We start from the raw sequence: 144,179 nt of genomic DNA, 5'->3' as shown, positions 1-144,179 counted from the left end.
CCATAAAGAGGAGGAAAGCATTGTTACCCTCAGAAAGAGTGTGTAGTCTGCAGTACAAAGACAGGGAGCTGAGAGCTTATAATTCAACAATATAAATAAAATGGACACCAAGAAGGAGAGGCACGGGCTAGATACTGCTTGAAACCTAAGAAAATAAATTTAGCAAAAAGTAGTTGAGGCTGGGGATATAGCTCAGTTGGTAGAGCGCATGCCTCACATGCACAAGGCCCTGGGTTCAATCCCCAGCACCACCAAAAAAAATCAAGGGTCATTGATAGCATTCCATTTTCAGTTTTCAGTGCCCAGCCTGTCCTCTGTGACTTGCTCTTAGAGGCTGCTGATATGAAAGGTAACTAGGAGTGACTCTGAGACTATGGTAGAGACACTGAGTTGACTCTGACATCTGCCTATGGTTTGAGAAAAATAAATGTGAACAGAAATGAAGAACAGAACTAAGCTTTTATGAAAGACAGGAGGCCAAATCCTAAAATAATCCAAGCATAAATCAGGAACTTCTGGACATAGTTAACATGAATTTATATCCCTATGCCTCACAGTTTATCCAAGATAGATTTCAAATTTTATCCATTTATAAGTACATCAGAAATGAAATTCATTGTTCAGCCCCTTGGGTATGACACATTTTCTCAGAGTGTTCAGTAAGAAATTTTAGGCGCTTCCAGTGAAGAAAATTGCATGACATTTTCTAGTTTCTCCACCCCATTTGAACATTCAGCATCCTCTGTTTTAAATAAGATTTCTTTGTATTTCATCTAGTTAGAATGATCATACTTCTGAAACTGAAAGGGGCATTATTAACAATCAAGGTGCATGTAAATCCAGGTAAAAGCCAGGACTGCCCCAGTGACCTGGAATGTATGACTTTAAGTCCAGGTGTTACCTATTTCATATTCTTTCTCTTTCATTTTACCTGCCAATTTTCAGGCAGAAGTAAGAAACATTAATCGTTGTACTAGTGAAGCTAGTTGTAATGAATAACCAGTTGTAATGAATAACCAGTACCAGATTACTTGCAATAATGAGAGATTTTGCAGGTATTATAGTTAATAAAAGTAGTGTACAATTATAACCAGGGAGGTAGGACTTGGATTCGTAGCTCAGTGGTAGAGCACTTGCCTAGCGTGCATGAGGCCCTGGGTTTAATCTCCAGAATAAAATAAAATAGAATAGAATAAGATAAAATAAAATAACTAGGGAACTGTACAATCAGTTACTATTGACCCTAGTCCTACTTTCAAAAATAGAATGCTCAATAGGTTAGAGCTCAACATCATTCAAGATACAGGATAAACTTCACTTTCCCCACCTCTCCATATACCTCTCTTGGGTAGAGAAATCTTGCCAGGTCTTCTCAAGGCACTTGGCTTTTCATACATTAAACTCACCCAATCACTAATAATTAAAGGTTGGTTAGCTCATTAAAAATGTGAACTTCAGATAGACTTTCTGTAGGGAAAAAAAACTGTTAGAGGACCATTTCCTCTGACTTACAGCATGTCATTAATACTGCTAAGATAATCCAAGCATAAATCAGGAACTTCTGGACATGATTGTAGCATGCAATAAAACTTAATAGACATTTTTCTAGTAAAGTGAACTTGGTCTATTCTACATATGTTTTTTGCTTTAAATGAAGCAAGTATGTAATTGATTAGGATTGAGTACTCTAATATGACCAAAACACTGATTAAATCATTTGATTACTTCTTCATAGTAGATCTGTTACCACAAGAGAGGAAAGGGGTTATGTGATAGGCAGAGAAAAATACAAATACTGCTTTGGACAAGTGGTAGAAGCTGACGGATGGTATAGGAGTTGTGGAAAATACCTCAATAGTATTGCAGTTTAAGCAGGAGCTGCCCTCCAAGAGGACAGCAGGGTGTGTCTGGAGAGGAATGTTTTGAGGAAGATGTTAACGCAGGACCACACAGCCTAGAGATTAATTTTTAAAAGCATTATGTAAGAAGGTGAGGAAAAAACCCCAATACTGTCCCAAACCATAGAGCCTCTGTAGGAGGCATAAATATGGTAATGCATAAAATAGCACAAAATGAGGAACAAGGGGTGAGGGGTCAGGGTCATGCATTTCTGTATATGACTTCTTGAATACTGCACATCTGGGAGAAAATTTTTCAGTGTGGGTCTTAGCTTGTTTCACTAGGGTGAGACATAGTTTTTAAGAAAATTAAAAGGAATCAAATAAGATGAATTTCTCATTTCAGTAAACTATAAAGCATATCTTGAGATTGCAGTTTTGTTGCATAGACTCCCTGCTTTAAATGTGCCACCACCTAGAAAAGTGAGACGTGAAAGGAAGTTTCTTTAGATAAGCCAGGGATTGGAGTTTTTGTTTCTCTTTTCCTCCTTCAAATGCAAACATAGCCTAAAAGTCTAACCTTTCCTCTGTCTCTACAATACAGAAGCCAAGCTTAGAAGTAGATGGGAACAGAACTCCTACCAGAATTTTTTTCCCAGTGCTGAAGATTGAACATAGGGCCTCTCATGTGCTCATGAAGACCTCTACCTAGTCAGACCACTGAACTACACCCCCAGCCCTACTTTCTGTATTTTTTTTACAAGCTAAATAACCTATTACTTATTCAACTTGCTCATTTCTACACCCAGTGATTTATCTTAGTCATATTGCCTTTTATGGACAGTAACTGGGATATAAAAAGGAGCACAAATAGTTAACCAACTTGAATCAGAGAGAGATCTGGAACTCAGCTACTAAGGAAGGATCAAGAGCTTCCCATGGCAAAGGCTAAGTAGTTATTCACCAAATTTATTTGTACTCTCCCCAAAGCATTTTCCAGTCTAATTTGCAACTAAATGTGATCATGTGATGATGTTTCAGATAATAGAATGTGAATCAAAGTGATGTGTGCTGATTGTAGAACTACCCAATAATTTCCCATTCCCTTGTGATACATCTTTGATTTCTTTTCTGCTTCTTTGGCTTCGTGACAGTAAGCATGGTGACCTGGGAAGCCACAGGTTGAAGATGGCAGAGTCTGCACCTGTAAATCTTCTCTTGGAGGAGAGCCACCTGTCAATCAGAAATAGCTGTTTTGGAATTTGTATTAGTGAAGAACAAACATATTTTTATTAAGCCATAAATCTCCTACAACACCTAGCTCTCACTATCTGATTCATATATACATGAAGAAAGACTATGGAAATTAGAGCTGAAAGGACCTGAGAAATCACCAAATGCAACTATCAATATTCAGAAAGGTAGCCCAGAGGGATGGGATGATTCTTAAAGACTACACACTGAGATAGAGATTGGTCTAGTGATAGAACACATATGCTATTTATTAGTTAGGATTAACTAAAGCAGCACTGAGCCAAAAAGTAATTTATTAGCTTACTTGACTGAAAAATTTATGAGTAGGGCTGGATCACAAGGCTCAGACTACATCATTAGGATTTGGCCTTGCTCATTCTCCCTGCTGCTTTTTCCCCTGGGCAGGCTTCTATTCTTGAGCAGGTTCTTCACTTCTAATAGCAAAATTTCTGCTGGCAGATCCAAGACAACTCCAATAGAAGAGTTTCTCTTTACCAGCACTTTAAATGAAAATCCTAAAACAAGTGTTTCTGATTGATAGGGCTTCAGCCAAGTGCTCACCTTTGAATTAATTGCTGTGGCTACCACCCTAGTGGTCTTGCTGGGTGGCAACAACCCCCATCTTTGTCATAAGATCCAGGAAAGCCAGAGGGCAGATCCTTATCTCACTTACCTAGCTGTGCCATCTCTCTATCATAAGAGCATTGACCATGATTTTATCCATTGGGTTTCTGCAATGTGCCAGGCTCTGTGCAAGATGCTATGTGGATAAAAAGATGAATTGGACATGAGCCATTCACTCAAAGAACACTCAGTTCTGTGGGTTTGATAAAACATATACACAGGCCGGGCACAGTGGTGCATGCCTGTAATTCCAGTGGCTCAGGAGGTGGATGCAGGAAGATCGAGATTTCAAAGCCAGCCTCAGCAATTTATCAAGACACTAAGCTACTCAGTGAGACCCTGTCTATGTGGTTCAGTGGTCTAGTGCCCCTGAGTTCAATCCCCAATATCCTCCCCGCCAAATGTGCACAAATAAATACCTGGTGACCAAGCAACCATAGGAGCAAGCTGTCAATCATAACTAAAGTATGCTTAGAGTTTCTTGTGATTTCCTACTATGGAACCGTGTGTTTGTTTAAATACAAAGAAAAGCAGTTCCATGTAAAAGGAAAATTTCTACTGCAAATAAAGTTCCAGTTTATCAAAAGTAGTTTTAAATAGCAAGTGTTTTTATCTCTCATATAACTTAATTTAATTTAATTTATTTATTTGGTATTAGGGATTGAGCCCAGGGGCACTCAACCACTGAGTCACATCCCCAGCTCATTTTTATTTTTTATTTTAACACAGGGGTTGCTGAGTCCAGCTTTGAACTTGTAATCCTCCTGCCTCTCCTCCCAAGCCACTGGGTTTACAAGTGTGTGCCACTATGCCCAGCTTTATAATATTCTAACAATATGGGACAATAAGGCAGTGACACAGTATTAAGGTCCAAATTCCCTCCATCTCTAGCCTTCCTCATGACTGAAAGTAGATACCAATACATCTCTTCAGTAAGCATTTCAGCAAGCAGAAAGGGAGAAAATTTCAAGAAAAAACTTTTTATTCTAAAGGCACAACCCAAAAATTACATACATCACCTCTGCTCATAACCCACTGACTACAAGGAACACTGGGGACTATCTTTTGCGGCTAGGAATTCTAGTAAAGGATAAAAAGAATGGATGCTAGGGAACTGCTAACAACCATGCCACCCATAGAAATGATTTAATCTGTTAGTGGATGATTAGGGAGAACATGTAGGCACTATTAATACACTTATCATAAGAAACTGAGGCTCAGAGAGGCATGGTTTATCTTAGGACACACAGCAAGTAATTAAGAGAGGCATAAATCTGTATCAGTTGACTTCAGATGTTTCTATCACTCTGTGTTGCCTTTCATATAAATTTATAAATTTTCACATAAATTTGTAATATTTTTTACAAGAAATGTTAAAAGGTAGAAATAGATGATAAAGCTAATAAAAATGTTAAAGTAGTCATGCTACTTAACACAAAATAATATACAATCATAGAAATTTAAATACCATAAAAGCGGTTAAAAGTAAACTTTTTACTCTCCCTAGGAGTAACTATCACTATCCTCATGATTTTTGTTTATTTTATTTTATTTTTTGTGGTGCTAGGGATTGAACCCATGCCCTGTGCATGTGAGGAAAGCACTCTACTGAGCTGTATCTCCAGCCCCTGTGTTTCTTCTTTTTTTTTTTTTTAATATTTATTGTTTGGTTGTAACTGAACACAATATCTTTATTTTATTTATTTATTTATTTATATGTGGTGCTAAGGATTGAACCCAGGGCTTCTCACGTGCTAGGGGAGCACTCTACTGCTGAGCCACAATCCCAGCCCCTTGTGTTTATTCTTGTATATCTTCTTATGAAGATTTTCAATGGTTCTTTTGTCAATTCCAAAATTGATGTGGTCTCTTGTGATATTTTTTGGTAGGACTGAGAGAAAAGGAAAGGCAAGTTGATCTGGAGAACCATTCCCAATCACTGAAGACTGGGGTGATTCTTTGGTGAGGACACTTTGGGGCCACCTGGAGCCAAGCACCAGAGAAGAGGTGGGCCACAAAACCAGGGTAGGCTACATGGCACCAATTTCTCCCTCCCTCTCCACAGACCAACCCTGATGCCCAAGCTGATAATATCTGTAGCGACCCTGACTCATTTCTTCACAAAAGACTGGCTTCCATAGTCATGTTTGCTAGCTAAAAGCCATTACAGGTGGGGCATGGGGAAAGGAGGAGCATAAGTCTTCTACATGATTTCCTAATCATTCAGAAGTTCTCTGTTGTCTTTGGCATGTTGAAAGACAGTAGCACTGTCTTCAGGACTCAGTCCCACCACTTCCTGTGCCTGTGCTGTGTCACTTAGCCTTCACCACTTAGATTTCTTCATAGTGACTGGGATGATTCATCTCAGAGTCAAGAAAATCAGTGGGACACTATGTATGAACACTACTGCTGCTCTAAGCCTTTGAGCAAGAGAAAATTCAAGGCTCTGCTATCAGTGCACTAGACTACTTAAATGACACCTAAATTAAAAAAGAATAAACAAAATTATACACCATTGATGTTAGCATTAACAAAGCCACAAATTTTGATTTATGAAAAGATTTTGAGAATTGGGGAAAGACAATAAGAAATAGTAGAATAAAACCTACCATTCATTATTCTTTATGGACTTAGCAATCTATGGGCTTTAAATTGGAAATATCCTATGTGTATATATATATATATATATATATATATATTTTTTTTTTTTTTTTTTTGCATTAGCAAAAGGATTCTTCTCAACAAATACACATAAATTTTCTGGCATTGTTCTTGATCTCAGATTCAGTTCAAAGGCAATATAGCCTTTTTTTTCTGTTTTTGTTATGACTTCAATTATTCTGTTTTTAATTCTGAACTTTATATGAAAATTCTTTAGGCCCTTAGTATGTTGGAAAGAAGAGTAACAAATTGAGAACATCTGATAGTCAGTGGGACTCACTAACAGCATAGCTAATGGTCAAAGTCTGGCATCTCTTCTGATAGATAGTTATACTGATGCTAAGAGGAAACTTTTTATTAACAACAAAAAAAATCAAATTAAAAGCCGATTCATTCCTAATGAGAGTAGGGTGAACTTGAAACATTTTCATTTTGTTTTGGTGGAAAATTTTAAATCAAAGGTAAATATATTTTTCAGCTCCCTCCCTCCAAATGTCATTCATGTACAAGTTTGCTAAATGGCATCAACTTGCACTTGAGTGTTGATACTGTTGTAAATGTGGATTTACTGGTTGGAGATGCCTTATAAAACAAACAAATAAATACATCAATTCCTCTCCTGCTCCCTTCTCTGGAAAAAAAACAAAAAACAAAAACGGACAAGTAAATCAGTGGGTGCCATTAACATTCTAACTTCTGTTGCGCACAATCACAGGTAGTATATCTGTCCCTCTTCTGGACATTCATTTCTAAGAAAGCATACAAACACATGTGTACATCTATTCCTTTCTATTCATTTGAAGATATCCCCAAATCTACATTGTCTGTTTAGACTTGAAAAGCTCTCTTGATTATGCACTTGAGTCCACAATTTTTGAAGAAAGGTATTTGTGACATGGCATATTGGTTTTCTTTCTTGGCTTTTGAAACATAGTGATTAATAAAACTAAGATTCCTTAACTTCTTCAGACAGACATTAGAAATACTGTCCATTCTTGCCACTATAATTGTCCTTCTATTTATAAAACATAAAGAAAAGACAGTAAGAGAAAACCAGAAAACTCAGAAATTATTTTTTGTCATTTACTCATGTATAAACCAGATCCATAGACATAAAAACCAAAGTTCGAGAAAAACAAGAAATTCAGCAAATTCAGTCATGTCTATCATGACTGAATCAAAGCAATAAAATGTTCAAGCTGCTATATCTTGAAAGCCTAGTCAGAGCTCAAATGTTTTAAGTATAAGGTTCAAATTATTCTAACCTATCAAGTTATTCTTCTACAATTAACTGAAATATTTATTCACGTTTACATCTTAGGTGTGAGGTTCTTAGTGATTAACTATTTTCTCTTGACTTCAATTTTTAACTTTTTGTATTATTTTTATAATGAGAAAAATGAATTAGATATTATAAAAGCATTCCTATAACTAGAGTGCTCATTTTTGTGCAAAAAATTCGATTCCTTTGCTTTGCAAAGTTTCAAAGAAATGTGAAATGTACTTTGCTATTGTCCTCTACTATTCAATACATTTGAAATTAGAATTTTTCATGGAATCTTTGTTGGCACAATACCCTAATTCTAAAGTCAGTATACTTTCATAAAGTTGCATTAAAACTGCCTCTGATGCAATGAATCCCAGACCAAATTATTCAACCTAGAAAGAGCCGGAAAAAACTCTAATGGAAGCTAAAATTCATAATTTTCTTTAATTTTGTCTTATGAACTTTACTTCCATTTAAAGAAGGCTGGAATGTCAAATTCTGATCAGAAAACAAAGAATTTAGGCACATTGATTGAAACAAGGTAAGTTTCAAATTTTCAGATAGTAATGTAACTGTTAATATAATTTGTTTCTTTTAATATTTAGCAACCCGATGATGGTTTTTTGGTATTTGTTGTTGTTTGTTTATTTGTTTGTTTGTTTTTTGCTACTGGGATTGAACCTAGGGGCATTTTATTACTGAGCACATACATCCACAGCCTTTTATTTTTTAATTTTGAGACAGGGTCTTGCTAAATTGTTGAGGGGGTTTCAAATTTGCAATCTTCCTGTCTCATCCTCCCAAGTTGCTGGAATTACAGTGATGCACCACCATGGCTGGTTGCAATTAGGTAGTTTCTAAAGAAGTTTAATGACTAACATCCCCTTGAAGGAGATACTAACAGCCTTCTTAGGTTTAATTCTTGAAATCTATCAATGAGACTCAAATGAAAATTTGCCTCCATGACAAAAGTTTTACTGTGAATTCTGAGTATGAGCAGTTTATCCACACCCAACACTAAACAGGAAACAGTGAAAACATGTTAGCTGTCAGGGAATTAACATTTCTTCTGTTAAATAGATTATTTCAAACTAGCCTTTTTCTAAATGTTTCATTCTTAGGAGAAAGCTTCTGTAGACTAACTCAACAAACACAACGTGTTTATGAATTTTTTCCCCAGGAATTTGAGATAGAAATTGTTTTTTTTTAAATTTAAGTAAAAATTTTAGGCATGAATACAATGAAATCTTGAGTTTTTGAGTGTTGTTTATTTTAGAAATTAATTAATACCATTTACAAACAAGCAGCATAGTCTAATGTATAAGAATATTAATTCTGTGTCAGAATCCTGAAATCAAATATTAGCTTTAGAAATTACTAGTGGTAAACACTTGTGAAAGTGATCTAAATCATCTGAGACTCAATTACCTCATTGTAAAAATGGCACTATTACACTGGAGTCTTAAAGGATTATATAAAATACAAAATTATAGTTTCTTATCCAAGACCTTAATACCAAATTCATTTTAAAATTTAGATAGCATGTTTACAAAAGAAATATGATGTTCACACAGTATGTTACACAACACCCTGAAAACAGTGTGGGAAAGCATTTCAAAATCAATTACATTGTGTTCGTGAACTATTGCATCAATAATTGCTCACTAGAAAATACTCTAAAACTCAGTAGCTTGGGGTTGGGGGTACTATGGCAGAGAGAGTGCTTAGCATTCACAAGGCCCAAAGTTCAATCCTTACATCCAAAACAAAACAAAATTCAGTGGTTTACAAAAACTATAATGTGTTTTTCTTACTCATAGACTTGTAGCCCAAGTGAATCAGACCTTTTTGGGGAGACTATTCTGCATTTCTTCTCATTCCTCATGGATCACCAGTTCCCTGGACCAGGACTTCTCATGGTAAAGGATAAGAAGGTCAGAAACAATCAAATTCAAACGTCACAAGCTCATTTAAAGCCTCTGCTTTCTTCAATCCACTCACTTTCCATTGTCCAAAGCAAGTTATATGGCCAAATCCAAAGTTATGGGAATATATTTATTTCCAAGAGAAAGGAGATAAATAAAATACTCTAAATTTATCATACATATTGACATCTCTTCAATAAAATGCATGAATATATCCACCTTAAATGGGAAAAATACAAATTATAAATAGCCACACATACCTTGATTTTCAAAATACTTTGAATTTGGTATATTCATATAAGAGTCACTTCAGCAATTTAGTCAGATTACAGCATAGTGGCTGACAATAAATAGTTTTTTTTCTGGGGCTGGTGTTGCAGCTCAGTGGTAGAGTGCTCGCCTAGCATACACGAGGCATTGGGTTTGATCCTCAGCACCACATAAATGTAAAATGAAAATATTGTGTCCACCTAAAACTTAAGAATAAACATTTTTTTAAAATAGGTTTTTTTCTGTGCTCAGGAATGTTTTATAATTTTTATGGTTCCTAGAGACTCAACTATTGAAAGCTTTTCCCCAAGTCATGCCAAACATATTAAAATGAATCTCTATCCCCCTCTTGAGTATGAGTGAAATCAAATTGCTATTGATTAGATGACATAATTCTAAATTATAATGATGCCTAAACGTTTATTACTTTTAATTAATTAATGTTAGAGTTTTCTTTTTGATTGTTGAAGCTGAAAATATATGTTTAAGTCTGAAATATTTAAATATAAATATAGTCAGGAACGGTGGTGCACTTCTATAATCTCAGCAATTTGAGAGTCTGAGGCAGGAGGATTGCAAATTTCAGGCCAGCCGCAGCAACTTAATAAGACTCTGTCTCAAAAAAAAAAAAATCTGGGAGTGTGGCTCAGTGGTAGAGATCTGGGTTCCATTCCCAGTACCAAAAAAAGGGGGGATGGGGGAGTAAATGCATCCTAGTTTTTAGGATGAACCAGGCACTATTTTTCTTCACATGTATATAAGCTAATCAACTCTTGTAACCACAAACTCAAACATCACAAGCTCATTTAAAGCTTGTTACACCAGTTTACAGCTAAAGAAACTGAAAATTTGTGATATAAAACCTTAATCAAATTCACATACTTAGGTAGCTACACAACTGGGATTCAAATGCAAGGGACCCCCCCCCCCATCTTCTTAACTTCTTCTTAACTCTGTGCTAAGCTTTTTTATATACACAAAGACGCTCATGGCTCCTCAACATTGTTTCAACAATCCATTATGGGAAAATATACATATATTTTCACATGAATGTAGGACTGCTCCAGCTGCCTTTTAAGATTTGTCCAATCTAGTCATCAATATCATCTGTTAGGGAGCTTCTGAGAACCAGGAAGGCCATGTGCTATGTCATTCATTTCCAGTGTTTGGCACATGACTGACATGTAATAAGCACCCAATAAATACTAGTTAAGTAAAGTGAATAACCAAATGAGAAACTCCATATAATTAAAGCATCCTAAACATGGACCTTTAAAGTAATAGTCTGTAAAACTTGTATCAAGCCCATGTGGCATTTCCTCCTTTGTCCTTTTACTCTGCAATTCCAGCTCCTGAGATGAAGTGGTACAGTAAAGAAGGCCTGCCCCTGCTCAAGGCAGACAGAAGCTTCTGTTGCAGTGACTCCTAATGCCCTCCAAGACATCATGTACTTCCTTTGTTCCACTCACAGGACCCAGTACAGGCTAAGACCCTACAAGGGATCCACAGGAGAAGTAATTGTTCAATTGGGTTATAACATCAGTGAAGTTCACAGACCAGTGCAAACCAAATAATTAGAAGGTTTGAGGATGAGAAGCCCTAGGTAGCATTCTGTCTCTGTGTTTTCAACTCATCCACTCCTTCTCTATAGCCTTTCTGCTTAAAGATATTCTTAACAGTTTGCAGGTGTGAGATAAATGTCACCTTTTTCATTTATTAAATAGCTCACACCACCATCATGTTAACCAAAATGTGATCTTTACTTTGACATCAGTAACGTTCTCCTAATAAAGAAAAAGAAAATGTTGGCATTAGAATTACACTAACATGTAAGACCAAGTAATTAGTGACTCCAGTATTTTTCTATTCCCTTAGTTATCTGAGAATCATGTCTCTAAAGAGATTTGAAGAAGGGTTGTGGATTTGTGTTTCAAGTGGAACATTGCCCAATAACAGTGCTGTCTACTATGTATTTATCCCTAGCTCTTCTGGCTTAGAATATAATTAAAAGACAGCATTACTACAACCACATGATTATTACTTGTTCCATGTTACAGTCTCTACTGTAACATGGCTACTTCTCTAGCCATTAATAAAGAACTCAACTTTAAATTGAGGTATTTTTCCTAAATGTCTCAATGCAGTTCTTGAGTGGACAAAGACATGCTTTCTCAAGTTTTGGAAGGAAGATAGAATTAACCCAAAGCTTCATGAAAGAAAATACTGCTGAAATTACCAGCAATTGAACCAAACAAAAGAGACTAAATGAACTGCATTTGGTTTTAAACCTAGATCATGAAAAAAATAACAAAATCTAGAGAAAACATTAGGAAATCTATACAGTCTCAGAGATTTCTAGGCATTTTTCTGGGACTTTAACAATTAACAAAAATTTTCTACCACTTTTTATAATTAGTTTATTACAGTAGTAGTAAGACTCAATATTTTAAAAAAACAGAATATGTAAGTATAAGGTAAAACATAAAATTTCCCCATCTTTCATCCTCCCTACTCATTGTAACCACTGGTTAGCATTGTCTTCACACTTTTACTGTTTCTATTAATTTGTTAGGACACTGCTGCAACAAAATGTCAAAGTTCTGATGACTTGAACAATAAAATTTTATTCTTGTGGTTCTGAAGGCTAGATGTCAAGATCAAGGTGTAACAGGTTTAGTTTCTCTAAGAGCTCTCTCCTTGACTTGCTGCCTTCTCCCTGGGGCTCATGTGGGTTTTTTCTGTCCACTCAAATCCTGTGGTGCCTTCGGTATCCTCATTTCTCTGAGGACACGTATTGGATTGGATTAGGACTCATCCTAAACTGTCTCATCTTAATCACTTTTTATTTTTTTAGGTATTGAGGATTGAACCCAGGTCCTTGCACACCAAACTTCATCCCCAGCCCTTTTTATCTATTATTTGGAGACAGGGTTTCACCAAATTGTCCAGGCTGGTCTTGAACTTGCAATTTTCCCGCCTCAGCTTCCTAAATAGCTGGGATTATGGGTGTGCACCATTGTACCAGTATTTAATGACCTTTAAAAAGCTTAATTTCCAAATGCTTTGTCACAATCTAAGGTACTGGGGATGATGAATTTGGGGGAGGCATTTTAGCCCACATCAATATAAAAAGCAATACTATGATAAAATTATAAAATTTCAATATATATGTCTCTGAAAAACTTTTCCAGGTTTATGAGTAAGGCAATTTTCAAGATAAAGATTAAATGATATGCTCATTAGTATTTTGGATAGAGATTGATAAATTACCTGCAAAAGGTTTACAGGAATTTATCAATTTTCATAGACCTGTCTCTTTACCTTCAGCTTTGGGCTTATCTAAACTTTTAATGTTGGGGCTGGTGTTGTAGCTCAGTGGAAGAGTGCTTGTCTAGGATGTGTGAGGCATTGGTTTGATTCTCAGCACCACATAAAAAATACATTAATAAACAAAGATATTGTTGTCCCTCTATAACTAAAAAATATTAAAAAAAAAATAAACAATGTTTTAATTGGATAGAAAAAATGATAGTTTATTCTTGTTTTAATTTGTATATTCTAAAATATGAATATGTTGAATATTCTTTCATATGTTAATGGCCCATTAATATCTTTTCTGTGAATTCCCTTGGTTATTTTTTCTATTGGGCTATCTTATTTACTTATTTATAAGAATTTTTTGTTTATTAAGGATGCTTTGTCACATTTATTGCAAATATTTCTTTTCCCCCAACATGTTCTTGCCTTTCCTTTTACCCTTATTATCAGTTTGGGTTTTACAATTGATACAAATTTAAAATGTTAATTGATCCTATGTGCTGCAAAAATTTAAAAATTTAAGGATATAAATTTAAGAATTCACCTTTCCTTGTATGAACTGAAGACTTGCATGCTCAGAGAAAGGCCTTTCCCATGCTGAAATTATTTTAAATTAGAATTATTTCATGTGTCCATTATTCTTATAGTTATTTTACGATTTCTTTTTTCACATTTTAATATAGAAGGAAAATACATTTCAAACATTCAACCATTCATGCCAACATTTTTTATTTCAGTCTATATTTTCTTTATTTATTAAGAATTTGATTTGTCTTATTTACTACATTTGAGATTATTTGTGGATTCTTTGACCTGTCTTGTTGATCTGTTCATCTACTCTGAGTTCAGCAAAAAACAATTTTAAATACCCAAATGATAACACCCAGCCCGCCCTATGATTCTTCACTTTCAGAATTTTTTCTTATGTGGTAATTCTCCCACATGAATTTTAGCATTATTTAATTCAAGTCTCAAAAAAACCAAATTCTTGGTTATATTTTTATTAGAATTTTATTAAATTTCAGACTGATTCAAAGATAACCAGTGGCTTAATATTAAATTAAATATTAAATCTCAAATATCATCTATCCAAATAAGTGATATCTTTTTATTTATTGACCTACACTTTTGCTCAGTGGAATTTAAATTTCTGTGTTTTCTTGCTATATTCACTTTAAGAATTTCAACTTTTGATAGTAACTTTGAATATTTCCTTTCATTCTACTTTCTGACTGATAATCATTCTGAAATAAAGTAATTGACTTTTCTATTCAATCCATGGTTCATGATCTTATTGCTTGAAATAAATTTTGTTTACATTATTTGTATTTTAGGTTTACAGTTGAATCCATTACAAATATTTCTAAGTTTTCTGCTTTTACAGCTGTTTCTTGTGGCAGGTAAGCACTCTACCACTGAGCTGCACACCCAGATCTTGCTTTTTGTTTTATTCCCTTCAATACGTGGCTAGTATCTCCAAACCAAATATCAAATAATAGTGGGGATGCTTTGATTCTACATCATACTGAAGGAGTTAAGTCATATACTTAGGCAAGAAAACAAAACAGTTGAAAATAAAAGGCATAAGTTTGAAAAGAAAGAAGTAAAATTACCACTATTCATATGTGACATGATTGTTCATGTAAAAAATTAAAAGAATTTACAAGAAGAAAAATTTCATTTTTACAAGGTCATAAGATAGAACATGGACATACAAAGTCAATTTTATTTTCATATACTTGTACCAAACAACTAGAAAAGATTTCTAAAAACCATTTATATGGCACCAGAAATCCAAGTATTTGAGAATAAGTACATGTAAAAATTATTTTATAAAAATGATAAAACATGTTAAGAGAAATTTAAAAATACCCAAATCAATGAAAGAAATGAAATATTTATTAGCTCAACACACTCAAGTGTCTTATTTGTTTACTTATTTTTGCTATGAGGATTAAACACTGGGGTCTTTTATCACTGTGCTACCTCCCAAACTTTTTTCCCCCCTTCACACAGGTTCTTGCTAAGTTGCTGAGGCTAGCCTTGAACTTGTGAGCCTTCTGCCTCAGCCCCCCAAGTTGCTGTGATTACAAGCATGCATCATCATGACTGGTACAATTTTCAATTCTTGACAAATTGATGTACAAGTTTACTGTAATCCCACACAAAATCCCAGTAAGTTCTTTTGTGGAAATTGACAAAATGATTCTAAAATGTATATAAAATTCAAAGAATCTAAAACAGATGAGACAATTTTGAAGAAAAAACAAATTTTAAGACTTTTGAGTATTAAAGCTTACTATGAAGCTAAAATAGCCAGTCTGGTGTTAGCACAAATTGAGATAGATAAACAGATGTGACAGAATACAGAGTTCAGAAGCAGACCCTCACAAATATAGTCACTTGATTTACTACACAGCCATCACTGCTAATTAGTGGAAAGGAAATGGCACTGGGTCAAGTCATATGCACATTAGAAACTTAGTTTAGATGAGCAGGATCAATTGTAATGAAAGCAAAGCAATCAAGTTTCAAGATATAAACAGGGAAATATCTTCATGAACCTGGAGTAAGATTTTTTTTTAAATGGATCAACACAAATCATAAAAAGAAAGTTTGATACATTGGACTTAACTATCCTTAAGGATATCTTCTCATGAAAAACACTATGAAAGAGAGAAAAGACAAGCCTTATACCAAGAGATGCTATTAGCAATACAAATACTCAAAAAGAATCTGCATCCAAAATACATAAACAATTTTTACAAATATGTAAGGGGAAAAGACAACTAATTTTAAAATGGAAAAAAAGACTCGAACAGACATTTTCCAAAAAAAAAAAAAAAAAAAAGAATTCCTAAATGACCAAAAATCAACAGCATTAGTCATGAGAGAAATATGAATTAAAAATGTTAATCTATACATCCTCACCAGAATGGCTCAAATTAAAAAGACTGACAACGCTAAGTGGTGATAAAGATGTGGAATGACTGGAACTTAAGTTGCTAGAATGGGTGTACGGTGGCATGCCTACTTTTGAAAATTATTGTAGAGTATATAATAACATTAAATACATGTATATAGCTGTAGCCCAGTTTTGCATACATAAATACACATATATAGGTAACAGAAGGGAATGAGTATGTCTATCTACTAAACAACAAATACATTAATGCTTATGGTGGCTTTTTCATAATAGTTCCAAACTATTCAAATACCATATAAATTGTGATATGTTTATACAATTAAATGAAATAAAATAATGCTACATGGATAAATCTCACAGACATCTTGATAAAGAGAAATACTAGATGCAAAAGGATACCAACACACACGAAATTCAAAACTAGGAAAAAATGTATCAATGTTGATAAATGTAAAAAGTGAAATTTTTAGTATATTTTTAAGATATCAGGATTAAGAAAGATTAATCAAACAAGAGGTAGCATGAAAAAGGTTTTTGAGATATATATTGATCTAACTTGTTCTAAACTTATTTGTATATTTGTTACAGGCTGAATTGTATCTTCACCCAAATTCATATATTAAATTCCCAACTCTCAGAATATGACTCTGTTTGAAAATAAGGTTATTAAAAATGATTAAGTTAGAAGAGCCTTGATAATGAGGTAGGTCCTAATGTTATAAGAAAAAGAAGGGACACAGGAAAGACTAAGTGAATAGAAAGCAAGAAAGTGGCCCCCTGCAAGCCAAGGAGAGAACCCTCAGAGGACTCCAAGGTGGCAATATTTACCAGGATCTTGGACTTCTAGCCTCCAAACTGGGAGAAAATAAATTCCTACCTGTGTGTGGTATTTTGTTACGGCAGCCCTAGCACACTAATATGGTATTTGTGTACTCTACTGTATGAAAGTTAACAGCAATCAAAAAATTTAAATAACTAAATAATGTTTCCTTCTGGAAAACAGCCCCTCTTACATTCAGCAGATCCATCCCACTCCTTACCCTAAACCTGGCTCGTGGTTCATGCAACAGTTTCTACTTAACCCATCACTACTTCTATTATCTTAATTTTATTCTAACCTGTTCAGTTACAGCATTTTTCTCTGTGTTTCTTAAAAACAAGGAAAGAAAAGGGGGAGGGTGTGGAGTTAGCATGATCTTGCTATTTCGAGCACCTCACTGAGCTGTAAATTAGGGTCTCATTTCTAGATGGACCAACACTTTTTCAACAACCCTGGAGTCTACTTCCCTTCTTGTACCTCTGCTTTCCCTTATGGAAAATGGTGATAATTATAACTGGTCAGACCTCCAAGGTTGAGACTATTACTGAGATAGCATCTTAAAATTGTATAGAAATGATGTTATACAAATACAGGAGAAGGTGTCATTATTCCCAGTCTAGTAATAAACATGATTTCAAATGATAGTTTTCAAAGATCTGTAATCTTAATGAGAACATCATTTCTCCACTCTTATTATGCCCCTATCTCATATGGCTTTAGGTTTCCAAAGTAATATGCTGGGGACATAATGACACACCCAATGCTTCCGACAGATGCATGGTGTCTCGATTGAGGTTTGGTCTGGTCTCTCTCTCTCTCTCTCTCTCTCTCTCTCTCTCTCTCTCTCTCTCCAGGAACAGAACCCAGGGAGGCTTAACCACTGAACCACATTCCCAACCCCTTTTATCTATTTGTTTTATTTGGAGACAGTTCTTGTTAAGCTGCTTAAGACTGGCTAAGTTGCTGGCTTTGAACTTGTGATCCTCTCGCCTCAACCTCATGAGCCACTGGTATTCCAGGTGTATGCCACCACACCTGGCTCAGATGTATGCTCTTTAACATTACTGTTATCTGATTTTAAAATCTACCTCTACTTTTTATTTTGCCTATCTGGAAAATACCTATGCAATTTTAAATACTTTTAGAAGTTATCTTTTTCTTTAAAGATTAATCTAAAATCCTTTCTTTTCTCCAACATAAGTCAGTCTTTCCTTTTTCCTGCTTTCTAATACAACAACTACAACTAATATAACAACTACTCTTATTACTACTACTGCTAATTATAGCTGCCCTTTAGTGTCATAATGTCCCAGGCATAGATCTAAGTCATATATATATATATATAGTGGTATAAATGTGTATTGAGAATTGTAATGCAAAAAAAAGATTGCATTGATATATAAACTTGGAGTCCTGACATCATATGACATTGGTACTATGAAAAAAAATGAGGCATAAATAGTTTAAATGAATTTCGTATGGTCACACAGGAAGTGAGTGTCAATGCCAGGCTTAGAGCAAAATCTGTCTGGTTCTAGTGTATGTTCTCTTAAACTCTCAGCAATCCTACCTGGCATACTTTTGTTATGTTCGTTGGTTTTAATGTCCTTTTCCTTTTCTAGACTTTACTTATTTGTTTACATATTTATTTATTAGTGTTTCACATTGAACCCAGAGCTATCAGGAATGCTGTACACACAGTCTACCGCTGAGCTGTAATCCCAGCCCTAGAATTTTAATTTCTTGAGGGTGAACCATTCTCTGACATATCCAGTGTCTTTTATAAAGTAGGTTCTTGCTACAGTTTGAAAGTGTTCTCCAGAAGTTAATGTGTTGGAAACTTAATCCCCAAATTCATATGTGAATGATATTTAGAAGTAGGGCCTTTGGAGACAATTGAGATTAAATGAGGTCATGATGGTAGGCTCCCCCTGATGGTACAATTGCCTTTATAAGTAAAGAAAGAGAGACCCAAGCTAGCATCCTTAGTCTGCCTTGTCATTGACGCCCTCTGCCATTTTATGATGTAGCAAGAAGGCCTTCAGCAGATGCCAGGCAACTGCTAGAAACTCTTGCAGTCTCCAGCCTTCAGTACCATGTGCCAAGTAAACTTCTGCTCTTTTTGAATTACTTGGTTTCAGGCATTTCATTATAACAACAGAAAACAGATTAAGAGAGTGCTCCATAAATATCTGTTTTAAAAGGTAGGCAGATAAATGAACAGACACTCTTATCTTATATTGAAAAGTTACCTGTAAGTTTGTGTTAAATGATTGAGAAATCTAAAATTCCAAATAATTCTTTAAAAAGTCTATTAGAAGAATAAATACATAGTCTTCTGGAGTAAGTATTCATTTCCAAATTTTTCTTGGTCATTGATTTGAATTTTAGTTTAGCTTTCATTAAGCAAAACTTATAAGTATAGATAATCCGTAAGGAAAATATTGCTTATCCAATATAAAATGGAGTGAGGACTAAATGAAATTATACATATATTTAAATCAGTACTTGGAACATAGAAAACCTTAAAATATGTTATTATTTCTGCTATTAGAATCAAAGATAGAAGAGTGTAACTATTAAGTCATTGTCCTGGGTCTCTTCTAAGATCATATCCCCAGTGAGCCACTTTCTTTGGTCATGTCCCACCTGCCTACAGTTACCACCCAGCAGTCCAATCAGATTATTAATGCTTCCAATTAATTAATCCACTGATGAGGTTACAGCTCTCATAATCCAATCTGTTAAACTCTGACCATTCCTGTATCGCCTAACATGTGGGCTCTTTAGGGGACATTTTTAGGTCCAAATCATACAGTCATGCATTGATTGAGTTTGAAGCTCAGCACAGTGTTTATGAACTGTGTAATTTGAGGTATGAATCCTCTCTGAGTTGATATTTCCCCAGTGTATAAAATGGAATGATCTATAAAGTAAAATAACAATAGTATGTATTTCAATGATTGTGGTGAGGATAAATGTTCTAAGTGATATATAATTGAGTATATTTAAACATTTAAGCCTCAGCATGACTATGTGAGATATATAGTAAAGATTAAAAAAGAAAGAAAGAAAGGAGGGGGGCTGGAGTTGTGGCTCAGAGGTAAAGCACTCACCTAGCACATGCAAGGCTCTGGGTTCAATCCTCAGCACCACATATAAATAAATAAAATAAAGGTATTGTGTCCAACTACAACTAAAAAGTAAATATTAAAAAAAAGAGATATATGGTATCATACTATTTTATTTCTATATCTTATATGTTTATATATTTTCTCTTGAAACAGTGACTGTGATGTAGTATGCACAAGAGTTTATTGTTATTTTGATGTATTGTTTATGAAGCCTGACTTATAATATGCTCAATATAATTGACTGCATTCATAAAGAAGTCTAGGATGATTTTATAGTTTTCATCTTGTGTCACTGGATAGTCAGCACTTTGACATAATAATACAAGAGGAGGAATCTCTTAGGATCACAGCTTGGTGGCACCCCACATTGGGGTCAACTGTTCTATCCCAAGGACTATGTTACAAGAAGAAAGACCTGCCATACATTGTAAATTACACACCATAAGGATAAAGAAGTGCCTTGGTGAATCTGGGAACAAAAGGTCTGCTAAAATATCAAGATCTTAGAATCCTCAGTGAGGTAGGCTTTGTTGATTGGCACCAGTTACATAAGGAAAACAGATCAGTGTTTTATATCGATCATGCTTTGAAAACCTTGTACAGACTGGATTATCCATTGTAAGAAAGATTGGAGACCTGATAGTCCAACTAGGAGAGATGATGAGAGTAGAAAGGTGAAGGTGGAGTGGGGAGGCCAGCTCACTGTGAAAAGGAGGTAGAATCTGGTCATGAACCAAGGATGATTTTGAGCTATGTAACTTGAGTCACTGGTTGGAGAGTTGAGAGCACTTGATTTGGAGACACATGGTTTTCCTAGGCAGAGAAGTTTAGAAAGAAATTGGTTCTGAGTCTGAAGTTCAGGCAAGAGATTCGTGCTGGAGATATTGATTTTTGCCTACAGACCCCATGAGAATGGAAGGGGTAAAGGAGAGAATACTCAGAAATACTAACATTCAGGGAGGGGGTAGAGGAAATGGGACCAGTTTCAGAGAGAAGTGAGTGTTAGAAAAATAATAGGAGAACCATGAGAGAAGCCAAAGAGGTGGGAGGGGATTTTTCCTCAAAAAGGAGTATTGCATATTGGAGACATCAAGAAGAATAATCACCAAATAGATCACTAGTGACCTTGTCAGAGCAATGGAATGTTGAGTCTGAAATCTAGATTATCTGCAGATGGTCAGGCAGAGGACTGGAAGTGAGGCTATAAAGCAACTGAATGGAACTGGTTTTTTCCAGAAGTTTGATTATAGCAGAAAGAAGCTGATGAAGGCAACATGTTAAGAAGAATTTGGTGCTAAAGAAAAGATCTTGTTTAAAATGGGAAAGACTTGAGAATAAAGTCATAGAAGATGATGAAAGATAATGAATAATAATAGCAAACATTTGCTGAATATGTACATACCATGTGCTAAGTGCTCTGTCTGCAAGTAATTTTCACATGCTAACTCTTGATATTTACTGTTACCTTGGAGGCAGGAATTATTATTATTGTCCTCATTAAACAGAATAAGAAATCAAGGGATGGACAGGCTTACAGATAGGCTTAATGACTTGCTCAACGTTATGCAGACAGTACCTAACAGAGAGAGAAGTTCAAATCCAAGTGTGTGGTCAAAGAGCACATACACTTAACTAAAAGGCACATGGCCAGCTCTCTACTAGGTCTAATGTATGCTTTGCCCAATGTGGTTCATTATTTCCTTAGGCAAAGGGAATGAAAAGGTACTGGTCAGTCTGGAGAATGAAAACATTTATACCTGATGGTCCCCATCCTCTGGCTCCTACATTTTCACCCCCCAGCAAAATGGAACATCCATTTAGAAAGGGATATGAAGAAGCTTGGAAGCTTAGCTGCAAAGATCTAGAAGAGTCTACAAACATTAAATAAGAAGACTTTTGAGTAAAATGCAGTCCCTTGATCCTAAAAAATGTGCAGTCTACTGGAGTAAATATGAAAATGCTCCAGTAACTGCAATATGGGGTAGCATGTGTGAAGGGACATAAGAGACACTGAAAGTTGGTTATATGAGGATTCTCCAAGGGACTCACTGTATCAGCTTTTGGAGTAGGAGGCCTGTAAAGTACCTCAACATCTGTGTCATATTTGAAAGACAAGGTTTCAACAGCAGTCCAGAAGACTTAGTATCTGATTCTTTCAACAGACAGCTTGCTAAGAGATTCAATGACAGAGCTGTCTATGAAGACAACAGGAAACTGCAATTGAGGGGAACATGGCCAGGGAAAGAGTCCCTTAGCAGGGTGGGATGGGAGGGCAGAGGTTGAGGGGACTGGACCCCATTTTTCTTAATAATGGTTAATCTCTAAGATTGTCTCACTTCTCTTGCTCCACCACTTCCTCACGACTGAGGGCTTATCCAATGTCTGACCCTTTACTAAGCCTTTTAAACACTGGATATATTCAGTTCTCAACATGGCTTCTGAGAAGATACCATTGTCTTCATTTACAAGAGATTTAGCTGAGCCTCTGAGAGGTTGTTTTTGCCTAAGATCTCAGAGCTGGTCCACAGTTGAACCAGCGTTCTATCAAGATCTGTTTAATCTTAGTTCTTGCTTCTCGTATTGACTCCCATGTTTATGTAATAGCACCTGGCATATAGGACATGTCCAATGAATTTAGAAACAATAGTGATAAAAACTAATGGATATATGTCCAACAACGTGTGGTACTTTGGAGATTTGCTGAGATATTTTAAATGAACAGAATTCAAGATACCCTTGTGGGAGAAGATGGAAAAAAAATTAGTTTTTTCTTTTGATGCTAATACTATATTTAACTAACAGGGGGTTTCCAGCACTCTGTACTTTCCCTTTCTCTCCTCTCTGTTCGCTCCCCTGGCTCTGACACCAGTGATTCTCTAGGATTTAATCCACAGCTAATAGATTTATTAGACTACCACAACCCTTCACATACTTGTAATTATAAGCTGTGTGAGAGCAAGAGCATAACTATCCTTTTTAAAAATCTGTATCCCAGCACTTTCCAGATACCTGCTTATGGTAAGAACACAACAAATATTTATGAACTAAATGAAAGGAAGCATTATCAAATAATTCAGGCTTAGTCAAGGGCAATAGCACATGCTCGTAATCCTAGCTACTCAGAAGACTGAGTCAGGAAGATCACAAGTCCGAGGCCAGCTGAACAATTCAGTGAGAACCTATCTCAAAATAAAACATAACAGTAATAGTAATAATAACAATAATAATAATAATAATAATAATAATAATAATGACTAGGGTATAGCTCAGTAGTAGAGCACCCCTCAGTTCAACTACCAGTATTGCACAAGAGAGAGACAGAGAGAGAGAGAGAGAGAGAGAGAGAGAGAGAGAGAGAGAGAAAGAAAGCAAATTCCAGCTTCAGATATCAGATAAGATGTATATCATAAATAGAGAAATATTTTCCTTCATAAATTATCACATTAAGATGAACAATATTTGTAAACACCTTGAATTCTTCAACAAAGAGGGTCTTTATTAGAGATTTCCATCATGACAACAAAATAAACAACCACACAAAAATATTTTAGGAATCAACTTGCAGACGACCTAAGCCAAAATTAATTTTTATGCACTACATGTCTTTTGCTAACATGTATTTTTCAAGAGTGTCCTCAATACACTCTGAAATTATGCTTAACAATTATTCTCATGAGTCATTTGACTTGAAAATTGATCTTCAACTTGGAACTGGCCCTTAGCAGCAGATCTTACCAGCAAAGAAAGATTAATGGGAGGAGGTTGCTCTGGGTGAGTCAGGTACTGAGGAGTGGGCCAGAGTTGAATGTAGGAACAAAGGAGAAGCCGACAAACACTAAAACAATGCTTGCCTCAGAACTGGCAGGAAAGAGATGTCTGAATGAATGTGTCATAGAGCTGATGCAGGAGGGCGTGCCTGGGAATGCCAAGGACTTGACATCTCCTCACTTCCAAGGCCCTGCAGGGTTCTTTCTTTGGATTTTTTTTCTTTCCGTGGTTTCAATGTCATAGCTGACATAAAGGAGATAAAAACATAAAACATAACAGTAATAGTAGTAGCAGCATTAGTAGTAGTAGTAGTAGTAGTAGTAGTCATAGTAATAATAATGATGCTGGCTTTCTAATGTAGGTTCGTTGAAGGCAAGACTTTGTTGGGCTTACTGCTCTTCCCCAGCATCTAGATTGGTTCCTGGCTCAGTAAAGACTGTATTGAGTGATTAGACTGTTGAATGGTGTGTTGCATCTATCTTAAAATCTCAGCTCCCTAACTCACTAGCAGTTTAGCCCAAGGAATACTCCTCTACATCTCTGACCCAACTTTACTTTAAAAAAAAAAAAAAAAAAAAATATATATATATATATATATATATATATATATATATTTTAGTTGTGGATGGACACAATACCTTTATTTTATTTATTTACTATTTTTTATGTGATGCTAAAGATGGAATCCAGTGCCTCACACATGTGAAACAGGCACTTTACCACTGAGCCACAACCCCAGCCCCCCAACTTTACCCTTTTGAGAATGCTAAAAATAATACCCACCTCATGGGATTGTGCTCAGGATTAATGATAGGGGCACATGTAAAGCATCCGCAGAGTTCATGGTACCTAGAAAGCAAACAACATCAGTTATTACTGCTGTTACCATTGTAATTATTGGCATTATGAGTAGGGGCTATTAGCTTCCACTTACCTGATATTTGGGGAATTACCTGCCCTTCCTCACTCGCAGTCATTCCAGTTTCTTTTAAATAATGCAAAGTAGAAGCATGAGAGGTCCTTGACTTTCATGTATTTTATTCTCAGATAATCTTTGTTTTTCCACCTTACACATAGAAAAACTGAACTGTTTTTATGGGATGCTGGCCTTACATATAGACATTCTTAAGTCATTTTGTTGTTTTTGTTTTCTTCTATTTCTTTGCGATGGGGTCTTTGTATATTGTTTAGGTTGACCTCCAATTCCTGGTCTCAAGTAATCCTTCTAACTCAGCCTTCCAAATTCTGGGACTAATCACATACCAACATACTGGGTATTCTAAATTGTTTTTATGGGATATTGTCCTTCATGTTGAGCTATTTAGTGATCTGAGTTAATGTGCAATGGTGCTAAAGGGATAAGAATTGAGTTTTGGCCTGAATCAGAGTCTATTCTCACCCTACCTAGGGTTGGGTGGAAATGGAGTTACGTGTAAGTCTCTTCTTGCCATTGGCCATCTATGAATGGCCTTCCCAAGCACTTGGACAACCAGAGACTGGAACGTCTTCATTTTTTTCATTTGTAATTAATCCATTCAATAAAATCTGTGTGCTAATTCTGTGCCATGGTGCAGGATATTGTTGACATATCACAGGATCACCATGCTGGGCAGGTGTGTCTCTTCCTACTGCCACTTTGCATGGAGAGAAGCAGAAAAGAGCTTGTGCCCAGGATGAAATACAGGGGAGATGTGGAGGGAAAGGAGTCACAGGGACACGTGGTGGGGCATTCTGCTCAGACACTATCTGGCTAATACTGAGGAACAGTAAAGGCCCTTCTCTCATCTCTGCAGCAGGAACCCAGCACACACAACCTGAAAGGTTTAGATGCTGGAGGCACCTGGCTCTCCACTGCAGTGTCTTGCAAGATTGGGAAACAACAGGGGGCTGGCTGGCTGGATGGCTGCTTCATGTTGGCTCCCTCCCACTAGAGGCTTCTGGAAACCTATAAAGTTTCTTACCTGCCCTTCCAGGTTGCCTGGGTTCAAAGAGGCAATTTCATAAGAGAGACTATAATTACGGGTTTTATGGTTTGTTTTGTTTTGCTCTCTGGGAACAGAAGCCTCCTCCCTTGTAATATTTGTCACATTTGATGAGTGCCCACTCTGTATTAGGAATTGTTTACATTATTCTGTTTAATGCTCATCATAAGATCTGAGTTTGGTATTATCATTATTTTTTTAAAGAAATTTGAAAAGTAAGACTCAAAAGGTAAGTAATCTTCCTAAGCTTTATTTCTACAACCAGTAAGAAATAAAGCTGGGATTTAATAAACCTAATGTCTGAAATTATACATGGGATGTGAAAGAAAACATTAATGGAGATCTTCAGGGTGGGCTTATGTCTGAAAAGGGAGGAGTCCACCAGATGTTTGTGAAACAATTTCAACTGAGGATCAGGTTGAAATGTTGGTCTTCCCAGCCCTGGGATTTGAATAGTTCCTATATGAGGTTGGTGTATGAACAGAAGTGCAGGAATGGTCTTGTGTTTCCACACAAATTAAGACTATAGGAGAAAGAAAAGACTATGGGGCCCATAGAGAAGGGAGAGAGGGGCGGTTCTGTTTCGGGGGGTGGGGGGGTGGGTGAGATCATTTTAAAAGAAGCAGTGAATTTTAAAAAGACACATATACACATACGCAAATGTGTGTTGTGTATGTATATGTATAGTGAAAAGTGACACTGAATAATAGAGTGTGAACCCACGGTGCCTGCTCATATTCACAAGCACTAAATACAAGAAAATACCAAGGACCATGGAGCCATGGGGATGCCATTTATGAACAAAAGCTATTTATGAGAATGAGAAGCCTCAGAGTGGGATTATTGCTCTTGTTAGGTCCCTCTGGGAAGCAAATTAGGTGTTTAAGGAGGTGTATTCAATTCTTTTAGATCTCTACATTACATTTACTGGAATGACAATAATAACATGCTGCTCCTGGCTCCCAGAGGAGCCTTTCTTAACTCCAGGAACTGAGCCTTCCTCTGTGCAAGGTACAGTGTGGAGACTGAGGAAAACAAAGGCTCTGGCTACACTCTGCTTGTGTTTAAGGAATTTTTAAGCCAGTTGGGGTGACAATGCACCATATATGTAGACATATGCACAAAATAGAACCCAGTATATAGGTGCCAGTAAGAGTAGAGTCAGTGAATTCTATACTGGAATTAGGGATGGGAGAGAATTGTAACTACATTCAGTTAGATGATTCTTTTGTCCATTCATTTATTCCTCGTTCAATAGACATACATCGGGTGTCATTATGCCTTTCTACATGTCAAACACTTTGAATAAACTGATGATTAAGTCAGGATATTCAATTTAATTCTAGTGAAATGGGGAATAGGGATGGTCAGTTTCTGCTGGCAGAGTTACACTGTACCCTTGGATGATTCCAGCCTCTGGGTAATCTATCTGATGACTCAAAACAGGCATTTCCCTGGCAGTTAGGAGCAGATTTTATTTTATTTATTATTTATCTGCAGCACTAGGTATTGAACCCAGATATATATATCTGGGTTCAATACTTAGTTCACATCCTATGTATATATCTGGCCTAGAATTTGCAATCCTCTTGCCTCAGTATCCTGAGTTGTTGGGATTACAGGCGTATACCACTATGTCTGATTAGGAGAAGTTCTTAGAATAAAATATTTCTGTTAAAATTAGTGTCACTTGGATTTTAATACTAGATCTTGTCCTCATTAGCACTCTTGTTCAGTGAAGCTAACCCCCAAACTTCTCCAAAAAACATGCTTTAAGAAATATTAATAACTTGACAAAATTTTAAAGCTGAGAATGATCTACTCAGTTGTTTTATTAGTCATTGATTCCCCTAATGTTTCCTAAACATAAAAATAAAAAGGTAGGTGCTAATAGTGCCTCTATTTTATAGGTGAGAAAACTGAGCCTTAGAGCCGGTAGGTGACTATGTAATGGCTGTGATCACACAAAGCCTAGGGTAGGAGTTTGGGCCACATCTAGGTTCAATTGGGTAAAGGCTCATATTCCTTTCTGCTCTTCTGTGTTGTCATCTCTATAAATGAAGGTCCAATAGTCACTTTTAATATTTACAAAAACATAACAGAAATTGTAATTTTTAAAAACATTCATGGTGATTTTAGAGGTGAATGGGGTGATACCTTTCCTTACCCACCATAAAGGGTCACAGATAACATTCCATAACAAAAGACAAGTTAATGAGAGAAAAGCATAGCACATTCATTTAATCAAAATTTTAGTGACACAGATCCCTCAGACCGAAGACCAAAGATACTAAGGAAGCTCTTTGATTTTGAACATAGGTTCCATGAAGCAGGGGCAGCCATATAGAAAATGTAATTAGACGAAAGGGACTGAGCTACCAGATATAGACAGAATGGGGAAGCCCAGCAAGCCCTGATCAGATTCCTCTCAATCTCTCAATAGTAGCATTTTCCTCTGGGGTTTGGGACAGGACCCTGGTGGAATGAGGGTCTTAATGTTTTAATGGCCAGTAATTTACACAAAAAAAGCAAGAGAAAGTTGGAGTAATATTTTTATGCCTGGCTTTGGGGAGAAAGGGTTCTGGTTTCTATGACCCACCTTGGGGAAGGGAATTTGTTTCTATGGTCTTGTTTTGGGGGAGAATGAGGAACTAAAGACAGGAAGGCATGAGAAAGGCAGAGAGAACTTGGTTCAGAGACTGCTTCTGAGATCTTCCAAGGGCATTTAATTAAAATACACAGCCTTCCAGTGCTTTGGGATATTGTTATTGTTCATCGATGTGATGAATAATATGACAGGTGTCAGGACCTCACACAGTTTGACAATATTGGTGATTCCAGACAGGTTAGAAGCATGGATTTGCAATTAGAAATATCTTTGTTTAATAAAAATGTTACATAATAAGTGTCCCTTTAAAATATGGGATCACCTTTATGGGGAAAGAGCAACTCCCAACACTATTTCTTTATTTCTGGATAAGGAAATTGGAACCTAAGAAGTTAGGCCAGCTACTCTACAGAGGTATATTTGAGAGCAGAGTGGGTGGGAAGTGTTGTAGTAGTTGATAGAAAAATGAGTTGAGTTCATTGATCTTAAATAAATTAAACCACCCAAGACATTTCGTGTGGATTCAATTCTTGCTTGGAGTATATGTGGCATTATCTCTTGTTAAACAGTGAAATGTAGTATAAAATGGAGAATATATCTTGGTACTGAATCTTATCAACTTTACTTTTGGGGGGAGGGGAGGTGAGGACCTAACCTCGGGTCTGGCGTGCACTCTAAGCTACTTCCCTAGCCTTTCAACTTTATTTTTTTAAGAAGCCATTGGTATTAAAAAGAGGTTCTAACCCAAAGGCACCATTGTTATTCAAATGTGTGGAAATCAGCAGCTTGCTGAGATAAGAGCACAGAATATGGAGTTAACCAGCCCCAGAGGTGAGAAGGGCATACTTGGTTCTCTGTTTTATGATACCCTGGAACACAGTCTATCAAAAAAAAAAAAAAAAAAAAATATATATATATATATATATATATATATATATATATATATATATATATAAACTTTTGAAAGATAAAGAAGGAAGACAAATCACCCACAATAGTATACCTCTGTTTGGAGAGCTGCTAAACACTTCCAACTTCTACTGTTAACAACAATTTCCCTTGCTTCTTACCTTTTAGAAAGCACATGGAATTGTCCAAAGCACAGATATTTAATCACTCTTCAGTTAATAACAACCAAACTGGGGTTTCTTCAGGACAAAGGCAAGTCATGGAATTTTGGTATCCTTGCATGCTAAGGAAAGCAAGCACTGAACATGTTCAGTGCTCAGTGAGTGACTGTTCAGATAAAGTATTGAGTCAAAGTCTGAATAAATAGCAACCAAGATTCAGAATTATGAAGAACTGCTAGAGTCCAAGGAGTGGAGGTTTTATACATATACAATATGGTACTTATCTTAAGGAGTACCCAGTCTAGTAGCTGAAGGTAGAAAGGAACAAGTTTATTAAATGTGACATACATAGTATCTTCTATAAAGGCAATGAAAGTTAAGGAACACAATAGAGGGAGAGAGACTTGGAATAGCCTCCTGGCAGGAAGAGGGTGTGGACAGAGGAAAGGAGCCTGGTGCTGGAAACTCATTTTTGTATCGAGGGGAGTTTACCAAACCGAAGGGACTGCTGGGTAATGTGAGTTGTATTGGCCAAATAGACAGTTGATAAAACAGAGAAAAACCAGGGCCAGGAATTTAGACTTGATAGAGCAGGAAATCTCTTAAGACCACCCCACACCTTTCCCTTGAAGTTATGTATAAATACAAATATATCTTCACAAAGAGGCAACAAACACTGCAGCTTAGTATATGTACCTTCTAAACCAACTAAGATTGTTTAGGCTTTTAAAATGCAAAAGGCTTTAGGCTTGCTTTCACCTTCAATTATCCAATCCACAAGTTAATGGAGGACCTACCAGGGCTAGAATTTTGTTAGGCACCATGGGGAAGGGTGGTGCAAAGATGAATGAGCCTCAGTCTGTATCCCCCAGGAATTTACTGCTCAGTGGTGGAGACATATGTTTACACACGAGTCCTTTTAATACGACGTGAAAATGTAAACGCAAAATTGGATTGTAGGGGTTCAGGTCTTGGAGATACAACATGGAGGTGGTGTGGAAAATTACAGAGGTTTTTTAGAGGAGTTGGTTTTGGAATCAGTTTAAAACTGTGATGGAATAGAACATGTGTTCTTTAAGACTCTGGAAGCCCAAGGGGTGGAGTAAGGAACAGTGGTCGGTTGGTCGTTGGAACGCTAGGTTCCACAAGGAGCGAGGGTGGAATTTAGCTGAGTATATATCCAGTAACAGAGGCTGGGACCAGGCAGAAGGAAGCTGAGCTAAGACTTTATTCCACATCTCTGTGTTCTGATTTAGCATCTACTGATTTCCTTTAAAAAAAAAAAATTCTCTCCTTTTTCCTAAAGAGAGTTCTAGCAGTTGGGGGTGGGGGTGGGGACCATTTCCTAAAGTCAACGCATGTTAGTTGAAGGTCTGCGAAGCGTCCGTGGGTGATTTAAATCTCGCACTTCAGGAGCCAGAAAAGGAAACGTGTGAGCGGTTGAGTAAGGGGCGCCCATGTAACTACAACAACAACAATATACCCACCAGCCCTTGGCGGGACAGGCTGCGAGCCAGACCGGGGAGAGGGACGCCAGCGCAGGCCTGAGCTCGGATCCACGAACTGGCGGGCAAGGGGTAGTAGAAGAGAGGGAGGTAGGGAGGGAGGGAGGAAGCGCGAGAGGGAGGGAGGAAGAAAGGGAGGGAGGCGGCGTCATGTGATCCGCTTCCCTGCTCCTTTAAGCGTCCACAGGCGGCGGAGCGGCCACAATCACAGCTCCGGGCATTGGGGGAGCCCGATCCGGCTGCGCTGGGGGAATCCGTGCGGGCGCCTTCGGTCCGGGTCCCATCATCTCTGCGCTCCCGCACCCCTGAAGTTTTGCAGCGCCCAGAAAGGAGGCGAGGGAGGAGGGAGTGTGAGAGGGAAAGGAGCAAAAAAAGCACACCCTAAAACATTTATTTCAAGGAGAAAAGAAAAAGGGGGGGACGCAAAAATGGCTGGGGCAATTATAGAAAACATGAGCACCAAGAAGCTGTGCATTGTTGGTGGGATTCTGCTTGTGTTCCAAATCATCGCCTTTCTGGTGGGAGGCTTGATTGGTAAGTGCGAGAGCTGCAAACTTTTCCCCCTTTCTCTCTTTTCGGGCCCCTTCCCTCTTTGCCTCTTGGGCTACTTGTTACAGTATCACTGCCTTGCTTCTATGATCTAATTAGTCCGGCTATTGTGCTTAAGAAAGCAGAGCTCCATGGGGCTCTGTGGGGCACAATCCAGTCTAGTGGCTGGAGAAAAGGAGGGGAAAAAGTTTTGGCCTAGTTTCAGTATCCACTTGAAAGGCAGGAGGGGGGTGCGGGGGTGGGAATCTTAAGCATGGCGACGGATCGCGCGAGGAAGCTCTGGGTTACAAAGTTGATTGCTCCCCCCACCCCTGCTTTTTCCCGCGTTCCCCCCTTTTCCTCTCTGTTTCCTTCCAATCAGCTCCGGGAGGGCAACGTAATCGACTTTATTAGGAACAACAGAAGAGTCGGGAAACTGCGCCCAGCGCAAACCCGGAGCTCTGTTACAAGGCTGCGGTGGTTGCATGTGTAAATGCATTTGGTTGTCTCAGGGGGTGAAGGCTTGCACTTCGGGCCCCAATGTTTGTGCTCTGCTTCCTCGCTGCACCCCCCACTCCACGGTCCGCGGGGGACTGGTTTGAACCGCGGGCTGGGAGGTGCGATGGGGTAAGAGTGGGTCGTAAGAGTCTTCGGCTGACCAAGCGGGAAGTTGGAGAGGTCGGAGGAGAAAAGCATATCGGAAAAGTTGCTTTTGGCCTCCTGTCCTCTCGAGAATTTCCCCTCCCCCACTTCTTAGAGTCCCGAGATCCTTGAGTCTGGAGCCTGGAGCCCTCTCCCTTGGCGCCTAGGAGGGCGTCTCCGCTCCCGCCAGGGCTCCCCGCAGGTGACAGCTCCTAAATGCCGCTGGCGACGGCGTCAGTCCTGGAGACCTCCGGTGGCGTGCACCTCTCGGACCTCTTGGGGCCAAATTGGCTTCCGGGTCGGAAGATCGTCTCACTCACGATCCACTAGAAAAAACCTCACTTTCTCTCACTGTCTCTCCATCACCATCCATCCTCCCGCCTCTTGGCACACTCGCGTCCCTTTCCTCTCAAGATTGGGACTTCCTGGCACAAACTTCAGCGCCAACTTTGCAGCGGGCGCGGTTGCGAGGTTCAGTTCCTTTACTTCGAGGCTTTGTTAAAAACTTTGTCTAGTAGAGACTGTCCACAGAAGGGGTTTGTCTGCGCGTCCTTTTTTCCTGGAGCCGGCGCGACTTGAGGAGGAACTGCCCCCGGGCGCGGGCGGCCGCGCCGCGGGAGCTGCAGGGGTTTGGACACCTTCAGCCTTCTGAGTAGCGTTTTGTCTGCAGACCCGGGTTTCATGAGAGCAAATTACCCGGAGTCTGGTCCTGTTAATCACTATTACATCCGAGCTAATTATTTTAAACAAAGGAGAGTGGGAGAAGCTTCAGGAGGAGTGAAGTTCTTGGAGGAGCCGTGCCTTTCTGTGTGCATGTATCCACAAAGCGGAAAAGGCTCCGAGTTTTCCAAGCTCCAATCTTCAATGTGGGCTAAACGGCTTCTTTTTTGTTTCTGGAACACTCAGTCACACCACACGCACGCACACTTGCACACACGGGTTTGGCTTTTGTGTTTGGCTTCTTACAATCTCCATGTTTCCCTGTATTGGATTTTTCGAGGCCCTTAATACCTTCTCTGCTGGGAGCTGAAGACAGCCTTCTCTGTGCCCTCACAGTGATTATGCAGCGGTTACAATTACACCTCTTGTCTCCCTTGATGAGCAGTTGCAGTTAGATGCCATTGGATCTTGTGTGATTTCAGTGGCAGACCATAATTAAAATTTCTTGCACCTTGTGCTTTCAGAATTAAATTGGCCTATTATCCCTGTCTGACCTTCATCCTCTTTGAGGTTTTTGCACAAGCAGCGAACCATTACACATAGTTTCCAGGTGTTTGTTGGTGTGTGTTTCTTTTTCTAAAACTGATCTCTTGGGCTTGGAGAGAGCTCTTTATCCATGTAGTAGGTTTCCTTGGGCACTTTTGAAACTAGTTTGATTTCTGGAATCTTACTACTGTGGAGGAGGTCCCAAGGCACTTTGAGTGTTTGTTGGGCATTAGAATTCCTATGGGGCCAGAACAGTTATTTGTTCAAAGCAGGGTTTGTCTGCAATAAGTAATGCCAAGAGTTATTTTCCCCCATAGAACCTGGTTAGTGACCATACTGGACAATATAAAAAAGGCAGGGGCAGGTTCTAACCGTAAGTAGATTCACCTCAATTAATAAACTGCTTTAGTTCTAACTTGCCCTATAAAAGAAAAATATCTATGCATAACATTTCTCCAGGAAATTGTAGAAGTTTACTGCTGCTTTCCTCCTTTCTCAATTGCAAAGTCTGTGTCCCAGTTCTGATGCCCAGTCCAAACAGATTGGATCCAGCCCACATTGATTGGTGTCTTAGCTTTTACTCTTGCTTTTGGGGTAGTAATTTATTTTCGCTCTTACACCAATCTAGGAACTTGAATATGGTATAAGACCCTTGGAAAATGAATATTAGCAAAAGGTAGGCCATTTGTTTTCCCACTCCAGTTGCCTAAATTGGAAAGTAGACAAAACCAAGCACAGAACAGAAATGCAGCAAAGTGAACAGGTGGAATCAGTAGTTTTTTCAACAGTTTGAGGACTGGAAAGTCAAGGTGAAGTTCAGAAACCATATTCTGTTCTCAGTGAGAAGAGAACTTCACTGCTCAATGCCACTGCTACTAACGGGGTCAGGTGTCCTGGGTGTGGAGTGTTTTTTCTAAAATATCTGCAGTAGGCCAAATGAGAAAAGAAAATGTCCATTTTGAACTGGCTACAATATGTGTGGCAACTTAGGAAGGGAGGGTCTAAACATCAAAGCACCTGATTGGATTGCAAAGGTACCCCACAGTTCTACACAACACAAAAGTAAACAACCATCATTCCCCAACAGTAGTGACAAACCATGAGCCCCAAAGTGACCAAGCAAGTGTGTTAATCAATAGACTTGTGTCCTCATTGGTAGATAAATGAGTTTAAGGTCTTTTTTAAAAGTTCTAATTGTATAACTCTTTTAGTATTCACAACGAGTTTTATGTTACATTTGGCCTGATGTTTGGTGCAGCCTTTTAGAATTGATGGAGAAAACATTAGCCATAAAAGCAAACATGAGGAATTGAGTTTTGGTTTAGCCAGATTAAATATACTCTTACCCCAGTGACCTTATTCCTAAGTTTGTTTGTCTGTTACTTGCTTTGTGTGTTAGGTTTTTTTTTCTTCTTCTTCTTTATGCCAGTACCTATGTGCTGCTACACATTGAATGGGATTTTGTAAAAAGGCTCTGAAATCAATATCTTATATGATAGAACTTAGGGTGTTTCTAAATTCAGTGATATATATCATGTTTTTGTGAAAACTTTGAGCCACTGTAAAAGTAGGCATCTGAATGTTTTCTTATTTATTCAGAAGTCTTCTTAAGTGACTAGTTTCTTCAGGTATGTAGAATTCATTTTAAACTTTAAGAACCCCTAAAGGAAAATAAGATATTTTAAAAGAAATAGCTTAATCTTGATCCTCCTGAAAAATAAGCTTGCAGAAAAATTTTAAAATAATGTTCCTTTACTTTCATGTTTGGAGAATTTAGTTCATGGAGAGGCAGCTTCCGGGGTTGGAAGGAAGAGGGGAAGGAGACCATGTGCCCTTAAACAAAAGTGCAGCCACTAAAAACTCATGAACTTGAATCCCTGACCTATTATGAACAATTTGCTCAGTTTCAAATTAGTCATGTCTGGGGGATATGATGGTTGAAAAAGCAGGTCACTGTTCCACCTGTTCTAAGACTGTTCAGAGTGTGAAGATTGGAACTGAATGAATAGAAAATTATTGCATTGTTTCAAGCATACCCACGAATGGAAGGATTCCACACTTAAATCTCCAAATAAATATCAGAAAATTGCCAACTATTATTTCTTTATGAAGGGTCACTGTTTCTTTTAAAAACTTCACTTATGTGACTGGCTTTTTGTTTGTTTTGTAAAACTGAGAAAATAATGTATATAACACATGCATACATGCATACACACACATGTAAAATCACTTTTCTCAAATGGTACATGGGTTTATCTACTCCTTTCAGTTATATGGCACATATTGAAATAGTTAAGTGAAAACTATTGATGGTCTTTATCTGGAAGTTGCAGAATTATGAAATTGCAGTTAACTCAGAATGCATGTGTTTGCTCCTCAGTATATTTGATTTTAAGCTTGTTGCATTTTTAAAAAAAATTCACGGTACATCAATGCTGTTGTAATTCTGTAGTATTTAGGTATCTGGTGAGAATCTTGAAAAGCTCTAATTAATTGGTTTTTGGTTCATATTTGTCCACGTTTCTGTATTTGATTCTGTTTTTTATTTTATAAAATTTCTCATCTGACTAAACCATGCCATTTTTTCTCTTTGGTAACTAGGTATTTAATGTAGTTTGTGAAAGTGCTATGAAAGCTCACAAATTCATTCTTTTTGAAAATAGTAATTTTTATAGTAATCAAAATAACATTATTTGACTTTTAAAAAGCTAAAGCATCTGCTTGACTGCTGCAGTAAAATAATGCTTGTGTGAACAGTCTCAAAGCTCTTTCATCTCTGTGTTCTTTCAGTACTACCTGTCTAGACTTCTTCTAGAACTTTCCTTTTCCTTACAAAAATGGGAAACAGTTCCTTGAGATCATAATATTATGTGTAGCCCTATGAAGTTTTCAAGTCCTCTGCCTGGAATACAGGTGTGGACTTAAAGCCTTCCCTACCTAGTTGACATTTTACAATAGTATGACCTTTGAATTAAAAAAAAATCACACAGACTGAGGAAAGAGTCTTACCTTATCTTCCTCAGGGTGACTCTACAGTGATTTAGGATTTGTTGAGATTATATGAAGGTCCGTTGCTTAAAGCTCATGTACCACTTACCTAATATGCAAAGTATTTATTAGGGCCTACTGTGTGCTCAGGATAGAGCTGCATGTTGACTGGGGTTAGAAAAGAAGGGCCTTAGAAACTGGTTAAGTTAGAAGAGCCAAAGGTAGGGAAGAGCCCCTTTTAATCTAAGTTTACCAGCAAAAGATGTCTTTTGCTGAAGTTTTCTAGCATTAAGATAATTTTCACTAATTAACTGAGAATTTGAAAACATATGAAATTGGAAGCCCTGCTAATTATACCATCAAATCATTATGTTAATATTTTATCTTTAAATAAATATATGAATAAAATTATATATTTGTGTGTGTGTATCTATATATATATACATATAGTTTAACATGTGTTGAATGTGGACTGTATGCCAAAATTTGTATATTATAATCCACAAATAGTCATGTCAAATTGGTATTTTTAAAATATTTTTTTAAGTTTTTTTAGGTGGACACAATATCTTTATTTTACATTTATGTGGTGCTGAGGATTGAACCCAGTACCTCATGCATGATAGGTGAGCACTCTACCACTGAGCCACAACCCTAGCCAAATTGGTATTTTTATATCCATTTTACTATATGAGTATAGAAAGATTTAGTAAAAGATTGCCTAGCTTAGTTAGGGTTCATTTGTGATGGTAAATGGAGTCCAGCTATACAGACCAAAGCAGTGTCTCACCAAGGCTAATGGAGGACACCTTCTGAGGAGTTGGCAGATGCCAGTCTAACCGATTTATTACAGGTTCTAACCTGTCTCCATAATTGTGTGAATCATCCAATTGTCTGAGCAGCCAAGTTCATTAACCATAAAGTATTTTGAGATTTGCTACTTTAAGGAAGATGACTTGATTTTATTTTCCCTAGCTAGTGGTTTTAACATGTTTATGTAGTTACATAATAAGTCCGGACTTTTTCAAAGGAAAACAAGAGAAGGAATCAACTGAGGCTAGAGAGGGTTTCAGAGAGTCTGGATTGGCCATGATGGTGGAGCAGTTGAGAGGGGAGCCTCTTGCTGAAAATTGAAAATTCTCTTTCCCAAAGGATAATTTTTTGTTTATGTTCACACCCATGCACAATAACGAAGGCATCCCAGACCAGAGGCTGTCAGGAGCAGCCATGCTGTCACCATGAATAGATACATCTTGTTCTGTGGGGGAGAAAATGCTGAGAGATTTTCTTCATTGAAAGATTTGCAACTCTCAATTACTAGATACTATAAGAGAGCATGGAAGACAGGGAACATCGTTTAATGAAATGGGTCACATCTACTTCACATAGGTCTCATTTCTTCTCTGAGGTTGTGTGATGGTGAACTAAATGGACACATGTGCCAGATGTGGACAGTTCTCAAAAGTGCTCAGAGGGGGATTGGAGAGGAAAGGAGGATCTTGGGGTACTGAAATTCTCAAACCTGAAGGTTGGGCAATGTTTTCTGACTTTTCCTTTTTATAAAAGGATAATGTAAAAAAAATTGTTAAATTATAGAAAAGAGGAACGCATATGTTTAGAATTCAAAAGCACTGAGTTTTCTTAGCCATTTACTAACACTGTTTACTAACATCCAAAGGCCACATTCCACCTGTAATTGAAACTTGTTGGGGAGAAGAAGCAGTGGCCAGGTTGATGTCTGACCAGGAGCAGGATATTTGGCTCACTACCATTGACACTTTAAGGACTTACGTGTGAAAAAGCTTTTCACCCGTGTTGATTTGCTTAATCCTTATAACAACCCAGAGAACTAGTTACAATGACTTTCTCCAATTTTCAGATGAAGCTCAGGTTCATTTAAGGAAATTTCTGAGGTGACAGAGATAGTAAGAGGGCTGACCCAAGCCCCTGATCCTTGATTGAATTCTAAGCCATGCTCTTAAGCCTAATGCTGCTCTGCTCCCATTGTCCCTTCAGTTTCTATGGGAAACAAAAGGATGAGTGTGATGAAATGATTCTACACAGATTAAATAGAAGATGAAAGCTCAGGCTACCCTTCTTCTGCTGCCACCCTCTTCCAGCCGAGCACTCCCATCACTGCATGATCACTGATCATTGACCTAGTTACTTTCTGAGCAAACAATCCCAGCTCCTAATACTTAATAACCCCCATGCCAGCCATTGTCAGTGTTGACTGGGGCTTGCAGGCCACGCTGGAGAGGGCTGAACCTGAGAACATCACAAGCCAACTCCCCCTAAAAGAAAGTATTACACACAGCTAAGGGTGGCTGGCCTTTATAATAGAAAATTGTTGAAACCATAAACCCATAGAACGGCCTTTGGCTTTAGCAGACACAGTAGGTCTAGATGGAACCATTGAAGAAAACAGAGGGCAACTCGGATGTGGACAGAAGACAGGCTCAAGAAAGGAAAAGTAAGGCCTTGGCAAACATAGGGACACCTTTTCAGGGCATATCTTGGGCTAGAATGTCTAAAACCTACTTCTGATGGCACTCACTCCCACCCAAACTGAGCTAGCATTTCCATCCACTATGCCTATTTATATCCTGGGTCTTGAAGCACATTTCTTCTCCCCCTTTCTCTACTTACTCCATTCTTTTAGTATTCCTTGTCAAATGGTGTTCTTTTATCCCTGGCTCACACGAATTATGGGATCTTCTTAAAACTTCTGATTAATTCTCTGGGTTAGCTCAGGGGCTTTACAGATACACATTTCCAAAAAAGCAGAAGTAATTGAAAGAAAAGGCCATGGCCACCGCCTTTGTTTTGGCTAGGCATTACAATTTTTCTTTAGAAAAAAGGTAATTGGTCTGAAAATAGTTGACTCAGTTTTCTCCAAGCCCTAGATAGCACCAAGTTCATGAAAGCTGATTGGAGGCAGTTAACTGTTGCCTGCATCCTGGCGGATCCCTCCCAAAGGGAGAATTCCTGGTCTCCAGACAATGTCGTGACTGGGACTCTGCAGGCAAAGTGTGGGCTTGATGATGTCAAATAAGGCACCAAACTTCCTTGACTCCCTTTCTCAACAGTGACATGGAAGGAGGAGCCTTCCATCTCATGGAGGATTGCAGAAAATTACATATTCCTAGAATCTACCCGAAAGGACTTGGCACATGTTGGGATATCTCCTTGAACAAGGCCTACCAGCGCTGTGATCTCCAAATCACTTTTGAGTAACACCATCTGCTAAACCCCATTTCTCTTCCTTTTCTTTCTCTGTCCTTCTTTGCTTTAAGATCATGACATTGTTATCTATTCTTTTCCTTCCTTAAGTCACCACCACTTTATCAAACACTCCACATTGGTGAATCTATGGAAGTAGAAGGAATGAGAATGACCCAAAGCATTAATAGGTTTGGTTTTGAAATTCATGGAGGGCATCCTGCTTTCTAATATAAATGCTGATGTTTTATCCAAACATCTCATTATGGGTCTTCCAAAAAAATGGTGGATATTAATATCATTGCAGGGAACTAATAAATTACATAAGACCAAATTGTTCTCCAAAAGCATGCACACTTAACTCCCAAAAGAATCCCTCCTGCTTTTACTTGGGGTCTATCTATTGCTTTTGCTTTATATATGATTTTAATAAAGGTGTGTGTTTTGTTACTCTCCATGAGTGCAGCTGTGTGGGTCCTCTGAATCTGTACACTTTGGTGGTGTTTGGCCTGAATAGAAGCTGTGGAGCTTCTCAGTGTTAAATTGTAAAGATGAAAGGGCCTCTGAAACCATCTTGTTCCATCTCATTTTAGCAGGATTCAGAGTCCAGGAAAGGGAAGTAACTGAGTTCACAGGATTAGAGGCTGAGCCATGGTTTGGACTCAGGCCTGATGCCAGCAGTGCTCCAAAGGTTCATCTCCTTCTGGGTTTCTGCCTGGAGGTCATCTGATTTCTGTCTGAGGCTCTCACGGAGTTAATATGCAGAAAATTCCCAACTTATGCTTCATACAGCTTGATTGACTTTTCTGTTACAGTGCTGAAAAATAAAATAGCAATAACTTCGTCTTTTCCCTTTTGTCTTTGTATACTTATGATTCTTAGTTAATAACAGTGTTACTAAATTCTATGTGGATTTTAAAGGACTCTAAGGAATTAAAAAATCAAAACAAAACAAAAACCCTGAAGTCCTTCCTCGCTTGCTGAGGGTGTGGTACATTCCCTTCCTCCTGCTTGGGGGAATGTTGTAAATTTAAAACTAAAAAAATAAATAAATAAATAAATAAATAAAAATAAAATAAAATAAAACCCAGACATGTAAAATGGGGAAGAAAAACAGATGTGTAGTATGGACCTTATGTATGTGTTTGGTTTTAAGACTTTATCATTCTGCAGCTTCCTTGACTAAATATCTATGACTGATTTTTGTCCTTTTGGAGGAGGTTTGTGCAAGCATAATTCTGAAGTTGTGAATTTGAGGGAATGTTACATAACTCTACATTTGGGGGTTTGACTTATATATAAAAGAAGCCACAAAATCCCTCTTCCTTTGTCTCTGCCCTTTCTTCATTCTGAAGGTAACTGCAAACAGAAAACTCAGATCTGCCAAAATAGGGTTTAAAACATTGAGGGCCTCAGCCATTGCAACTGATAAGCACATGTGTGTGATTTTGAGAGGTGCAATCACTCTGCTGTAAATCCGCCCCCCCCCTTTCTTTTGGTTGAAATTCAACAGTCAGAAAATAGTGTGTTCTTCTGCACTGTCTAATTTAGCTGAAATGAAATCTTGGCTTTCAAGTCTCTTTAGCGTGCTTGCCTTCAGGTGATCACAACCAAAATGTTGGGTTCCATAGTTTATTAAATCCAGCCCTCTCTCAAAGCAGTTCAGGCCATTTGAGGTCTGGTTCTTTTTACTCTGGTTCTTATATGTTTTATCTGCTCTCATTTAGTCTGTAACTCGCCCCAGAGTGGAATCCTCCAATGTGGAAAGGACACATCCCCACATTCTTTTCTCTGTAATCTTGAGCTAGTTCTGGCTTGTGTGAACCAGCCTGCTGCATTAATCCCTGCGTGTCTGGGCTAAGGAAGTTGTAGATAAGATTTTTGCTGAGACTTTGAACAGACTACACCAGGGGGGGCCTTGTTGTCACATCTCTACTGAGAAAGATTTTGGTGTGTGTGTTGGGGGGGTGTTGGCTGTGACAGGCACCTGTGACACCCTTGATTTCACAGTGGGGCTCCCCCCAACCCTCCTGATTTCACAGTATTTGCAGGTGCATGAACCTGCCAGTGTTAAATCTCCAGCTCCATTCTTTGAACACGCCTAAACAAAACAGTTTCACTGTATGAGAACATGGTATTTCTGGGTGGTAACTGGTGAAAGAGGAGGAAAAAAAAAGTCCACAAAAACAGGATAGACAATTTGTAGATTCCTTTTAAACTAACAGGACACTAAGGTTATCTTTTAATTAGAATTTCTTTCTTTTTTCTTTCTTTTTTTTTTATAGTTATCAAAGGAGTTTCTGTCATTAGCTTCTTCCCCTGCCCTACCTACTTGTTAAAAAAGGGGAAGAAAGAAAATATGGTTTGTAGGACCATGAGCAGGATGATTGGGATTTTTACAAAGCCAGGTTTAGCATATATGTGAGACAGTTTTTTTGTTGTTGTTTGTTTTGTTTTGTTTCTGGATTGGGACAGGACAGGGTACTTGTATCAGCTCTGTTCAGGGACATTATGAACTCTTCCCAGTAAGCAGGATGATTACAGCAGTTTTGATAAGTACCTATTGATGACTTAGGCATATTATAGAATTCCTAGGATATAGTCACTCCACAGCAAAGTGTTGGCTGAAGGTTTTCCCTATGATGGTTTTGGTTCATTGAAAAACTTACTAATCCTTCCATTCAGAGTGATCAGATCTCTAACTTCAGGAATGTCATTTTATCAATGGTAGTAATCCGATTTGTCTATTTGTTATCAGACTTGCTTTGTAACCTAGAAAAAGCATTTATATGCAGGAACCTCAGTTTCTTCATCTAAAAAATCTGTTCCACAGGGAGTTTGTGGATTAAAATGAGAACAAGTCAGGTGCTTCATATGTGCCTGCTTAATTAGAGTAGCCTGTGTAAGAGAGCCACTTCCCTAAATTAGAAGTTGCCACTAAGTAATTTTTTAATATCTATATTAATAGATAGTTTTGAGTCATTCTGTGTCTTTTAGATCCATCACAGATTATTTGTGCCCCTTAATGGATTAGATCAAAATAGAAACCTAGCCATCCTGCTTGATGACCTTCCTATTGGCATAATCTATGCAAACCAATAGTGCAAGAAGCACATTATTCACATATTTGGTAAACTGGAGTCATTAATTTACTTTTTCCTTTAGTTAGTGGTAGTTTCCAAGGAGCTGATTTTGAATCTTAAACTTTCACCTTTTTAAATTCTGAGCCAGTGTTTATGGCTATTTATAGCATAGAAAACCCATGCTAGTAAGATTTTTTAAATGATTATCACTCACTATGTGGAAGAGATCTATTTTGTCTCTGCTTGCTGCAAAGTGAATCCCAGTTGTCCTTTTATTTAATATTATGAAATTGGAGTCATTATCCACTGGGGAAGTTTTTTTCCTTCTAGACATAAAATACATGACAAAGACCTTTGAAAGTCAAACTTTGAGGAAAAACTGATGATCTTTTGCTTATAAAATATCAACTGGGCTGGGTATGTGGCTCAAGCAGTAGCGCGCTCGCCTGGCATGCATGCAACCCGGGTTCGATCCTCAGCACCACATACAAACAAAGATGTTGTGTCCGCCGAAAACTAAAAAATAAATATTAAAAAATTCCCTCTCTCTCTCTCTCTCTCTCTCTCTCTCTCTCTCTCTCTCTCTCTCAAAAAAATTATTAAAATATCAACTGTTGCAAGATTAGCTAGAGATTTAGTGCTGTATGAGAAACAAAAAATAATGATGAAAATCTAACCTCTTAAAAAACTGTAAGCTACATGAGAACAAGGATGGTCTGATGTGCTCACCAGTATCTGGAGTTGTTATCCCCGACCAGTGCAATATAAATACCCAATAATATTTGTTGAAGAAAAGCATAGATAAATGCCTTGCATTTTGGACTTATCACAGAGGTAGTTATGCTTCAACTGCTCTACCCTAAAATTTGCAATGCTAAATTCCAGGCGATTCTTTTACTATTTAAGTGAGGAGAGGGTTCTTATTTTCATTTGACCATTCAAGATAGTCCCACTTCTTGGTGTGAATGCTTATTATCGTCGCACAATTTTTGGAGTAGGAAAGGGAACTTTTGATATGTTGTGAAAACTAAGACTCAGAGAAGACCTAGCGAAGGAATAAGATTCACACCAAGCCTCCTGATCACTGATCATTCCTTCTGCCAGCTGTTGTGCTAATTGTTACTATGTCTGATCTATATATTTTGGTCTTTCCTTGGCGATAAAAGCAGAGAATTGCCTGTGGCTGGTTGGTGAAGTTTAGTGGGAGGAAGGGAACACCCACTGGTGCACATATTTCCAAATTTTGACTATTCAAATGTAAATGTTGAAGGATAAGGGAAATTGTTTCCCTTCTAAGAATTTTGTAGATTTATTTATGGTTGTTCTTAGAGACCAATAATGTGTGTTTATGATGTCAGCTTTTATAAATGCTCTTGATATCAAGAAAATGTAATATGTGCACATAACCACCTCTGCATTCCATTGTGTTCAGCTTGCATATCTGGTGGGTGGAATTAATTCATCCACACATTCCTCCAGGTGCCCAAATGGTACTGAAGCATGCTGTGTCGAATGTGTGCCTGCAAGCAAGGAGACACTACAAGTGGAGCCAGGCAGAGGTGCCAGGCAGGAGCAGAGTAAGAAACACATGTGTCAGCTTGAAAGAGAAGGAAGCAGAAGCCAAGGAGAAAGTCGCACAAAAGCTAGACTTCTTTCCTTGTCAGACCTTCCAGCTAGAGGTGCAAGTAATGGGATAGGACACGGAGGTGGCACAGAGTGAGGGGCATGGGTGGTAGAGATGGAGAGAAAACAGAGACTTGCAAAAAAGATACTATGCAATCCCTCCTTTAAAATGATGACACTTTATTATTTTATTTTATTTTACTATGGGCCCATCATTGTTCTAAATACTGGTTAAAACCAGTCCAAGCGGTGTGGATGGTTCCACTGCTTGAGTTAGGGAAGATTGCTTGTTTGACTTTAAAATCTAGTGAATGGAAACAGATATTTTTGGTTCCCTCTCAATATCTATTTATATTTTTGAACAAGACTACAATGAAGTAATTAAAAACAAAGAAAACAGAGGAGGAGAAATCCTTCTGAAATTCACCATTTTAATAGAATAATTCCACTACATTCTTATCCCTTTAACTTTGGTGACAGAATATTCCAATTTTATATAAAAGAAATGCAAACGCCTTGCTTAACAGAGGCTCAGAAGTTTATTGTTTGTGCTGCTTCTACCAGTTTGTGTGTTTACTTTGGAAAATCAATCATCAGTTCCTCTTCTTTTCCTTCTAGCCTTCTAGGCTCTTCTCTACTACTTAAGATTGCTATTGAGCCATTGAACCATGGGAAATTCATTTCCAAAATCTGCTTAATTGCTGTGAGGCTTTTAATTTGTTCTGGATGATGGTGCTAATGTCTGGGAACTGGGACTGAAGCCCTCTAAAGTTGTTAATTTAATCAACCGCTGTGCCCTTGCCATGCCTAATGAAGGGGGGCAACCAGATCCTTCACACAAAGAGGCTGGGTCCCTCCTGACCAAGATGAATAACAGAGGCCCCACAGTTAGGTTGAACACTTGGGGCAAATTACCAGGGTGTCAGTCCACATTATCCAAAGCCCAGGGTTGTGTGTCCCCAAATAATTATTGAGCAGGTTTTTATGTAGGACCTTCTAGTTTTAAGGCAGGGTTTGTGTGTGTTCACACCTACTAATCTGCAAAATTCTTTAATCAGTGAGGTTCTGTTGTGGCTTTTGTCTATAATCTGTAATATCATAAACATCACCCCCAGACTATTGATATTCCCGTTAACCACTAAAGTTTTCCATGGAGAGACTGGTGAAAGCTGGCTCTGTCCTCATGATAAATTAGCTTGTTTATTCCTCTTCTGCTTATTTCTATCCTGCTGTTGGTTAGTGTAATGAAGCAGAAGTCCATTGTGTGTGTTCATTGGGTAGCGATCCTCTGGCACCAAAGGGGGTAATTGAGTAGAAAGGCAGAATGCTGTTGGTGCATGGGAGAAGTTAACACCACGTGAGGTCACCAGGCTTCAAGCTTTAATCAATGTGGACACAATGCAATTGAGATTTTGAAAAGGGTTTGTTTATAGTGTGAGAGTAAGGGTCAGTAGTTAATTTGAAATGCTGTAGGTGTGTTTTCCTTGAACCAAGAAGGTACAGAGCATGTGTCATAGAGGATTGTAAATATCCTCAAGGGAGGGATGTAATTGGGGTGGAGGTTTAAAAAGAAGGGCATTGAAGAACTTTGGCATACTTATTATTGACCCATCCATGTTTTATTTAAAATTATAACAATCTTTAAAATGAGGAGCTATAGAAGACATACTATACAAATGGATAGCATAGAGGCACAGTCCTACTAAGAAAGAACTTTTTAATTACTATTATATTTTTTAGCAGTGATTGCCTTTTAGAAGTTATTTGGAGTGGTATAATATATTGCAAGTAGGAGTACTGTGTGCTAACTCTAAAACAGTACTCATTTTCAGAAGTTTACATCTTTTAGGATTTTTCATTGCCATGGCTTGAATGAGATGGGAAAACCATTAACTCTATATTTGTCCACAGGGCAGTCTTTCTCCATTTTAGGGTTCTAGTCTATGCCGGGCACATCTGTCTTCTTCTGGGGTTATTTTTGGCATTTCCCCCCATTATTTAATTACCTACATTTTAACATCTAGAGACACCATGCTTTTATAATTACTCGTTAGTCAATTTGAAAGTTAGCTAGAACCTGCTCTGTTGGTACAGGGAGACTTTGCAAGTGAGCATCTGGTTTTGAGAAATGACTGCAGGAAAAGAATGTGGAGGTTATGGAGAAGCCAAAGGCTTGCCACAGGCACTCTGATGCTTTGTCGGGTGACTGTTACATGTAGGCAGTGCATTTGATATTCCTGATACCTCACATTTGTATAGTGCTTTTATCCTTCTTCAAAGTACTTTGGTAGAAATCATCTCATTTGATCTTACCAACAACACTCAAAGATAGGCCAGTCCATCAGGGATATTCACATTTTAAAGTTATGGGAACTAGATGAAGCGTTAATAGGTTTTGTTTGGGAAGGCAGTAGATTTGTTTATGGGAGGAAGAACTGGAGATTCTGAAGATTAGTTGCTACACAGTGAAAGGCTGAAGAAGAAGAAGAAGAGACATGTTGTTGTTTTTTTCAAAAATATAAAGTTATTTGTTACAGAAATCATGTCTATTAACCAAACATTGCATTACATTTTTGAGCTATCTTCTAGAACAAGCAAATGCTGTCTGTGATCCATTCCCTTCACCTCTCTCCATGTAACACTCAGCTGCTTCCATGAGCTGAATGAGTTGAATGTTTCTTTACATATTTGTTTGATAAATTGTAGCCTGATGAGGATATCCAAATGTTTTGCTCTTTCCTTGGGTAGAATCTGGATCTTTAGAACTTTTAATAAATCTTACAGGAGAAGCCAGAGAGCACTGGGAGACAAGGGGCAAGCTGATTTCCTAGGGTTAGCTAGTTAGTGATGCTCTCATCTCGTCACTGGTAATTCCTTAGCATTGGACTTTCTTAAGTAAGATGCCAATACACATGCATTGGAAGGCCATTTTTGGTGTTGGTATGATGTCTATAGCAAACATCATGATTAAATTGCTTAATCTCCTCTTTTTGGGTTTTTAAAATATTTTCAGTATGGAGGCTATTATAAAAAAAATTGGGAAATCTTTCCTTGTAGTTTTTATTCACATTCTTATTTCCTTTGCAATTTTATTTCTGTGAATATATCTTTTAAGATTTTGATGATTAATGATAGTCACCAGTAATCCTCTCTCCCAGTCTGGGAGTGTCTACCTTCCTACCTCTTGGCCAGTACTGGTCATTGCTTAAATTTTTTAAATTTTTGCCAATGTACGACAACATTTTATTTTTAACCGGTGCTTTCCTTTAATTGTAAGGAGGAACCTCTTTCATTTGGTAACCTGTTTGGTTGGTTCTTTCCTTTAATATCCTGTTTTCAAAGTTGATCATTATAATAGTTCAACATCTTGGATATTAAGAAAAGAGAGAGGGTTTATTTGTGAGGATGATTTCAAGTTTGGAAGGACAGGGATCTGTCCAGTATTTATTCAACCTATCTGTCTTAGTAGCAGGATAATCTCTCTGGGAAACTTCTTTTCCTTATCTCAGTCCTAGTGGCTTCCAAAACTTTTTAACCTCTGTTTTAGTGGTAGGCATGTGACCAAGCCAAGTGCTGTCCACAGCGGACAAATGACTCAAGTTCATCTAATCAGAGTGAATTCTGAGATAGGTATGGAAGCTACCAGGAAGGGACCTTCTCTCTCTTACTGAATATGAACTCTTGAGAATATGACCTGGAACTGCTGGAGTTCTTCCAGTGAAACCTGAGAATGAAGCTAATAAAATATAAGGTAGAATTCAATGACTGGAGAGAAGTAAGATCTGTTGACATAATTTGATTTCTCAAATTAACCACTAGAAGACTCAGACTCTGGACATTTTTCAGTTTCATCTTATTGACTGATGGATTGATTGATGATGGGTCGATTTTTGCTGAAGCATCTTGGAGCAGTTTCCTGCTTCTTGCAACCAAAAGAGACTGAGGCACTTACTATGTCTTCTGTCTGAAGATAATTTGGAAGCCATACCTGTATTGCAGACAGTGTATCTGGATAGGTCTTCTGTAACAAAAATAAAATCAGTTATAGAACCAACCTCTGTGAAGCACAGCACTTCTAATTAGAGCAGTATTAGAAATGGTATGTGTATGTTTGTATGCATGAATCTGTTCAGGGACCTCTGTTGAACACCAAGTGGCTAGTGCAGATCATTAGTGACAATTCCTGGAACTTGGCTAGGCTGCCAACTTTGAAGCAAAGCTCATTGCACCACATGTTCCTGTTGGGCTGGATGTCTGTGAGATGGATGGCCACAGGATGTCCCAGCAGCTGAATTGAGGTTCCAGAAGACAGAAGAAAAGCTTTAATAACTGACCAAGCCAAGCAGTATTTCTGGGGATGGTTGGAAATTTAATTAGATGTCATGATGATTCTTTTGAGGTTTCTATAGGACATCATCCAGAAGGCTGTGAGGCAGAACAAGCAATGAGCCAGCATGTGTTACTACAGTTCCTGAACTGGGTTAGCCGTGAGCTACAGAAGGGGTACACACATGGAGATTGCCTTTAGGGCAACTGAAGTTTGATTTGAAAAAAGATTAATAAAATAAAATAGGTGTAGTAGACTAAAAGTTTTAAGCATGTTTTAAATTGGATAAAAAGATATTTTTGAATAATGAGTTTAACACAGACTTGTAGAGTATGGGTGATCATTTAAAGGATAACTACCCCCAACCCCCGGCATACACTGTTAGGGATCAAACCCAGGGACTCCTGATTAAAATTTTATTTCAGATGGTATATCTTACCACTCTGCTAAGTTCTAGCGAATATAAAGAGGCACAAGTGCCAGACATGGTAGCACATATCTATAATCCCAGCAACTCTGGAGGCTGAAGCAGAAAGATCGCAAGCTTGTGTCCAGCCTCAGCAACTTAGTGAGACCCTGTCTGAAAATAAAAAATAAAAAGGGATATAGTGCAGTGGAAGAATACCTCCAAGTTTAATTCCTAGTACCAAACAACAACAGACACAGGACATGATAACCTGCTCGTCTGTGGTATCATGGAAAGAAAGCACTGTATGTGAAATTATTGAGTTTAGATCTCCATCAGGGAATCTGCCACTTGTCAACCATCAGACTAAGCATGCTTTCAGTGTCTATAACCAACTATAGAGCTATAAGCTTAAAGAAAATAATGTATATGAAGCACCTATCTTTTACAATGGATCAAAGACAGATAAGGTGGAATGATTTTCAGAGAGTAGACAAGCAGGGCATGTAAAAAAAGACAAAAAACCAGCAGCAAATGATGAAAGCATTAGGTAATAATATTTGAGTACATAGTATGCACCAGGCAGTGTGCCAAGTGTTATAGGTACATTATTTCAACTCCCTGAATTGGAATTAGACTCATTGCCTAATTTGCTGTTTTTATATTTAAAGTTCTAGAGAAAGTGAGGATCCTTACAGCACTGATTGGACTTCCATAACCTTTTTAATTCTATTTCTTTGAAAATCCTCTCTTCTAAAAGCAGTAAAGTTTTCGAACCAAAGACTGGAGGTGGCTGTAAATTGACCAGAAGGTTGACAAGTCCCTGTAAGGGCTGGCATTGTGTTACTCATTGTGGGCAAATCCATTCAGTTTAGGGCCTCTGTCTTTATTTCCCTTTGTGAACTCTTCTGCCAAATGTCCCATCGTCCTTTGTTGAGATGAGGTCCTGCTCGTCCTGTCTGCTTTCAGGACATAAATGTTTTAGGAACTCTCCACAGACTGGCTGGATTGTCTGTTGGGACTGTGAACAGATTGTGTGGGTGATGAGACAAGTAGGAAAAAACTCAGCCATCATAAAAGGGGAGAGGAAAGCTCTTTCTCTCAGAATGGAGCTTGGACACAAAGGGAACTTCGTTAATCATGCCTCCTTTGTAATCAGAACGGGGAGGCATTTTTAAAACCACTACTATTTGGTCTACTGTCTCGTCTGAGTTAAACCAACTGTGCAATAGCTAATCGAGGGGTTAAAATTTTCCCAGGGGCAGCCAGGCAGAATCAGCTTCACTTGAGAAGTGATTCAAAAGCAAGTTAAGTTATGGTATCGGGCTCCTTGCAAATATGGTGCTGACCTAGTAGGTTGCCCTTGTCCAAGATCTACGCGGTGGCCAATTTATACTGAGATGATGAAGTTTTCATGGGATTTGCTCTATTTGGTAGTTTTGATGAGTTTACCTGATTTTAGTCACTTTTCATTAAGTTCCTAAAACAAGCACACATTGGAAAATCCAAGCATCTGAACTTACTGAGCAACCTTGGGCGATTTGTTTAATCTTTCTGTAGTTGCGTTCTTAGAAATCAAAGGAGGATAATAACCCTTGGTACCCACTTAATGGGTGTTATGTAAAATAATGAGACTGTAAATGCTTTGAATGCCCTGGAGATGAAGAGATAGGAACAATTCTCTTAAGCATTATTCACATTTAATATGGAAAGATGAATCCATAGAGTGTTTTGATGTTTTTTTTTTTTTAAGGAAGACCAGTTATTCTTTCAGAACCTCTCTTACGCAAGGGAGGTTATTAGAGGTTGACTTTGCAACAAGTTAGTTTTCCAGAATAGGCTCTGAAAATTCACAGGTCAGTTTTCCAAGAAGGAATTTTGAGGTTAGCATGGTCCTATCCATTCATTGAATCTAGTGGTGAGATGTTTTCTTTTCTTTTGGTTCCAGGGATTGAACTCAGGGTACTTAACCACTGAGCCACATCCCCAGCCCTTTTTTTGAATTTTATTTAGAGACAGGGTCTCACCTGAGTTGCTTAGCGCCTGTTAAATTGCTTAGGCTGGCTTTGAACTTGTGAACCTCCTGCCTCAGCCTCCCCGAGCCCCTGGATGGATTACCGCTCCTGGCTCCTCAGGGCATTTTCTTCCCAGGCAAGACAAGTTCACCTCTCCCTACAGTCATGAGCTGCTGCTGACCCTTCCTGCCCAGGGGGGACTTCTTCACCCCCTTCCAGGTATCTGTTTTCCAATAGGGAATCCACATCTTACTAATAGTTTAAAGAAACAGAATTTTTGTTTGTTTGTTTTGGAAGGGGCCTGAGGATTTGTGTAGTCCAATCTTACCACACTGGGGTCTCCTAACAGAGACGACCTCCCTGTGAGCGCCTTCCTGTTCCAGTGATGTGCTGCTCTTTAGGTCACTTGCTTAAATTTTTTCAAGATGATGAAACACTTTGATGGGCAAATATTCTTTCTTATCATTCTGTGGAAAACTGGCTTCCATTACCTCATTATGTGTTCCACTCATGAATCCTGACTTTTCCTTGTGGAATAATCTAGAACATGTGCTTTCCTTCTGTTAGATGATGGCTTTGCAGCTAATTAAAGATAAATATGTCATTCTCTCCTCCCAGTAATATATCCCTCGTTTAGGTTAGACTCCTAATCATACTCACCATCCCTTCCTGGAGATTGGATTTGCAGCCAAGGTTAAGTTTACCTCTGCTACCATGGCAACCAGCAACTGCTTGTTGTTTCTACTTAGAGAAAACCACCGTTTTCTGGTTTTAAGTAGAAAATCCATAATTCAAAAATCAGCTTGTTGGTATCTTTAGAACAAAGACATCTATACTGCTGGTTGGATTTATATGAGAACACCAAGCTTTATAATAGTCTATACGCTTAACTCTCCATTTTATCTCATGTAATTTATGGCAAACACATTTCTTGCATTTCTTAAGTATCTCTGCATTAGTTTTTCTCATTAGGAGAAATACTGTGGCTTAAGACAAAGAGAGACTCTGCACTTGGATGGAATTAGGTTCAATCCCCTGTTTAGTCACAAATTGGCTGTGACCTTGGGTAAGTTATTTTCATTTTTTACCCATCTATAAATGGAGAGAGTATTATCTATCACTTACATCTGTATAAGAACAAAAATCTGTTCAGTGGCTAGCATAAGGCATGGCACATAGGAAATCGCCAACAAATGGTAGCTGTTACTATCATTTGTGATTTGTAGATGAGGCTATTGTTGCTTGGATATGTGATGTACCCAAAGCTCCAGTGTGAGACAATGCAAGAACATTCAGAGAAGAAATTATTAGGTTATGAGAATTATGACTTAATCGATGGCTTAATCCAACAATATGGATTAACTGGGTGTTAGCTGTAGGCAGAGGTATGACCAGAAGAGGTGGGTCACTAGGGATGTGCCTTTGGGGTACATATTTTGTCTCTGGTGGGCAGAGCTGTCCTGGTGGTCATATCTGGAACTGGTTTCCTCTGCCATGATGGTCTGCCTCACCTCAGGCCCAGGATTATGTAGTCAGTCATCTTGGACTGAGAATGCTAATAATGTTTGCTCCATCATAATTACTTTAAAATTGTGAAGATGACTCAAAAGAGATGTTGGAATTCTACTTCAGTGAGGAGGAAACCAAGGCCCAAATCTGTGTCCCCCAAACAACAGTCTGCATAGCCAACCTTGGGAATTTCTCAGGGAAAAATGTGCATTAGCTATTCAAGGGGCCTGGGAGAACTGTATAATTTGTTGGGGAGTATGTCTTCATCTCCTATCAGATTATTCTTCTTCATCTGCTGACAGCATTGCCATTATCAATAGTTTATTAAGGTTCTAAAATGTGCAAGATATTATAATAGGCCTTTTATTTTAGTTATTTTTTATATATATGACAGCAGAATGCATTACAATTCTTATTACACATAGAGCACAATTTTTCATATGTCTGGTTGTATACAAAATATATTCACACCAATTCATGTCTTCATACATGTACTTTGGATAATAATGATCATCATATTTCGCCATCATTTATAACCTCATGCCCCCTCCCTTCCTCTCCAACTTATTTTAGTTATTTTATCCTCACCATGAACTTATAAAGTGGATATTCTTAGCATAATTTTACATATGAGAAAATTGCATTCTATACGGCCAAGTAGGTTGCCCAACTAAGTTGCTAGTGACAGAGCTGCAATTTGAACCCAAGTTCTTTGTGAGTCTAGAGCTTTTGCTTTTAATTTTTCTTTCTCTGTTTTTATAGATGTCTTTGATAACATAAAGAACCTTTCCAGTGAAAGTAATTCCCTTACTGTACTGTATTTGTTGTTTTCTCTAATGACTTTTTTTTGGTAAAGAGTAATCTGGATACATTTTGAACCACATTAGAAACCCAGTACTTCAAATTAAAATCATATTGAATTTTATGAATTGGTGTTTCATTAGCAAATTTTGTCAGTAATTCTTGGTTGAGGGCAGTATATGCTATGATTTTTATTTCTTCTGAAGAATTGGCTTAGCTCTGTTGGGTTTATTTTTGCCATGCCCCCCCCCCAAAAAAAAAAACACAGGTTGGACATGATCCAAATTATTTCATTGTATTGGAGTATCTTTTCGTTGTATTGGCCTGTGAGTGTAAGGGCCATTGGTTAGAGGCCGGAATGGAGTTTCTTGTTATTTTTTTCCTTTGTTTTCACTATGATTAGATTAGAGCCACATTCGTGGTAAATATTATAGGGACATATTTCACTGTATCAAACACATCAATATGATATTTTCCATGTACAGCGGGCTATAGCTTGCCCTTGCTTTCTGGAAGACCTGTTCAATCTCACCAATTGCTGATAGAAAACTCAGAACCCATTTAGACCCCAAAAGTAACAGACAAGGGTAGGACAGGACCATTAAGAATTGCTCCTCTGACAGATGTGAATATGCAAGGATAGTGAGGGGAGGAGGTACCTAGATGGTGATGGCTTGGCAGCCAGAGAGTTGGTGTATAAATTGACCCAATTTAAGAGTCTTTTTTTAATAACTTGAAAGATTAACTTTCATCATAATATGTAGTACATAAATTCCCTTTAGAATCATAAAGTTGCTAGATGTGTCTGACAGTTAAAATATTGTCTTTGATAGTTGAGGAAACTAAGGCCCAAGATTGGCTGAATAATTTGTCTGGTTAAGAGGCAATGAACTCAGTGACCCTGATTTCTGGGTTAATTGATCCTGCCAAGATTCTTATCCTCAAATTTGCTGAAGTTCAGGAGAGCAGCCCAATACCTGGCCCAGAATCAAAGCTCTAAATAAATAAAGAGTACTCATAGAATGTCAGTGATGGCAAAGCACCTAAGGGTTACCTTTCCATCACCATCCAGAGCTCCAACGCCCTCTGCACCTTTTTGCACCCACCAAGTGTTCCGTACTGTTGGAGGCAGGGGCAGCTTGCCTTCTCTTCAACTGCTCTGGTTAACTTTGGACCAGTTTGAATTTTCGATTGCAGATTTCCTTCCTTAGAACTTGCCATGTTAGAACTACCTAGTATAAACCCAACTCCTCTTCACATCTGAGTCACTTATGTATTTGATTTTGTATCTGTACCACTCACACATCTTAAGCTCCTTTTTTTATACAAATTTTGTACACCTCCAGCTTCTACAAATTCTTTATGGGACATAACATATTGCTTTTCTTTAATTCCTCTCTCAGTGAATGATGTTACCACTCATCTTCTACCCATACAAGAAGTCCATTCCTCCCATCCCACCTGAATCCATTGGGCTTGCAAATTGTTCCTCCTAAATAACTTTTCCCTCTGGGCACAAGGTAGAATGTGATTGTCACTCTTCTGAAACTCTGTGTCATCTCAAGACTTCTGATACCTTCCTTACATTCCACATTCCTTCAACACCAGACTCTTACATTGCTTTTCTTCACCAATTGAGAACTTTCCTCTGTAATTTATTGATGCGGACAGAAAAACTCATTTGGAGCTGCTGGGTGAGTAAATGCAGCAGAATGTTCCTTTGCCCAAATTTCTCTCTGAGCCTGGTGAGTAGGATATTGATGCTGTTAGAGAGGGGCATTTGATTTTTTTCCTCTGGTAGGGCTTGTTTGTAGAATGTCAAAGAAATGTCCAGTGTGTTCTATATGTGTGTTATTAAGAATAAGGATTTTGGCGGGGGGCAGTGACCCACACCTGTAATCTCAGAAACTCTGGAGGCTGAGGCGGGAGGACTGCAAGTTCAAAGCCAGCCTCAGCAACTTAGGCCCCAAGCAATTCAGTGAGACTCTGTCTGTAAATAAAATATAAAAGTGGGTTGGGGGATGTGGCTCAGTGGTTAAAAGCCTCTGGTTTTGCCCCAGTACCACCTCCCCCCCCCCAAAAAAAAAGAATAAGGATTTTGTCATAAAATCCTTAAATACACAGCCATTAGTGAATTACATTTAAGGCTGAGATGTGAACATTTTTTCTTGTTCACACACAAACACACACACACACACATACTTGTTTTCCATCCATGTGGGGCCTTATAACCCTCAGGGCAGTATTAGAATAAGGTAAACAGGTGTTATACCTGACTTTGAGAACCTCATTTTCTGGGAACTGCTAGAAAGTTGTTATCTAAACATATTCTAGTAATATGAATGTTGACCACAAACCCTTTGGGAGCAGCTTTTCAAAAATTACCCCTTTTTGTTTGCCTGAGGTCTCATTTCTTTTGATGTGTATGTTTTTTTTTTTCTTCCTGTGGACTAGGGTGATAGTTTCGGAAAAATTTATTTCCATCTTCAGACCTCAGAATTTATTTTTTATGTTGATCAACACAGTTTTCTGCAAGGACCACCATAATTATTTGTAGGACGTGGGCCTCCACTGTTACACATGTGTATTATTGGGATGTTGGCATGAAAGGCAAACATGGCTTCTCCCCAAACCATTCCTGAGTAGCATTCTCTTCCTCCCTTCTCCCTCCCTCCTTTTCCTCTTTCCTTCCTTCCTTCCTTTTCATGGTACTGGGAATTGTACCCCGGGGTGCTCTACCTCTGATCTGCATCTCTAGTCTTTTTTATTTTGAGACAGGGTCTCACTAAATTGCCTAGGCTGACCTAGAATTTGTGGTCCACCCTCCTGCCTCAGCCTCCTGAGTAACTGGGACAACAGACACACATCACCACATCCAGATCAGTTGTCAGTCTTAACTGTACATTGGTATAGGCAGGCATGGATTTAATTCATTAAGGCCTATGGCAGTGATGCCTAAATAGGTGATTGATAACAGTTTGTTAGGTAAATCAAGCACATGTTAATGTTGATATGTTTTTATACATAAAGACCCTATAATATAAATAGTTCAGTTTGGAGGTGGAGGACTTACATGTTTAAGCCTCTGTGCTATTTCCACAGGGAGAAAGAAGGTCCCTCCTTTAGGAGCTTGTAGTTTCGTAGGATTCAGAAGCTGTTTTTGCAAATAGAGGACTATACTAAAAACACACCAGGTGATATTGGTGCCAGGGGAAGCAAGAATCATTTATTACTGAAGAAAAACCAAAAAAGGTCACAGGGCTGGCACATTTATAGGCATTTTACAAAGTGAATGAAAGAGATGGCACTTGAACTAGAACCTAGAACTGATAAAAATGTTAAAAATACTTAACACTTGCATAGTGGCTTCATTTAATTTTGTTATTTCAATTTTTTTAAACAACTCCTAAGAATGTGGATGTGAATGTGGATGTTAAAACTGAAGATCACATCTAAATTTTACCTCTACCTTCAGTTCTAGGACATTTATAAGGGCCTGTCTTTTCTTTGAGGAATCAAGGAAGGCAATTCAATTATTCTTGGCATTTGTGAAATTTCAGATAAAGTCATGAAGAGACCTAACTTGCCCTTGGGCTTACACCATTTTTTTTTTTACCTTTCTGAGTACTCTGTGATTTTGTTCCTTTCATTACTATACCCCCCACCCCCATCCTTGCCCCAAGTACTGGGGTTTATACGCCAGTCCTTTTATTTTTATTTTATTTTGAGAGAGAGAGAGAGAGAATTTCTAATATTTATTTATTTATTTTTTAGTTTCCGGCGGACACAACATCTTTGTATGTGGTGCTGAGGATCGAACCGGGGGCCACATGCATGCCAGGCGAGCGCGCTACCGCTTGAGCCACATCCCCAGCCCCGAGTCCTTTTATTTTTTGACACAGGATCTCACTAAGTTGCACAGGCTGGCCTAGAGCTTGCTGTCTTCCTGTTTCAGCCTCCCCAGTAACTGGGATTATAGCTATGCCCCACCACACCCAGCCTTTGATTGCCTTTATCTGTCTATCTGAAACTGGTCAGAAAATGGAGAAAAATAAATCCATAAACTGTGTGCAGCTCTGTAACAGACTCTTGCCTCCAGTGAAACATGGGAGCAAGTCCATTAGGTTCAGATGAGTTCAGTACAATTTCAGGAGTCTGTTATTCCACCATCCCTTGATGGCCCATTTTAAAGCACTCTGCCCCTGACCCTGTGTCATATTCTGCTGGTTCCTTTGTGCCAGTTAGTGCTCTAGGAAGCTCCAATGGCCACATCTTCATCCATCCCTCTGCTCTCCACATTACCTCTCAGGTAATTTGAAAGAGTCGATAGTGAGAGCTAATAAGTAAATGGGTAATGGAGAGACAATGTATTGGGAAGAACCCTGAATATGAAGTCACACCTGGGCTCTAGTCTTAGCTCTGCTATTTACTGATGGGACAGAACCCATTAACCCTCTGAATGTACAATGTGGACGGTTACAATGGCTTGTTTACTAGGAGAATTAGATGATCAATATGTGTGAAAGTGTGCATTTAACGTTAGTTAGTATTCATCATTATTATTAACATTGATAATGTTGACAAAAGTAGGAGGTACATAATTTATAAATAATAGATGTCTGATAATAAATTATAAATAACAAATTTTTGGAAATTTATACTTAGAAAAAACGCAGTTGCTTCTCCTAGAAGATTTAATTTGAGGATTTCCTAACACGAATATTTCAACCCAGAAAATTTGCTGGTGGTAAACTCCTTCAAGAAGTAGAGCTAGTTGTCTACCTTTTATCACCCCGTGCCCATAGCTCTTCCAGAACAGCTTTGTGGGTCTCCATGGGGGGCTCCAGGAAATTCCTACACACAGGCTGTTGTGCCCGCCATGCTGGGCTGATGAGATCATAGTCCTGGGTAGTAAATTATGAGATGCTATCATTCACTTTCCATAGGTGGCCTGGCTACATTCCACACAGCTTTTTGGCTGAAAGGTTGCTGAATTTGAAGTACTGGCACAAAGTCAAAAATTTAGTCAAAAATAAAAAAGTAAAATGGGCAATGAGCAACAGTTATTGGATGAGCCATTTGGTTTTTCTGTGGCAGCCTTTTGTGTTCACTTCATGTGTATTTAATTTTTGCTGTTCTGAGTATTTCTAGAGTGGAGAAACAGTAATTTCAAGCATTTTTCAGGGATAGAGTTTAAAATTAGTAATATGATATACTTCTATGAGGCTTCTTGATCTAGCCTCTCTTTATTGCTGGACACCAAAGGTGAGGGTCAGTTTTTTCATCTGAATTCAGGCCACTGAATTGCTACTCCCATTAGCACATCTAATGTTTGGCAGATTTTATATGGTAAACCTCTGGCAGGATCCTTTATGGGCATTTTATCATTTTTTCAAAAAGAAAAAAAAACTGGCACCAATCTTGAGCCTAAAATTATTTCATCTTTACCACAGCATTTCAAATACTATGTAAGACTTTGGCTCAGTGTCCTCAAGCACTCTCACTTCTTTTCCCCCTTGGTTCTAATGCTTCTCAATTCCATGGGATCCAAGCCAGGCAAATAATATAAGCCAAGTGGTGCTGCTTGTTTGCTGTGGAGATTCTGACAAATATAAAGGAATTCTTCTATTCTTCAAAGTTGTTACATCTTTGGTTTCACAACCATTGAGGTTGCAGGCCAACCATTTAAAATCCTCTTCTGCCTAAGATCTAGATGTAATAGTTTTTTCAATTTTTTTTTAAGTCGGGATGGATTACACAAGTTTTGCTACAGTTTCTGAAAAATTTGTTTTCAAAATGTCTATGTCACTTATTCACAAATTTATGTCATAGGGAACTATTTTTAAGTATGTGCTTCACTTTTGTGTGTACAGTATACATTACTTTGCATTCAGCTCTCTACAGGGGGAGTGTGTGTGTGTTTTGGTGGTAGTAGTTTAGCGTAGAGGAATGTACTGCTGTATTGAGAAACATTAGCTTTCCTAGAACAGATGTGAACATAATTAATGACTTGCTGAAAAATTGCTGGCAAGAATGAATTGCATTTCACTTAGTGTACCCTGTTTTCACATGTGAGGACAGAACTACTATAATTCCAGAAATTGCTTCTCCAGGTTTAGTCCCTGTAGACACACTTAAAGAGTTTTCAGTAACTGAGACTGAATTGTGAAATAATATTTCCTTCAGTAATCTAGTATAATGTTTAATCAATAAGGTTAAACCGTAGGAGAATTTCATCCTCAAAAGTATGTGACAAAGGCAGAATGTGTGTCTGACCATTAATACTTCAGAGCAGTTTCAATCAAGGAATTAACAGACTGAGTCAGTTCCTTCCTAAGTACCAAGTCTGGTTAACATAATTATTTGCTGTTTCTTTAGCTGTAATTTTGAAGCCATCATTTTAATGAGACGTTCTATAATTTAGATACATGCTATGGAGGACACTAGGGAATCATTTTAGAAATTGCTCCTGGATGAACGACATCCAGAAATGAATCAAGGAATCATTACTCGTCTGAGTCCTCACAACTCAACCAGAAAATGTGATCTGGCTACTATTTAAGTGGCAGTCTATTCCACATGCTTCCTTTTTTTAACCAGGATTAAGGCTTTTGAGTTTAAGAAAGGCATGAGGAATGTCTGAGGGAACTCAATGGAACATTTAAAAAATAATTTCTAAATTAAGCTGAAGATTCACTTATGTTCAATGACTGCCTTGGGGGGACATTTGAATAAAAATTGTAGTTGCATAAATAACACAAGCTCATTCAGTCTCTTTCAGTTCTGTCACATATACTCCCTGACTCCAGGTTTACCTCTCCTACCTTGCTGCACATTGAAACTTCCTAAGCAAACTCTGGAATTGTCCAAAAACCTAAGTACCCATTGCATTAAGGAAGCATAAATATTTAGATAAGCAAAGCTTAGATCCAATCTGGGCATATACTTTTTTTTATTAACTTCTTACAAATTCTCTTTATAGCCAGGGACTGGCTATAGACATGGAGCCACTTGGTTTCATAGTTCAGGTGGAAGTTTTGGAGGCTTACATTATCTGGATGATACTTTTGTTTTCTACTTTCAAAGATGCAGAAATAGTCCAAATAATTCCCCATTAATTCTATTCTTTTAAATCATCCCCGATTATTATTTCTTTCATTAAGGGTAACATTTACTTCTAGAAGCCCCCAATTTTCTGTCAAACAAGGTTGAGAATAAATGAAATGAATTATAAAAACAGATAAATAAATCATTCACATTTTGCGGGTACAGAGATAGTGATAGATTTTTAACTGAGACTAGGTTCAAAAGTTAAATCAGCCTTTCTGTGTCTCATTAGAAGAAAGTATCTTCTAGCAATTATATGTTTTTAAATTAATGTTTTGCTGCCATCTTTGTCAGCTAAATGCTAACGTAAAAATAATTCTTTAAAAGATTTCTTAAATCCTTGACCATTTTACCTAGAGTCATTACTTTTTTTTTTTTAATTGCAGGGTTGTGTTTATTAATGCTCCTAAACATGAATTACCCTTCCAAACTAGTCTGTTCTCCACATTCCTTACCCTTGTATCCCAGAGAAGATTAATCTTTACATATCATCTTTGTAGCAGGCAGACATTCTTCCTCTAATTTAGGGGAAGGCTGTTATTACCTGATGATTGAGACTTCAAAGGCTCTCTAGGGGCCGGTTGGGGAATCGGAGGTGGAGATTTTCCACTCCCACCCAGACCACCCTTCGCTCCCCCTTCTCCCAGCAGATCTCCCCCGGGCCTGTGGGTAGCTAGAGTTCTGGAAAAGGTGCCTTAAAAGGAGACATCCCCCCAAATAAGAATCCTTTGTTAAATGTGGGTCACATGCCATTCCCTCTTTATGGTGCTCTAGAAAGCAGAAGGCAGACTATTGGTAGTAGAAACCAGGGCATTCTGGTAGAGCTGTGCCACTGGTTGGAAAAAGCAAGGAGCAAAAACCAGACAAGGGAAGGAGAGGTGGTCCTTCTTTTGACTGTTAAATAACCTCTTTTTGACATTCAATACTCAAAATGCAGGCATCTGCAGAAAACATGGTTCCTGTGCCCAGGCACGTGCCCTTCCTCAGAGCCTTCCCTACTAGGCAGTCTCCTTCCTCCCTCAGCTGACCCTTGCCCTCTTTTAAGTCTAGGTCATGCAAGCCACCCCTAACTCCTTTTACAACCAAAGGATCCTATGTAAACCCTGCCAGAGCAATTTTCAATCAGGATGTAATTCTCTGCCGACTTCTCAGCCTCCCACTCTAGACAGTGAACAGCTTGGTGTCTGGGACTGTCATTTGTCTCTATCTTTAGTTAGCACAGAGCCTGCACAATGGTAATACTGCTAGGTAACTGCTAAAGCATCTTTGTTACTTATGATAAAGCAAAGAAATAAATAGTCTGTGTTGGCTTCAATGGAGACCATGTGTCATGTTAGCGAGTTGTTTTAGTTTTATTTTAAGTTTTCTAGGAGGCAACCGAGTCTTGTCTCTGTCCAACTTTTTAAATTGCGGGTTCTGGAGAGAGTAGGAGCTAATGATTTGAGGTTGACTCACCTTTGAGCATGAAAAATGGTAGTGGTTGGCTAGATAGTAATTTGTAGACTGGATAGCCATTTGAGATAACAGGAAACTGCCTGGAGTCAATGAATATTCTTCCAAAAGAAGTATAGGTTTAGTCATTGTTCACTTACATTTTTATTCAGAGTTACACTGTAATGATGACTGGAATTTTTGTCTCATTCTAGTGTATTCATTTCCCCTTTGTTCCCAAATACCCATTGTTGCCCTTTCTCAGGTAGTATCATATTAAATACAGCGTTTTCCACATTTCTATTTTTTCTGTAATTGTTTATTAATTGCTCATCTTCATTATTTTTATGTACCACACCACTGGTGTCCAATAAGTTCACTCCAATACCTATCAGCATCTAACACTTAGTAGGTAGGTACTCAAGACATAGTGAAAGTAGCAACATTTGTACTAATTGAGAGTCAGCTGAATCGTCAAAGAGGTGTCAAGTTGGGTTTGTGCACATCTTCATACATCTCTGAATTTCTCAGAAGTCTTATGATTTCATATCACTTTTAAGTTAAATGTTGCATAGTATCACATTTTATAGTTTTGAGTACTGTAATGGAAAAGTGGAGGCCAAAAAATATTGAGTTGAAATACAGAGAAAGAAAGACAAAAATGGCCTGTTTGACATGGTAATGAGAACTGAGCTCAGGGAGGGCCAGCGTTTTCAGAGTAGCTTGTGATTTTCTAACTTCCCTCAGTGCTGTCTTAGCCTAACATAAGTTAACTAATTCATGGTGACCAGATATACTCATTTTTGGCCAAATTGCTCTGTCTACAAAATTATATTAATGTAGAAGTTAACTTTTGGTTCTCTTATTTTCAGTTAAATTGTATGCTCTAGATGGGAGAGGGGACATTTATAATGTGTGCTGAGGCAGCTGGACAATCCTGTATTACTATCCTAGGAATACCAAGGGGTAGTTATTTTTAGCTTTCACCTGAGCAAACATGACTCAGTTTGTTGACCTGAATCCATCCAGCCCCTTCTTAAGTACACAAACTCTATTAATCCCTAGAACCACACTAGTGACTAAGTAAGGCCTTCATTACAAATAGCTCTCAGTTGATTGAGGCTTGTTCAAAGGTTGCAGTAATTTCAACTTCCTGCATTTCTTTCCTTTTTCTTACAATGAAATCACTTAAAAAAATTTTAAGGCCAGATCAAACTTCTTTTGATATTGGACACAGTTTTATGGTTGGTGTGTTCACAGTTTTAGCTACAAACTAATGAAAACATCTTCTATTGGTAGGCCACCAGCTATGAAACGTAAGCTTTGAGTTTTGTTTACTTGAAATGCTTTCTACATAAAGAAATACCTGGGAATTCACTTTTAGTTGCAGAAGGAAGTTGAATTGAAAAGATATTATTGGAGGAACACTAATTGTCCATGTTTGAATTATGATGCCTGTTTACTTGCTCAAACAATACGTGCATTTTTTTCTTTTCAGCACTACTAGAAAAATTGAAAATGTTGAATTATCTTCAGATTTTTAAGTCATGCAAAAAGTAAAGACTTTTTTTTTAACTAGGAAAAAAAACTGGACTGGAGGACTAATTTATTCAAGTGAAGAAAAATATTTGTCATTCTCTCAGTCTGGCTTATGATGCACTTGAGGCTTCTCCAAGTTCATTGCCATGATCTCTATGAAAATATTAGTGTTCCTAGGATTTTTTTCTTTATGGCAAAAACACCAGACTAGTGAAAGAATGAAAATAATGCAGGCTGCCACACAGGCAGCGTTCACTGAGGCCATTAAAAATGCAGCCTCTGTGCGGGTCAAGTGTTCAGCTTCTCTGTTGTTCAGTTTGGAATGTGGTTTTGGAGCTTAACTGAGGAACCCGGGTAGTTATTTTTCATTTTAGTCTGAGGAGTGAGAGACTTGTTTTTCAAAGTGGGGGGAGAAAGAACTGAAAAAATGTTCATTTTGGTAGAATAGAAATTAAAATGTAGTAACTATTTTCTGCAAGACATAGTCAGTTTGAGTATGTTCACCAAAAATAGAATTCATGAATTCATGACTTTTGTCTCACTGTTTATTTTTCCAACCACATTAAAAAGGGTCCAGTAAAATGTGCCATTTGGTCTTTCTAATGTCAGGGGTTATTTAGCTGAGTCAGGATAACCAAAGTTTGATTGACTCATGTTTCGACTGATGAGAAGATGATGGATTTTAGGTGATTAGATGTAAAAACATCCTCATGGTATTGAGTTTTGAAGAAAAACTTCCCCAGCATGAGTTAGTGTGGACTCCCTGTTGCATGGTCAACCTGCTGTATTAATGGATTTTCCGCTGTATTTTGGTAGTGATGAGTTTTTCTATTAAGTTTTAATTATCTTTAGCCCAACTTTCTGCACATATAACATTTTACTACTCAGAATTTAACTTTAGGATAGATATTTTGGGATAGAAATATATGGATTTGAGCATTAGAAGTAGAGCAGAATATTGATAAGACGCACTTTTGCCTCTTAATAAGATTGTCCTTTTGTTTTATGTAGTCCTAGTTACTGTCTCTTATTCTATTAAATAAGAGATAATTTCTGCTGAGAAAAGATCTGCAAACATAAGTGTGACAAATATCAGAGGCACAGAATTAAGTACATTTAAACCACACACATAAGCCATGTTTTTTTATGTTTTTCTTCCACTATCACATTTCAGGGAAAATTTATGGATATATTTTTAAATTATGCTGTACTATCAGGACTCACATGAAGAAAACTATGAAATATTTTCAAGGAAATCCAAAACCAGATTCCAGATAATGGAGAAGCAAGTATTGTTTGGATGGGAAGACCAAATGTTGGTTGAGGGTTGGGGTCATAGTGCAGTGGTAGAGTGCTTACTTAGCATGTGTGAGGGTTAGATTCTCAGCACCTCCTATAAATAAATAAAAATAAAGATTCACTGACCACTAAAAATTTAAAAAAAGAAAATAATGGGAGAGGATACTGATTCTTCCCACATCAATTTATAAATTGAATACAAAAATATATAAATTTGAAATGAGTTGGCAAGACTAGTTACTCTAGCAAATATTGATTCTAATCATAACCATCAATCCTATAAGATTCAAAATGATATTGAGATAGCCCACAAATTGGTAGTCTAATATATGGGAAAAAAACAGACCTCACACCATGCCTTATGTCAAAGCAAATTCCATAAAATTCAACTGCTTAAATATTTAAAAATAAATTATAAAAAGCAACTAGAAGTCAATACAGTTGGCTGTTTATTGCATTTAGAAGTTAATCTCTGAATACAAAAACATGAACAAAATTATAAAGGGAAAGAGAGATTCTTTGTAAAATGTGGAACTTTTATGTATTGAAGTATGCCATGAACAAATTTAGATAGCAGATAGAAAAGTTAGAAGAAATTATAATTATTCTTATTTATAGATAGCTTTTACAAATGGATAAAGGAATAGTTAGGGTAAAATAGTGGTTGACTATTTTACAACCAATAATTAAAATTTTTTAATTATATGAAAAAATGTTTACAATATGGCTGGGGCCGAGTGCTTGCCACACCACATACAAATAAAATAAAAGCATTCTGTCCATCTACAACTATAAAAACTTTTTAAAAAATTATAATAGCTAATATCAATTTTATGCTCTTTGTGTGTTTTTCCCTTTAAAATTAAACAGGACAAATTTATACAGACAGGTTAGTAATTCTTATGTGAATAGTGGTGGCATAGCTAGAAATGGTACAGCATGGAATTGACACCAGATTGCTAACACACCTGATGTTATTTATCATATGCTACCTTGGATATTGGTGACATTGGTTTGGAGTGAGGAGGTGACTGTATTAGATTGCTTACAAATGTAGGCTTTAAATGCCAGTGATTGAAAACATAGTGGGGGCTGTTGGGGATGCTTTTATGCCCTTCTGGAGGTAGATGAAGGAACCTCACCTGGATTTGGGAGATTTCCAGGAATTACTGATCTCAGGTTGTAGAAGTCTGTACAAAACCCAGAGAGAAGACAGAAGTGGAAAGAACATTAACTAGAAATGGTCTCTTCAATATATTTGTCTTCTAAAACAGAAAACCATTGTCTTTTCAGCTCCAGGGCCCACCACAGCGGTGTCTTACATGTCAGTGAAATGTGTGGACGTCCGTAAGAACCATCACAAGACAAAATGGCTAATGCCTTGGGGACCCAATCAGTGTGATAAGATCCGAGACATCGAAGAAGCAATTCCAAGGGAAATTGAAGCCAATGATATTGTGTTTTCTGTCCACATTCCCCTCCCCTCCATGGAGATGAGTCCTTGGTTCCAATTCATGCTGTTTATCCTACAACTGGACATCGCCTTCAAGCTGAACAACCAGATCAGTAAGTGCACTCTCCTCCAGCCCTTTGGGAATTCCCCTCATAACGGTAACACGATGATGATGATGATGATGATGATGATGATGATTATAGCAGCATCTGGTAATCATTGTCTGCTAATTGCTTCGAGGCCCTTTCTGAGCACTTTACCTATATTAATGCACTGAATTTCCCCATTGAGTCCTTGAGATAGGTCCTATTATTATCTCATTTAGGCACTGGGGAGGTTGCCCAATATCAAAAGATCACAAAATGAAAGATCTAGGGTCCTAACTCAGAAAGCTGTCCTAACTTGCAGCTTCCTCACCTCTCTGGTGCCAGGAAAGAACTCACCCACACAGAGTGACTGGAGGGCTTTGGAAAGGTCCTTTGTTTTTAAGTGGAATTTTCCCACAGGGCTTTGAGTAAAGCCATGGCCTTAGAAAAAGATCACTATCAAAGTGGGGAAGCCAATCCATGAGCCTCATTTCCCACTAAAACAGCTTATCTTTTTAGTTCTGTTGCATTTCAAGACTCTGAGGGCATGGGATACATAAACATTTTGTGGGGAAGAGATAGTTGACTGATTTATTGAAGACTGAGACATGTTTGGCATCTGGGGATGGTGTAGGGAATCTTACGTTGAAAAGGAAGAAAACATTTTTTTCTTTTACTGAAATAGGGTTAGGGATGCAAGGCAAAGAGAAAAGGTGTGTTGAAAATTGCTCTGGCCGGGTGCAGTGGCACACGCCTATAATCCCAGCCACTTAGAAGGCTGAGGCAGAAGGATAGCAAGTTCAAAACCAGCCTCAGCAAAAGTGAGATGCTAAGCAACTCAGTGAGATCCTGTCTCTAAATATACAAAATAGGGCTGGGGATGTGGTTCAGTGGTCGAGTGCCCCTAAATTCAATCCCTGATACAATCAATCAATCAATAAAATAAAGAAAAAGAAAATTGCTCTGCCTGGGCCTATCCATAAACTGAAGCACTTTTACAAATTACGATTCTCTATATCAACAGTAATCTTGATATGCAGTTACATACAGTTTACACTGTTTAGGAATTAGAGCAATTTATGTACCTGATTGACATCTTATCTGAAATGAGTACATTATGCTGAGATCCTTTTCTAAAATGCAAAGTTTTCTTTTTCCCATTCCTTCAATCTCTCATTTTACCTTTTCAAACTGTTCTTGAGGGTCCACCATGGCCAGGCACTGCCCTGATGGCTGGACATGCAGGCACAAATGGGGATCTATTCTTCAAGAGGCTATGGTAAAGTGGAAATGACAAACATCCAATTATGACAGTATGTGTGCTGGGTGCTGTGACCAACGTATATCCTGGGAGGCTGTAGCAACATAAAGAAAAGGCTTTGTGCAAGGAAAGGGCAGGCTGTGTGTCTGTGGGGGCAGTGGTGCATGCAGGTGAGCAGACATACTCCAGGTGAGAGTCTTGAGAAGCCTGTAAACAGTTGGCCTTGAGTTTGGAAGTGAGTAAAAGAGCATTCTAGATAGGAGGAAATGGCCATTAGGAAGTCCCAGATTAACACAAGAACCCAGAGCATTCAACCATTGTTTCCCATGTTCCCATTGTTTCTTATCTGTTGACTTGCTCAAAGTCCCAACCATACAGTAAGTGCTAGGTACCAAGAATATAAGATTGTATAAGACATGACTTTTGTAAGGGAATAGGCGAGAGGGTGTCTGGAAAAAAAGACAATAAAGCTATGAATGAGAAAGAATATGTGGGTACTTTAATAAAAGGATTATGCACTGCAGTGTGTTAGCTTTGGGAAGGAAGCAGGGTGTCATAGGATGAGTCTGTTAATGATTTTGCAAACCTCAAGGTTTGGGATTTAGTATTCCTAGCCCCCAAAATATCTTCAGTAAAAGAAGAACAAGGGTTGTAACAGGAGTTCTAGGAGGACAAGACAGATAGATTGCCTGATGAAAAAGGTCGATGACACAGTATTCTGTTACCTGGGATGGTTGCTTGTGGTTTATTTCAGGTATAATCTCTTAGATGCCTAGCTCCAAGTATAAAGGAAAATGTTTATTCTGTAATAATTAAAATAATTGCTATCTATTGGCTCTATTTGTGCTGGGTAACAAATTAGCCAAAATTTAGGAGCTCAAAATCAGTAAATATTTATGATCTCTACACGTCACGGGGATCAGGAAGATACACACAGCTTCAATTGAGAGTCTCTGGCCCAGCCTTCCACTTGAGGCTGTGGTCAAGCTGTTGTCCTGGTCTGTGGTCTCATCAGAAGGCTTGCAGGTTCTATTGGGTGGGGGGATCTGCTTTTGCACTCACCATTGGTTGTTGGTAGGCCCCTATTCCTCCCCGTGTTGGCCTCTCCCTGGGACTGCCTGGCAGCATGGCAGCTGCCCTCCCTCAGGGACTCCTACCCAGGAGAATACAAGGAGCATGTTTCAGGAGAGGCCATTCATCACTTCTGTTGGTTAGAGAGGAACTGGTTAGGCCGTCCCACACTCTAGGAGACTGATTAACAAGGCATGAAATCCAGATGGGCTCATGGAGAACCTTCTGAGAAGCTGTCTATCTGAGTGTGTACTTTTCAAAGGAAACAAGGTTTTATTATGTTTTTTAATTTTATTATTTTTTTACTATTATTATGTAAAAACAAGGTGTTTATGTTCCCTGATTTATATCTCGATAACAAGGTAGAGTAGTAGAATCTACATTTTAAGAGAATGGTCTCAGGAGTCCCTCAGCAAAAGGTCTAAGTCCCTGCAAGTTATGGAACCTCTCTGAGCCAATTTTGTCATCTATAAAATATGGATAATAATTTCTAATTAACCAAGTTTCACCTTAAGGAATAAATTAATTTATGTAAAGTTCTTGGTGCAGATTATTTATAAATTAAAGAATAAAATAAAAGTAACTATTATAATGATCATTCCTGAAGTTCATCCCCTTTACCAATTTTAATTTCTATATTTTGCTTAGTGAGATGAGCCTTATAAAAGAAACATAATTTTAATTTTATCATTACTCTGTACAAGACAACCTTAATAACTAACAAATAAGACTCGGCATCCAGCGCCCTTCTATTCTGGCCTTCTCTCTCACTACTGACCTGGACATACCAATTGTGTCCTCGACCATGTTCAGAGAGTGTCCCCCATGCACAGCTTTGATTATAGTGACCTTAGCGCTCTCTTCCTTTTTCTTTTCTTTTTTTTTTTTCCTGCAGTGCAAGGGATCAAACCCTGGTCCAGGGCTTCCAGGTACTCAGCAAGCACTCCCCACTGAGTCACACCCCAGCCCTACTTCATTTGTCAACAACCTCCTTCCCATAAATGAAGGGCTTCCAATTGAAAACCCACTCATCCTTTAAGACATCCTAACTCTCACGTGCCCCTGGAGCCTCTCCAGGTATTTTCTATATTCCCCTCCTCCATTCCCTCCTAGGTACCCTTCATCTTCCTCCAACACCCCTCACCACTGGCTTGTGATGTCCACTCTGTCAACCTCAGTGCTCACGACTGACTTATTTTCTAGGACTCCTTGTTAAATGGTGACCTCCCAGTGGGAGGCTTGTATGTTGTTTACATTCACATAACTCACAGCTTTGTGATGAAAACATTTCTTGTATTGTGTCATTCTGCCAAAATAGGAACATAAAGATTGAGGTGCTTGTCCCTTCCTAATCTGAAATAAGGTTTTTGTTATTTAAATAACATTTCAGTAATCATTAACACTGACACATTGATTCTGGGTCCAGTTGTTTCATATATTGCTTATACTGATAAAATTGTGGTTAAGATTTCAGAATTGACCCTGAGGTCATGTGTTCTACTTTCCAGCCGCCTGTTGCTCTGACAGGCTACTGTTGAGAGCCAAGTTTAACTCTTGGGAAGGCATTTTGCAGCATGTTCTGCTTTCAGATTGTGAGGAAAATATTGGAGGATTTTGTCATTCTGCCTTTTGCATTTTTAAAAATGACTGGCCTATAATTCAGTTTTAGAATTTGGCATCAGTTAGTAAAATAATCTAGAGCTTCAGGTGAGTTCATGTGAAATTTTAGAAGTTGATGATACATTTCTAAAATTTAATTATACCACCAAAGTTTGGAAAAAAGTTCTTAAGTATGTTTAGTGAAATTTTTTTTATAACTAGAATTGTATTTTTAAAGATACTTCATTGATAGTATGAAATAACTCAAGTACTTTTTCTATTTCATTTTTTACCAGTTCACTATAAATGCATTAGGTATTTCAGAATTCTCCCAACTCACTTGAAATGTATTGAAAGCTCAGTATTCACAATTATCAGCTTAAATGTATCAATAAAATGATTTTAAATCCAAGTATTGAGCATTTATCCCAATCAAGAAACTAGGAAATAATTCTACATTAATAATTTTATAGATGAATGACTTCTCAGCAAATGTTAAACCTAAATAACAAATTTCCCATGGTGGTGAGGCTTTCACTAAAATATTTCTATATGTAAATGAAATATGAATGTCTTATTTTTTTTTACTCCCTCAAATATGTCTTCAGGCTCCAAAATACATACTATCTTTGCTATAGATTAGGTATAGTTTGAATATTCATGTGTTGGAAGCTTGGTTCCTTGTGTAGGGTATTGAGGGGTAGTAGAACCTTTAAGAGGTGGGGCCTAGTAGGGAGCAATATCATTGGGGACGTCACCCTTGGAGGAGATTAATGTAATTCTTATGAAATGATTACATTAATGTTAGACCCCATGGAAACAAATTATAAAGAGAGTGAGCCTGGCTCCTGATTCCCTCTGATTTCCTGTCTTACCATGTATCTCTTCTGTACATACCTATTTCCTTTTCGGTTTTTCCACCATGTTGGGATGTAGCCAATGGTTTCCTCACCAGGGGCTAAAGAGATGGGGTTGCCCAGTCATGGACTCATTCTTCTAAACTGTGAGGTAAATAACCCTCTTTTTTTTTTTCTAAAGTACCAAGCTGTAGGTATTTTGTTATTTTGTTATAATGACAGAAAAATGATATTGTCTTTTTTCATTGATAGATATAAATGTATGAATATAGATATTTTAATTATAATAATACTCAAGACAAGTCTGAGTTTTCCTCTGATTCTGTGTTAAGAATGCATGAGATTGCCTGTTCACTTTTATATTTTACCATTACTTGGATTCTTTTCTGACAGCAAGAAATGAGACATGAGAAAAGAGTCTCGGGGAGTGTGAGAAACAAGATCATTTTATATGTGAATGGCTTCCTGTTCATCAAAGATTCGGTTGTAATGATATTACCTCACATGCAAGAAGTCAGGAATGGATCTCTTTAATTAGAAAAACAAACTTTTCCCATCAGTCTATGAAATGAATTTAGATTTCAAACAATGAGAGGAGATATCATATTTGGGCTGTGAATTAAAGCTGGGACTTCCCATACATGCTGGTCAAGAGTTTTTACCTGCCTTTGAAGGGTCATCAAACAGATAAAATAATCTAAGGACTATGTATTTTAAATATCTTATGATTATTTGGGGCTAAATTTTTATTATTTTTAATCATTCAATTTTAAGGTGATTCTGGCTTTAGCTAGGATCCAAGATTTGAACAAAAGCTTAGATATCTAAAAAATATTCACTCACACAATAAAAACTGGTCATTGTTTCATCAATTCCAGAATTTACTCAGGCTGGTATCTTTGGGAAGACAGCAATAGCAATATAGGATAATTTATATAAGTGATGTGTGTATTATATTTGAGAGTACATATTATGCAAAACAGTAATATGCATTTGAAAAAAAAAGTATAATAGAGGGTTGGGACTTTCAGCCCTATCCTCCAGGCTCCAGGGGGAGGAGAGGGGCTGAGGTTTGACTTGATCTCCAGTAGCCAACAATGGGCCTCTCACCCTTGGAAGAGGTTCCTGTAGTTGTATGAAACCCTGTTTAGGTCCTGTGGAAACAAGATTTAAAAATCCTGGCCTCTGTAATATCCTTTATGATAAACTGGTAAGTGGTAAGTAAAGTGTTTGTTTGGGTCCCATTCTCTAGCAAGTTAGTCCAACCCAAGGAGAGGGTCTTGGGAATCTGGATTGTTGGCCAAAGGTCACATGTCTCACATTGGCCACAATCTGTGCTTGCTCCTGGTATCTGAAGTGGGGTGGTTTTTGTGGGACTCAGCCCTTCAACAAGTGGGATCTGATGCTGTTTCCACATAGAAACAGCAGTAGAAATAGAAGTATGGAGTCATAGGGAGAAAGCTTCAAGACAGAGGGACCTGTTTTGAACAGAAAATTTGGAATTTTGAAGGGTTTAAAAATCCCTCGGGCTAAAGAAATACTGGTAAGTGATGATGGGTGGCAAAGCCAGGCATATTCTGTTCTTACATAATGAAAGCATTCTGTTTTGCCTTGAGCCCTGGGCTGGATACTACAATCCAGTATCAGTCTCTTGTAACTGTGAATGACTAAATTAAGCAGTAGAATTATTTTTGTAAGTGGCAAGTGATTTTTCTTTCTCCAAACCGAAAGCATTTCTAGTGAAAAAATAATTAGAATGACATTAAAATTAACCAAAACGTTTTCAAGTTAGATGACCAAGCATCCCGTGATTGTGCATTGGTCATGGAGTGTTAGATAGATATCAAGGGAAGACCATCATAAAAGAAAAAAGAAATAATCTGTTGATTATTAAAAATAAACTCACATTATCTAAAATGGGGTGAGTTTGTAGAAGAAGGGAAGACAAGGAATCCCTTCGGGAAGTAATTTTTGGCCTTTAGCCAAGCTTCTTAATTCTGTGTTTAGTGATGCTTCTGGGAGAACTTTATGGACATGGAATTACATACACCTGGGGAACTGGACTAATATGATGGAGCAGGTCATCTGGAGTGTCACTCAACTGGATTTCCATGTTTTAGTAACTACAGAAAAGCAATCCTGAGTTCACTCACCCAGCCTTTACTTCCACTCCTCCTCAAAGAGGGATTGATTCATGAGCCTCTTACAGTTTCTGTTTATAAGATATATTTCTAATTGGATCATTTTCATCATAGGCCAGTATCACAAGATTTTAAAACTTACATTTAAATTTCTTCATGTTACCACAGTCAGTCAACAGGTAGAAATAAAAAAAAAATCAGCTTTTTCTGCTCTCCTGTCCTATCCTCCCCAAAAAGATAAGCTGAAAAAGCTCAACATATACCAGAAGGATCTCAGAGACTTAAATGGAATAGGATATTTTTCAGGATTAGGTAAAAGGGAAGGTGGTTACCAGGGTTCAAGATGGGCTTCATGACCAATCTCTTCATTCCTATAAAATTGTGAATCCCCCATCCTGCAAGCCAAGGTTAGCACCTAGGATTTCTTGGTATGTGTCAGTCTTATTGACTTGAGATGGAAAGAAATTAACGTCATGGGAAAGACTGATGTTTAACCTTGGATATAGAAGATTAGGGACATGTTTGTTCTCTCTCACTCATGGATTATCTTTCCCTTGAGGGAATCTTCTAGCACATGTGTACAGTTCTTCCTTTGGAATTGACCATTGTGAACATGTTGGTATTGGCAGGCTCTTGGGAACCTTTGGCTTTGTTTTCACTGGGTGTGATTATTGTAAGCACATTACTTAGACAAAGTCACTACAGAGCTCCCTGTCTATTAGCATCACTATGAACCTCTGTCTGGCTCAATGATTTTATATTATCTATTTAAGAATGAAGAAATTAAATCCAGAAGCAGAGTAGAGCTCCTCCAAAATCTTTCCAGGATTTTTTATTACAGCCTGAGTTTCCCTGATCTGAAAATTTTAAATCAGAAATGGTGCAAAATCCAAAACTTAGTTCTGAGTGCCAATATGACACTGTAAGTGGAGAGTTTTGCACCAGACCTTTTATATCCTAATTAAAACACAGGTAACTAAAAGTATTGACTGTTGACTGAAATGATCTTAGGCTCTGGTATAAGGTGTATGTGAAACAAATGAATTTTATGTTTATACTTGGTCCCATCCTCATATCTCCTTATGAACATACAAAACATTTAAAATTATATATATATATATATATATATATATATATATATATATATCTCAAAACACTTCTGCTCCCAAGCATTTTGGATAAGGGACATCTGGTCTGTAATGTTTATAGTTTGGTATATCCAGTCCCTTCCACTCTTTCCAGTCAGCCATTGGCTTGTTGATCAATTTTACATTAGGAAGTAGATTACATAAGGTAGGTTGCATCTTAACACTCATTTATAATGTTGAGCAGTCTAGAAGTAATTAGCAAACATCACCTGTCTTATTGCAGGTGGCTCTGAGCACTGGCAGAAATGTTATAGGGCTCTTGAGCTTGTAATCTTCAGGCAGTTCAATAGGTGGAGTTCAGAGCTATATGAGCCCCCTGATGTTCTATGTAAAATTTTGGTCCTATTTTTTTATACTCATTGTTGGAGTAAGAGTGTTTATGGCTTTTGTCAGATTTTCAAATTAATGATTGGCTCAAGTTAAAGGACCAGTCCTTTAATTTACCAGATAAAGAAACCTTTTAACTCAGGGAGTGATACTTGCCCACCGTGGCACAGTTGGCTGGAACCAGAGCAGGATCTCCTGGTTGTACATTAAGAGTGCAGATGGGGGCTGGCTCCAGGCAGTACAGGTCAGCTAGTCTTCTACCAAACAGCAGTCTCATATTCTTGGATAGAAGTTGTACTGGTCTTTCTAAAATGGCATTTTTTCAGTTTTTAAAAACCTCCCAATCTGTACTTCAGGGAATGTGGTGCAGTCTAGAATCTAGACTACATGGTAGGTTGGTCCTGATTATAGTGCCACAGCTGCAGATCACCCACCTGTCTCATTTCCTGCTCTGAGTTTAGAACATAAAAGAGGAGATTCTCTTTGCATCCATAACAAGTATACCCTGGTTACTAAAATAGAAACCTAGTGACATCATTGCCATTCATAATGTGAACAGCAGAGCGGCCATCAGTAGCAGATTGTGTAATGGTACCCTCTACTATATAGAAGATGCATTTGTGTTTCTACCTCAACTTCTAACTTTAGGTCTTCTTTTCTATATTTAAATGCCAGCCAATCATATAACATAGCTATTGTGAGTTTCTTTTATGAGGAAATCACACCTTTATTTTGGTTAAGAAAAAAAAAGGAATTAAAATTATTTTCTGGGTTATGCTTTTCAAAGCAAAAGGAAGTTAGGTAAGGGTAGGAAAATCCTTTGTTAGGCAAGGCAGAATTCTACTAGTGAAAGTGGTGAGGACTACATTGGAAAAAACCCATTTTCCCAATATCTACCTACAAATTTCTGCATTAATGCTAGATGATTCTAGTTCCTCTTTTTCTGTAGTTAGGAGTAACAGTGTTAGTAAAAGAGGTAGTAATAATTCTTTAAAGTAGACATTCTGGGATTTTTTAAATTGTTCTGCTCTAGGTTGTTTTTCAAACAGTTGTCCAACAAATCTCTTTCTGGCTTTGACCGTTATTCATATTAGGACTTCAAAGAAAAGCCCAGGCCTGACCTAACAAGTGAGATTATGCCTTCATGAAAGGTAAGATTTGGGGGAAGATTGCAACTGTTTAAATGTAGTATCTTAAAGTTGCTGTCACGTAGACAAGAGTTCTAATAGTTGGAGGTGTTTAGCAATGAAATGATGATCTCCACAAGTTGTGAGAACCCGGCCACTAATGATGGTCAAGCAGAAGGTGACTGATGAGGATCGTTAGATGACCACAATGATAGCTTGCATTGGGTGGTGCTTTCCTTACAAAATACTTCTGTGCCAGAGATGTTAGTGGTTGTCTCTGTTGCCAGTTGTTGGCTTTGGCTCTAGCTTATGCCCTTTTCTTGAAGAAATTGCTCAACTTTTCCCTGATTGTTCTATCACCCATACTGAGCTGGCAAACTAGCTGTGTGATCAGTCTCCAGCCACAGCTGATCAATCAGACTAGGGATGGGCCCTTGCCCAAGGGGAATCAATCACATTCTCTCTTGTAAGAAATTGAGATTCAATAATTCATGCTCCACTTCCATCAGAACTTAAACTGGTCAGTCCTGAGGCCCACCAGGGCAGCCATAGTTTTCCATATGCACAGAATGGCAGAGAAAGTTGCCTGGCAGAGAGAAATCAGATGCAAAGAAGGAAGTGAGGATGAAGGACTATGTGGCATAATTATGATGGACCACAGAAGATGACTTTACTCCGACAGCTTTCTGTGTGTGCAAGCCCGCAAGCTCATCAGCACATTCTGCCCTTGCTTTTCCTGAGATACTCCAGTATTCTTCTAGCTAATTTCTGCTTAAGCCAGAATAGGTGAAATCCTGTTGCTTGCAACCAACCAATCTCAGATGAAGAATTTGTTTTTATTTCTTCTTATCTTGTTAATAATTTTCTGTGGCCAAATGAAAAAGCTGAAGATAGGGGAGGTTAAAGGATTATCTAAAGACTCCTAACTGAGCAGTAGAAGGGTTATAAGTGTGTGTGATGTTAAGACTTGATCCTGCATGGGTCTAGGGATAGTGCTATGGGACTGGTTTCCTGGTTTTAGTGGGAAATTAGTCTAGGTGACCCCTAAGTTCCCATCTGTTTTTAACTCTCTGATGCTCAGAGTCCAGGACTTGTTCAAGATTCTTTGGCTTTATAAAATGTTCTAAGTATCCCTTTGGTTTTGTAAATAAGTGACTTTAGACACTTTCAAATGTCAACCTGTTGAGAAGACCCTGCTCAGCGAGATTCGATGCTTCTTTATTGGATGAGCCTTAGAGTTGGAGTTGGAATGAGTGACATTTTTGTATTTTTATTCTGTGGCGTGTTACCTTGTGTTCATTTCTAGTCCTTGGGTAGGCAGACAGGGTTGGTGTACTGGAAGTGTATTTTTAGTCTGACATTAAAAAATGTATCATAGACACCAACACAGGAAGCATTTTTTAGGTGAGTCAGTATATAAATAATCTCAAAGAGTTTTCATAATGGAATGGTAGGTCTTTAATTTAAAAGTCCCTGCATCTTCATCCCCTTTGCCAACCTCATTCATTCATTCAATTGTTACTTATTGGACTTCTATAGGCTAGCATTTTGCTTAGGATTTAAGAAAGAAAGATAAATGCTTATCCCTTATAATATAGCTTCAAAAAATGCCATTGCCCTTCTTTTGTTCTCTCTGTCCTGCAAGACTGAATTTTTTGAGTGCAGGAACAGCATGTTGTTTATCTTTATGTCCCCATACTTAGCATTGTCCCAGGCACAGTCAATACTCAAGATATTTTCAGAATAATTAGCTAGGAGCCCACAGTCTAGTTCAGAGAGAAAGAACGAAAAAAATTGTACCAGCATGTCTAATGCCTTCAGTGCCCAAAGTATTCTATGAAAACAGTAGAAATGATGAACTCACTAGAAAGGTAATTTTTGAGTTGAGTCTTGAAGGTTGGAGTTTTAAAGGTGATGTAGGAATTTGTGATATTATACAAAGGCAAACAAACAATCCAAAGGCAGCCTGATTTTGTTCTGGGAACTGAAGGAACTTGGAGCAACAATGACAGCATGAGATTAAGTACTTCAAACCAGAGGGTTTGAGCTGAATCCTTGACCTACTACTGACAGATAATGTGACCTTTGGCAAGCAAGTTTTTAAAACTACAGTGAACTCCCATTTCCTCATCTACAGAATAGAGATAATAGTAGTGCTACGTATAGGGAGTGGTTATAAGAATCAAAACGGAAATAATACATGTAAAGCTGTTACCTTATAAGTGCTTGGCACATAGTATATGTTCAGTCAAAAAGAGTAGTTATTATTCTTGGACTTGAATATAAAAGATAAATATGAGCTCTAGAGAGAGCATACAAAGCCCAGAAACATGTGGCAGGGATGAGTATTCAGAACAAGGCCCAGGTAGATGCTGGTCGCAGTCCTTTTTACTTCAAGACAGTGGTTATGAATTTCAAGTCAAGGACTTTAAACATGGGAGAAAAATGTGCATAGGCCTTATTCATATATTTAGTTTAGGTGAGATAATTTCACCCTAAGCCCTGTAGCTTATCCATAGAACTCAGTTTTAAATCCAAAGGTAGAAGTTCCACATTCATAGTTTAGGTATGCCCCATGAGTTCCAAATTATGTGTTGTGATCAATTAAGCAATTGAAGAACATCCTAAAATACTAGAGAAATTCCCAGCATCCTTAGGAAAATGTGCCCATGGGGCATGATTTAGTTATATTTGACTATAAACATATTAACATTTAAGCTGTTTTGAAATAGAGATTCAAGTGGGAGAAGAGATGTTTTGGAGACAGCCTAGAAGGAAAGAATAAGACATGAGTGAGGACATGGGAACATTTCTGGATGGAGATAAAAACTCAAGCAAAGGCATTCAGATTGAGGGAAGAAACCTTTGTAATGCATCTTTTATGCATGTTCAACGATTGATGTTCAAGGTTAACTCTCCTGTTCTCTATGAGGTCATTATTGGAGAACAAATTTTAAAGCTCTGCAGACTGAAAGGAAAGGTGACTTGTCCAAGGTCACCTGATTTTCAGGTGAGAAAGTCAGGACTAGGACCCATGTTTTTCCACCGTGAAATGCTGCAAAATAACACATTGTCTGCAAAGTGAACCCATTCATTAGGCTACAGATGAGTGTCCGTATTGGAGAGAAAAATCCAAGCTCCCGAGAGACAGAGGGGCCCCATCAGTGAGTTGCCTTAATGGCCAGACTAAGAAATTGGAAGTTTAATCCTTAAGAAGAGGAATTGAGAATCACATATCTAGTGTTGAAATGAAAAGGTAGAATTCAGGATTGGAAACTCATCGCTTGTCCTTTGAATTATACAGCAGCTGGAAATCACATTTCTCTTTTCTTATCTGGACTTCTCACTTGGAGGTGTTCTGATGGGAGGACATCTGTGAACTTTTTAATGGGAGCAGTGCTAAACCTGGGTTAGGGCCATGTTCTCCCTGGGCTGGCTTCCGGGCAGGTAAAATCCCACTCCCTGTTGCTTTTTAGCTACAGACACAGCCACTGCACCACCACCAGCTGAGTGACTCGGAATCCAGGGGTTGCCAGTAATTGTGGGTTTAAGTCACAGAGGAAAAAAGATAAGAGGAGAGCCAGGCTGGTTTTTCCACAATTAAATGTTGCCTCTCGGGCTTCTCTGTTGGCAGGAATCCAAGAGGTCAGGATCCACCAGCCATATTATTTTTCTCCCTGGCTGCCTGCTCTCATTTGTATCCCCTCCTCATTCATGGGAAGGAAGAAAAGGTGGGTTGGAAATAAAAAGCTTGTTCTAGCCTACTTTTTCCTCTGCGAAACTTGTCAGAAACAAAGCTTTTCCATGAGACAGACGGGATCCCTTCTAGTAGGTGGCTCTTCCTGCATGCACTTTCTATCTCCTCTCTTCTTTCCTTGCCAACAGCAGAAATATATTCTGGGGGTTGAGGGGAGGGGGGGCTGTTGAAATCCACTTTTCTCTTTTTATAGTCAGGACAAAGTATTTTTTTTTTCCTCAAGTACTGATAGGTACCTGGTGCTGTGGGACTTTTGCATTTGTTAACTGTTAACTTCAAATTCTTGTCCCTTATCACTCCAAGGCCATTGTAGGTGTCCTGAGGGCAGGAATGGTTTACAGTTCTTTGTTTTTGCCCCAGTGCCTTAAAGGTAGAGAAGGCAATTAGACAGCTGCTGTTGTTTTGATTTCTACTTTCTTAAGATATTAGAATAAGAAGGAACTTTCATCAGTACAGGATCCAACTTCAACACTCAGTGAAAGAACACAGTGTGTAAAGTGACTTACCTTGTACAATGAATAACTGCCTTCCTAGAGGGAGCAGCAGTTCTACTAACATGTGGCTCACTCACATAAGCTAGAGTTGTGAATCCACCAAATCCACTAGTCTCTTTCAGACTTTAGCAGTCTGACCACAGGTCTTGTTTCCTTGTTGTGAGATTGCCCATGATTGTTTTTATCTGACAAGCATCTGTACGGGTGAAACTTGCACTCAAAAAGGCAAGTTTCTAAGAATCATTGTTTCATTTATTTTTAAAATTCCAAAATAGTAAATAAATAAATTAAATGAATTCCATGCTGCCTTTATAAGAACACATATTTCTTAGGTCAATTCAATATCAAAAAGTGGTATCTGCTGGTGCCTGGTGAGAACTTAGAAGGGACAGCAGTAATTGGGCTCCTTTTTTTTTCTTTTTTAATGCTTTATAATTTTTATTGGTGCATCATAATTATACATAATAGTGGAATTTGTTGTTACATCCTCACACCAGCACATAATATAACAATATAATTCGGTCAGTTCCATCATCTAGTATCTCCCTTCCTCCCTCCCCTTTGTCCCCTTCTTCCACGGCTACCCTTCTATTTTCAGGAGATCCCCTCTTTTCTCTTTTCACTCTCTAGCTTCTGCATATGACCCTTGATTTTCTGATGTTGGCTTATTTCACTTCACAATGCTTTCAAGTTCTACCTATTTTCCTACCAAGTGATATAATTTCATTCTTTCTTATGGCTGAACAAAACTCCATTGCGTACGTATGCTACAACCATTCATCAGTTGATGGGCACCTAGGCTAGTTACCTAGCTTGGCTGTTATGAATTGTGCTGCTATAAACATGGGTATCCGTGTACTGTATAGCATGATGACTTTAATTCCTTAGGACAAATGCTAATAGCTGGATCACACAATGGTTCCATTTCTGGTCTGCTGAGGAACTTCCATATTGATTTCCATAGTGGTTATGCTAATTTGTAATCTCACCAACAGTGTAAAAGTATCATCCTCCCCACCACATCCTCTCCAGCACTTATTATTTGTATTATTGCCATTCTACCTGGAGTAAGATGAAATCTCAGTGTTGTTTGCCTTTCCTTGATTGCTAGAGATGTTAATTTTTTTTTTCATATATTTGCAAGCCACTTGTATCTCTTCTTTTGGAAGTATCTGTTTAGCTCATTTGCCCATTTCTTGACTGGGTTTCTTTTTGGTTTTTTGTTTTTGAGTTCTTTATATATTCCGGATATTAATCCTCTGTCAGAAAAGTTGCTGGCAAAGATTTTCTCCCATTCTGCAGGTTCTCTCTTCATGTTCTTATTTCCTTTGCCATGCAGAAGCTTTTTAATTCAGTGTCATCCCATTGATTAATTCTTTGGATTATTTTCTGACCTTTCAGCGTCCCTAATAGTGCTCTTGAAAGCAGATTTAGTTGGACTAGAAATAGAAATTCCCTCCGCCCACAGGAAACACCTTTTCCCGTCTCCTGTCACCCCTCAGCATAAGGGAGTGTGGGTTGATTTATTCAACTGTGAGTAATGGAGCACCTACCTCCTGCACTCAATGTGGAGTCAGAGGCTAGGAATGTGGAGTAGCAGAGGAGATGACAAGCCACCGGGACCCACTTGCTGAGCAATTGACATGAACATCCATGAGTGATATGGACATAAATGGCATGAGAGGGAAGTCCCAGGCTAAGGAAGGTGTGCATGGCAGGGTGCTGCCCCAGATGGTGCTAAGGGGCAAGACTGTGGAGAGATGCCTGGAGAGGTCAGCAGAGTTGCTAACGTTAGCTGCAAGTGCCGAGAAAGGATTTCAAGGGAAAGACAGGGAATGGAAGAATGGAAAGGAAGTCCTTCTTACCACTCCTGTTGATGTGGGTAGCTTTTATCAAGGAAGGGGCAATAGAGATCTTCCATGGCTCAACCAAGGGTCATGTTTGTCCATAATGCTCCTTTCCCTCACATTTGTATGCCTCTCTTGTCCTCTTTGTAATGTTATGAATCTGTCCATCTTCTAGAAGCCTGGGTAGCAGCAGAATGGTATCCCATTGCCACCAGAACTTTAGGAAATGCCCCAGATGATTAATCAAGGAAGGACCTCATTTGCCCACAGAACCCCAATTCTGAGTGCAGTAATTCTCCCCATAAGCCATATAAGACAAATGCTCTGTGTGAATAATACTGGCCTCACTCCAGCAATAACACAGCTGTTGAAACAGCTTAGTCACCGGGCGATGGAGGTAGTGTGGTGAGGGACTGCTGGGGTGCACTGAACTGACATTTAGCTGGCTGTGGCCCTGAGAGCCAGCAACAGATCTGTGGGAGAGCTGCGGAGAGAATCTGCTTCCTGTCCACAACACTCCCTTGTTTCTTTTGAAGCCTAACCATAATCCCCTCCCTGGATAAGACAGACTGAAGAGGAAAACTGAAAACATTTTAGAACTGAACTCTTTTTAGACACCTGGTCTCTCCCCCTGCAGGATCCATGTTGATTTTCTGGATCACTGTTTTCTTTCTTTTTTAATGCCGCAGGCTAGGTAGAATGTAATTTAGATATGGTGGAGGAGGAGAAAAAAAAATAAAACAGTTTACATTTATCTTATCTAGAAAGACAGTATGACTCTAAGCTCTGGGTGTCCAGGTGATGTATGAAAAAGTTAGGGAAAGTCCTGGCCCTTCTGCCTGGTCTTGCCTGGATTCTTGTAGCAGCTCCACCCACCTGAGTTCTTGCCTAAAGGACTCTGGGCAAATCTGGGCAGAGTACTTAACCAGTCTCATCAGAATTTTGGGAGGACTAATAAACTGCCACAGAGTGACCCTCCATTCCTCCTCCAGCCCTTTGAAGAGCTGACCTTTGTGTTTTCTCTTTATCCTGTGCTCCTTCTGCACTGTTTGTTTTGGAAGTTGTTAAGTTAAATTAGCCATCCCTTTCCTTTCCTGGTTGCTGTATGAGAAGGCAGCTGTCAGTCGGTGAACTCTGCCATCGTCTATTTTTAGATTCAGTGTGAACGAAGCTCTCTTCTCTAATTGCATTCAGAGAGAGAGAGAGAGAGAGAGAGAGAGAGAGAGAGGAGAGAGGGAGGGAGGGAGGGGGGCAGGTAGATTTTCACAACCATCAAATCAGCTATTCCAAATGCTCTGTGTACTGAAGATGTCCTGGGGAGAAAGCAAAGACACCCACTGTGTGTTTTCTTCCCTTGGCTATCAGATTTGTTTTCTCTCCACATTTGTGTTGATTATGGTCAAATAAGAAAGAGCTGTGGCCACATTCGCTTTCCAGTGTTTTAACACTTGCCAGTTTCTCGATGGTTCTGATTTCTGTTGTTGTTTTAGAAAAAAAGATAGGCTCACTGTTGAGTTCAAATTCCTTGGAAAACAAATTTCTTAGAAAATATCTTTCAGGAGGTATTTTCTATGACATTAAATCATGTTAAACACATAGAGAACTGGAATACAGGAGGCCTCCCCATGGCTCTCTAACTACCCTCCACTGCCCCCACATGCCCCCCAGTGTGCTTTTCACATAGGTGACAAAATCTTGCTTAAACATTTTAAACTGAATGCCACAGCAGGCCATACAAACTTCATTCTTTTGTGCTCAGGCTGTTCCTGCTCTCCAGCCTTCACATTCTCTCCAGTCCTTCTCTTGCATTCCTCACCATATTGAATTGACTGCTCCCTGCTGTTTGTGCTTACCTGACTTTTTACACATGCAGCTTCTCCCATCCATAATTTCTTCTCATAGCTTGCTGCCTAGTGAACTCTAGTCCTTTGACTCACAGGTAAACATCACCCTTTCTGGATGAGGTGATCCAGAAGGTCATGTCTTCTACGCTGCATTCCTGGAGCCCCTACCCAGCACTCTTGATCTCTTAGTGCCAACTGTATACTTTCTATATACTTCAAATGCAGTATTAACTGCCTACTTCCTTATGAATATGCCTGCCTTTTCCCATTTTACTGTGAACAATTTGAGGACAATGATACTTTCCTTATGTGTCTTTTTATCCCCACTACTGTGTGTGAAAACCAGGAGGGGCTTAAAAATGTTTGGTAGGGAAAGAATGAATTGAGTTCTTTAGTCCATCCAGTGTTTGAGGTTTCAGCTTATTTGGTGGAATCTCTTACCAGAAGTCCCTTCTAGTGTCTGATCCCTATGGACTGGGGGACATAATGCAGACATTAAAGGTCTATCCTTTTCTTGTTTAAGCCTCAAACCCTAAAGCAGCACTAGGTCAGATAATTCATTGCTTTCTAGCCCCTGGAATTGCATCCCACCTCTTCTCTTAACCCCTGGGTCCTCTCAAGGAGAACTCTAGTACATCCCCACGTTCAGAAGGGAAAAGGGAAAAGGAGACATCACCTCCCTCAGAATCACTTCCATCCATGTATCCCAGTACATTGTTCTTTTTGGGGACCATTGGGATTCATGGGCTAAATTTGAGCAAAATTCTTTCACTGAGCTCTGTGTGTGTGTGTGTGTGTGTGTGTGTGAGAGAGAGAGAGAGAGAGAGAGAGAGAGAGAGAGAGAGAGAGAGAGAGATTATGTAAGGGTAGATGTAGAGAAGAAAGTGTAATGTCACTACAATAGAGCAAACTCCCTGGTTGGTACAGAGATGATAGAGTGACAGGAAATTTAGGGTTATAAGAATATTTGAAGGAAAAAGAATGTTGTTCAGGGGCTGGGATTGTGGCTCAGTGGTAGAGTGCTCGCCTAGCCGGAGAGGGACCCGGGTTCGATCCTCAGCACCACATAAAAATAAATGCATTGTGTTGTGTCCATCTACACCAAAAATAAATATTAAAAAAGCCTCAGTTTCTCAAACTGCCCACTATTCTTAAAAAAAAAGAAAGAATGTTTGTTCATTAATTTGGTAAATACTTAATGAGTATCTCTTATGAAGATACGGGAGATATAACTATGAACAAAACTGAGGCAGTCCCTGGAGATCAACATCCTCCAATCTGTGGGAGGTATGTAGGACAGAGATGCAAATAAATAGGTATGCACACTGAAGAAGGATAAGTGGTAGAATTCTGGGCAAACAGCACTGTTGAAGCAAGAGGAGGGGAGCTGCTTTGAGTTTTGATGCGTGAGAAAAGGCAGGGAATGAATCTGCATAGAATTCTAGAAGATGAGCAGGAGTTAGACTTGTGGGGATACCTTGCACTATCTACAGCCCAAAGAAGTCCTATTCACACTTTTGAAGGGGAACACCTTTTTAAAAAATATTTTTTGGTTGTAGATGGACATAATATCTTTATTTATTTTTATATGGTGCTGAGGATTGAACCCAGTGCCTCCTAGGTGCTAGGGGGACACTTTTTAAAACTCTGATGTGCTAGTAAAGACCCTGAATGCAACAATGGTAGTAACCTCAGGTGTAAACTTGGAATAGCAGCCGGCATTTACTGAATGCTTATTGTATGGCAGGCCTCTGCAGAGTGCTTGGCATATGTGACTGTGATTATTTCTCCCAGGTTTCAGTGATGGGCTTTACCATTACCTCCATTTTTAGATAGAGAAGTTCAGTGACTTGCCCAGTGTTGCAAGGCACCAAGGTGACTGCAACCCCAGGCTGGCTGGCTGTCTCCAGAGGTGAGCTCTTGCCATCTTCCAAGGCTGGAGGGGATGGAAGCTGTATTTGAGGTGGACAGCCTGAGTGAAAGGAGAGAAAAATCTCATAGGATTTGATGAAACCAAGGTGCTCAACAGCTGCCATACCTTAGCCTATTATGTCATTTAAGCAGTTTTCACTTTAGATCAAGGTATTTTAGAAATCAGCTTTCTCATGTCATTGTGAAAATTAGGAATGGGAAAGCGTTTTGGTCCTCAAGACTGGACATGATGGTGGCCTGAACAATGGGAATGTTGATGAAGAGAAAGGAGATCAATCGGAAAGCCACCTAGCCGAGAGAATTGATCCAAATGGGAGGTATGGCTTTATGAACCATGGGAAAGGAGATATCAGTGGGAAGTGAACATATAGATTTAAAACTCAGGAGGGGAAATCTGGACTGGAGAGGGAGATTTGAATCCCAGGAGGAGATGGGTGTCCCTCTGGGTAGGTGTGTGGAGTAGCAGAGAAAAGATCTAACCGACAACCTCATAAACACAAACAGGTGTAGCTTTTCCATATTCATTTGGTTATAGAACAAGTGATGTTCCAGTTACCCTTTCCAGTTGTGCAGCCTTGACGCAGTAGTAGTCTTGGTTACAACGTGAATGAGTTGATGTTTTCTAGCTGAGAAGTGCTATCATTTTGCAAAGGACCTATTATGAACAATGTTTTCCTTTGTCCCTAGTCATGTTTCATTGACAGATAGTTGATTTCAACTAGGAGATAATGCAATGGAACATAGCAAGAGAACTGGATGATGCTTAGAAACACGTCTTCGTATATGTGGAAAATATTTCTCCACAATGCAAATGCTTGTCATGATGGAGAAAGATGAGAGGGGTAGTATGAACTAAACTATTAGGCTGGTTTGTGAAATAATTGCACTCATTCATTGGTTTAACTGCTCACACCCAGGCCTGTAGGGCATCTTAAGAACACAGCCAGGGCCAAATTTATAATTAGCTGAGGCCATTTTGGCCAGACCTAACCTTGGATACAGGACAGGGTTGGTTTTGTTATTTCCTTAATTGAAAGCATCAAGAAAATACAAGCCAGGTCAGAGAGTTTTTGATTGGGGAAGGAATGCGGCATAAATAACCCCAGATTATATGTCTCCTGGAGAACAGGAGGAGGCTGGTCTGTGAGGCCTCCTTCTGAGGTTAGCCAAACAAACTCTGTGACTGGCAGCTCCCCTATGTAATGTGGGAATGCACATAAGCCTTTTTGAAACCTCTTTAATTTTTTTCCCAGGGCAAGGGACCAGGAAAGTCAAGATTTCGATGGTAATGTAAGAGCTTCTTACAACCATAAAAAAATTCTTTATCTCTATTCTAATATAATCTATCCTCCTCTTTCCCCACTTTATTTTCACTTAATTGCTCAACAATATACCCATCCTGGGACTGGCCAGAAAGGGCACTTGTATTTTTAAGAACTTGCTACATGCCAGGTGGTCAATAGCCTTAGAGGGTAGGTTCCTCTATTTCTATTTCTATTTCTTGCAAAGTTGGAAACTAAGATGTATCCAACATAGTTCAGATATAAACATAGAATTCAAAACTAACTCTGTTTGCCTCAAAACTTTAGCTCTTTGTACTGTCCTGGCTGCTTAATACCTACTACAGACATGGAGAGGTGCATGGAGCATAAGTAAGGAGCACTCTGGGGACTTGCATTGAGGCCACCAGTCACCTTCCCTCCCACTCCATGGACCATGTGTTTACATTAAGCAGCTGCCCTAGGTTTCTCAGGGATGCCTAGTCTCTTTCCTAGTTATTTGTTTTCCTACCACTTTTTTTCTTATATGAAGGCCTTGCTTTTCTCTCTGACTTTCCATTTGCTCAGGCAGGGCAAGGCAGTGTAATTAGTAGTGACCCCCTAAGGACACTGGGTAGTTGATGATTCCCAGGATGGAAAAACATGGATCTTTCTGCCTGCAATGACACTGCGGTCTGCGTCTGCTCCTACAGAATCCTGGAGTGCAGGTTTCTTCAGGTCAGTGTGCCGCCCCCATAACAGGATGGAAATAGTAAGTGTAGTGAACCACAGTGCCCTTCCACACTTCCCTTCCTAGTATTCTGAACAAATTTTCCACCAAATAAAATATGTCTCCAAAGCCATTTGAGATAGGTGAAGCTTACCCAGTCCATACGACCTAGGACTTAGATACCCAAACTGCAGGTCTGGTATGTGGAAAATCTTGCAAATCCATAAGTGCCTTATGCGATACCTTGCACCTTTATCCCATGGAACTGGTATAACCGGTGTCCTTATTTTATAGGGAAGGTTCTCTAGGTGCCAGATGTAGCTCTGGCCTTTCTGTGATTCTCCCAGGGAATTCAAATTGGATCCATGGCCTTCATTATCTCTAGAGGGTGTGAGGGGGAAGTATTGCCCACGCAGTATCCCAGAAGTCATGAAACTGGTGTTTTATTACACTCAATGTAGTCATTAAAGATGAACTTATTTCCAAGTCCATCAGAAGCAGAAGAGAAAATGATTCAGGCAGCCGACTACAAAGCTTTGCTGGGTTTCTCTGCCCATTGTTTTCCTGTTTCTGAGTTGTTTTTTTTTTTTTTTTTTTGATCCAGGTTTGAATTCATAGAGGGAACTTCTGTTGCTGAAATTTGGCAACTATTTTGAGTGAAAGATAGGTATAAAAATCTCATTTTCTGATAAAATGACAACAACAGTTGGGCATGGTGGCTCTTGCCTATAATCCCAGCCTCTTGGGAGGCCAGCCTTGGACCCCATCTCACAATAAAAATAAAAAGAGCTGGGGATGTAGTTTAGTGGTAGAGCACACCAGAGTTCAATTCCCAGTACCAGAAAAACAAACAAACAAAACCCTAACCTTTGATGTTTTTATTACTAGTCAAAGCAATTTTCATGCAATAATTAATTTAATGATCACACAATCCTAGACAGTAAGTCCTAGTCTCCTGTTCTAATGGGGAAGAAACCTGAGTGTCCATCCAGGGATGATACCATACAGGCCAGTGAGGGAGACAGGAGGGTCACTGGAACAGGGTGTTCTTACTCTATTTCTATTTTTACTGTGCACCATGAAAGATGTCAGAAGGCTCTGAGACCATAGGATTCTTGGAAAACTGGAGGGGGGTGTTCCCGGGTGGGGGCTTTCTGAGTTCTGGCTTCCATTCCTCACACAGAAACTAATAATGCCTGTATTCCAGATGACACAGGGAGTGCATAGATGGTGAGTGAGGATCAGGCAGAACATGCCAGAAATTCACTGGACAGTCATAGGAAGCTTTAGAGGGATCTTTACCTGAGAGGTAAATGGGGAAAAAAAATGGTGATGTGGGGTGAGGGAGCCTGAAGAGATCTTGATGTCTCCTCCTCAGAGTGACCCTGAGATCACCTATGCAGAGATTTGTTTCATTTTATTTTTAGTGAATTATTGACAATAAAAAAATTGGAAGATGTTTCATAAAAATCTGAATTTCTGGCCTCTCTTTTAAAAAAATGAGAAGATCTGGTAAGACTGCCTGGTATCTGACAGCTGTTGACAGAAGCTAACTGTTGGCAGCTGCCTCCTCTGTCAGGGTCCCCTCCCACTCAGAAGTCTGCCTACAACCTCGGGCCCATTTGGGGCAGAACACTTCAGGAGTTCCGTCCTTCCTGTCCTCCAGCTCGGAGCTCTTTGGATCATGTCATCCTTTTCTGGCCCTTTATGGAAAGGTTAGCACCACTGGAGGATTCTAGACTCGATTTTGAACTTTCTTTGCTGCCTCTCATGAATGCTGCCTATTTCTGACCTGTGTGGGGTTGGAGTTGAGTGGCTCTTCTAGGCATGCTCATTCAGCTCTTTCGTTTCTTTTGAATGTGACTGTTTTCTACTAGCAAAGGTACTGGAGGGCAGTGGGGCTCTGGAGTGATCCAGATGGAAGTGGAAGTCCAGCCTCTTCCATTTACTAGCCATGTGTACTTGGGCAATTTATATAACCTCCTCCTCAGAGGGTGGAGGTGAGACTGAAGGAGGGAGTTCAGACAGGTTAGCACCTGACATTGGAAGCTACTGTTCTTTATTAAAGACTCTAAATATTATTATTTCATGACTGATTTGGGGGGCTCTTATCACACATTAGTGATACAAAAATGAGGACTGTCTCTTTAATAATAAATTTATTGTATATATTCAATGCCTACCACCTGATGTTATAGAGTACATATAGACAGTAAAGCAGTTTCTGTAGTCAAACAAGTCAACCATTGTAGATACTCTTGTTGCAAAATTTAAAAAAAAGGGGGGGGTCTGAAATGATGGATGGGTTGTCTTTTGAGGCAGTTCTGAATGGGTCTGTCCGTATTGCCAGCAGCAGTGTGACTCTATGCAAGTTACTTAATATCTGAGAACCTCACCTTACTTATTCATTAAAAGGACATAACCCTGTCCACGTCATAGAGTTATTAGGAAAATTGAATGAAGTAATTTAAATGAAATCCCAGAAGCCACTGGGGCTTAATATAAAGTAATTATACATTAAAATAGTGTTTAAAATTTTTTTGTTTTTCCTTTGAGAATCCTCAACAGATTAGACTAATGGTTGGAGCTGGGGCCAGGCCAGGAAGTAAGCCTATATGGCCTTCTTCTTTTCTCTCTCCCTGAGACCTAAGCAGACCCCACCGACATTTGTGGGGCCCACTCTTGCGAGTGTCAGAGAAGGCTATCCACCATATGTCTAAATATTTAAAAGTGATGAATCAGGCTAACATGTTCCATTCTCCAATTTCCCTTCATGATGAACTAGAAGGCCAAGTTTGCATTTGGGATTCTTGGAGTCCTTGGACTTCTATGTCAAAATGTGACTGACTAGAAGTGTGGGACCCTGGGCCCTTTTCTTCCCCCTGGCTCCGCCCCACAGAGAGGGGCCTGTTGCTTGTGTAAAGACACCCCAGCCTCCCAGCCCTGCATCCTGTGAGGAAAGGCGCAGATGAAGAAAACCACACAGAGGCAGAACCCTTTAAAGGGTGGGCCCCAGATTAAGGACCCATCCTGACTGTGTCTACGACCCATACTGTTCTTATGAAACCCCACTGACCCACCGAGCACTCTATCAGGACTGCTGCTGATACCCACAGGAGCAGATAACTTCTGCAGCCTTTTAGATCTGTCCTCCAGTCCAGTGGTTCTCCCAGTGCCCCTTCAATATCTCCAAAGTTCCCAGTTCCTAATCCTGGTGTTAGAAGTGAAGAGCTTGTACCTTCCTAGTATTTGACTCTCTGAGGGGAGCTCCAACCAATTCTTCCTGTTGATCACTGAGGCTGCTAAGCAGGGAGCAGTTGAAACCAGTCTGGCCCCTAGCCAAGGGCATATCCAAACTCTGAGCACTGCTTTTTGCCAATTGGGAGTCACTGTTTCTTATACAGACTCTTACTCTTGCCCAGGTCTCTGCATTGCCTGGCTTCCTGAAGCCCAGTCTCTTCTTGGTCTGTGCAGAGATGAGAAGATGAATGTGAACCAAGGACTCAGCTGTTCTATATGGGGACCTTCCCTCAGCCACCCTGTTGTCACTTGCCTTCTGCGGCCCAGGCACTTGCAAATTCTGAATGACTTGGGGCTCCTTCACACATGTTGGCACACTTTTCGAGAATATTCCCTCTGTGGAAGTTTAGGCTTTGGCTGTCAGGAAACCCTACTTCATCTATTTCTCATCTATAAAATCATTGAAATGATTCAGCTTCCAGCCACAGTAGACCAGTTCATAGGAAAACCCTAATTTTCCAGATAGCAGTTATTTTTATCTGCTGCCCTTGTGACTTGTATGTGTTCGAGTTCAGCAAACATTTATTAAGCACCTACTGCTTACCATGCAGCATTCAGCACTTCCACCCACTTGATCTCCTTTAGTTCTTATTCAACCCTAGAGGTGGGTATTACTATTACTTTACAGATATGGAGTCCAGGAGTCCAGATGTGGAGACTGACTTAAAGGCTGAATAGTCAGAGCCAAGAATTGATCCCAGTCTCTCAACTCCAGTAGAAGCTGGCTTACTCATTTTAGAAATGTGGTTCGTGCTTTGTTTTTGTTCTGTTTTTCTCTTATTAAAGTCCTCCCTGTTTTTGAACTTGCTCAACATAGTAAAAAATAGACAAAATGGATAGATGAAATTCTTACTAACCTACTCTCCTTAATGAAGAGTAGTGAGGTAAACCCATTCACCGTCCTTACTGATATGGAAGTATTTGAGCATTGGTTTTTAATTATGTTCTCATTAGTATATTTCTGTCCATGTATAAGTCCTTAAATTTGAAAAGACCCTTTGTCTTCTACATTAACTTTGTCCACAATACAAAGAAGGGGTTTTGAATGTTAGATAAATAGCAGATCCTGTATTTGAGAGCCTCTTGGGTCTAGTTTTAATAAGGACCTTTCAGACCCATGTGTGTCCAGAGGAGAGCACTGAAAGGCCATAAGACGTGGCTCAGAGTGGGTCTCTGTCCCTTTTCTGTTGCTATAACAAATAAAGCAAGAGGTTTATTTGACTCACAGTTTTGGAAGTTCAAGGTTGGATGGCCCCACCTGTTCAGCCTCTGGTGAGAGACTCTGCCTACATGACGAGATGGGGCTGTCAGCATGTCACCATGGGGTGGGAGAGTACGTGCAAGAGGAGATCCCTTGATGAGTCAGGAATCAAGAGGCTGGGGAGGGCCCAGGCCCTCCTTTTTATAACAACTCGTTCTTAAGGGAACTAAAACTTCTGCAAGACTTAAACCACTCTGTAAGACCAACATTAATCCATTCTTGATGGTGAAGCCCCCCTGACCTAACGACCTTCCTTTAAGGCCCCACCACCTCAGCACTGTCACACCAGGTGTTCTTTGGGGGACGTACTCAACCCACACGCAAACCAAAGCAGGGTGATTGAAAATCTTGGTCATGTTTTTCAGAGAGGAGAGAAAACAAGGGCAGATGAGGTGTGGGTTTCAAATACCTAAGGCACTCTTTATGGAAGAAGGAAGAACCTCACCTTCCATATGGCTCCTAGGAGCAGACTTAGCCCTAGTAGTTCAAGTTACAGAAGGATGAATTCTGACTGTGAGTCATCATCTCACTATTGGAACTGTCTCAGAAGGCCTGAGGCCCCTTTCTCTAGAAGCATTTAAGTGGCAGCTCTTGACTTTGGAAGAGTGGTTATGGGAGGGGACACAAAATCCTACTTAGAATTTAATCCTATGACTTTTAGGTCTTCAGTTTTGGAATTTGATAGGAACCTAACATAGCTCTTTGGTCTTGTCAGTTTTCATGGCAGAGCCTGTAAGAATTTTTTTTTAAGTGTTTTCAAACTATTCTTCCAAAATCCATTTCTGAATTGTGCATCCTTTCACTTGTAGGAGAAAATGCAGAAGTTTCCATGGATGTGTCCCTGGCATACCGCGATGACATGTTTGCTGAATGGACTGAAATGGCCCATGAGAGAGTGCCGCGGAAACTCAAATGTACCTTCACCTCCCCCAAGGTAAGACACCTTGATGTCTAAGTTGATGGAGTTTCTTTCTCTTCAGTCTCCAAGTATAGGGAAATATTTGCTTACACGACACAGATGTGTCCATCATTTTTTTTTAGCAAGCTTGAGCCACAAAGGTTAACCGTTAGTCTTTTTTTCTTTTAGAGAGAAGGGCAATGTAGATATTTCATGTCCTTACAAAGGCTTTAGTTGTTTCCCAGAAATACTTCCATAAAACAACTGGTTCTTTGGAACATAGCTGAAAGGGTTTGAAGAATGTGGCTCAATTATTTCAGGGGGTGAGATTCTGTTCATATTGCAACAGTACTGGTGTCTGCCACATAGTTTTTTTATGCACCTGTGTGCCACCACAGCTAATGTGCAGGTATGAAGATCAACAGTCCCATAGGACACCACAGACAAAGGACCCAAGGGGGTAAATTCAGTTTCATTAAGAACTCCTGGTCATCTGACCCTTCTTTAGGAATCCCCCTTCTCTAGTGCTTCCAGAAAAATCCAACCACTCATGGAAAGAAATTATTGTCCTACATGGAGAGTAGGGAGACCTTTTCTTGTGGACAAAGATTTTAGATTCCTTATCAGGTATTGAGTCAGTAAGCACCAAAGGACAGTGGGACTCAATGGTTTAAGGACCAAAGTAGAATTAGCTGGGGACCTTTTCAAATGTCAAGTGCTGCCCTGGGGTCTCCTCCTCCCCCACCCTCTCACTTTTGAAAGTCTCCACAAAGAGTTAGCCTTACTCTTATTCCTCAAGGGCATCAACAGCTCAGTGAGCTCTGATGTCTCCTCAGGTGAACAATGTTGACCTTTTCTTTGTGCATGAAGCACAGCAGAGACCAAACTTGGCACTGAAGCACATTCTTGGTTATGTCTTTTCTCACTTGAAATCTTCAAATCAGCTGCTCCTGAAAGACTTGGATAGCTTTATAAATACCTCCTCCACTTTTAATCTTTTAATCCTTCTCCTTTCCTAACAGTGGCCTTTCCTAACTTTGCTTTTTACAAAGTCTTCCTCCTCCAAGCTTCATAGACTAGAACTACACACAGTGCCAATTGAGTACCAATAGTATCCATATCAAGTGCAAGCCTGTCAGAAATGTAGATTCCCAGGCCACACATCAAAACTACTGTTTGAGGGCATTTTCTGCTAATAGCAGAGCATAACACAGACTGGGTAAATTATGAACAAGAGGAGTTTATTTGACTCACAGTTCTGGAGGCTGGGAAGTCCATGGGCATGGCACAGATGTCTGGCAAAGTCTTTTGTGCTGCACCAAAATGTGGCAGAAAACAGGTAAGCATATGTGAGATACAGAGAGGGGGTAAAATGGGCCCAAAACAAGAGGATCAACCTAATACCTAACCCATTCCCACAATTGACCCATGCATGAGGATAGAGCCCTGTAGACCTAATTACCTCCCAAACATCCTCCAACAATTAAATTTCAGCTTGAGTGTTAGAAGGGTCAGTCAGACCATGGCATCTTCTGAACCAAAATCTCAGGTGATAGGACCAAGGGCTCTGCTAAACACTAAATATGGAGACCCCCCCCCCACAAAAAAACAGCCATCTGGAATTGTTCTGAAAAGGCCCTGGGGGCAATTGATAGGTAAAAGATGAAAGACAACCCAGAGGAAGCTAGCAAGAGGAATAGCTAAAATTTTTGGATCTTTGTATGCAATGGAGGAAATTAATTAAAACCTTTCTCACTGTCCTTGCAAGTTGATTGCATCTTTCCGAGGAGAGACAGGCTGAATATAAGCCAGAGGGCTTTGGATATGGAATTTCATCCTCAGAAAAGGGAAATGTCATTTCTCACTTTCCTTACACACTGGGAGGGGGGAGGGGTGTTTCCCTGCTACCGCTTCTTAATGACAGTTGCTTAATTATCTTTAGGCTGTGTTGATCCCTTTCGAGAAAGATATTAAACCTTGAAAGGTGTGAAGGAAATGAATCATCAAATCCATGCTTTTTGATTGCAGTGAAATTTAGTCTTGAGTCTGAAGATTAAATGAGAAATTGCTTGAAAGCTTTTCAGTCCCTTGTGGATTGTGAAGTTTAAAAAAAAAAAAAAGAGTCAAGTTTCCACCTGCTGTAATTTGTCCTAATTAGCCAGTCTCATGCTGGAGCTAGGGGAGAACTGAAGGGGTAGAGGAAGGAGAGGGAGAGGGAGAAAGAGGAATCTTTTTTTTCTTAAATGCCCTAAATACTGGCAGAAACAGAACTTCAGTGTGGAAAGAAAAGCCCTAACAGGACACAGTGAATCTGTCTCCAATATAGGTAGGCAGACCAGCTCCCAGAAGCCCAGATGTTATGGTCTGACTGAACTTGAGTAAATTTGTCTCATGGGTGGTAATGTTGCCCTCTCTGTGTTAACAGGGAATTACTGATACCCAGAGACCCTTAGCAGGGAATCAGTGACCCCAGGGATCATCTTATTTGAATTTCTTGCTTTACCTGGAGAAAAGTGAGGCCAAATGAGGTGGAGTGTCCCAGGGTACCCAGCCAGGGATAAGGTCGGGACTAGAATGGGAGCCCCCTGGCCTACAGCTTAGCACTGTCCCCATCAGAGCACAGTACCTGCATTTGGGTCTCACCAAGGCAGGCATTTTTTTTTTCTTTCTGCCACATTCAAGTGTCTTCCCCATCAGAACCAGAGGCGGCAACATGGCGTGACTGGGCTTGAAAGCCCTGGGTCCTCCGCCCAATGGAGACTATGGGCAAGACACACATCAAATGGTATCATACTACATATGTTTTGTTACCTTCCTCCTCAAATTCTTAATTTCTATAAATAAAATAAGACCCTGACTGGAGACACATCAGAAAACTGTCCTCTTGCTGTTACCACAGAGGGTAATCAGCTTCCTTAATGCAGCTTAATCTAAGGCTGAATTAGAGCCCATAATGTATTTTTAGTAGTTCCAACAGAGCCCTAATTCTTGCCTGATTTGTAAGCCTTAGAAGGGAGGGAAATACCATCTATGTAGAGAGAATTATCCAACCTACATCCAAAGTTTGAAATAGAAGCAAAATTCTTTCCACAGAACTTAGTTATTGTATTTTTTTTTCCTTAATCTCATCTGTCAACTTAAATCAATTGATAGTGTCTAATAAGAGTCCCCCACACCTTAGAAGTTTGATTATCATGAATGATTAGTGATGTCTGCATTGGGTGGAGAAGGGAAGAAGAAGCATTTAAAACAGGTATTTGCCTGCTGTCCCTCCACATGGGCCAAGAGTGGCCTGTGTCCCTGCCTGTTTCTTGTGCTCTAAGTTCTGACTGTCTGGTGAGGAACCCATCAAGATCACAGAAGGGCAGAGCCCTTCACATGCCTGACTATAGACTCCTTACTATCTTCTTCCTTCTGACTTTCAAGTGGATCTTTTGCTCTGAAATTTTATGACAGATTTTGGAGGTCCTGTGAATTAACTCAGGTTTAGGAATGACAAAGTAGGTCTCCCCTGTAGCACTTCCTCGATCAGGAAGTGCTAAGCAAACACGGAAGCTGGCACATAAATCCAGTGTTGATGGCAGACCTTCTTCTGCCTTACCCAGGGGACAGTCCCTGCCTGTGGAAGCTCCTGCCTCTACACACCCACGTTTGACCCCTACTCCCCCTTCTCTCCATGCACACGTAGCCAGGAGCCTGGAGAGGTAGCACAGAATTTAGTTTTCAATAGCAAGCTGTGCCCTGTTCCTGAAATCCCAACACTGTGTGCCATGCAGTCCTCTCTTAAATTGCTGCCCAGAAAATCCAAGAAGTCTTTTCCAGAAACCAGACTTATTTTCTTTTTAGAATTTCAGCTCCCTTCTACCATCTTGCCTCCTAGTCTGTCAGGAAGCTTGGGAGGGCGGAAATTCTGAGTGGCCATCACTAGCAAACTAATCTCATTATTACCTTTCTAGACTTTCTGTCTTCCCCAAATCCCACAAGCTCTTTGGGTTACTTCTTTTCCTGTCAGATCAATAAAAAAAAAAAAAAAAAGATATTTTCAGCTTCTTGTACTTCACCATAAAAATAATCAGCCATCATAAAGAGTGTAATGGACTTCAGCAAGGGCTTCTTCCAGCCACACCAGCCTCTCCACCTCCCACAATCCTCCTGCTCTTGAGGCCGATTGGCTGGGTTGTGTGGGTGGAGCCAAAGAAGTCCCCCAATGAGCAGCTCCGTGGTCTGAAAGGGCAGGGAAACAGCCCAATGAGCATCACCGCAGAGGAGCCAATCAGCTAGATGTGGGGGACTTCTTTGGCTGTGGCTCTCAACATTCCAGAGTGTTTAAAGAGTGGACTGTCCCACAGAGCCTCAGAGGTCTCCCATGATGTGGCACAAATGAAAAGCTCTCTTAGCCTTTGGTAGACCCTCAGAGTGATCTGATGCGAGACTCTACCAAGGATTGAAGAGCTGAGAAAGGTGTGAAGAGAGAGTTTGCTGCTTTTTACCTGAAGTGTTTGGTTCTACCATAAATGTGACTGATATATTTATTTTTGAGGTGGGGGTAGCTGGGTAGAAACCTTGACTCCAGTGTTCCCTGCTAATGTGCTTTTTAAAATTGGTGACGCAAGGCCCATGTATGAGAATTCAGGCACAGTCCTTTGGAACTAATGACCTGCCTCAAACCCGGTGCTCTTCCTCAGACCCCAGAGCATGAGGGCCGGTACTATGAGTGTGACGTCTTGCCATTCATGGAAATCGGGTCTGTGGCTCACAAGTATTACCTCCTAAACATCCGGCTACCTGTGAATGAGAAGAAGAAAATCAACGTCGGGATTGGAGAGATAAAGGATATTCGGTTGGTGGTGAGTGAATGTAATTGATCCAACAGGTGGGGCACTAAAACACTGGCCAAGAACACCACCAATTCTTGTGTGTGTGTGTGTGTGTGTGTGTGTGTGTGTGTGTGAAGGGAACTCCATCTCACTCTTGGCATCTCTACACTGCACTTGTCTCTGTTGTCTCATCTGAGAAATGGGAATAATAGCATACCTGTAATGGCAGAGATCATGAAGTAAATTGATTTGTGTGAGAGATTACAGAAATGGAAAACAATGCAATTATTCTGCTCACTTAGGGTTTTAAGTGGGCTTCAGATCACTCAAGATCATTATAATGGTTATAAAATCAGGATGATATGATCGTGATTGCATATTGAACAACACCAAGATAAAAGCAAAAAAGAAAAAAAATTAACATGTCTCATGTTGCAAGCCCAAGTGGTGTTTTAGGTTCTTTTCCAGTTTATGTGTTTAATCATGGAAATAGTAGCACCTGGAGCAAGGAGGACATTTTTTTTAAAAAAACCCTAAAACTGTTATAAAAGAGATACATATCTAATGTAGAAATCAGAGTACAGGACACAGACGTGCATAATAATCACCTATAATATCCCACCATCTGGAGAAATAATCACTATGAGGTTTTGATGTATTTCCTTCAAGGTTGTCTTGTCTACGTACACTCCCCCACTCACACACATAGAGCACATTTTATATAAATCCTTCCCTTGTAAAAGAGTGAGATCACACTTAACTGACTCTTGTTTCTTGCTTTTTTTCCTCTTCCTTTAATAGTATATTGTGAATATAGTATAAATCTACTTTGCAATACTGCTTAGCATTCCATTGCAGAGGTTTATCTGAATGCATTTTTATCAATCTCAACTTATTGGACATGTGGGATATCTCCAACATTTCAATGAAATGATTCTTAATCATTCCCTCAGCAGAGCGTGGCCCATTTTTATCCTTTTTAGTAGATAGTTCTACAATACTTGAGGAGGGGTCAGAGGGTTAGGAGGGCAGTACATGCTGTGAATATGAATACTTTTGATCTTGAACGTTCAGCAGAAAAACTTTCCACTCATCTGTCCCCAAAATGTATTTGATGGTAAAAAAAAAAGAGAGAGAGAAAGAGAGAGAGAGAACTAAGATATATTCACCTTTAAAATCGGTCTTGTCTAGGGAATCCACCAAAATGGAGGCTTCACCAAGGTGTGGTTCGCCATGAAGACCTTCCTGACGCCCAGCATCTTCATCATCATGGTGTGGTATTGGAGGAGGATCACCATGATGTCCAGACCCCCAGTGCTTCTGGAAAAGTAAGAGCTGAACACTTTTAAGGAACACTGGCTTCCCGAGATTTCCAGGCTGCAGTTCTCACTCAGGTCCCAGGTCAGGCAGCCGCTGTGGGGAGAGTGATTTGAACATTAGTCATCCCGGGCTCCATTTGCTCTTTCACGTTGCAAATGCAAAGTATTAAATCCTAAGGGCTCTACCTTTCTCACATTTCTGTCTTTGCTCTTCATTCCTGTGACCAGAATCAGATACCTCTCTCTTTCATGTGGAGGAGCTGCTAGGCTCCTATGCCGAACCCCTGTCCTCCACAGTAGTGTGATGCTCTTGCAGATGTATTCCTTTCTCTCTTCCATTTCCATTAATATAAAAACATGCTCTGCCATCTCCCATTCTTTGACAAAACTCTATCTTTCCCCACTTTCCTCTTAAGCCACCATACCATTTTTTGGCTCCTCTCTAAATCAGGAATCCTCAACTTTCTTGTCCATATATTGCTTCTACTTTTCTGGAATGAGCCCATTTCAGTCTGGATTTGTTCCCACCACTTCATGCAAACTGCTTTTCTTTGGATCATTAGTGATCACCATATTACAAATCCAAAGGTCATGCCACGTGCCGTGGTGCATGCCTGTCATCCCAGCAGCTCGGGGAGGCTGAGGCAGGGGGATCTTGAATTCAAAGTCAGCCTCAGGAATTTAGTGAGACCCTAAGCCACTCAGTGAGACCCTGTCTCTAAATAAAATATGTTTTTTAAAAAAGGTCCTGGGATGTGGCTCAGTGATTAAGTGCTCCTGAGTTTAATCCAAAAAAAAAAAAAATCCAAATGTCATTTTTCAATCCTCACTGTCCTTGACTGATCACCAGCATTTGACATGGTGGATCACTCCCTTCACCCAGCCTCCTCCACCCTTCTCTTAGCTGCTGTGCTTTGTCAGCTGTCACCTGGTCTCCATTACTATTTCCTCCCATCTTTCCAAACTCTTGGACTCTTCCCTTCACTAGCTTCTTCCCCAGGTGATCTCATCTAATCTCATGGTCTTAAAATTCATCGACCCTCCGACTCTTCATTTATGTCTTCAACCTCAGAGTCTCTTGAAGGTAGACCCAAATATCCCAGGTATCGATTTAGCCATCTTCACTTACATTGAAGATGTAACATGTATGGAAGAACAACATTTGATTTCCTCCTATTTCAAACACGACTCTTCCCATTTTAGTAAATGGCAACTCAATTCTTTCAGTCCCTCAAGCAAAATGGGAGGAATCACCCTCTATTCTCTTTTATTTTTTTCACATTCCATATCAGCCCACTGGGAAACCTCACCATGTCTTCTACCACCATTGACATCGGACTAACCTACCATGACTTCACATCTGGATATTGGAAATCTCATTCTCGACTGCTCTCCTGGCTTCCAACCTTTTCCTTCCTATAATCTATTCACACAGCAACCTCAGGGCTCCCTTTTAAGTGTTAATCAGATCATATCACTCCTCTTCTCAAAGCTCTCCGCTGGCTTTTCATCTCCTTTGCCCTGGTTATAAACTCCTTAAAGTTCTGGTCTCTCACCACCTCTGATCTTACCACCTATTTTTTCTAGTCCTCTTGATGGTGCTCAAATATACCTGGCTTGATCTCACCCCAGGGCCTTTGCACTTACTGTTCCCTTTATCTGAATGAAATACCCTTCCCCAGGTATTTTTTTGGCTCAATTCCTTCTTTCCACATGCCCTGATCTGATGTTTCTCATCTTAGAGGCTTTCTCTTGTCTCCCTTATATAAAATCTCACCTTCATCACTTTCTGTTCTGTTATCTAGTTTTATTTTTCTTCATAATGCACATTTGTCGTTTACTTACATTCTTCTTCCCATATTCCCTGCTTCACCCCATCTGAATGCAAGTATCATGAGAGCTGGATCCTTGCTAATTTTTCTCACTACTATATTCTCAGTTCCCAGAGTAAAGACCGGAACATAGGAGGTTAATAAGATTGTATTGAATTAATGAATCATGTCACTCTGTTGTTGAAACTTTTGGTTGAGTTCCTGGCCTCTTCAAGATAAGTTTCCAAATCTCTAATGAGGTGTGCAAGTAGCTTCATGAGCTCATCCTTCTTTATTTCTCTGATCTCGGTGTCTAGTTATTGACTGAGATGGGCTATGTGGAGATCCTCGGATACTTCAGCTCCTCCAGGCCTCTGTTTCTCCACCCAGCTTCTGCCCCCGGCCTCACCTTTTCCACCTCCCTCATCTCAAATCACCGTTGACCCAATTTCGGTCTCTGCCTGAGAGACAAGTCCTGGCAACAGTTTTGACTCCTACCATGTTGCTTACCATACTCAGTTTCAGTTGCCTCTTTTTCTGGCTCCACCTCTGAATGCATCTCCATGAGTTTAAAAAAAAAAAAAAAGATTCTTATTCAATGTATCAGCAGCCCTAACACCATGCCCAGTCCATAATAACCATGTAGATATTTTGTGGGTATGAATAAAGTGTGAATAAATCAGTGACATAAGGATGACATTTTAATAGAGAAATGGAAGATAATAGAGTGATGGGGAAAGGCAAAATTAAGTCTAACCAAGCAGCCCAAATAATTTATGTCTCCTATGTGTCTGGGGTCATTTATTATTGAAACAGATATGCTACATAATCCATCATTGCCGAGGAGATCACAATCCTGCGTGTTCTTAATGATCAGGGTAAATGATATCCCAAATAGGTAAGAGGAGTTAGTCGATGAGGCCCGTTCAAGAACACAAAGGGGTGAAAAACGTTATAGGAGACTCTTAACCTGGTGGGTAGTAAAATAAAGTGTGGGTGTTCAGGGATAGGTTCCGTTAGCTAGAGAGGCTGGGGTGGCCCTTTGGGCTCTCAGAGTGCCATTTAGGACATTTGCATCCAGTGTGGAGACTGGGGATGAGGAGTTGGGAAACCCATCCTATGGCTTCCATCCCAATGAGCAGCATTTTAGTTACTTTTATATAAAATCTTCTCAAAACTAGCTTCAGATTTTTTAAAATTGGCCTCCTCCATGAATAACCTGGCTTTTCCGACACTCTCTTGCCATCAGAGTCATCTTTGCCCTGGGGATTTCCATGACCTTCATCAATATCCCAGTGGAGTGGTTTTCCATTGGGTTTGACTGGACCTGGATGCTCTTGTTTGGTGACATCCGACAGGGCATCTTCTACGCCATGCTTCTCTCCTTCTGGATCATCTTCTGTGGCGAGCACATGATGGTAAGAGTGCCCCCCGCCCCCTGCCCCAGGAAGGGATAGACATCTATGCTTTGTGGGTTTGTGGGATCCTGAGTTGGCAGCCACCTCCCAGCCTCTGGTCCACTGTGACAGAATAAGGTAGCAGTTGCAGGTGGGAGCTGTAGAGTCCACCCTGTGGGTCACATTCCTGCTTCACCTTGTGACTGGCGAGTGGCCTTGGCAAGTCATGGAATCTCAGGTTCCCCTTCTATAAAATGGGATTTCAAGGCCTACTACTGCCTAGGTTTCTGTAAGAATTAAGTGGGATAATAGGAGTACCTTAGGAGGAGTACCTTAGGAGAAGAAGACATGCAGATTCTAAGATTAGTATTGTTTCTCATCCTCTGGCCCCAGCTGTGCTTGTCCTGTCCCCAGGAACAGATTAACTACTAAAGAATGTGGGCCTGACTTTCTCCAGCTGGCAGTTGGTCCAGGTGACCTAGTGACCCCTGTTACCCAGCAATACTGAACTCCTTGCACAGACGTCAAATCATATTTCAAGAGGGATTGAGGTACCGTGAATAAAAATAGGAATGGTGCCTTCCTTACCTTGTGGCTAAGGCATACATATGCCAGTTGGGACCCCCTCCTCGAGTCAGTACCCAGGTGTCCCTGTACAGGAGAGACTTTGAGGTTCCATTATGTTTTGATCATAAAAATCAACCCTCTGCAGCATGTTGCCCTTTGGGAGAGCAGTGTGAGAAGAGAGGGAGATCATTGTCCTGGCCAGACTCCACACAAGAGCTCACCCTGGGGGGCAGTGCTGGGTGCACTCTAGAATGAGCTGCTCTGGGGTAGATGCCCCCTCTGTGTCCCAGCGTGCAGACTGAGATATGTCTCGCCTTTCTCTATTTTTCTCATTCATCATTCCCCTCCCCCATTTTCTTTCTTTGAGTGTCTTGGTGTATCTGTCAAGAGAACTCATGCTTGGTGTTAATGAAGACAGAGAAAAAAAATATATCTAGTTTTCTAACCATAAGAGATCTCTTCCCTCAACCAATTCAATGCCTTTATGTTTTTCTTTTGTCCTCCAGGGAGTGCTCCTCCTTCGTAACACAGGTTTTTAGTCACAGAGGAATTTAATTCCAAGAGTCCTTTTGTTGGACCACAGAAGTTCCCCCTTGCCAGGGCCCGAGGCCTTTCTCTGTGCTCCCAGAGCACATGTTCTTTCTTATTACCACCAGAGCCCTCCTGGCTGGGCTGCGTAATGTCTGTCCCTGTGCCAGCCTCCCCAACAGAAGCAAGGCCCTGCAGAACACAGGTTTTGATTCTCCAATGCCTAAGCCCTAGTGAGGCTCTGGATGGCATAACAGGTGGTCAGCAAGACTGTCCTGAAAGACTGGCTCACCTGTAGAATGGCTTTGCTCTCCTTCAGTCTTCATCTCCTTTCTTAATTTGCTTTCCCTCAGGATCAGCATGAGCGGAATCACATTGCAGGGTATTGGAAGCAAGTTGGACCAATCGCCGTTGGCTCTTTCTGCCTCTTCATATTTGACATGTGTGAGAGGTGAGTAGGTACCTGTGGGACTCAGCTGAATGTGCATCCCTGTGACCACCTCCATCTTTAGGAGGAGTGTTTGAAAGGGAGAAGGGTGGTGAGGAGCCTCTGGGGTGAAAGCATTGTACATATTCACATCCCCAGAGAAAGACTGGGACTAGAGCCAGACTTGGTGGCACAAGCCTGTAATTCCAGCAGCCCAGGAGACTGAGGCAGGAGGCTCATGAGTTCAAAGCCAGCTTCAGCAACTTAGCAAGGGCCTCAGCAACTCAGCAAGACCCTGTCTAAAAGGGCTAAGAATGTGGCTCAGTATTTAAGTGCCCCTGGGTGGTACCAAATCCCTAGTATCCCCCCACCAAACAAAGCACTGGGACTAAGTCACAGGTTTAGAGTTACAAAATATTTGCGCTGATTATATTCTGCTAGACTGTTTCACTTTAAGCTCTCTATGAGGTTTCTAAGTCTGAATTCAGCTCCTTCCCTTCCAGCTGCAAAACTACAAAGAGTTCCACCTTGCCTTTGTATTAATTGTCTTGCCTTTCCACCTCGTTTTTTGTTTTTGTTTTGTAGAGGAGTACAACTCACGAATCCCTTCTACAGTATCTGGACTACAGATGTTGGAACAGAGCTGGCTGTATCCTTCCTTGATGGGCTCAGGGTTTTATTTCTTCCCACAGCCGCCTGGTCCCCAAGATCATTTTCCAAGGCTCAGTTGATGCTCTGCATATGTGCTTGGCCAGAGCTTTGATCCCCAGACCAATGATAACAGCACAATTAAGGCAAATAATGAGAAGAATTACTGCTTGCTTTCAAGCCCGGCAAGAGCAGGCCAAGGGAGAAGGTTGTTCCTGTCCCCATGGCAAAGGGATCAGAGTGGCAGGTCTTACTGCAGCCTGTCTAAATTATCTATTATTCACTGTTTACTGCAGATTGAAGCGTGACTCGCTTTTCCCTGGAGCCACAGAGGTTCATCTATGGGCCCCTGTGGGAGAGCTAGTTTCTGAAGTCGCTTGTGTGCAAGGCTTCTGACAGTGACCTTGGTGTGCTGGCACACCATGCTGCTGCTCTTTATTTCTGAGACGGAATGGAGATAAGGCTAAGGTGATTAGTTCCAGAAGAGTGCTGAGGCTTCTGGTTGGTTCACTTAAACTGTCTGAGTCATCTTCGTGAAGCAGAAGTGACAGTCTTAGCTTATCCCTTTAAGGATGCTGGATTTAAATATTTTATCTCCTGAATAATAATATGTTTAGTGCTCTGAAAGAAAAAAAAAAAAAGATTCTCCTCTGGAGTGGGGAGAAAGGCTGGGATTGTACCCTTTATTGATGGGTAATATTTTGCCACATTCCCATTAATGTGCTTTGTCTGGCAACTGTACAGATTGGGAACTGTGCTACACCTCTGGTTTGACCTGAGGACTTCCGTTCTACTGAAGTTCAGTTCTACTCCCGGGGCCTTTTAGTGTCACAAGGATTTTGTGAACAAACTGAATTGGTAGTATCATTACCTTAGGGATGGGGTAATGATACTAATGAGCTCTAACCTTCCATCACCATCCTTGTCACCAAAAAATGTTATCTGCATGATGTGCAGAACAGTTATAATGTCCTCTAGTGTAACCTTTTTATTTTGATAAGATGAAAGTTTAGGAAAGTAAATAAGAATTCGAGTCTTGTAGCAAATAACTACAACCCCTTTATTCCAGGGTCTTACGGTCATAGGAAAGGAGAATCTGCATTGTGTACCATTTCGTGAAATATGAATGCTGAGTTCATGCTTGTTAAATTGTTGAAAATTAGTGGCAGCTTGAGAGTGCAGTAGAGAGGAGCTGGAGTCAGGTCACCCATCTTCCAAGCCAGCTCATGCAGCCCCAGGCCTTGGTGGTCCTCAGGTTGCCTGTAATGGAAGGTCTCAATCTCTCCAATGGGTCTCAAAGTATATTGTCCCCATTCCCAACCTTCACCACCTGTCCTTCAGTTTCATCCCATTTGAGAAGGTTTTCTGTGGTGACAGAAGATTGTGAACTGGACTACTCCTCTGGTTTGACCTCAGGACTTCAGTCCCACTCCCGGGGCCCTGGCAGCCATTGCTGCTGTACCTGCCCTTACTTGTTCCCTCCCCTCTGTTGTAGGACACCTCAGTCTCACTCTTAGAAGCCCAAGGACAGCCCAGGGGCTTCGAAACATGCTCACACTTGGTTTCCTAGCTGGGAAGTCGGAGTCTAGCATACAACCAGTGTGGGACCTGGGCATCTTCATTTGACCTTGTACAGTGCTTTTAATATGCCTTTTCACCTGATTAGTGTGTAGTAACTAATACTAACTATTAGGGTTTTTCCAAATCATGATGCATTAGTATTTCCTGGAGAACTGGTTGAAAGGCAGGTTCTGATTCAGTAGGTCTACATTAGACTCTACATTTTTAATAAACAGGGCACACCTTCTCTTATGACTTGGCTTAGAAAACCATCTGAACACTCCCCTCTCTGAAGCTGTTGTGTCAGAAAACCTCGGTATCACTCATTAGAATGCCAGATTTTAATATTTTTATTCCCCTTAAAATATCCTAAATTCCCAGAAATAAAATGAGGATCACCCACAGACCAGGGGGCAGTGCTTGTGCCCCCTGAGTGTGAGGAACCTGCTGTTTCCTTTACTGGACACCTTCAGATGGCCTTCATCATTGTGGCTGGGATCTGCCTCTGCCTCTACTTCCTGTTTCTGTGCTTCATGGTATTTCAGGTGTTCCGGAACATCAGTGGGAAGCAGTCCAGTCTGCCAGCCATGAGCAAGGTCCGGCGGCTACACTATGAGGTGAGCGGCTCTCTCTTGGCTTCTTCAGGACCTGGTACTCTGTTCTCTGCTCATCATCATCTCTGCTTGATGCATAAATACACAGCCCTGGAGGGTGAAAGGCTTCACTCTGCAGTACACACTGAGATTCTCATGTAGGAGCTCAAGACAAATGTTGCTCTGAGGTAAATGTACTATGAAGAGACACCTGACCAGCTATCTAGATCTTGAAGGTATTCATGGTATGAATATGTTCCTTCCTCAATAAGGTGTACACTTGTTTGACAGGTTCTTCAACTTTGGATGGAATGTAGGTGCACACTAAATGGGAAAGTGAGCTGTCATTAAATGGGGATTTGGCTTGGAGTGAGACTTTCCCTTGCCCAGAATTAAACTTAAAATAGGTTCAGCCCAAGTGATCTGCTTCCCAGACTCTCAGAATCCACATTCCCCTAAAATATCCAGCAGATGCTCAGAAAGAGTTCAATAATCTGTTTATAGATTATATTCCTCATTTGAGAGAAATGCTTAACATCCTCAAATGTCTAATGCAGGCCTTCTTGATTTTTCAAGGACACTGTGGGTTCATGCCTAAGTGGCCGGAGATACAGGCCTAATGCCTCTGTGAAGGAGGCACAGAAACCACAGAATCCCTAGGCTTACTTGTGTAGTGGATCTGCACCTAAGAGCCCCTGATTAATAGGCATCTCTCTTCCTGAAACACAAGTTCCCCCAAATCCTGCTCTCAGGAAACCATGGGTACTGTCTGAGGCTTTGCCTGTCTCCAGAGTTGTAGTGACATGTGAGGAAATTCAACCAAATCCACTTCATGTTGATTAATATGCATATTTCTTTTTGTTCACTGGAGCAGAATTTTATTACAGCCACAGAAAACTTGAACTTGGTAACTTTGAACCCTTGCAGAGAAGCATAACCAGCTTAGCAGGAAAATTAGCAGCCTCATGACGTGCTGTAAATATAACTTCTCAGGCTCTGTTGTCACTGTCTCATGAAAGATAACAACATAGGAAGTGTTTGGCCCAAGAAATTTCTCAGCCACATTCACCTTGGCACGAGAAATATTAATATGTGAAATTATTTTACTGTTGTTGTTAGGGATTTGATTTACAGTGTTCTTTTTTCTTCCTTTCTTCCTTTCTTTCTTTCTTTCTTTCTTTCTTTCTTTCTTTCTTTCTTTCTTTCTTTCTTTCTTTTTTCTTTCTTTCTTTCTTTCTTTTTTCAGCACTAGGGATTGAATTTGGGAGTGCTATACCACGGAGCTATATCCCGACACTTTTCATTTTTATTTTGTAACAGGGCTTCCCTAAGTTATATGGGAAGGTCTTGAATTTACAATCCTCCTGCCTCAGCTTCCCAAGTCACTAGGATTACCAGTGTGTACCACTGTGGCCAGCTTTACAGAGTTTTTAAAAATAGCTTTTCTTAGCTGGACGTGGTGGTACATGCCTTTAATCCCAGTGCTTCAGGAAGCTGAGGCAGGGGGAATCACGAGTTCAAAGCCAGCCTCAGCAACTTAGTGAGGCCCTAAGCAACTTAGCAAGACCCTGTCTCAAAATATAAAAAGGGCTGGGAATATGGCTCAATGGTTGAGTGCCCCGGATTCAATCCCCAATATCAATAAAAAAGCTTTTCTTGGATTTATATATTGAGAAAAGGATTGATGAGATAGTAAACCTCTCTTACTCTTTTTTCTAACAGGGGCTAATTTTTAGGTTCAAGTTCCTCATGCTCATCACTTTGGCCTGTGCTGCCATGACTGTTATCTTCTTCATTGTTAGTCAGGTAAGTGGACCCTGAGATGTTCCCGGAGAATGTCCTCTATACTGCACAGAAAGTTCTAGAGCTGCTGAAGAAAGCAGCAGAGTCTATCATTCTGACCAGCTGATCAAGCCTTGTTTATTTGGACCACTCTAGTCTGGGACTTGTTATCCATCCCCTAGCCATATGAACTGAATGATCCCTTTAATATGACCTTGCAGGAGCTAAAAGATGCTAAGTAAATTGAATGCCTGCACCAGATTGAAGGGCCCATGTTTCATTTACTTAGGAGAATAAACTTTTCAAGCCCCGCAGCACAACGCTAACAAGCAAGTATTAATTTGATTGCATCCTTATGTAACATTAACATAGATCCTTTTACAATCTGTCAGCCATTCCGTAATTATAGTGCCAGTTCTATGTGAAATGTTATTCAAAAGTCCCCTTGCTAGAACCCTATCTTTTCACTGGTTATTTCCCAAACACAAAATTTTGCTGTACTTGAAAATTTCAATAATGATGGTAACTTTAGAATATTGGTGGTGACTTGCTTTGGAAGGTGGAAAGTACTATTTAAGTGAAACTATATTTATTTGAGCTTCAGAAAAACTCTTTGAGGTAATTAGGGTAGGAACTATTATCCCGGTTTTCCAGAATATGAAGTCAAAGAGCTTTAGAGACATTTCCCATTTATTCTGTTTTCCAACTAGGTGGAAATGTGGGTTAACAGTTCTGGGGTTTAATTTATCTTATTAAACAATAGAACCACCCACAGAAGGTTGCTGTAAGGATCACAGGAAGTAACATTGCCAAGTGATTAGCAGAGCCCCTGGCACATCCTAAGCAAGCATGAATAGCTGCCCACCAGTGAATGGCAGGAAGGCTGACTTGCCGAAGTACATGCAAGTCAGGGAGCACAACTTGGTCCTTCTGATTCTTTTGCTAGAGCCATGTCATTCCTATGTTGGGGCAATAGAAAGAAATTTGGTGTGACAGGAATGAGACTGACTCCATTCTGCTATCAAGTTTCTTCTAGTATAGGAACTCCAAATGGACTCCCATAGCAACCTGGTGAAGGCTATGAGTCTCTCAAAATGCTTCTAAATGAGTTTAAAGAGAAAATTGGATTTCAAAGGAAATTTCATATAAATATACATTCCCTTTGAAATCCAAAATGTTTATATCCTATGATTATGCATATTACAGATCTGTATCTTCAAAAAGTCTAAATAATATGACAATATCATGATTTCTATTGATGATTCATAGGTAGTGCTAATACCATATGGGTTTGTTGACTACATTTGTAATTGAAGGAAATGCTTTCATTGACAGACTGGTGAAAATAGAGAATTTGGAGGGTTGTGGGGCAGGTACCAGGGATTGAACTCAGGGACATTCAACCACTGGGCCATATCCCCAGCCTTATTTTGTATTTTATTTAGACACAGGGTCTCATTGAGTTGCTTAGCACCTCACAGTTGCTGGGCTGGCTTTGAACTCATGAACTCCTCCTGCCTCAGCCTCCCAAGCCACTGGGATTACAGGTGTGCACCACCCCATCCAGCTGGGAATTTTTTCTTATCACAGTTCTTGGGCCCCTTGAATTCCATCCAAGGAAACCCCACATTAGGAGCCTCAGCATCCTGTTGGCTATGACTGCTGGGAGATGTTAGTGTTGCTGGCTCTGCTAAAGTCTAAAGTACATGTGGCTTAAAATAAAACAATAAGCTAAATACAAGTGATGCACTATGATCCCAGCGGCTTGGGAGGTAAGGCAGGAGGATCACAAGTTCAAAACCAGCCTCAGCAACTTAGTGAGGCCCTAAGCAACTTAGTGAGATCCTGTCTCAAAATAAAAATAAATAAATGAATAAAAAGCATTGGTAATGTGACTCAGGGTTCAATCTCTGCTACCAAAAATAAAATAACCTGTATGTCCTCATATGTTCCGTTCACCCCATCTGCTTTGACCTGCAGCAATGTGCTATGTTTGTATCCAAGCGATTGTGTATAAAAATTTGGAAATTTTGCTCTCCAGTCTGAATGCAGTAAAACTATTTCCAAGTCTGAATGAGTTTTTTATTCAACCAGCTCAAACACCCAAAGTCAAGTCAGAGTGTCTGAGGCCTGAGTCCTCCTTTGGCCAGTTCCCTCATGTGATCAAACGGTTTCTGATTCCTCTAGTCCCTCAATGTGGGCTGTGACAACCGGCCAGGACCACCAGGCTGAGAGAGGGGAAGAAGAATTGCCAGTTCAGTGGTCTAAGGAATGAAGGGCACTTTCTACTCTCTGCTCCCATGAAGGCAGAAAGGAAGGGCACTTCAGTCCTGATGCATGCTCCTGCCACCTTAGAAACCTGGAGTCCTTCTCCCCACCCCCACATCTCACCATTGTCTCTGCAGAGTTCCTTCTACCTGAAGTGAAGAGGGAACTAATCCTTAAATTGTTTGCATGTTGCCAGACTTTAACCTTGTACATGTTTAATTAGTGTACTTTTTAAAGCAGCGGAGGCCATCTTCCAAGGAGCCTAGTTTGTGGCTTTTCTGTGGAGAAAAAGATTAATATTCCATTGCCCCAGTATCCGGCTCCAGCCTGTGGCAGGCTTTTTATATCTACTGTGATAGTTGGCCCAGAGTGGATTTCAACTCTGAGGGGGTAGCAATGAGGCCTTTTGAATTCCATTAGCTCCTCACATTCCTCCTGCTGGGTTTTTTTTTTTTTAAGGTTTATTTATAGACATCTAAGACGTTTTCCAGCATAACTCTCGGTGTCCCAGGTACTGTATTAATATAGTCATCAGAGGATTTATTTTCTAATGTCATTTTGGAATGTCAGAGCAATGAGCTCACCTGAAAGAAAACCTATTGGGTAACTTTTTGAAATGGATCCCAGCCCTAGGTAAAAGGAATGTTTTAAAACCCCCATTATACTCTCAGGCTTGCTGGGAGAGCTTGCATTTAAGCCCCCTGAAATATAATGCGAGGGGATCTCGCCAGGATATTGAAGCTCTGAGGCTGGGAATGAAAGACTCACGGGAAGCTGTGGAATGCGGTGACCTTGAGGCTTTGTAGCTGGGGACTGAGGTGCAGTCTTTTAATGCCTGCCATTTTAATGGCCTCAGTCATAGCAACCAAGAGATGGTACATCGCAGTCTGGTCTTTTGGCCCCTTCCCTCTAGAAAAAAAAAAAAAAAAAAAAGAGGCGTTCCATTCAGAGGTGGTGGCAGTAGGGAACAGAAGTGCAATGCAAGGGAGAGGGTCACTGGCCTTCACTGAGGGGACCCCCAGGTGCCTGACATTCAGGTCAAGCCACATGCGGCAAACTCCCAGAGAGCCTGTCTCCATCTCTTTTGTGTGTATGTGTGATCACTTCATTCTGTGACTTAGAGAGGAGACGTTTCCGGTAAGAGAGCCAGTGTCTGGGATTTGGAAATCTTGTTAAGTGGAATGTTGGTTGTCAAGACTACTGGGTGTAAAGGATTTGACCTTCACTTGGCTCCAGGGGTATAATTGGGTGGTTTCACACAAAAGTAAATTGTTGAGATGTAAAATCAGGAAAAACAGGAACTTTTAGAAATAAGACTTATACAGAAGGGGATGTAATTAAAAATAATAATAATAATTTGGGCTAGCTGATTTTTCTCTCTAAAAGGGAGAGGAATATTAGTAATATTTGGGTCTACAAAACTTGCCCTGGTATGGCTGCTAATTGTGGTTCATACCCATGGGAACGTGCTCAGAGCTCAATATGTCTCAGGCATGAGTAACTCAGAGAAAACAGAAGAAGACAACACATTCCAGTCTCTAAGCAGTGGAGGTGCACTATCTCGACAGTTCATTTTTTCAGTTCAGCCTTTTTCCATGGCCAGAAATAATGTATTTACAGATTACAAACTCAGCAGATTGGTGAATCTCCAACTGCATCCTAAACAATGTACATGTCCTAGAGGAAACATGAGACGGGGACATGAATATGCTGTCTCCTCAGTCAGACTAAGTAAGCTCCTGTGTGCCCTCATAGTATGAGCATCCATTCTGTGGTTCTAAGGTAAAATGATATTTTGTATATATATCCAGTTTATCATATACATTACTGATCTAGAATATAGTGATATATGCTACTATACAAATTTGAATCTACAAACCTATGTGAGTGTGTGTGTGTGCATGTGTGCGTGAGGATACACACACACACAAAGAACAGCAAAGTGAATTTCCAAAAGAAACTTGGCCTTACACAGTAGTGGATGCCTTCAGAGACTGAACCCATTTACAAGAGTATTCTTATCCTTGTATCACATGATGGTTAAGACCACCTTATTCTGGAGTCAGACGCATGATCTGTAGCTCGGCAGTCTTGAGTAGGATACTACCTACACCTCTCTGTACCATAGTTTACCCCTGTGTTGAGTAGAAACATTTCCTACCCATTTCACAGAGTTGCATTCAGACTCAATGATACTTCTGTGTTAACATGCTTGATATAGTGCCTGGGATGGCATGAATATTTAATATATTTAATACATAAGCATTTAAAGAATCACCTTTGCTCTATCTGTGTTAACCACTTGTTTTAAGTGATAATAAAGGAGTATGACCGAGAGGGATACTTAAATTAATTCACACTTGTTACCCCTCTTCATCTCCTCTCACACTGAAATGCAGTTATTGTGATTTACTGCAGACTGTAATATTTTCTTTTTACTTTTTGGTCAGGAGATTCTTGAGTGGCTGTTTCTACCTCCACTTTCTGCTTCCATGTGGTTGCCCTGGTGTCCTAGCACATCCCTGTACTTCTACCCCTATTCATTTAGCAAACATCGGTTGAGCATCACTGAGTATGAGGCATGCAAGTTGGAGCTTCCAAAGATGAAGTCAGTCATGCTGATCCTAGCAGGAATTAATTCCATTAAAGTTGTCAGTACTGGGTGTTCCCAACTCGTAACACAGGATATAGGCTCTCTTACAGGCCCTTCCTCTTGCAGAAGGGCTCACTGTTCTAACAGAGTAGGAAAACAACCATATCCCATCTTGCTTATAGCTCCTTCCGCCTGGCCTCTCCTTAACCCTGTGAAGGGGAGTTCTCTCTGCTAGCACAGTGTGTCCATGTATTTCCAGGAAATATCTTAAAACTTCCTTTCCTCTTTCATTATAAGCATTAAAAATCATCATAAGATGATCTAAGTACTATAGGTTTTAGTAAATTAGGATATTTTGGACTTAAATGTAAGAGGAGTGACATTCGGAGATCTTTCTAAGAGGTCTTAAGTAATTTCAATGCTGATATATGACCTAAAATCAGAAATGGTGATAAAATCCCTCTTTGTCTAAAACTACTCCTGAATATTTTATATATAGTGAATTATTTTCCAAAATAAAGAAGACCTCATTGTATTGGTTTGTTTATGGGTCATAAAAATGAACATTTATGTTATGTATCATGAAGGCCAAACTAAAGTCTATAGTTGGGTAAACCAGCAAGCAAACCAGAGCTGTTTCCTGGTTCCCTGACGCTCCAGGTCTTTAAAAGGTAAAGCCTGTGCTTAACACTTCACCAGGCCGACAGCCCCAGTGGGTCACAGGGAACATAGACAGCATTGCAGGAAGCCTGCTCATTGTATCATAAATAGGAGGTGAGATCAACCTGTTTGTTCAAGTCATTAACATTTAGATCCAGCTCACCATCTTACAGTTTACAAGTGACTTCTAGAGAAGGTTTTCATAACTCAAGCTCATTAAACTATCACAGCAACATTTATCCAGTACTTTCTTTTATTCCCATTTACAAGTCCTGTAGCAAGGAGAAGCAGTCAAAATCATTTCAGTGATCTTAAGAGCTGGTACAAATTATTAGTCACTCAGCTCAGTGGCTCTGTTGACAGTTCCTAGTGTAATCCATATGTCTTCAGGCCACCCTTAAAACAATTACCAAGTCATTAACACAGACAAAAGCAGCTTCAAAACATCTCTTGCAGAATTGCAAAGCATATGAAGGCCTCATAATTACCTTTGTGGGTGACTTACCTAGAGTGACATTTTATACATAAATAAGACATTGCTTATTGTCTGCCAGGCAATTTCTAGAAGTATTTTTACTTAATTCTCCCCCATGACCTTTCAGGTTTTTATTTTACACTTAAGGAAACTAAAGCTCAGAGCTTTCGTCTCTCTCTTGTCTTATTAAATAGTGAGTGGTATGGCCTGGATGTGGATTGACCTGGGTTCATTGCACACCTGTGGTACTTTGGGCACTGAGGATAGGCAGCAAGCAAACCAGAGTTGGTACGTGCCTGCAGGGAGTTTACATCTAGCTGGGAAGTCCACAGAGAAGGAATTATGATTGTGGATAGGGGTTAGGCTCAGACACAGGCTCTTTAACTAAGAGATTACAATAGATGGCTGTTGGCAGGAAGGGACACTCCCCAGGTGATGCTAACATGACTCCAAGGGAAAAAAACCACTGACATTGTGCCTGACGCATAGTAAGCCCTCAGTTTTCACTGGTATGATTCACATTGAAACAGGGGGATTTACATGGCATTTGACTTTTTCCATATGTGAAAGAGTCCTGGTTTTTGTGTTGATTGGTTTCTGGATTGGTGTGATTTTTTTTTTCCTTTGTTCCAAGAGAATGTCATTTTCCTTTTCCACAGGTGACTGAAGGCCATTGGAAATGGGGCGGTGTCACAGTCCAAGTGAGCAGTGCCTTTTTCACAGGCATCTATGGAATGTGGAACCTCTATGTCTTTGCTTTGATGTTCCTGTATGCACCGTCCCATAAGAACTATGGGGAAGACCAATCCAATGGTGAGTCCTGGCCTCCTTAGCACAGCTTCATTCAGGATAAGCCAGCTTCTGTCTCTACAGGATTTAAATGGCTAAAGCTCTGGGTTCATCACCTTCCTCCAAGTGTACCCCTAATCCTGAGATACAGTGAAGGCACACCCCAAGGAACTCTAGACACATAAAACAAAAGCCAGCACAAGTCAGATAGTTCTTCAGGTCCTCATTTCTTAATGTCTAAAATGCATTGAGAATATTTCATTCTATTCTAAAATATGTCCCAGTTTAATACAAAAAAATCAAATTTGCTTTCCTCATTTTTTTTTGAGCAAAATTAACTGTTGGAAATAATCTTTACATTTTTTCTTCCAACATGAAAAGATCCTAAAATATAAGGTAGAGGAAGTCTGGGCCCTGAGAGTGGAAGATGGAATGGGCTTATTTTTCCCACTCAGTTTTCTTCAAGGTTTATGGGATTTGTTTCTCTCTCTTTCTCTCTTCCTGGCTCCTTTTTTTTCCCTTGTTGTCATACTAGGGATTTAACCCAAGGCCTTGCACATTCTAGGCAAGTGCTCCACCACTGAGCTATACCTCCAGCCCTTCAAGACTGTTTTTTTGACAAATGTTCAAACCAGTGGCCCTTCTCCTGTCTCCAGAACTTTGCTGTCTTTCAGTGCTGCTGTGTGTTATCTTTTCCTATCTTATAATCACAGAACCTGGATATGATGATAGTAAAGGAACCTTAGAGTATTTAGCCTCTCTGATCATTTTAGAGATGAAGAAACTAAAAACCAGAAGAGAAGCACTTGTCAGGAATTTCTCAGCTGGCCATGGCAGTGAATAGGGATTATTGCTGCCTAGGCCAGTGCTGTTAACCTAGGATAGGTGACCTGGTAATAACTGATTTAACAGATCCTTTGCTGTTTAGCTCCAACTTTATTCCTTCTTCTCTTTTATCTTCATTCTTCTGTTTTACCTTAGCTACGTATTTGCTGTTCCCCAAACATAAGGTGAACTTTCTCAAATGCACTAGTGAGTGTAACTCTGTCTTGGTGCAGAATACAAGGTAGCAGCAGCCCCTCAGTACTGAGGGTTGACCTCACTTTTAGGAATCAGGCCTTCATCTGGGCCTGATGAAACCCCTACCCATCTTTTGGGCCCAGCCAAAATGCTGCCTTCACTTTGAAACCTCCTAATCACTCCAATTAGAATTCATCAAGTTACACTGAATAGAGTTACGTTGTTACATGGGATGTTGGTGTGTTTAAGAAACCTACCAGCAGTTAGGTTAAACAGCTTTAATGAGGTTTTCACTGCAAGTCATCTGAATGCCTTTAGTACATTAATTTGTAATATAAGTCTTTTTAGACAAGGTGGGGGTAACAGCATTTCTTTCAACTATTAAATCACTTGTTCCTGGAGCCCTTTCTCCTGACAGGATGTCACTTGGTACCAGCATCCTGAGAAACAAGCCTGTGGAGCATGGGTCCAGTTTTAACTGGGTGGACGTGAGATGAATTTATCTGGTCTTTTTTGCTCCCCTGCTGCAGTGTTTACTCCTAAAGGGCAGTAGAGATGGTTCTTAAAGATGCTTTAGACATGTTGAATGAAGTGATATTTTAGAAGCAAGAGTTCTAGATCAGCCTTTATTTTTCACACATGGGCCCATGATCTTGAGAATGAGAGAAAGGAAAAGAGGATAATGACATATAGATAGAAACAAAAAGGATGACAGAGAAGAGGGCCTCTGTTCTGGGGCCCAGGGTAGTGGAGCAGCCTTAGCTACCATCTGTCTTTGTACTCTTCTGGCCACTTCCAGGTGACAGCATCCTGGACATGAGATTTCTCTTCCTTTCTACACCTTCACCAATTTAGAGTCAAGACTACTTGTTACCATTTTAGTCCCATCTCTGGCTATAAATCCTGAGTGAGAGTAAAGGCTTCACTTCTCTACCCACGGTTCTGCTCTCAGTTTGACCAACTGCCTTTCTAGAAGGTTTGCAAGCTAGACAGCCATCAGCTTCCATTCCAGTGCTAGTACTCAGTGCTTTTACCTTGTGCATGGGAAGTGGGGGTGTGTAGCCTCTGGAACATGGACCTTCAACATGACAGCAGGAAGAGATTCTGGGCTTGCAGACAAGAACCTTCATTTCATTTCACAGTCATCCTGTCAGACTTTGGCAAACCACATGGCCTGGCCTTGCCTGAAGTAGACGAAGTTCTTGTCTTCCAGGGAAACTCCACATAAAGCAGTGCCTGCACTTCCTGGATGGTGTCCTAGCACTCATGGGTTGCAGGGGTTGAGTACTAACTGTGTGCTGCCGCTCTCTATGCACATGAACCCTTCTCCTGGTTGTTTTTATTGTGTGATCCCTGGCAAACCTCTTAACCCTCTGTGCACCACTTCTCCCAACAGTAAGTGGTCTCTCTTAAGTCCTTCTGAACTGTGGCATTCAATGCCTCTCTTTCTTCATGATAGCAAAGAAGGGGCATGGGGGCACTTTCTTCACTGAGTGACAACCCAGGGCATGATATCTGTCACAAGTAAGGAGTATCCAAATGCTGGCAAGAATGCCTGGCTCCAGCTTGGTTAGGCTGATGGCCCTGCCAAGCCAGGGATTTTAGGTGGATCCCATCAGACCCCTCACCCTTCACAACAGCCCACTTACGCTCTAAAGCTCACAACTGAGAATCAGAAACTCCATCTTTTCCTCATCAAGATTTTTTGTTGAAGACAGCTTGAGCTATTATTTCCAAGAAAGCTCAAAAACTAGTTCTCAACAGGAGGCCGTATCCCTGGATTCCTTCACTGATGGGAGTTTGGAAGTATTTGTGGTTGCTTTGGATTGTCACTATGATTGGAATGTGCCACTGGCACTTAGTGTCCACATTCTAGAGATGCTAAATGTCCCGCAATGAAAGAAATAGGTTCTTGCAAGAAAGAATTGTCTTACCTCAAATGCCAGCAGAGCCCCAGGGGGAAAAACATTCTTCCAGTATTTTGGTGGTTAGACTGCTTTGGTACTCCATGCTGATCACAAACACAAAAGCCATGTGCTTTCGCAGTTTTCCAGTGGTAGATTCACAGCTTGAGCCCTTGTAGCTTGTACCCTGTGCTTTCTGATGTGGTACCATGACCTCATGTAGTCAGAAGGGTCTCTTCCATGTCAGGCTCTCTGAACACTTTCCTTCTCTGCTCTTCTTCCCTTTTTTACCTCTTCATCTGCCACAAGGATACACAGTGTGTCTAAGAATTATGGAGCATTAGCCAAGATTCTGAAGCTCCTTGGAAATATTTGGGAATATTCCATGGAAACCTAAACATGAACCCTCAAGAGGATATGCTGCATTTTAAAATCCCCTGGGTGTCTGGATGGTATTTTCTCACTCCCCCAACCTTCCCATGCTCCCTTTTAATTAGCTTGGGCTTCCCCCGACCCCTACCCCCCACTGCACTTACTTCTAAGGCCCAGAGCCAAGAATTCAGATCTCTTCTATGGAGAGTGAATCCCAGGCATGTGGTGCTTCTTTTCTTCATGAGATGGGTCCTAGATGAATCGCTAGGGAGAAAACCCATTTCCAGGAACTTGACAAACAGTTTCTGATGCCAAAGGGTATATAAAAGGGAAAGAACTATAGAGGAGTGTTCTTTTGTTTAGGGGGATGGAGAGATGCCAAGAAACATGAGGAGATGGGTTGGAAAGGAATAGATGTTTGCTTCTTCCTTTGGTCATGGAATGCACAGAGAAGAACAAAATGGGCAGCAGTTTCAATTGAGGGTCACTTTCCAGAGAGCCCTTCCCCTCATGAGTTTCTGTTTCTCTTTCACTGCCCGGATCAGAGAGTGACCCTTCACAAATGAACTACCAAGCATCACAGTACTTAGCACTGTGCTATGTTGGATGAGATAGAGGGATAGGGTGGGCCCTTACTATCAGGGAGACATTATCCTGATCTGGGGACAAGGTATCCTCACCTACATGTTGAAATACAGGACCTGGCAGGACAGCTGCAAGCCAGTGTGCTCACTCCAGATAGTTACTGCAGGTTTGGGGGGCTCCTCCTGTTGCCTGATTTCCCAGAGCAACAGCAGTAGTGCAACACATTCACATGAATTGTTGAACATAGACTCTCTCTCTCTCTCTCTCTCTCTCTCTCTCTCTCTCTCTCTCTCTCTCACACACACACACACACACACACACACACACACACACATTTACCTGGCCCTCTGTGTCCTGGAGTCCCACATTTTCAGATTTAGCCAACCACAGATTAGATATACCCTTTAAAAAAAAAGCATCTGTACTAAACATGTACAGACTTCTTTTTCTGGTCATTCCTTTTTAAACAATAGAGTATAACAACTCTTTAGCATGACATTTACATTGTATGAGGTATTATAAATAATCTAGAGCTGATATAAAGTATTCAGGGGGGATTTCATGCAAAGACTATGGCATTTTATATGAAGGACTTCAGTATTTACAGATTTGGGTAACCTTAGGAGGTTCCAGAACTAACCCTCTATGGATACCAAGGGACACCTGTATGTGTATAATGATCTTGTGTGAACATGTATGTGCATCTTTATGTCACACACACACACACACACACACACACACACACACATACACCGTTTTAAAAAATGCAATGATGATATTCTGGTTCTCTTTCCTTCGAGGAGCATTTACATTTTTCCCCCTGCTGCTGACTTTCATTAAAGCTGTTCTTTTTACTTGTTGCCATAACCATTTATGAATCATTCTGGATATCTTCGCAGGCAGAAATGAACTGCAGAGGGCTAATGTTGACCCCTTTCTTGGGGCAAAAGCACCATCCCCAAGGGGTACAACAGCAATGCCCTGTACTCATGAAAAACTGTTTAACTCAGTAGGTCACTAATCCCTGTGGGGGAAAAAAATAAAGTAAGAGCAGGTCATGCAGTCAGAAATTTCTGGATTGTAGCTTTGGTTTTTGTGTTCTTTTGCCTACACAATTCTTGACAAGAATGTTTTGGAAGAATTATGGGAAACTGTATTCCTGACTGAATGACTACCGTGAAGGGAACGAGAGATGCCCTAATCGCCACTTGGGCCTTCCTGTTTCTGTGCCTGTGAAATGTCTAATGTCTGATGCACTCAAGCTCCTGGAAGCCACAGCAGTATCCCCAGGTCCCATGTCTTGGTCACCAACTACCACGTGCTGCCAGTATTACTTCTGGAAGCTGCTGCTTGTTTCACAGGAGCAGTGGCTTTAGCTTTTGTTGCCTCCATAAATGCTTGGATTGAGCCGTGGGGCCTGACAGTGTCTGTCATTTACTTCAGTCACCCCCTGGTTTATGTTTGATGATCCATCCTGGGCCAGCCTGGCTTTCCCTTGATGTCTGCAAACAGTGATGGAATTGTTCTTATCTTCAAGGCTGGACCCAGACTCTAAAGTGGCTCTCAACAGCCTTTTCCCATTTCCCAGTGAAGGTGGGAACCAAGCGACAGTCCTTTGCCAGCCTGAACCTCCTACTCTGCTATTTGTAGTCAGGTACTTTCTTCTTCTTGCCTCTCTCAGGGCTGTTGTCTTACCAGTGACCTGAACTTTCATACTTCTGTCATTTAAAGTCATCTTCTCTGTGTCTTAAAATTACTGTCACCCTGTCCCATTGGGGGCACTTCAGTCACCTTCTTGAGGAGAACTTTCTGCTTCCCAAATGTATTAGTTTGGTAGGGCTGCTATAACAAATACCACAGGCTTAGTGACTTAAACAACAGAAATTTATTTACTCATAATTCCGGAGGCTGAAAGGATAAGATCAGAGTCAGCAAAATTGATTTCTTCTGAGAGCTCTCCTTGGCTTGTAAATGGCCACCTTCTTCCTGAGTCCTCATGTGGTCTTCCTCGGAGTGTATCTGTATTCCAGTCCCCTTCCTTTCAAAGCATACCAATCATTTTGGATGAGAGCTCATACCAATTATTTCATTTTTTAACCTAACTACCTTTTTAAACACCCTGTTACCAAATACAGCAACATTCTGAGGTATTAGGGGTTAGGATGTCAATACGTGACTTTGCATAGGGGGCACAATTCAGTCTATGACACTGAGATTTTACTCAAAATTTCTAAGTTTAATTTTGTCCTTCACCTTGGAGTCTTATCCTGGTATTGGGTGTCTGGAGATGTTTTGGAGGTTGTTGGAAATGGCTCCCTGTAGCCTGGTATAACTATCTCTTGTGTTTAAAAGGGATTAAGAGATGACTGGACCCAGGGTCTCTAAACCTTGTCTCATCAAAGTGACTGTCTCCCAGGAAGGATCCTCAAAGCTGAGCCATGCCTGCTCTCCAGAGGAGAGTTTGTCTCTAAATCCTGGCAGGTAATACTAGTACTGATATGCTAGGCTAGTCGCAGTCAGGCAGAGCAGGGTAGAGCTGGGCTTCCTGCAACACTTACTCCATACTAGATGCTGTGCTGGGTATTTCTTTTCTTTAAAAAATAAAAAATTGAAGTAAAAAGTAATATTGCCCAGCATTTTATTTTTTAATATGTTAATCATATTAATACCTAAACTGTAGGGAAACATAACACGAAAGAGCAGTCTTTTGCATAGAAATAATTAAGCTTTACAAATACCACATCATTCTTGCTTTTTTTTCTCATTTTGCTGTGAACCAGGTACATCATTATAAAGAGTTATCATTCAAGCTTACTTTGGAGGTGAATGGAAGAGAAGATGGTGAGGGCCTAGGGAAAATTCCACCAAAAAAGAATACAGTTATGGAGAGAACATATGCTCTGGAGATAGACACAGATGGCTGGGAATCCTGGCTCCAGCAAAGACTGTGTATGACCTTGAGAAATAGTCAAACTCATGTTGTGGGAGTGCTCTGGAATTCCACTCTTGGGTAATAGGATTGTTAGTTTGCCTGCATGGTTGTGAGGATAGGATTAGGAATTATTGACATTAGAAGACCTTTGTTCTCTCTCAGAATCTGTGAAACAACCTGAGAGGGGGTATAGCATCATTTCTTCTTTTTATCGAAGTGGCCACAGATACAAAAATGTGTGTCGTAAAATGCTGCCAATTTTAAGCTGTACCCCAGTGTGTGTGGGTTTCTTGGTCCTCAGCAGGCATTCCAGGCAGTTAGAACCAAGCAACACTACACACCTGTGCATGTGACACTACAGATGTGCATCTAATTCTGCAGTCCTTTGAGATGAAATGGGAGCCAAAGGTTGGGTCCATACCCAAAGGTTATGAAAAAGCAGCCTCCATTGTAATGTTATGAATTGATGGCATAACCAGAGAGAGTTACTGCAAAGGGAAGAATTATTTTCTTTTTCTCTCATACTTTCTCTTTTTTCTCCCCAGTAGGAAGCATATCACATTTTCAGAAGGGTTTCGTTTTTGTCTTAGATGGGAAGAGACTTTGAGCATGTCTGTGCACTGAGCACCAGAAGCCAAGAGAGAGGGAGGGAGACTAACAGATGGAGCAAGACCTTGGCAGAAATAGGAGTTGATGGGATTTGGAGACAACTGGAGGGATCCCCACTCCTCTAAGTTACTGCCATACGCCCACATCGATACCCTGAGGGGTAAGGTTGCCCTTCAAGGTACAATAAACACACAGGAGAATCATGGATTTTGCTACACAGAGTCCCATTGATCTGGGTCCTCATCCAGCACATTAGAGAAATTACTTACGCCTCCGTGGCTTCCCATCTTACAAGGAAATCCAGGGCATGCTAAGCCCCTCACAGTGCATATGGCAAATACTCATAAATAACAGCTCTCCTGTCAGTGTGCTGATTTGTGTGCTAAAAATTTATCAGATATAAAAACAGAATTAATATACTGCACATTCATCCAAATTATTGTACATGTCTAACTATAACATATCACACGAGGACTTTGTACTTCACTGTCAGTCTCCTTGGCTGTTGGAAACTTGAATATTTAGGAAGAGATGGCAGAACCTGAAGGCTGAGAGTGTGGATCCTGGAGCCGAGTCACTCTAGTTTGAATCTCACATCACTGTTGATCAGCGGGGGCCTTGAGCAAGTTACTTAGCCTCTCTGTGCCTCAGTTTCTTCACCAACAGAATGGGAATGACAAGGATTAATGCACTAATGTTTGTGCACTGTTTAAATCTGTTTCTGCCATGTGATAAGGACTATTATATAGTTATCTGTTCAATAAAAAACATCGTAGCAATTTTCACTGTTTCTTCAAGTGATCTGCAGAATCATACATATTTTCTGAGATCTGCAGTTTAGAATCACATTTTGGGGTTTAAAGAATCAACATCTTCTCTTCAAAAGCCAGGCAGAATTCCACGTCCATGTCTCTTTCTAGGAAGTCTCAGGAAAGGGTTTCCTTAGGTAAACAATGCTTCTGGGGTGGTCAGGACTGTCTGAAACTCTGATGACTCACACAGACATGCAGATCCTGAGTCTGGCTTTGAAGTTCTGATGGCTCACCCAGGTATGCAAATCTAGACCTGGATTTCTTTTATCTAGAAGTGGGAAGCTTGTACTTCACCTGCTTGGTGGAAGCATGAACTAGAAGTTGCACTGGCAAGAATGCAACTTAGTGACCTGAGAAAATCTGGTCCCCGGCAACCAGGGTCAAGTCTCTCCCCAGCTTTACTTTGCACCTGTCTCTGGCTCAAGGGCAGATTCATTGGATGTGCTGGAAGCTGGGCTCCTGCCTCTTTAGTACCTTCTCTGGCCAAATCCTAACAGTATTGGAGAGACTTTGCTGTGCAACACTGAGAGACGGGTCTACAAGGGAAAGCTAATACCATGTGGCTTCCCTGAAGGGTATATGGGTGACCCCTAAGATCCTGAGACCTTGGGATCCACAGATGCCCAGGATATTAGTCCTAAGTGTAGGGTCAAGACTTTTTCTAAAGTATGATACAGAATCCCAGCTTGTTTGTTTATTTTATACTAGAAACTAGGGAAGATTTCAGTCCCAAAACATAACATGTGTGCATAGCCCAGACACGTTTTTTTATTTCTCTATCTACAAGTATTCATGTACATGTGCACCCCCACACATCGATGTACCAGGTATTAATGATTCTGAATATTTGCCATTTTCCTTTCACTAGTTTACGTTCTGATGGCAGATGGCAGACTTTTAAGGGCTTAACTTATAGAAAGTTTTTTCCTGCTAACAGTAATAGCCACATTACTGCCCCTCTATCCACTAAGGATAAGTTCAAGACTTTGGTGCTGTGGCATCCCTATGGACAGAAGAAAATTTGGAGTATGTTTTGGTACTCAAAAAGCCTCTGATGTTTCTAAACTTGTTAGATCCGTCACTTGCCCAGTCTCTTGCTGCCTGTGGACAAGGCTACTTGGTCAATTAGCCTCAGCAATGATGCACTAGCCCAGAGGCATGTTGTGCAGCTGTAGCCCACTGTGTGCCTTGGAATCAAATGTGCCTTGGGCCTGGTTGCTGGCTGTCTCAGGGGCCTGCCTTCCCACCTGGAGCAGTCAATGACCTTACTTACCTCCAGCTCCTTCATCTATAAAGCAGTCCTTGATAAGGAATAGACAGACATCAACAGTGGCAACATGAGGTTAAGGGAACAATTCTAAGGATTGGACCCACTGTTTTGGCCCCCACATGCTTTCTGTTAAAAAGCAATTTACTTGAAACCCTGTCTGGCTTTAGTCAATAGGATATGTTATATTCCTCAGCAAAAAACAAAACAAAAAAACCTGTTATTTGTAGGAGAAATACCCAAAAGGCTCCAACCTGTGACATGACTCTGAAGAAAGGGACTTCTGTGACCTTAACACAGACCAGATTCCAGACCTCAGGGAGATAAGGATAATTCCCTAGAAATCTTTCAAACAGGTTCCAATTAGAACTGGTCAGCATGAGCCAAAATGACCCGGGGTTGCCTTGATGGACTTCGAAGTTGATGTAATCCTTCTGTCAGTCAAAAGTCAAGAGGTGGACTTGGGCAGGACTCTGGAAACTTTTCTGGGACCTCCAATAAACCTGGAGGTCAGGAGGGGCACACCATCCTTCTCTGAGACCACCCACTCTCCTCCTTGAGAGTGTTCTCTTTTTCTACCCTTCTGATAAACTTTGCTATTCTTTTACTAAGTCTTGTGTCTTGCCTGAAATCCTCTCAAGCAAGAACATAAAAATTAGGTGAGCACCTTTGTGTCTGCCTCTCTTGGGCTCCCCAGACGAATGTCTCTGCAACATCTTGGTGCATTGGTTAGGAAACTGGTTCTTGTTTGTTTGTTTTTTCCTAGTTACCTTCCCAATTCAGCCTTTGTCTTAACTTTTCCTCTACACCATTTGGGGTCTTTTGGTGAGGATCAGAAGACCTCTTTTCTCTTATTCTTACCCTCTCCTCTTTATCATCTCCTGACTAGCAGAATGCCATGGGACCTCACTCAGGCTTCAGTGAGTGGGAACTGTTAAGTCACATCTGAGGTGAAGAGGCACTCCCCATCATTTTTGTGTAGATCCCCCATTTAAACTTTATTTCTCAGTCTTAACCAGCAGCTTTCAGTACTTCTTTGCCACTTCCTGACCTTGCATAGATGGGCTCCTGCTCTCCCTGTGTGCATTCCTGCCATGATACCTAAACTATACTAGAGACCATGCTCCAGGGGAGGGAGGAGAGATGGGATCTCTATGGCCTGCCAGCACCAGGTCCCAGATCTTTCAGAGGACACTCAAGAGATCTTCTGTCCTGCTTTGTAGGGACTCAGCTTCATAAGAAAGGAAGATGATATGACAGGCTTGTGAACTTCAGGGGACACCCTACCTCCCAAAGGTTTTTCTTTTCTGTCCAGATGAGAAATGATTGCACAGGGAAGGAAACTGGAAATCCCATGTAGGTATAGGCTTTCTTTTTCTTGAGCTTTCTCCTAAGGTAGTACTATCCATGCCATTCATATACCAAGCTTAAATGCTTGTTCTTTCCCTCTCCTGCTACAGATATCAAGGTGATTTCTTATCAGGGCTGCTTATCGCAACTAGGGCTTGACTGAAATGATTAACTTTCAGACTCTTTGAGACCAGAGCGATGGGGGAAGAGTATCACTTGAAACGAAAGCCACAACAGGACTTAAATGGATGGTATTTCTATTTTTCTTCTCCCTGTTTCATGTGTGTATTTCTACCCCCACACACACACTTCCCACTTTTCCCTAGCCAAACACCCTTTTCTCCCTTAGAAGATGAATACTTAGTCATAAAAGCACCAAAGATAGGAGACTCCCTTAGACAAATATACCCCATTTCTGGGTCAGAAGGAGCTTAAGTCACTCACTGGGAAGGTGCTTCTGAGAGGTTGGTCTCCCAGTGCCTTGAGCAGTCCTTTAAACACAGGGTTGACCTGAGACAGCTTGTTGGAGGGACCTAGCCTTGGTGCCACAGTCAAGGAAGCTGCGCCATTAATCACCACATTCAGACCTGAGGTACTATAATGGCCAACTTCATGAATCTTTAAGCTTCTGCTATGATTCCAAATCATGAGGACAAACTCTTTTCCTGTCCTCCCTCACCCCTTCTCTAAAGTGTCTCTATAGTCTCTCATTTCTCCACCTAAACTGGTCTGTGTTGTACATCTGCTGTCAACTAGAAAGGCTAGAAGCATTCTGGAACCTCTGCTTTAACCAAAATCATGCTGATTCATGTGTTTATTTTTACGTTCTCTCTACTGGATATTTGGGAAAGTAAGTAATTCTCATCGTAACCATTGCTTTAATAGAAATCTTCTCCTTTAAAAGATACCTTTAAAATTACTAACCCACATTTTTATAGTTCGTTGGCAATCAAGAGTGTTGGTGTCTATAAAATGTTCAGAGTACAATGTCCATGGTTTTTAGGATTTTTCTTTTGACAGGAAAATGACCAAGATTGTCAACTATGCTTGTGTGATACCTTGGTTTTTATGGGTAAATTAGGTTTAATTTTAAGTGGGATAAACATTATAAATGTGTTTGTTAGAAGAGACATCAGATTAATCTGCAAGTTAAAATAGTAAAACATTAGGGCTGGGTCTGTGCTCAGTGACAGTGTGCTTGCCTAGCATGTATAAGGCAGTGGGTTCCACCCTCAACACAGCATAAAAATAAAACAAATAAAATAAAGGTATGTTGTCCATACACAACTACAAAATTTTTTAAAAAAATACTAAGATATTAACCACTAGATATAAATTCAAGTACTCTTGGCTTTATAAGATAATATGTTTATATTAGGGTCTTTAGGGATTGTGTTTTTATAAATTGTTGGTAAATGGAAAAAGAGTTAAAGACTGCCTTCCTTTTAGGCCTAAACTAAAAGCAAAGTTACTAAGAGTTAAAGCTTTAACAGCTGTAATTTTATTTTAAAAAAACAATAATACAAGATTTATTCTGTGTTTAGATTGGAAAAAGCCTAAAAGTAAAGAAAGTATTTCATTTCATTAAAAAGGAAATATTTGCCTAAATCCAAAAATGGTTAAGGATTGTTTCAAGTTATAAACTTAAGAATCAGCATCTGAAGAAAAGAAGATGTAAAAAACTGTAGATATGAGGCTATATTTTAGAGGTTAAAAGAGAAAAGGAATGTTTTAGATGAAAAAGTATTAAAATAATATTTTTGTCCTAAAGTCCAAGATAAGAAAGGGAAGACAAAACTAAGGATGTAAACAATTAAGTTGCAGAAGGTTTGTGAAAATAGACCTTAAGAAATTTATATGTGTAGTTAAGTTGACTATAATTAACACAAATAAATATATTTAAGAGTTTTCTAAGGTCAAAATTCAATGTAGTGATATAAAACATTCTAATTCTCTCTAAAAACAAGATTTTTCTTAAGACATTGATCTATTCTTATTTATCAAGATAACTTCTTGTGTCTATTAGGTTCTATTACTTGGGGAAACTAAGTCTTGAAAGAGATAATTATTCTTTTATATCTGACTATTTTGAAGTCTTTTAAAGATTGTTTTATAAGTCTGATTAAATGAACAAAAATTATTTTATGTTATTACAGTATATTTGAGACCTTTAATATATATGTAAAAGTTTATAGAATGAAAACTATGTAGGTTTAATACAGGCAAGGTAAACAATAAGTGCTCTCCTTTATACTTTGTATCTGAACTTTAAAATATAATATGTCCACAATGCCATTTAAAAACCTGACATTGGTTTGCTTTAACTACATACATTTTTATTGTTATATAAATGAGATGCATTTGTATATCAGATGATGTCTATTTTTAATCGTTAACACTGTTTCCTAAACTTATCAGAGATTCTAAATTTTACTTTAAAAGTTAAAAATAAGTTAATATAAGGACATCTGTGTAATTATGATGCTATTATTTCTGGCTTCTTTGTATATTAGATATTCATTTTCTCCAAGTATATAAGTTTTTTAAAATGTAAAGCTTAGGAGAGCACTTTACCAAGCTGATATTTTCCAAACTAAAGCTGTTTGTAGTGATAACCTTTTCCAGACTTATATAAAAATAATAAATTTAGTTGGTGATCTCTTTATGATATTTAATGTTTTATTACTAGATAAAGGTAATCAGTTGTCAATATGTTACATATAAAATCTGTATGTTGCTCTTTACATTGGGATGGGCATTTTAAACATATTTTTGGAAAGTTATTAAGGAGAACCTGTTTGTTTAAAGGTTGACAGTGTGGAACATGGAAACACTTCTGCCACTTTTTCCACAAAAAAGGAAGTTTAAGACCTTTCTGTTTGATTCATGTTTCAGATGTAATTTATATCACGCTAACTGAAATTCAGATAGACCCAGGAAGCAGTTCAGAAAACCTTGTTTTCTTATACTCTTTTTTTTTTTTTTTTGGTGGTGCTGGGGATTGAACCCATTCTGATACTCTTCAATAGAATGATATAATAGGGCAAAGGTCAGATTCAAAAGTAAAGCACTTTAATTAAGATCTGTCAAGGTCAACCTCACCTGAGACAAGGCCCTGCCGTTCATCCCTGATAGTCCCACAGTAGGCTAGAATTAAGCTCACTTAATGTTATATTCAAAAGAAAGATCCTTAGAAAGAGTCCTGTGATCCCAAAATTAAAAGGGTTGTAATAAAAAACCAAATAAAAATTTGGGCAAATTATAAAAGGTATTTAAAGGGTGTCAAAGAGTTTTAAAAGAAAGTAAAACAAAGATTTTCATATGTGGTTGATAAATTTATGGATTTTGCAGCAGATGCTAGATAGATATCAAAGATACATTAGTGTTATACAAATTATGTTTCTTGGTTCATTTAAGTGTTTGCTTTTGTTAATTTCATTTTCATTTTGTATTTTCCTTGTAAAACTTTATAACTTCCCTGTTAGTGGTTTGCAGAAACACTAATTCTAACAGCACAATCTGAGTTAATTTGAGATAATAAGCCATCACCTACAGGACAGATAGTATATAATACTGACTCCCTATACTAATACTGACCCTAAATAAATAGAAGGGGTGATTGTAAAATTGTAAATATGAAAAATTCAAACCCATTACTACCACTTAAAGCCTAGTGAAACTGACCTTCTAAGCATTTAAAACCAAAACTTGGAGACCAAAACCAAGGAGATAAAAGGACTAAGGCAAAAGCAGCCAGTATTTGGCCCTTGCCCTCTAAGGTCAGCAGGCTCTAGGGAATGACAGGACTCATGTAAGGAAGAGAGAAGACTGGACTGAGTGTGTTAACCAGAGGGCTGAGGGCCAACTGGGGGCTGGGGATGTGGCTTGTGGTCAAGTGCCTCTGAGTTCAATACCTGGTACCAAAAAAATTTTTTTTAAATAAAAATAAAAATCTGCACAGCAAAGGAAATGATTAAGAGCATGAAGAGAGAGTCTACAGAATGGGAAATCTTTGTCAGGGGATTAATATCCAGAATATATGAAGAACTCAAAAAAATTAACACAACCCCCCCCAAAACAACTCAATTAATAAATGAGCAAAAGAACGAAGCAGACATTTCTCACAAGTAGAAATCCAAGTGGCCAACAGACGTATGAAAAAATGATCAACAACCCTAGCCATCAGAAAAATGCATTGAGATTTCATCTCATTCCAGTTAGAATGGCAGTCATCAAGAGTACAAATAATAACAAATGCTGGTGAGGATATGTGTCAGGGTGTATACATTGTTGATGGGACTGCAAATTAGTACAACCACTTTGGAAAGTGGTATGGAGATCCCACAAAAGACTAAGAATGGAACCACCATAGGACCCAGCTATTCCACTCTTTAGTTTAATTTATCCAAAATAACTAAAATCAGCATAACGTAATGATATAGGCACATTAATGTTTATAGAAGCACAATTCACAATAGCCAAATTATGGAACCATCCCTGGTGCCATATATACACAATGGAGTTTTACTCAGCCATAAAAAGGCATGAAGTTATGGCATTTGCCAGTAAAGGGATGGACCTGGAGAACATCATGCTAAGTAAAATAAGCCAGACTCAGAAAGCCAATGGAATGTTTCTTTCATATATGAAAGAGAAAAATAAGGGGGGAAAGAGCAGGGGTGGATCCCACAAAAATAGAGGGAGAGAAAGGGGATTGAAGGGAGGGAGGAAAAACAAGAAAAGGAAGGAACTACAGAATGAAATTGACCAAATTATGCTGAGTGTGTGTGTGTGTGTGTGTGTGTGTATGTGTGTGTGTATATATATGAATATGCCACAATGAATCCCACATTTATCTATGGGTTTCAATTTTAAAAAATGATAAGTAAATAGAAGGAAGCCAGTAGAGAAAAGGGAATGGGGGAAGGAGGAGGAGAGGGAAAGAGGAAATACTTCGGACTGAAACGGAGCAAATTATATTCCATGCATGTATGATTATGTAAAAATGAACCCCACTACTATTATACATAACTCTAGTGCACTAATGAAAACATTTTTTAAAAAAGGATCACACATAAAGCATTTAGAAGAGCATCATGCACAAAGTAAGCTCTCATTAAATGTTAATAATTACTATGAATAAGACCAGCAGTGAGCTAACTCATGTATCATTAATGACTTCTCTGAGAGCCAAAAATGATATTTAAAAAAATACTGCAAATTCCAAATGAAAAGGTGGGGGGCATTGGCCTACGAGTTCAGAATGTGAAAGGGGACCAGCGCCCAAGCAGTTCCAGAAAATGAATCCCAGCTTGCTTCCCCTTCCTGCTTGAACACCTCTAACACCCCAAACCCTGTTTCAGGTGATCTGGGCGTTCACAGTGGGGAGGAACTCCAGCTCACCACCACCATCACCCACGTGGACGGGCCCACCGAGATCTACAAGCTCACCCGCAAGGAGGCTCAGGAGTAGAGAATACAGCACCCAACTGGGACCATCTGTCTACACGCAGGCCCTCTCATTAGAGCGCGGAGCCTGCCAGACAAGCTCAGTGTACGAACGCTGCCTCATGCCTCTTGGCTGCAGTTTCTTAGACCAGCAACTTGGACATTTCTTGGATGGCCTTCTGGCGGTAGCTTTTGGAGGAGAATTCCTGCAGCCACTAATGCATTGTGTATGATAACAAAAACTTTGCTATGACACATTTTCTGTGATCATTGTTAATTAGTGACATAGTAACATCTGTAGCAGGTGGTTAGTAAACCTCATGTGTTGGGGGGGTGTGCTCCTTTGGGGATGGTTTGGGCTGGATGGGGTCTATATCGAGTGGAATATGACTCTTTTTTTCCTGCTTTAGATTCTGGGATAGAATTTAACATTCTTTGCAGTTTAAGGTATGCTGCTGCCACAGCCTCACTCCTCATCCATGACCACTTTTTTTTCCCCCCTATTTATATCACCAAGTAGCCTAGTCTACTGAGTTAATATTTAAGTTGTCAATAGATACGTGTCCCTATTTTTTATGGCTTAATATAAAATCATTGAATTTCATGAGAAGGTCTATTCCACCAGAGGCATTTCAGCTTTGAAACCAAATCTGTGTTATCCAATACTAACCAGTTCATTGGATGTGGGTTTTAAAAAAAAATGTTTGCTAAACTACCCAAGTAGGATTTATGGTATTAAATGGTCTTTGGGTCTGAAAAGCTTTTTTAACCTCTTGCTTAAAAATGTGTTTTCTTTTGATAAGATGCTTCAAACGGCCTCCAAAAGTGTAGATCCAATCATTTAAATAAACCAGTCTGTATATGTATATATGTATGTGCACACCCCCTGCCTACTCAGACCCATGTATATGAAAGCAGATTCAATTCCATATTGAATCTAGGAGTGAGGAGTGGGTGGGGGAAATAGAGAAAATTAAAATGTTTTGCATCAAATCAAAGCATTTGGGGGACAGCATCCATTCTGGAAATGAGGTAACTAACATTTACTATACTAGGCAGCTCACCTTCTGTTTGAGTCCATGTTTTTTTGCTGCTGTAACTAAAAGACCTGACCAGCACAATTGTAGAGGAAGAAAAGTTTATTCAGGGACTCAAGTTTTCCTCAATCCGTAGAGAGCATGCTCCATTCCTCAGGGCTCAAGCTGAGGCTAAACATCTTGGCAGAAGAGTGTGGCAAACAGAAGCAGCTCACATAATGATCAGAGAGCAGAGAGAGAGACTCTGCTCGCTAGATACAATATATATACTCCAAAGCCACACCCCCAATGCCTACCTCCTCTAGCCACACCCTATCTGCCTTCAGTTAATCCTCATTAGTGGATTAAATCACTGATTGGGTTAAGGCTCTCATAACCCAATCATTTCTCCACTAAACCTTTTTGCATTGTCTCATACATGAGCTTTTGGGGAACAACTCACATTCAAACCAAAATACCTTACTGGATCAGCAAGGAATTCTTAAAGATTGTCAATAAGGATGGGGAACAGTCATCACTTCAGAAGTAGACACTGCTCCATGCCACATACATCTTATTCCTACTGCTTCAAGAGACTGTGTCATTACATTTGATTGCTGTTGTTGGAGAGGCAACATGGCATAGCAGAGAGAACAAACTGTTGATGGTCCATCATTTGCTACTGTGTGACTTTGCCCAAGGCACCTGATTGAGCTGTTTCTTTACCTACAAATTGATGTCCATAAAAATATATCCACATTACAGGGTTACAGTGAAAATAAAAATCATTTCATGTATACAGAAATACTTTATCAACTATAAATCCACATAAGTATGTTCTTCTTGGAGTCTACAAGCAATTTCAATGGTGTCTTCTTTCTCAGATACTGCTTCCTGAAGGTCTGGGGTACATTCTGTTTAATACACTCACCAGTGCCCGCTACCCTTTCTTTCCCCTGGTTTTGGCTAAACCCATGAGAAACAGTGACAGCAGGAAATACTTTGGCCTTGACTATTCTTCCAGGCCTTTTTCTAACCTGATGAGCATTCAATGGTACATGATCCAATGCACTCAGCATCCACTTATCACCAGCATGGTGTCAGCAATCACATGTAGCCCCTCCTCCCAATCTAGCAGGGAAGACGGAATTCAAATGCTACAGTGATCTCTCCCAGAGGATAGAGATGGAGGGAGTGCCTCTCTGTCCTCTGGAATGGAACAAGGATCTGAGCGTGTCTTTAAGAAGAAGCCAGATTGTGTCAGGGTGGAAAGGCAAAGGGACCAGCAGTTCAAAAATCACTGAAACAGTGAAGTACAGAGAATGTTTGCTTCAGGTTGGTCACTGGGCCTGGCTGGCGTATAGGTGTGCAACAGCAGAAGAAGGGCCCTGTGCACCTGTGAATCAGAAGAGGCAGTGTTTTAAATGCCATGGTAAGAGTTAGGAGACTGTCTCGGGTTTTAGGCAGAGAATTGACATGGTTAGAATCACCATCAGAGCATGGAAAGGCTGGATAGGCCCAGCAAAAAAAAAAAAGTCACAAAGACTAAAACCAGGCAAGATTCGAGGAGGAGAAAAGGGAGACATTGTGTTGGTGTTCTGCACCCTGGACTTCACAGAAAGCAAGAGTCAAATTCCAAGCCCTCGAAGGGTGAGGAATAGTAGGGCCCCTGACCAAATGAGAGATTCCTAGATGAGAAGTGTTAGTGGGTCCACGAGTACTAGAGGCCAGCTCTAACAAGCTTAGTAAAAAAAAGGCGAACTTAACTAGAACTTTCCTGGAGTATACATAGAAGAGCTGAATTATCCAGAAATATGTGGGAATGGGAACAGCTTTAGGGACCCCAACACCAGGAATTCATAGACTTTCCTCTAGAATACTAACATTTCCAACTAGTTCAAGTCTTTGTCTCTTACTTCAAAACCATGAGACAGAGAGTGATGACCCTGTGCCATTCAGCTTGTGCAGGGAGTCAGATCAAGTGGCTGGGGCTCACAGGGTAGATTGGAGTCTGTTTCCAAAGACTGGAGACTCCATTTTGAGCTGGGAAAACAGCAGAAAAGATCTAGTACCAAAAGCAAGATGGTGCTTCAATTTGAACTGAGTTGTAAAAGCCATCTCCCCCATTATCTATAAGAGCGAGGAGAGCACTTGGAGCAGAGCATCAAAGAAAAGCACCCATGGGAGTAGCAAGCCAGGCATGGCACACCCAATAGGAAAGAAAGAAAATGAGGTAGATTCATCAGAAGAATGGGTGTCCAAGACGCTGAAGAAGGAAAGATTCATAGAAACAAAGCAAAGAAAACAGAATGGCATTGGACCTCCTGAGCCGCAGACTGAGTTAAGCCTGTTGGATTGGGTGGTTTGGGATGTGTATGATCTTCTGAAGGGACAAGGGCAGAAGCTGGATGGAGAGGTGGAACAGAGTCCGTGGATGGCTATACGGGAAAGGGAGGAAGTAAGATGGAGCCAGAGTAAAGGCAAGGCTTGAGGGTTTTAGTCTGGGAGAAAACAGGACTGAGTTTGCTAATCAGAGAACTGAGGTCCAACTGTGAAGGAGAGGAGACCATGAGGAGGTAACAAGCCGCAAGGGTAATCAGAGACTTGGGGTTCAGACCCAAGATGGTTTAGCCCTGAGGGAATAAAGGGGATACTTATATCCTGAGACAGGAGAAATGACAGATGGACAGTAGAAGAGAAGATGGAGGTCAAAAGAACAGGAGTTCAGCCTGGCCCTCTGGGTGTCCTGTTTTCTCCCACAAACATGAAGTAAGTATTGAAGTTCCATCAAAAAAGTCCTCAGCTCCGAGGACAGAGCACATCCAGTTGCCATCAAGGAAAGTGAGGTAGAAACTCCCTAAGAGGTGAGAAAGAGCTTTTATTAAGGACCATCAAGTTAGAGGGAAAAAAATTATTAGCTATATATGCCAGTGTTAGATATATACATGATCATTAAAATTTTCCTATAGCTTCAAAGGATATTATTAAAAAGTATAAAAATTTCCAATTATTTGCTTTAAAAAAATAAGAAAATTCATCAATAAATCAACAAATCAATAAAATGCAATTGCTATTTTAGAAAGAAAACAAAATCAGTTTTTACACTGGTTAATTTCATTGGGCTTTCACTCTGTCTTCTTCCTATGTTCTCCCCTTAGGGGAAGAAAATGTTCATCATGATGAAATAAGTGATTCCATGCATGACCCCCAGGTGGCTTTAATCATTTCTCAGAACTGAAATAAAGCCGTCAACGATTCTCATGCCTGAGTTCAATCCATCCTGTGAGCTGGTGGAGCCCTTGGAAGTCATATTCCTGGGGTCCAGGCAGGTGCTTGAGAGTTTCAGACAAATGCCAGAGGGAAGGTTGGACCACCTCACCTGTGTTAGCGTGGTGGTGGCCTTTGTCCTCTTGTCCCAAGGTCCTTTCATACTATGGGAACCATCTGGCTTCTGCAAGCTCTTGCCATGGCTTTTGAGACATTATTGCATGGGGATTAGCTGATTTCTGAGACTACCGTCAGCAGCCCATCAGAGGAGACTTCCAAGCACGAGTTGAGCCATCTTGGGTGGGGATCTGCCTGTCTCCTGTGACAGTGCAGTGAGCCTCTAAGATTAAGAATGTCCTTCAGTTCTGAGTTCAGACCTTTTCTTTGTGACTTTACCCCTTAGTCCTGACTAAACTCCCTTCCTAATGTCCACGTTTCACTCAGGTCTCCTCTTCCACAAGCTCAACATCTCAAACCTTCACCTGCGAACTGCATTCTTGCTTCTCATTGTTCCCAAGTATGATATGCAGAATGTACTGTTTTTCCAGCTGGCAATGGATTCATGTGAAAATACTACTTCCTGTAGTGGAATCCAGTATCCTAAGAAAATGACACAGGATTCTTAAAAAATATCCACATCCCACTTTTGTGTTTCTCATGACCATGTAACCACTAACACACTTTTAGAGATTTAAAAATTAATAGTATCAATACTTTTTTCTCTGTATTTCAACTTGATTGTAGAATTTACTTTTAGATTTTATTTCCCTCACACATAAGTTTAATAGGAAAATTCTATCTTTAGCTTTTAAAATAAGGATGGTTTATAGTGTAAATAGTAAAATCCTTTCCAAGTAAAAGATGAACTAATTTGCATTGCTGGAGAATTTATAAACATACACATTAAGACCAGAAAAACCTCCGTTGCCTGGACCTCTCCTGAGTCCAGCTCTCTCCCTCACAAACACACACACTGCACACAAAAAAAATGGAGTCTTACAGCAGTGGGCGTATGTATGTGTTGCAATGTGTAACTCTATAACTTACACATTTCCCCTAGTGTCACCTCCTCCCAGTTAGAATGGAAATCACACTTCAAAGGACATAAGGCTCAGAGAGGGGAAGTGACTGGCCCAAAGTTGTATGTATTGAAGAGGCAACATTGCAACTAAAAGGAACACTTCGGTCTCCAAACCTCATTATCTTAAGTAGTATGTTTACAGCACAAAAGTCAAGAATTTTGTTTTGAGTTGCAATTCTCATTAGAGCCAAGTGCCCTTATTGGGAGATGTTATTCCAGCCTAGCAATCTATCTGGTCACTCTTCACTTTCATGATGGCAAGTGTCTGCCCTCTTCTGGCCAAGGGGAGAATGACACTTATCCTTGAGCAAATCCTTAGGACAAAAGTCAAGACTTTGGAATTTGAGGAATTTGTCATTGCTTCATAATTACAGGTCCGATGCAGTCTTGCCTCTACCCCAGTTGCTCTGGTGCCCTCGGGGAAGCTGCTTAAACCCCACCCCTCTAGAACTAGGTAGTCTTTAAAGACCTCACCTGATTCTAAGAATCATAGAGAAGGCTATGCTTCGTGATATCCTGTTCCAATACCTGATCCAGCTCTGCTGTTGAGTCCCATGCTGGCATCACATCTGGGGGCGGGGGCGGTGGTAGTGTAGCTTATCACATGCACTGGCTGATTGTGCAACTCTGCAGATCTCACCTTGTGGGGCAAAGGGATTCCAGGAAACTCCTTCCGTCCAATGAGTGAAGTTTGGGGTTGTCCACTCTTCCACTTAAGCAGGGCTGCTCTTCAACTTAGGGGTGCCAAGAGACTGAAAGTGAGCCACAGACAGAAGCAGCCAAGATAAGCTCTTTCCACTGCACTGTTCTTGTTTCCACAGCAATGCACAGAAGACCAGAGCTAGGATAGGACTCTACTGACCAGGAATGCCATGATGAAGCCCTTCCTTTTTTTGTGGAAGGTTTGACACAGGGGTTCATTCCTAAGGAGGGGAAGGAGTTTTAATAGCCTGGGATCCTCCTAAATGCACTCTCTGAGGCAAGGATTTGTGTGCAACTAAGGTGGTTCAGAAAGAAATCCCAGGAAACATAGGAATGGAGACCAGAGGCCAAGAAAGTATAGCAAAGAAAGGACATCACCAAAGGATATCCACCACCTGTGCTCCTGGGGGGCCTGAGGAGCTCCAGAAACCCATTACAGAACTGGGACATGGGGACAGAGGAAGCCAGGGAAGGTAGCCACCTCTGAGCTGTTAGCTGCTTGGAACTGTAGCCATCCTGCGTAACATGGGCGGGCACCAATGGCCTCAGCTGCATTGTTTTTATCTGCTTTTCCATGTAAGACTATCTTATTATAAAACTTTTTATAATACACGAGAATAAAGCAAAAATTGTAAGGTCTTCATCATCACACCAACTATGGATAAATAGTCTTAAAATGTCAGACTGTCTTATCGCATATTTTTTCAGGCATATATGCATATACAGTATATATAAGATTATAATATTCACAGAAAATTAATTTCTAGAAAGTGTCATGGAACCTGCCCTCTTCATGGTATATACTATATCTAGAAAACCTTTCCATTAATTAAGTTGTCTTCTACAACATGGTTTTAAAGGCTTTGTATTTGTCATCTCTAATAAGGATGTGTCATAGTTTGTTTATTACTAATCCCTTATTGAAGGTCATTTAAGTGGTTTGCAAATGTTGATGATCATAACATTTGTTGAAATAAAATATCATTGGATATCAGTCTTTTTTTTGGGGGGGGGGGATATCTTTTGATTGTTGCCATGAGATCGGTTGCTAAGAGTAGAGTTACTGGAGCTAAAGATCAATTATCCAATAGATTACAGATGTGTTATAAGCATCCTACTATGGAGCAGCTGCTATCCTAAGTACGTGAAGATCAGAAAACAGGTGTCCCTATCATCATGGAGTATATTGACCTGGATTATAAATGAGGACCACCCGAGTTAGTTGTTCTTTGCCATGACAAAATACCTGAGAAAAGCAAAAGGAGGAAGATTTATCTTGGTTCCTGATGTCAGGGAAGAGGAGAGGACATAATAGGTAATACACAACTACAGTGACAGTGGCAAAGTCTGTGGGGACATGTTTAACATCACCACCTGCAAGCCTGACACTGCAGTTTAGAAATTTGCATCTTCAAGAGACCAAAAAAATGTTGAACTTTGCATTTACTTCATTACCAATGAGATGAACGTGCTCCATATTCCCGTGAGTTTATATTTTCAAGTTGCCAATTCTGATTCATTACCTGATTTCTTCTGATTTTTTTTTAAATTTAGGATCTCCATCCTTTGGTTGTATGTGTAAACTCTTTAGTTATATGCATAACCAAACCTTTTCCAATTTGTCTCTTGCTTTTAATGTTGTTTTTGATGCTTCCTGCGGTATGAAACTTTTAATTTTAATGTAAATGGCTCATAAATGTTTTCTTTTATAATTTCTATAATCTAACATAACAGGCCAATATTTTTCTGGTTTAACACCTTTCCTTTTTTATTTGTTTTTATTTTAACTCACTTTGTTTTTACTAGGAATATCAAATACTTTTAACAAGTAGTTACCCCGGCATGATTTTTCAATCATAATTGGGGAAGATGAGATCTTAAGCAGATTGGGGATGTTCAGGGCAGTCAGGGACCCCAGAGCAGCTATGACACTGACACTGAAGGTCACTCCAGCCACGAGTGGTGGTCACACCTTCTGACAAGAAGCAGAGAACTCTGGGTTTTGCCATCCAGGGGATCCCTGGAAACTCGCTCTTGACAGTGCTACCAGTGTGGCTCATCAGTGCCAAGAGAATGTGCCATTGGGGCAGGTGGACACGCATTGCACGAGAAGGAAACCCAAGAGCTATGGACAGGGGACTGAGTGAGCTGAGGAACAAGAAGGAAGCAATGGCTACCTGTGCACTGTCCCTGGACCTCCCAGGGAGCTGCTTCACCAAGTAGTCTTATCTGCTCCTCTGTGCCAGGGACCAGGGGAAAGGCATCTGTGGCCAGAAGATGATGGCGACATTGACTGGATGATAAATGAGAACCACGTGAATTAGTCAGTTGTTCTTTGCTGTGACAAAATACCTGAGGAAATACAACTTAAAAGGAGGAAGATTTATCTTGGCTTCTGGTGTCAGAGGTTCCAGTCCATGGTCAGCTGGCTCCATTCTACGGGTCTGTGGCAAGGAGAACGTCATGGTGGGATGGGCAAGGTGGAGCAGAGCTGTTCACCTTGGGTGGCATCTGGGAAGCAAAGGACCCACTCCCTTCAACTAGGTCCTGCCTCCTATAGTTTCCACCACCTCCCAATATTCCATTCAAATTATGAATCCATCAATGAATTAATCATTGTTGAAGTTAGAGCCCTTATGATCTAATCACTTCCCCAAAGCCCCACCCCTGAATACTACTGCCTTGAGGACCAAGTCTTCAATACATGAGGGGGACATTTAACAACCAAACCAAAACCACATGAGCCTCCCCTGTGGGCAAAAGATAAAGTACAATGAGATGGCCTGGTGTCCTGGACAGAGCCATAGGAGTGGCTAGTGTTCAACCTCTGGGACAGATGCTTTGTGACCTTGGCCAAGTTATAAGGACTGGGTCCAATTGTATCAAATCAGATTTTCTTTTGATTCTACCACATTTATCAGCTCTAGTCAGTTGGAAAGAACACTGTACCTGGCTAACCACTTCAGATTTTGTGGCTTGGTGCAGTTAAAATCTGGGGGTGCAGTCAGTATAGTGACTTGATCCAGAAGAGTGAGCGTATGTGGGAAATGGGATAGGAGACACAGGCATTTAGAGAAAGAAGGAGAGGGGAAGAAAGAAGGAAGGAGGAAGGAAGGGAAGAAAGGAAATTGAAAATAAATTGGATCTCTGAGAGAAAATTGAACCAAGGTTTGTAGGGAGATGAAATCTCTGCAGTTCACTCTAACCTACAGAAAGGTGAGTGGGAGGGTTGGAGCCAGTCCTACCGAAGTCTTTCACCTCCACCAGCTGATTCACCAGGAACAGTCTGATGGAACTTCAAAATTAACATTTAAAAATCACCCTACCTCAGAATTAGTGTCAGCTGTAGCTATTTGCTGTCCTCTGCTGGCCAAAACGTGTAATGGCTTCATCGCAAAAGCTGGTTTTCTCGGGTTGAAATGATCACTTCCATCTGCCCAACAACATTTAAGGAATTCCTATAAAGAAGTGCCCAATGCTGCTCTATCTCTACCAGACTAGTCACCCAAACAGATATCCAGGCCTTTGTGGAACTTAATGGCAACAATTGTAATTTCCAACAGAGTCTTTGCTGTGTATATGCCAGATTATTTTAATCAACTTGAGATGCATCAACGCATTCATTCCTCAAGTCAACCTGGGAGGTAGGTCCATTTGTTTCCCCCGTATCACAGATGAAGGCACAGAGAGACTGAACAATGTCCCTAAGGCCACACAGCTGGGAAGTGTCTGAGGCTGGCTTACCATACTTTCAACGCCCATTCTTAACTACTGCGTGCATGGCCTTCACCAGTGGGTTCTGGAAGATACATCTCTCTTCCTGCCCCAAAATATTGTATCTGCAGCGTCATTATTAGATGGACAACACTGCTGTAGGGCGGTCAGAGGATTTGATACATGGGAAGTGTGTGCACAGGGCCTACTGATCAGTGTCCATGTCCTCTTTGTCCCACCCCCTGGGCTGGAGGGGTTGAAGAAGCCAAGGAGGGGCTCAGACTCTTGGCTGCTGCTCCAAGTCCCTGTCTTGAGGTCCCCTGTGTCCTTGCTTCTCTTGCTCAGCTTTGGGGGCAGGGGGCAACCTAGAAGTTAGTTTTGAAACCAAAGCTACATCCCTGTTTGGGTGAGAGCTCTGGGGCAAAGGGACACACTACCTCAAGAGGACTTCAAGTCAGCTCTGGGGAGAACTGGCTGCCAAGGGAGGTGAAGAGCCTGCCTGCCTGCAGAGAAGGTCACACTAGTGCCAGGGGCCGCAGCCAGGGGAGCTGGGAGGAGTGGAACACAGGAGGCAGGAGGGAGGCTTCGGAATTATTTTTTTAAAGCCCTTAATTCCTATTTGTTAATCGGAAAAAAAAAAAGTCATATGTTCCCAACCTCATACAAAATCATTTATGAGAAAGCATTTTAAATCTGATTTTTTTTTTTTAGGAAACAATTTAAGAAATTTGTTGAAATTTTTAAATGGCAAATTTTCAAAGTGTTCAGTTATGATACAGCCCAGAATTCCCTCTTGCAACCAATGTCCAAGTGACGGTCGTCGTGACAGCTACTCCTTATGAAATACCCGATTGTGTGCCAGCACCTCCCAGCAAGCCCACGACATAGGTAAGTTATTCACACCACTCACAGATGGGCAAGCTGAAATCAGACAAGTGAAGTCATTTGCTCTGGGTCACACAAGTGGCACTGTGGGCTATCCATGCCTGACTTCATCAGCACCACCTGTGCTATGTCATAAAGTGAGGGGAACATGAAATGAGTCACCTCCATGCCCCAGAGACAACTTGGCTAAGAACAGCTGAGCAGGGTCTTCCCAAGAAGTAGGGACATTTTACCCCGAAGTCTCATTTGACCACACAGCAAGGATTCCAGCCTCCTTCTTGGGTTCTGGAGAGTGTGTTGGTGAGAGTGGGAGGGAGGTCTTCTGCATGTCCCTGGAGAGGGGTGGTCAGGCCAGCTCTCACATCATCTAGATTTCCAGCCTGGAGCAGCCACAACCTAAGGGAGCCCCAGAGAAGAGTCCTGAGCAGCAGTCAGCCAGCTTGGACCTGAGGTGCCAGCCTGTCACACCCATAGCAGGCAGAGCCTGTAACTCCGGGGGACGGGAAGAGAGGTTTCATCATTCCAACATTTGTGAGAAGGAACTAAGGCCACACGGCTGCTGTGGACCCCAGCTCTGGCAGAGTCCAGGCCTTGCAGGAGCATGTCCAGTCCGACCTGCAGTCAATTGCACAACTGCCCGAGAGCAAATCAGACCCTGACCCTGGCCCCACAAGCCCCAGGCCCACCTCTTTTCACTTACGGCCACCTCTTTTCACTTACGGCCACCTCATCCTGACACGGCGCCCCCAAATTGAGGACAGGATGGACATTTCCCAAAGAAGCTTCAATGACATGCAATGCACGGTCTCAGGATGAACAGAGGTTTCCTGAGGCACATATTTAACTCCTGTCCACTTTAGGGCTGGAGGGTGAAGGGGACCCAGGGCCTACTCTATCATTTGAGTGGTCTGGTCTTTACCAGATGCCTGTCACCTAGATCTCAAATCATACTCCGCCTACCAGGGATGGAAGTGAAGAATGAACTCCATACCTGTTTCCTCACCTGTGAAAGTGAGGCTTACTCTACTTAGGTCAGAGCTGTTGTAAAGGACATGTAAGTTTGGATAGTCCTGGACACACAATGAACTCCCCAAAATGCTAGCCATCAGGGTCTTCACTACCATCCTCACCAGTCTTTGACACCTGTGGAGCACATAGGGCCCAGACCTTCTTGAATTCCCTACGTGACAAATAAGAAAGACTGATGTTGTCTCCTGGATTTCTCCCAGTGTCATTCCACTTGGGACTCAGAGTCTCCTGGGTCTATCCTCACATCACAAGCCAACCAGCAGTTTTCACAATGATGGCATTTCATATGTGAGGGCCAGTTTTCATTAGTATTGGGTGGTCTTGTTGACCAGTGAACATTGCCCCAGACACAGTCATAAGCAGAGACTAACCCAGCAGAAGGAAGGAGCAGGTTCTAGGTCCTCTCCATCCTTCCAACTCCCACCCTCACCCTCAGCCCGGGGCCTTTGTCCAGAATCCCAGCCCATCAGCAGGCATGATTCAAATCTCTGCTTCAGTAAAACTACTAGTTATCATCCCAGGGCCCACTTTACGGAGAACCATTGAAACTGATCAAATCAAATCTGGGAGCACCAGAAGGTCCTTTCCAGGTTTTCTTACGGTGACTCCCACAGGATACTGGCTCCACTGACTGATCCTTGGTCATTGTTTGTCACCGACTAAGTTTGAGGCACATGGGGTTTTAAGTGCTGGGCTTCTTTTCCTAGGACGTCACAGTCTTCAACATGCCGGTTTTCTGAACCTGCTGGGGAGCTCAGGTGTGCGATTTCTGCAGTGCCTAGGATTATCCTGCTCCATTTCCCTTGCAGAACAGCCCATGGAACTTGGGTTTATGGAGCAGGAACCTTCCCCTGTGTATGGTTC

General features: G+C 40.1%; 1 protein-coding gene and 1 non-coding gene across 2 annotated transcripts; both read left to right on the top strand.

Annotated features, from left to right (window-relative positions):
- The first annotated feature begins 181 nt into the window (after nt 1-181).
- On the top strand, nt 182-254 carry Trnav-cac (transfer RNA valine (anticodon CAC)). The gene has a single exon. It is a non-coding gene; the product is annotated as a tRNA-Val (tRNA).
- Nucleotides 255-31,189: 30,935 nt separating this feature from the next.
- Nucleotides 31,190-133,355, top strand: Wls (Wnt ligand secretion mediator). The gene is made up of 12 exons (XM_026409362.2): nt 31,190-31,504; nt 65,990-66,262; nt 93,000-93,124; nt 97,774-97,935; nt 99,097-99,233; nt 102,285-102,453; nt 103,881-103,978; nt 104,540-104,603; nt 106,636-106,779; nt 108,478-108,561; nt 115,193-115,346; nt 131,537-133,355. Exons 1-12 carry the CDS (start codon nt 31,399-31,401, stop codon nt 131,644-131,646), a joined length of 1,626 nt encoding a protein of 541 aa, XP_026265147.1. The 5' UTR covers nt 31,190-31,398; the 3' UTR covers nt 131,647-133,355.
- Nucleotides 133,356-144,179: the final 10,824 nt, after the last annotated feature.

The sequence above is a fragment of the Urocitellus parryii genome, chromosome 11 (genome assembly GCF_045843805.1).
Source record: "Urocitellus parryii isolate mUroPar1 chromosome 11, mUroPar1.hap1, whole genome shotgun sequence".
Classification (NCBI taxonomy): domain Eukaryota; kingdom Metazoa; phylum Chordata; class Mammalia; order Rodentia; family Sciuridae; genus Urocitellus; species Urocitellus parryii.
Note: the sequence above shows the minus strand (reverse complement) of the source record. Positions and strands in the feature narration are given on the sequence as shown.

Coding starts and splice junctions, on each gene's coding strand:
- Wls (XM_026409362.2), top strand. CDS start 31,399: ATGGCTGGGGCAATTATAGAAAACATGAGCACCAAGAAGCTGTGCATT. Junction 97,936..99,096: donor TAAAGGATATTCGGTTGGTG/GTGAGTGAATGT, acceptor GGTCTTGTCTAG/GGAATCCACCAAAATGGAGG. Junction 99,234..102,284: donor CCCCCAGTGCTTCTGGAAAA/GTAAGAGCTGAA, acceptor TCTTGCCATCAG/AGTCATCTTTGCCCTGGGGA.